Genomic DNA, 101,303 nt, shown 5'->3' on the forward strand with positions numbered 1-101,303 from the left:
TTGATGACTAATTCACTGTAAGCTTGAAACAAACTAACGGCTCTCTAGCTCAAAGATTAATAGTGTTTGCAAATCACAGTAGTGCTTCATGTACGCAAAATGTGACTAAATAATCACAGTCTGAAGCTCTGCAAAAGCTCTGCTTTGTGTCTGTGGGAGGCAGAGAGCTGCAGGAGAGAGAGAGAGAGAGAGGGAAAAACAAAACGCATGTGGTTCAGTCGTTTTATACTGTATATCCCACGGTTAACAAGCTGTGATACATTGAGTATATTTGATATATTGCCCACCCCGAGGAACAAATAAGAAATGAACAATCTGTTTAATTTACGAGATTCTGAGAGAAAATGTAAATTATATCAGACTGTAGACACAGATTGATACACCTAGGTGTTGTGTCCACAATTATGGCTCATCCTGTTCTCATCCTCTACTTATTTTACTGCTGTATTATCATCCACCTCTGTGTAAATTATATCAATTTGTGTCCACAATCTGATATAATTTACATTTTCTCCCAGAATCTCGTATATTGAACAGATTGTTCAAGTGGTAACGCTTAACAACACAGTTTGTGTGAAGTGTGTGTGCTTCGGAGAGTAAAATCTGAGGGGAAAAAGTTAAAGGCGAGACTGAGGAATTGGGTTGACACCCAGAATGTTGATGAAAGGAAAACTTGTGAAACATTTTTCGTGATGAAATTAGTGCCTTTGATTTGCAGCTATCTCGTCTTGTTATTTTGTTCCTGACAACCACAAGAGCAGCACCAGCTGGGCTCTGACCGACTCCCAGCTAAAGGCCTCATGTCGTACGGGGTGACTCAACCAACTATAAACCAGAAAATAGCAGAGAGAAATTGGTGTGTAGGGATGATGAGAGAGGGATGTGGATGCAGAAAGAGCAAGAAATGGGTGAGGTAAAAGGAAACAGAGGTGGATGATGATACAGCAGTAAAATAAGTAAAGAGGATGAGCCATAATAGCATGCGTCAGAATTAAGCTTTTTTCCAGTTTTTCCAGGAAGAGGTAAGGAGCAGATGGGGAACAGTCAGACAGCCGCACTTTATTACTTGGTTTCCCATTATAAATGCTTTTTTCAGTGTACAACAGCAGTGCAAATTTAAGTCAGGGGAATTTAAACTATTCTTCAAACACAGACAAAGTTATCACTCAGGAGTATAAAGAAATGATCTGCAGCATATTATACCAAAAATGGTTCAAACATTGTAGTTACAGGATACATATAGCATTTTTCTATGTTTTTCTTAATGTTGAAAAAATATTTCCGGATATAAAGAAGTTCCTCACATAAAATTAGGCCATTTCTGTAGCACAAAGACGTAAATATTCTTGAAATTCGTGCTACATGCCCAGAGAAACAAAGAAAAAAAGGACCATGGCATTTGCTTTAGCTTAAAAGGCTGAAAACCCACAACTATACGAGAATGCACTGTGCCGTACCAGACAGCTTCGACACCTTAACCAGGTGCCTCTTTCCTCTAATCCTGTTCGTCCGTGCTAGCGTGTTTGTTGACGTCGGTTACAGTGTGCCTCTGTTGCCTAAACATAACCACATGCAGCATGTTGACATCACAGCAGCGGCGTCAACGTAAAGAGCAGACGTAGAGGGTTACCCAGAGCGTAATATGTAGACGTGGAAGTCCACTGCAAAGTGGCAATATGTGAGGACTTGGGCTGAGAAGTTGTGATGTTGACAGTTGTGCAACCCAGTCGCCATAAAAAATGTTTGGGTGTCATTGCTGTGTTGACCAGAATGAAGAATTTTTTCTTTGTCTGTTTATGAAATCAGTTTCATTAACTGACTTTTTTGTGAGTAACATGGAGACATACGTATAGCACAAAACAATTGACCAGCAAGTTGCAAACATGAAAACAGACTCTGATCTCGAGAGATGGAGATGGATCAGAAAGGGGGACAATCCTAACTGTAGGAATTACTTACAAAAGGAAGACAGGAAGACAGATACTAGGAGAAGAAAAAAGTAAGAGAAAGAAAATATAGATAAACATATAACAAATACATTAAAAATAACAAAAAAATAGGTTATTTTCTTGGAGGGCCTCCTTTTTAATGGCATCATTATGATCTCCCAAACAAATGTGTGTGTGTGTGAATACCATAGTTACGTATGGTATCAACACAACACAGCACACATACCAGAGGGTTACAGTGATGTTGACAACATGCAGGTGTGTTTCCCTGCTGCCATGTGTGATTTAATGTTTGTGACTCAGAGATCCTATCATCAGAAATACCACCTCTGTGTCATTAGAGAGCAGAGAGGCTCTGCCACGGGCATTCAGGGTTATTTAGTCATTTTAAAGAGACAGTTCACCCCCAAATCAAAAATACATATATCTCCTCTTTCATGCAGTGTTGTTTATCAGTTTAGATAGTTTTGCTGTAAGCTGTTGAGTTTTGGAGATATTGGCCAAAGAGATGTGAGCCTTCGCTTCAATATAATGGAACTAGATGACACTTGACTTGTGGTAAATTTGGAAAAACTAAAAAAAAAAGACTATAGAAATCATGACCAGGTTAAAATCATGATCTGGTTACTCAAGATAATCCACTAACTTTGTTGTGAGCAGTTTAATGTTGTAACTGTTTTCTCTTCAGTGAACTACACCCGCAAACCATATCACCGCACAGAGAGAAGTGTGCATCTACTGTCTGTAGCCGCTTTTACACAGAGATCACGCTGTAGAGCCGCCCCCTTTATATCCCGCCCCTGCACGTTTACACAGGACCCAACAATGGCGGCATCATGCCACTCCAGTGTTTTGTTATGCACGGCATCGCTGCTTACCGCGATCAAAAGAGGCATGACAGGCATGACGTTTAACACACAAGCACCGCCTCTAGCATGACATATAACATACGTGTTGGCAGCACTTTGTAAACAATAACAATGGCATAACGAGTCTATAGCAATCATTTACCTTCCCTGTTTTATGGGTTTCCGGCTTTATGTTTTAAACAGATTTACACTGTTCCCGGCTCAGAGGCGAGACCACTATGTCCCCCCTTTATAGCGATTGGATGTTATTTACAGAACAACAAGGCGGCATAAGGGCGTCTTATTCCTGCCTTGAACAGGCAGTGTGAATGCGACTTTTGTTTTGGCTGTCCTGTAAAGTTGGTCAAATGTCACTTACGCCCCTCTGGTGCAAGAAAAACATGGATTGGACCCTGTGTGCGGATATAGTTACTTTTAGCTCCAGTTTGAGAATCCAAAACATATTCACAGATCAGTCAGCTGGTGTGTATCAGCTAAATTTAACAAAGGTCAACCTAAAGTACAGGAAAGTTGATGCTAAAAAAGGAAACAATTACATAGTTTAAGCAATACTCAGTAACCCCAAAATACCTGCTATGAAGAAAGTGATCCCGACCAACGGGACCTCAAAGTGAATTTAGACTATTTCAGAGTAACATGATGAAGTGGATTCAAATACTTTAGTTCATAGCTGAGGGATTACGGGTTTTTCCAGAGGCTAAATTTTGCCAGAAGATAGTTTCACAATAGCAGCATATTTCTTCATCTGGCAGTCCTACACCAAAGTTTCTGTCAAAGCGTTCTCCAGAGGTTTTTCAGACCTGTCACTGACTACAACGTGAAAGAAAAAGGTAGACGAGAGAGCGAGGCACCTGTACTTTTTCTGTTGGGGTGGATATAATTAGAAATTTCGTGAAATATGCAGGTGATCCATCAGAGGCTGTCGCGGCCGGGCCTGCTCTCCTCCCCACAGCTAACACATTCTGCATATGGAATCTGAGAATGATAAATGGAGCTGGAAACTGTGAGGCAGTCAGACACCCCTGTCACGCCCACGCTTCTTAATCTCAGCTCCTCATAGCATCCTCGCACCCCTGGTTTCTATCTTTCAACTGCTACAACGGCGAAGCTGAGAGAAGGAGATTAAATCTTTTTTTTTTCTTTCTTATATAAACTTTGGTTTTTGTGTTTGGCTGATATTTGGATCTACATGGCAACAAATTGACACGGGCCAAAACTTCTGCATTGTACCACCCATAACTTTTGACGGGAAAGTGGGAGTATGCATTACTCACAGATATTAAGAATTGCTGTTCACCTGCACTGTAAAATTCAGGCTTACATTCTGTCTAATTATCGACTTTACTTAAAATTTAGTTGTATGTACTTAATTTTGAGAAATTGTTTCAACTTAGAAAAATTGATTAAATTAAACGTGTCATTTTTAGGTTTTAGCAACTTCACTAAACCAAGTTTACTGTACTATATATCTGTATTCTGCAGGTCAGTCATATTTGTATTTTCATAAACATGTTAACAAAACAGAACTTACAGACTAACTTCATGAAAATCATCTTTGTCGTGATCAAATTAAATCAGAATAACTTTGCTAACAAAAACAAGGTAATTTCACTTGTCATTTAATGGCATAAATATAGCCAAAGTTTAAGTAAACATAACTAGTAGATATGAAGTAAACATAAATTAAGATTAATAATTATATTTACATTACTTTTTTAGGTCAGATTTTACAGTGTATTACCTGCACTGTAAAATCTGATATGTTGATGTTATTTAAAATGAAGCAAAGTAGTTAGCCAAGTTTAGTTCATATCTAACTGCTAGGTTCACTTTAAATGTAGCTTTATTTACTTAATTTTATTAAGTGGTTACAACTTAAAAATTACAAGTTTAATTAAATAAATTCTTTTAAGTTTTAGCAACGTCACCGAACTTTACTGTACTATATATCTGTATTCTACAGGGTGCAAACCAGTCAGTCATGTTTTTATTTTCATGTTAACAAAACAGAACTTATATTAAGCAAATACAGCCAAATTTTAAGTAAACGTAACATATAGATATACAGTAAACATAAATTAAGATTAATAGTTATATTTACTTTATGTTTTTTTTTAGGTCAGATTTTACAGTGTTTCACCTGCACTGTAAAATCTGATATATTGATGTTATTTAAAATAATCTTGGAAACTGATTACTTTGAAAAAAGAAAGTAAATATAACTATTGATCTTGATAAATGTTTATTTTATATCTACTAGTTAAGTTTACTTAAAATTTGGCTGTATTCGCCTAAGTTTGTAAAGCGGTTGTAACGTAAAAATGACACGTTTAATAAATTCGATTCCTTCCAGTTTTAGCAACTTCACTCAGCCAAGTTTACTGTGCTATATATATCTGCATTCTGCTGGTTGCAAACTAGTCCGTTATATTTGTATAGTCTTAAACATTTTAACAAAACAGAACTCACAGATCTCCTAATAGGCTAAATCTTTTTTGTCATGATCCATTGAAGTCAGACCAACGCGGTTTACTAAAGTTGCCAACTCTTAAAAAGAACAAGGTAGTATCACTTGTCATTTTTAACTTGCAACTACTTCACAAAATTAAATAATTTTAAGTAAATTTTACAAGCAGATATTAAGGAAACATGATTTAAAATTGCATAGGTATATTAACTTTCCCTTTTCAATGTAATCGTTTTCCGAGATTATTTTAAGTAAGATCGACCTGTCAGATTTTACAGTGTACAAGAGTCCGCGTCTTCCTGAATCTGTGTGATGGAAATGGCAAGTGCATTAAAGAAAAAAGATTACTCCACATTCTACATTAAAAGCTTTTATGTAATCACAGGCTGCTTTTAGTCTGCCTTTACTATAATGGTATTAAGTAGCTGGACTTGAATAATGCTCATGTCACAACAGCCCAAGAGAGTCTGAAAAACTGCTCCCGAGTGGCCTTCGTGGAGGTATTTCCACATTAGAGTCAATGAAGCTGATGGATTAGAGGCTTGAAGCAGTCGAGGAAGCTGTCTGATGAATGTCCAACTCTGCCACGAGTGTTGTTTAACGGATTCAAGCCTGGAAACGAAATTGGATCGGCCATCGTAACACTTGAATGATCTAGGATCGATAATGATTGGTGACGTGTGTCTACGTTTGTGTGTCTTTAGTGGGACTGCTGGTCTATAAATTGGAATGGATTGCCACTAACCAGTTAGAGATTAGCCATTCCAGTATTGATTGTTAGAAAATAAATGAGCGCTCTTAACACAGCTGATCCGAATACGTCAGCAGAGTGGAGGTAAAGAGGTACGCTATTTCACTAATACTGCAGCGTGTGTCCGGATACCTCCCATCATACATTATGGCAAAAAAAACATGGTTAAAGTCTCATTGTTTGAGTGTTTCTTTTCTTTTTGAACACTTTATGGAAAACAACTGGATAAATCGTATTTTAATCAAGAAAAACAAGGACAGTATACAAATAAATAAATAAATAACAGCTATTGTAATAATACCAAAACAAGCCCATCCTGTCCCTTCCCTCAATAAAAAGAAAAAAAAGTTATACTGCTTGTATGAGTGTTTCTGCCTTGATGATGCATATTGATGAATCGTTACACCCCTATTTAATGAGACCGAAAACAGATATTTGGAACGGATTTTTATTTACAATAAAAATGAATATCTTTCTGTCAATATTTAGAATTTGAAATACAACAACACAATAATTTGTTTAAATGCCTTAGCGAATTATTTATAAAAACTGAAACTTTCAACATCACACACAGACAGTTCCCAGCAACTTTTTTTATAAAGTGAAAATTAAAATAAAAAATATGCATGAATAAAAAAAGCTCCCTGAGGTTTCACAAAGTAAAAGTTCCTCCCCTGCTGACACTTTCTTTGCATATATTGAGTTGAATGTAGTATGCGCACATTTTCATTAATTAATTTTATTGGCGATCATTGAAATAAAATACAGGTAAGCACCAAAATGCCGTATAATGGCCCCGATAATCGGCCAGGACGATATATTGACCCCTAATTGTGAGCATGTTAGCACTCTGATGCTAGCATTAAGAGCTGGGCAGTGTACACGATACATACCGTTACCGTGAAATGAGACCACATACCGGTTGAGATTTTGAATATCATCATACCATGACATGAAAAAAGTGTTGTCTTTCCCTGATTTTAAAGGCTGCAGTAAAGTGAAGTAATTTTCAAAACTTATCTTCTACTTGTTTTAAAACTTGCACTCACCCACTTAAATCATTAAATCCACATTACTGATGATAATCAAAAATCTCATTGTGTTAATATTTTGTCCAAGCACAAATAATCATCCCTAAAATATTGTTACAGTGTCGATATCTACGTATTTTGTCACGTCGTCACATGTGATTTTGTTGCCCAGTTCAGCATTTATGAAGCTTTTGAGGAGATTTAAAATATTGTGATATATATACTGTGATACGGCCCAAAAACATTGTGATATTACTTAAATGCCGTACCTCCCAGCCCTACTTATAAGCTAACTGAAAGTGTAGAGTTTCTAAAAACGCAAGTCAAACGGAGTAGTGACCCACATCCATGAAAATTCAAAGGACTCTTTGATACCTTAGCTGATGAGCAGGAGTACATATGGTTCCTGCTTGTCTAAATGGAGCTGTGCTCTCTTTATTGAGTTACACGTATACGGATGGCTGTTGGATGATATCATAAAGCGGGCTGCACCAGATGTTTAGCATGGCATTTACACAGGCATTTCTGTGGCTTTACTTCACACAGAACAAATAATGGATCAGGTCTGGCTTTTGTCCTGAGCGGTGAAGTGGGTGAACGTTGGGTTATTATTTTAATCCTCACGTTGTCTCGATCTTTTCACAGACATCCGACCTGTGTCAGCTAAATGTGTACACTAAGTGAACGCCGAGCGCTTGTTCCTAGCTCCTCTGCTCTTCTAGTATCCCATCGATTTTCGATTCTCAGATAGCTGAAGGGCCAGATCACCTATTTTCACAAGACGAAGGGTGTTTCATTTGTGCAGGCAGCACTGATATTGAAGAGAGACGCGCTCGCAGGTCCGTCTTTGGATGGAAGCTCTATGAAACACTTCATGCTATTCTCATTTTGAGGGTTTTTTTTTTTGCTTTGTAACTTTGGCAAAGGAGCACAATTTCAAACATGTCTATGTAATGCTTTTTAACACTTTATTTCATAAAACTGACATTCATAGCGCAGTTATTTCGATTTGCGTCGAAATGATGACCAGCGTACATTGATGGATGAAGCCTAACAGAGTAAAACAGACTGTTTGTGGATGTGAAAGCTGTTTCCAGACTCGTCCTTTCCCTCTTTTCAGCAGACGGAGCACAGAAAGTTAGATTCACACGGTTTGTTCCAGTGACGTTAGCCTCCTCGAGTCTGAGAGGCAGATGAGGAAAGTGTTAGGACCCAAATCTAACTTTGGTGTGTGATGACAGAGAGGAAACAGACACGAGAATGCAGAATCAAAATTAAGAGTAGTTGTAAAATCTTTGTTGTAAATTAAAATAACTGGAAAATTTTAAAATATGTTGAACACAAAAAAACACAATTTATCTGATTTACAGAATCAGTCCAGAACTGTTTTCGGGTTTATGGTGCTATTCACCACCACTGGAATAAACTGAAAATAAAAATTAGAGACTCTCATTCCTCTGTGAGACTTCAAAGATTTCATTTTATAAATAATACTAAGAGTGATTTAATTTGTGTATTCAAAGTTTCAAATTATTTATTGCACGACAATCACAGAGAAACCAAGAATTCCTTAGATGTCAGGCTTCCTCCGACAACGCTCACACAAATATGAACAGAAAGGAAAATCACGACAAGAAAAACGAAAAACTAAGACATAAAATAGTGCAGAAGTCATACATTAGGGATCGGGTGTGTGCACTTGTAAACGATGGAAAAACAGAGTCCACACACTACACACTGCTCCCATGACCGTATATTTAATTTAATTACCAGCGAGGTGATGTTTTCGAGCATCGCGCTCTTCATCACTTTGATGGAATGAGTGCGCTAATCGCGTTTTTGGCCTCATCTTTGACTTTTGTACAGCAGTTCCAACAACAGAAGATCAACGATGTGTGAATGAAGTGACAGTTTGATATAAAAAATGAAGTTCGTTATCATTACAAAGAACGTGGCACTGACCCCTTTCAGAATAAAGGTCCAATAACAGTTTAATGGTAATATAATACAATACAGTCAACTTTATTTCAGACTCTTAGGTCCATATTGATAAAAAAACAATAAATAACAAAACACGACCAAGAGTATTTTGTGTCACTTTGTGTAGCATCTATTAAAGCCATAATGATTACATTTTTTGAATCAGTTAATCGACACATAAATCTGTACATAAAATTTCTCAGCACTGCACGAAAGGTTGGGACATTACGAGTCTGAATGCATCATTAAAGCCACATTAAGCCGTTCTCCGGGAGTGTCTCTGCAGGTGTCAGCTCCACTGTAATTATCCGCTGGTGTCTTCGCCGATGTCCCCGCCTGTGTCCCCGCCTGTGTCCCTACCGGTGTCCGCTCTGCTATTACTCCCTGCCGGTGTCTCTGCCGGTGTCTCTGCCGGTGTCTCTGCCGGTGTCTCTGCAGGTGTCCGCTCCGCTCTCATTCTCCGCCGGTTCTCAAAATCAAATACAAAAACAAAAAGTCAAATTTATGTTCTTTATTTTTATTTTCTTGTTTCTGATGGTGTCATTCTGCTGCGGCTGCACGCTTCACACATGCGCCGTCAGAAGTCTGACGCACATGATGATTGAGAAGATTTCAGAAAGATTTCAGGTCATACAGACATCAGAGCCGAACTGGACGTACGCCTGCTGTAAAGTGCGACTTTAGAGCTCAGAGTTACGACCAACTGAAAGTTATGACTGGAGCTCAGACTGAAGACTTGTGTATTGCACTGAGCGGTAACTTTTACACACAGTATGGAGCAGGCCTAAGCTGGAAAGTGAAACAAGTATCCATGGTAACGAAAGCAGCACACACCCAAAAAAGTGAAAGAGGGTGGTCGCAAGTCTCCGTACAGTTGTCATGAGCAGGGAAATTAGCTATCGATTCAATAGCTGTAAAGTTGGCCAATTTAATGCTGGGGGTCCATGGTGATTGACTCACTTTTGGAGCCAGCCTCAAGTGGCCATTTTGGGAACTGCAGTTTTTGGCACGTCTGTATTGGCGTCATTTTTCAGCCCTTGATGTTGTTGCTTGGTTAAATAAAGCTTACTAATGACATACAGTGTGTTAATCATTAGGCAAACTTTTTCACTTTTCACAGTTAAACGAGATGTTTTTGCTTTTTCAGTCTTTATGCTAAGCTATAGTAGCCACCAATCTCTTTATGTAACATATAGAAATGAAAAAAATGTACATTTACTTGCTTACTCACGAGAGAAAAATTGCACCATCCCCTTTAATATTAAAATGATGAAAATGTTTTGGTATTGGGTTGAGGGTGTAGTTGCAGAGTACCGTTATTTGGACTTGGCCATGTTTACGGATATTGCATATCAAAGCAAAATATCAGCTAAAGAATCCCCAAAAACAACTGACATGTTTTCAAAAACTCCTATCACTCAAACTCTTGTTGACAACAGCGTTTCACGGACTCTGACTTTCCATATTCAAGGATTTGTCTTTTGGCGTTCCATCAGTGCTTCTCCATCCAGAAAAACATCCTTCAAACGTTACATTGTTGCATTTTTGTGCGCACACAATATGCAGTCAAACATGTTTTCTAGAAACCTTTGGCTGAAAGGAAAGGACACGATGTGAGTTTGAAAGCCAAACGCCGCCTGTAACCCATTAAATTTCTTGGAGAAGGTAATCCATGCATTACCAAAGAAATGCACTGAATCTGTATCAGAGGGCCCTTCCCAAAATACCAGTTTTCAGCAATCTTGTCGAAGCTGTGGAATCACTGCCAAGCCTAAATTTCTTCATCAGTTAATGATACTTCATTTAAAGTGCACAACAAATCATTTGAGAAATGAATTCCCACATGTTAACATTTATTATCAATCGTTGTGTGCTCAGATTGAATAGGAGTGTGAATTTGTACCACATACGGATTGTATATACAGATGTTAGTTGTGCCGTTATATGCGCCAACTGTGTGTGAAGAATCTGACTTTGAGTGTGACAAATCAGCCTCTGACTGACCTCAAAATGTACCTGAAGCACTTCTTTTGTCCTCAGGGCCATTTTCTTGTTCTTTGTCCGTGCGTGTTCATGATTCGGGGTCATAAAGCGTCGTAATAAGCATGAATTTTCAGTCAAGTTGAACATTTAAATTTGTGCCACCCAGGAAGAGTTTGATTTAATTTTGTGTCCTCATCCTCAAAATTGATTTTTACATGCAATCTCTCCACCTTAAAAAATACTACTACCGATTTGTTTTCCAAGTTATGTTTTGGGGGGGAGTATAATTGCCACCAGATTATGTTTACTGGCAAGAAAATTTGGCTTTTTCGTGCTGGACGCAAATCATAAGGAAGTGGGTGAGGCTGTGGTCTTGGTGGATAGCGGTTATACACAAAACATAGACACCAGAGACCAGTTTTTTGCATCCTGAGCCCCACATGTGTTTCGGTTTATTCAGAAAAACCACGTTGGTTAAAGTTCAATTTGAAACCAAGACAACCACCTTCAACACCTTGAAAACATATTTTCTTAGGTTTTCTGAACTTTTCCCGCTGCTTAAAAGTGGTCGGGATGCAGAGTTTGCACACTATCAGGTTTAAGCAACATTTGAAGCTGCCAGGATCAGGGCTGCAAAGCAATTTCGATTAATATTGCAACCGAAGGTTTTACCACCACAAATCTTTTTAGAATCAGAATTAGGGCTGGGCAATATGGCTTTAAAATAATATCACAATACTTTTAGGCTTTATTGCAACACAATATACAGTGGGTACGGAAAGTATTCAGACCCCCTTAAATTTTTCACTCTTTGTTATATTGCAGCCATTTGCTAAAATCATTTAAGTTCATTTTTTTTCCTCATTAATGTACACACAGCACCCCATATTGACAGAAAAACACAGAATTGTTGACATTTTTGAAGAGTTATTAAAAAAGAAAAACTGTTATTTTGGAGATAATCTTTGTGCTTTAGGGGGATGTAAGGGTATGGATTTCTTTGACTGTAAACATCTCTGGACGTGTTTCAGTGGTGATTTATCGGGAGTGTGCGGGACAGCTGAAGGGTCAAGGATGATTGTCGACCTCCATAACCCAACGAGGCCCCCAGAGAAGCTATAAAATCACTGCCAGGCTTCAATTACATCCTTCATTAGTGAAATACGTTCTTGGATTGCACAGCCATTACAAAGAAGAAATGTATTTCCATAACACATTAATGACTTGAGCTGTCAAATGTGGCGTTAATCAAGAACTTTGGTTAATTTTTATCCTAAAGGACCTTTTTTGATTTTGGAGTTCATGATTGTACATGGCAGCGCGAGGGTCGAGCTCTGTGTTGACTCTGACAAAATTATGACGAGGCCTCCAGAGATGGACTGTAACAGGGATTGTTGTAAGTAGAATATCAGAAGACAGAGATTCATTGCCAGGACAACAAGTCCTGAGTTGGATCCTTGGAGAGAATCAGGTTCAGCGTTAAAGTGATGACAGGGCGGGTCAACTGAAAAAGCCCCATCTATTACCAAATTTCTGTGTGCTAGTTTGTTTTAGTTGTGACAATGTGCAGCAGCTGCTCATTGAAAGCTTATTAGTTATTCTTGGCTGAAGTTGTACACCGTATTAGTGTAAGTCTTTTTGTATGGATAATGTTATCTATAGAGGACTGCATGATTCATGTCCTCTATTTATTTCAACAATGCAGCTTTTAGCATGCATGTCTGCGAGGCGCTGTACTCAAGAACATGCTATCATGTTCAAGTGGGTCCTGTCAGACTAAACTATTTGGAACGAGGCTACATTTGCCGTGACAGTGATGTATTGCAGAATGTGCTGGAATGATGAGGAGTAACCTGAGATTTCCCACACACGTGAAGACGTACATTCACGTGCACCATTCCTGCACACACACCTACAATCCCATGTTTAATACCACATGGTTTGGGTAATTCTGTATGCCAGGCCTTTCTCAGGATGTTGCATTTAAATTTAAACATTAATATAAGAAAGCAGACTTATTGACAACCTTACAGAGTCGGTAAGAAAGAGAGACCGCGGTGACCTCCTCTCAATGTCAATTAGAGCAAATGCAGTTCAGAGAACAGACAGCTGTGTGCTGAGCGCTCTATGGCGGGCTGCAGGGAGTGAGGGGAGTTTCATGTTGACAGCCATGACTTCATCCTTTAGTGCTGCCCAGTCTACATCTCCAACTAGTGTGAAACATCTTGTAGAAGAATTTCACTGCAGGTCCTAAAAAATGGAGCTCATCCAAGGTTGCTTGAAGGGAGGAGGGAAAAAAAAGAGTACACGCTGCTTGAGGTTATTGTTAACTTTTGCAGAAAGACGGTGGAACATGGTGGAGTTTGAGAAATTTGGGACTATTTAAATGCTTTTTTCTTGGACTTGTATCACTTTTAACATGCACGAAGGTTTTTCAAACACGGGTAAACCTGCTACATACTAAGGGTGTCAAGATCCATTGATCTGCATCGATTAAATATCGATTAAATAAGCAACGATCAAACACTGATCCATATCATCCTCTTTCAGGTTTGCCTTTATTTTGAAATTCTGTATTACCATCACACAGCGTCAGGTGGATAGGATAATCTTTTATTAGTCCCACAGTGGGAAAATTTGCCAGGCAGCCAAGAGACACGATGAGGATAATGTTATTTTCTCTGGGATAAATTATCAATGTAGAAATGTTGAGAACCACTGCCATAGATTATGAAAAAAAATAATAATCAGAACTATGCTGAACCACCACAGGTTTGCATATTTCTAGTATCACAACATTTGATAAACGGATGTCCAACTTGTCTTGTTTCAAACAGGTCAGAAACTGAGTTGTACCAACTTTCACAGGCTTGAAGCAGCTTAATCAGCAGTCTGTTAACTGACTCATGTAAGAGTCCGAGCTGTGCCATCCCATGAAATTTGAGTCCTGTTGTGGTCGCAGAGTTGGTCCGCATGATTTGGGATCCCCAACTGTTCCCTCTTTCTTTAGAGCCAGAACCATTTTCTCCCATGTTCACTGATTCCTCAGAAGCTGTCTTTGTGGCTTGCCATAATACCTGACCACAAATCCCCGACTCTTTGAGGAAATTAGGGCTAAATGTAGCTGCAATATGTCAGATCTCCATTCGACATATTTGGTGCTGAGCTTTGCCACAGTGTGCTTGAGCTCTTTTTCCCCTAAAATGCTTCATCTACCATGTCTGTGCAGAGAATCCAACCAAATGACACATTCCTATATGACATAGGAGTCACTGTTTGATCATTTAGCTTTGATCAGCAATTTGCTGATAATACTGGAGTGGATCCAGATGCTTGTTCTCTCTCCCCCATTCTCGAACGCATGCACACACACTTAGACTCTTGATGCAGTTTGGCAGACTTCACATGTGGCGTAGAAGAAAATTCTGTGTAGATTCCCAAGAGCTGAGAACTTTTAAACAAGGAAAGCTAACATAAAAGGAAGACCCAGCTATTGGCTCCAGTGCCTGGGGGCCATGCACAGTTCACACATTACAAGGTCTTCATGTTCCTAAAGTGTTAGCACATTTTACACAGGCTCTCACAAATGTCTGAAGATGTTTTCATAGGCGTAATTCAAGTTATATATAGAAAGTTTTGGATTTCAAACATATCAGACCTTAAATGGTTGTGCACTTGAGCAGAGAGTCCACAGTGATGCTGCCATAAATGCTGGTGATGTAAAATTTAGTAAACTTGACATTTTCCACAATTTGGTGCAGCTCGTTCCATACACCTAATCCTAACTATTGTTGAGTAGGGAGCAGATGAATGACGCCACCTTTGCAATCTCTCATTTGTTGCTGTGCGACCCAATTTCCAGAAAAAATGTTGGCATTGTAGGTTTTGCCAACCATGGATACCTGGTAGATTATTAAGTACCAGATTCCAGGAAACTCTGGTTAATCTGTGGCTAGATTTAGGTGCAAAAAACACTTGGTTTTGGTTAGGAAGAAATCATATTTTGGCTGAAAATACATGGTTTTGGGGGCACGTTAACAGCAAGAAACGTGGCAGCTTCTCAGTAAAATCCCCACCACTTTAATGGCACTATATTCAGTGGCAAAACAGTGATGGATGACTAAAGCCACTGGAAACACAAACTTAAACACAACGGTTTTTATTTTTATTGTTTGTTGGTTTCGAACAGTGGTCTGCAGCTCAGTAGCTTCCTGCCTAGATATCACGCCATCCACCATCACCTCCATCTTATGATGGCAAAGTAAGTTTATATGCTACATCACATGCAACATGTAAACATGCTAATTTAACACATTAGTGGTTTGCAGAAATGTAAAATTTTCTCCTGGCAACTGCATCACTGCTCGTAAAAACACGTTCTCATCCCAAGTTGTGTTTTTGGATGCCATTACCGTGATGTCAACACAAGCACTTGGTGGGATTATGCAGCACATGATTACGTTTAGGCAAGAAAAGCACATGCTGGGACGGATGAATTTGGTGAACGAATGAATTAATGAATTAGGATGGATTAGGTAAAAGAGGCACATGTTAAGGTGTATAAAAAACTCCTCACATTTAGGCGGGAAATGAAAACTGGACTCCCACAAAAAAGTCTGGGGTTTGTTGGATTCATCCACCACATAGAGACCTTTGTGCTCCTTATATTCTGTCCTTTTTTAGCAGAATGTGTCAACCTGATGCAGACCTTACGCCTATAATGCAGATGCAACAGGTGCTGTCTACAGTACAAGACTACAGTAAATACTAGAGGTGTAACAACACGTATTCGTAGTGAACTGTCACAGGCATTTCAGGTTCAGTCCAGAGATGGACCGTGAATATTGATAATAAGTCATTTATAATTGTAGAATGGTGAATGTACAGAATTACTTCAGTTGCAAAACTTAAAACTTCAGGTTGGAGTTCCCACAGGATAAGATAAGATAAGATAATCCTTTATTAGTCCCACAGTGGGGAAATTTCCAACATTGCAGCAGCAAAGGGATAGCAAAATAGCTGTGATAAAATAACTGTGCAAAATAAACTATATTAATAAATAAGTACAAATGTGGCAGACCGTTTAGTCTCCGACTTGCACTTGCACAAGTAGTTTTTCCTGAGAACAAAACCGTACCAAGACTTTAAAACCGTGATTTTTGTGTGCCATCACACCCCTACTAAACACACCCCTGTCCAACACAGCATCACCACCCTTCTTTTGCATAGAGAAAAACATTTTCAGAATCAGACTCCTCCTTTCGTCTGCGTGGCTGGTCAGTCCTACAGTTCCCACAAGGCACTGTGAGGTGATTTGCTTGTATCCCATGGAGAAACAAAAAAGGCAAAAACTTGCTTTGCATTGCACTGTGTTCAGTTAGGCTTCACCATAAGATGGCAAAAAAGCCAACACCCAAATTATTAAAATAACATATTGTTGGGATTAGTAAATGTTTGTGTCAGTAGAGCTGATAAAAGGCTGAACCTGCTAAGGACAAAGTCACCGTATATGGTTTTACTTTGGATCCCGCTCCCTTTTACCATCCCAGTTGAGCGAGGCGGCCCAGTGTTTGGCATGAGACCGCTTTGAAGACGTCAGTGATTAATGGTCTGTGTGAAAGTCCTCCGCTGTGCTGGTTACATCACTCTCCGTTTCTCCCTCTCTCTCCAATATGATACCCGATACCTTGTCAAACCGAAAAGATCATGTCACTGGCATCAGAGTCTAGTGTTTCATATGTTTTAGTACGGTGGTCTTTGATCCGGTGCTGTCACATTGAAAACAGACCGTGTGGACAGCAAGCAAACACCCCGTCATAAAAAGAGACTTTTACTGCTTGTGCGTATGCAGGCTTGACCGCATGTTTTCCTCACTCCACTGTGTTGTAAAATGCTATGGCACACACACACACACACACACACACACACACACACACACACACACACACACCTAGCAGTTTTACGGTATGAGCGTGGCTATAGCGTGTGTGCATGGTCCTGAAAAAAATTTAAAGCATTATGTAATCCAACTCAAGCCTGTGATTTAGATAGTGGTGCTCTGCTGAGAGATCAAAACCAGTGATTCAGGAAAAAATACAGCTATTAGCAAAGCAGAGAAAAGGAAGTCAGTGTAAATGCAATTGATACCAAACATAACAATACCTAAATCAGTGGCCGGGGTTTATCTGTAGATGATTGTTTGAACTGGAGATAAGCAGAGGTTCAGACCTGGTTTATCAAAACAGAAGACATCTGTTAGATGATTTTGTTAAAGAGGCGACAGCGCTTCTATCATTTTTCCAGCCCACTTTTGATACTATGCTCACTTCCACAAGACAAAAGCAGGCTGTCAGATGTCAAGGCCTGATGATTGGCTGCCTGCCAACTGCTAGCAATAACCAATAAAAGAGACTGCTGCGAGCTCGCTGGAAGAACCAGTGCACGTACCCTGCAGTCCCTCTGCCTCTGTTCCCACCTCGAGAGGAGTACAAAGCCGGAAAGTTTGCTGATCCAGTGGGGATTCGGGGGCAATCCGACCACTTAAGGTCCACCCCCGAAAAATATGACAGCTATAGTAGCTTGGAGAATAGCAGGATAACCCTCAGGGACTGTTTGGCGCATTTTACGTGCTTTTCGTTCCTTATTTTTTTGTCAATTTTGGCTGCGTTCATGCATGTGGCATACATTTCATCAAGATTGTGAATTTTCGTTTAATCTTGGAATATCCAACTCAGCTCCTACAATAAGTCTAAAATACACTGTGGAAAGAAAATTGTTACATTTATACTGTAAAGTGCAAAAATGCGCCATTGAAATCCATTCAAACAGCAATGTTGGATCCCACCGCCATCAAAGCACAAAAACGTGCATTGTATTATTTCTGGGTGTCACTTTTCCCTCAGAATTTGTAATTTTACTATTTTCACCTGTCATTCTTACCATGTTTGGCAGTACAGAAAATACATGCTATTTCCACTAAGTGCACTGTCACCATCAATGTTGCTGCAAATCATTGACATATCCCAGGCTGTGATAATTTAAAAAGAAAAAGAAAAAAATCTTCTTTGCATGTAGTATATTCAAATTAATATTCAAAAATATAGTGGCATTATGACAAAAACCTGGCATATAAAGGGTTAAAATTCTGAAAATTAATGAATATTTGATATTTATGATTAGAATTGATGTGGGTTGAAAAAATAGTAGAAAAAAGTAGAAAAGAGAATAAAATTAATGTATATTTTTTATAGCCTGATTGTCAGAAATGCACTCTGTGTGCAAATCGGTATGAGTGTGAGTATTTGACATTGCCCAAAAATGTGTAAAAATCAGTGTTGCTGCTAATCATGGACATATCTCAGGCTGTGATGAAAAAACAAACTTCTTAGCATGAAGTATATTGAAAATAATTCAGTGTGTGTGTATGTGTGTGTGTTTCATCTAAAAACATAGTGGCATCATGACAAGAACATGGCATTTAAAGGGTTAAAATTCTTAAAATGAATGAACATTAGTTCATTTATTGCAAAGATTTTCAAGTCGCACTGGTGCTCTGTGTAAATAGTCGCGATTGGAGCTCTTCAGATACAAACACACGCCTCACCTGCTCACACTACCAACCCTGTTAGACTGTAACAGCTGTGCCTTTAAATGTGATTTATTTTCCGTAAGCTGGAAACAAACTAACAGCTCTCCTGTTCATATATTAATAGTATTTGCAAATTGCAGTAGTGCTCCATGGTCGCAAAATGCAACTAAATAGTCATGGTCTGAGCTCTGCAAAAGCCCTGCTTTGTGTGTGTGTCTGTGAGAGGCAGAGAGCTGTAGGAGAGAGAGAGGGACAGATAAAACGCCAAAGCAAGTCTAATGCCAGTGGTTAAAATAACGACGAGACAATTTATGCTCGATGATCATGATAAAGTCATTGTATACATCACACATGGAACAAGGCGCGATACATTGAGTATATTCAGTTTATTGCCCACCCCTAACGTACCCTGATCAAGGCAAAGAAGCTTCTGCAGATGTTTTGGCTGCAATGTAGCTTTAGCCTCAGTCTCATATTATGTAAGACGCCATCAAGTTCATAGTTTTACAGGTTAATTTAATTATAGGAACATAGAGTTGTCATTTAAGTCAGTAAAATTGATGGTTGCTGGCTAGAAACGAGAAGCCTTTTGTCTACGTTTTTTTTCTGAAAATCAGGACTTTTGAGAACCTGCTGCTGTAATCATTGTATTCATTGTATTTCTTGTATGAGAACAGAAAACCTGACAGACGTAGCAATGCCAAGCTCATAGGTCAGGACTTAGTGAAGGCTCAGACATTATTAAAGTGTGCTTAACAGAAGGGATGGCAGAGCTTTCGTTACTTTATCTCTGTCAGTGTTTTTTTGTGTGTGTGCGTGTGTTAGATGTCCTCCAGATTGCTTCTCCTCCGCCTGACCGACTCGCTGTGAGACCGTCCTCTGAAACGCTGCCTCCCTTCAGAGGGGCTCATCAGCGCGGGCCGAGGCGAACCACTCTAGTGTAAACTTGTTAAGCAAACACAGCGTGTTGTGATGAAAACCATGCTGTCTCACTCCATGCCTTCACGGCTTTAACAAGTCAGCGTTATTACAGTCGAGGAATCGCTCTCACTTCGCTTCTTTCTTCCCTTTCTCTCCCAGAGTTTTCCTAATTTCTCCCCCTTTCCTCCAAACCCACTTTTTTCTCCTTGATCTCATTAAACTAAGTCACAGTTTGAACATGCCATGGCTGAAGGCCAAAGCAGAGCTGAGGCCGCTCAGTGGGATCAAGCCTACTGGCATCTTCAGTGGATTCCTGCCATCCATCGGTTCCATCTCCTTCAGATAACAAAAGGCGTTTTTGTTGTGCGAGAGCAAGCAAGCGATTAAAATGTGGAGTCTCTGTGAGGCGAGTGAATCACTCATTGTTGGCGTCTTCAGCGGGTCGGCAGGCCGGATCCCAGAGGTACTGCTCTCACTTTTTCAGCAACACGACCTTTGCTAACCAACTGGGAGTCAGCGGAGCATCTCTGCTACAACAACTTTGTCACAATCTGTGCAGCAGCTAAATAAGGAAGAATCTTTTCTAGAGAAGCTCAAGATATTTTATTACTTTACACACTGAATTCACACCATGTTAAAGGTTTTCACACATTTGTGAAACTGTCACTGCATGCATTAAAACTATAAAACTAAAAGGACTAGACTGTAAAGAGCTGCTTTTTTTTAACATGCTGCTTTTCATTACAGCCAGGATGATTGCTGAAACATTAGGAGAGCAGTTAACTAAGCCCGGCCCTTATTTTGCTAAGTCTCCATGGCAACTTAAATCTATGTAGGCGCTGGAAATACCCCAATTTAGCCCTCATTAAGTGTTTTTTTTTTTTCTTTGTGGGGAGCAAAGAGGAGGAAGAAGTGAGAGAAAAAGGCTACAGAGGAACTAATGTCTTTGTAGGTTATTCTAAAGGTTGAACAGAGTGGACAGGAGTTAAATTGACACTACTGACAGTCGTATTGCACATTTTTTGTAAGATTGAGAATAGTGTTTTTGTGTGTGTATGGCCCTCTCAACATTTCAGTTTGTCAAGTTTATGCACGAGCTGAAAATGTGTCCGTCACACACTCTTTGGTTCATGCAGTTTTGATGAAAGATAAATCCTCTTGTGCATTGTGGGGCAGGATATCGTCGAGTATTTCCTATTCCAGCACAATTTACTTTATCGCTAGATAAAAACACTTTAGACAATTCTGCAAAACCCTGAATTCAGTTTAACCAAGCGTTTTTTTTTGTGCCCAAACATAACCACTTATTCACAGCATTGTTGAAACATAAAGAATACTAACTTTCTACATATTCGCTAACATACAAATGTCACATATCTGTGGTTTGCTGAAACATATGATGCCAAAAACTTATTCTGGCATTTAGGTTTGATGCCCACGTACAAATGATGGGCAGGTAATTTTTTTACACCCCTGTTAAGGCGAAATCCGTGGCTGGAGGTGTTATGTTTTCAGGTTGTCCATACGTCCATCCTTGTACCTGTGGTCGACTGATATTGTTTTTTTGGGGAGGATTTTAGGGTCAGTAGCAATTATTAGTAGTTAATGACCGATGCAGAAACATACAATATCAACCAATATGCATTTACATTAAAAATAAAAATCTTTCTGTCAGTATTTTGAATTTGGAATATAACAAACCCAACACAAAACCTGTGTTTAATCATGTTTAATTAAAACTGAAACTTTCAGCATCATATACAGCAAGTTCCCTGCAACTTTTTTTTGACAAAGTTCACTGAAAATAAAAATAAAAAACAAATAGATAAAAATAGCACCCTGAGGTTTCCATAAAGTAAAAGTTCTTCCTGTGACGGTATTTTCTTTGCATGTATTGCAGACTGCCTGCCCTGGTGTTGGTTGAATGTACGAAGATAAAGATAATCTGCAAAATGCCAAATATCGGCTCCAATAATAAAAAGCTAAAATACAAATATAAACAACTCAAACATTTTTTAGCATCGTTGTTGTGGTCAAGTCCACTGGACAGGTCCGCACATTACATGATTTAAACAGGACATCACAAGTTATTTGATGTTTTAAAAATAAAAAAAGCCATTGATAGAGATTCAGATGCATGTATCTCAAAATAAATCAAATAAATCAAAACCAGCTGAGCCAAGACAAAATATGTTTTCATGATTTGGGTGAACTGACCTTTTCAGGCAGTGTGCAGTTAGTGTCACATACAATAATATGCAAAGTGGACAGAAATTGAACGTTTAACTGTAATAAGACCTAATCAAAACCACACCCTGCTGAAATCACATATCGTGCAGTGGTCTGCCGGCATTTTACAGTATTTCATTTCCAGTTGAAGACCATCAATCCTTCACTTTAAAACACGATTGGTACGGGGACATGACACCCCCAATAAATTCTTGTGGATGAAGCCTTCACTGTAACCCCACAGTCACAGCCCTGATCCAGATTTATTGATTCAAACCACAGCGTCTCCTCCTCCAGAGGAAGGACTCCTGTCTGACCTGAGCCAAGACTTAGATATGACGACAGAGGCGCCAGTGAAATGAGCTAAAGCTGTTTGTGTTGACTTTGAAGCTCCAGCTGCAAGTCCTGCTCTATCATGTAAGGTTCTAATAAACAAAGAAATAAATCACAGCAAAGAGCTAATCATCACTTCAGGTGAAAGACATGGCTGCACAATGACAGAGGGCTACTGCCAGACACCATTAGCTGTGAGACCTCAGACTCCATTTACATAAGCTTCTGTGAGCATTCACGAAGTCTTCAAAAGAGTGTAACCACAGATCAGAGGACAACTCACGCACCAGCCAAATTTCAGTAACGTGGACTAAGCGCATCAAACAAGCTGATTGGTTGATCCAAAGTGTGTTCACAGGGCTCTATGCAGGCCCAGTTCTAGACATGATAGAGTGCCGGGTGGCCCCCCAACTATTTTTTAATTCACAATAAAAATAAAGAGATTCAAACTGGTAATTCTTTTTGTGCTATATAGTATACATATTGTGCCAGAGTGCACAAAACAACATCAAAATAGAGCTTATTTATGAAAAACAGTGCAAGTGGAGAAACACCCTAAAATCCTGGAAATGTCTTAAAGTCTAAGAAAGGTAAAAAAAAATCAGAAAAGTCCTAAAATCTTAGAAACATCCTAAAATTCAAGAAATGTCCTAAAATCCTAGGGGGTTATCAGGGGCAATAATTGGTTTTATCTGCATTTCACTATGAAAAATTATTAACCACTTCCTAATGGCAATTAAACAATTTTCCATCATAGATCGTTTGTTGAATTCATCAGGTTTAATCGAAAAATACAGCTGGATGTCATCAGCGTATAGGCGATAAGAGATGTTGCTGAACACACTGATTATCTGTCCAAGAGGCAACATTGAAATAGAAAATAAAACGGGCCCCCAAACCGTTCCCAGGGGGACCCCACATGACAAAGCAGCAGTCTGACAGAAACTCACCTACAGAGACTGACATGGTTCTATCAGAAAGAACCGCTCTAATGCCATCCAGACAAACAGCAGACGCAGAAGGATGCCTACAGCATAATATGTAGACCTCCACTGCAAAGCGGCAATATGGAGGAGTCAGGATTAGGATGTGTTGGGAAAGTAAATGTATGTAAATGTATTAAGAATGAAAATAAAGAGCTTGGGAGAATAGTTCAAGCCCTGTTTACTTTGTCAGCTCAGTTCATCTGGCCAATTCCTGCATGAAGTGGGCATGACTGTGATTGTCATCTTTAGAAATGTAGTTTGGCAGCCCTCCTTTTATGATATCGGACAGGTGTAGGGGTTTCAGACACTGTGTGACAATCTGACAAGTACTTTGTCTGAAGTTTCTGACGTCTCACCAAAAGAAGGGGAACAATTTTGAGATGCTGTTATTTAAAGGCCATTATGCAATGGTTTTATTGGTCTGACCCACTTGAAATCAAATTGTGCTGTACGTGGCCAGTGAACTAAAATGACTTTGACACCGCTGCTGTATACTATCAAGTACCTTTTCAAATGCTTCTTTCCAACTCTGGGCATAATTAGGCAGTTTTCCCTGCAAGCTTTTCAGTCTTTGTTACCTTTTCTTTTATCCCTAATGTGTTGTTCATTCCACAGCTCAACTTACACATTATTTACATGAGTCTTAGCAGGTACAATATAGGACAGTCTCTGTAACTTAACATGTACACAGCTCAACATAGCCTGCTTCCATTTGTCAGAATAACACATGATCATGAAAGGACGACCCCCTAAAAGCACCAAACGTCAAACAGTTGCTTTTCCCAGAAAGGAAAAATCTGTCTCCACTGCCTGTAATGGAATAATTTAGACAGGGGGAGTTGCTAGCAGGAGCTATATAGGTCTTCTGAAAAGACACAGCATCGTTTGTCACCGTGGGGATCCTCTCGAGGACCTCAGCAGACTGTTTGGCCTAAAATGGTGTTTGTGAAACGGCTGAGGTCAAGATGCATTTATGAATCCAAGGAGAACTTAAAGGAACAGAATGTATATTAATTTGAGTAACTGCATAGTTTTGAAAGTTGGGACAGACTGACCCAAATGGAGAAAAATCTTTGGACATTTTTTTTGGTAGGAAAGAAAGTGTCATGGTCCAGAATCAGGATAACATCAAGTCTAAGTGCAAGTAGGCATAAGAAGTCTGGCAAATCGGGAAAGCAGTTGGAAAAGTCAGCCCATGCTTGGTCATAGTGCCCCTAAAAACCAGAACATTTTTTATTTTCTGAGTAACAGAGAACAGAGACACTTTGCTCTGTTTATGTGAGGTTTAGGGAGCGGGATAAAATGCACTCCATTCTCCAGCTTCTCAGGACACATCATATTAGTGTTGCATTTGACCCATGCACATCATTTGACCATTTTTAAGTTTTAACCTCATACATTTAAAAAAAATTTGCAGGAAAATCAAAATTTCTGATGCTTTTCTATGGAGGTCTACGAGTAGGATGTCCGAGTGCGTTGTGCACGAAATGTGATTAGCAATATGTCAATTGCTAATGCCTTTCAAAAGAGACAGTTAAAACAAATGGCATAGTCAGAGTTGTCATTTTGATATTCAAGTTGTCTTTGGCTCAATGAATGTCAACTCATCCCTCCATGGGATATTTAACAGCAGTGGGTCTGTGAATTGAGTGTCGAGCAAGAGTGCCAATTCTCTACTGAACATTCAGCGAACTGCTGTGTTTCTAGCTCCATGTTTTGATTTGATAGAGAAGAAATATTGCACAAAAACAGACTGACAAAATGCAAAGTAATAATGACAACAATGAAAAACATAAAGCAAAAGAAATGTCCAAAGTCAAAATGACTTTCTTCAGATATTCGAAAAAGAGTAAGAAGTAAAAAAACGTATTCAATCCCACCACTTCCCCATAAGTCATTGAATTTTAATTAACTAGCTCCCTTATCCATTTAAACCTATAGAATAAGTAACAGTTAAGGTTAGGTAAGTATGGGGGACGAAAATACGGGAAGGGAGTTTTCGCAGTTTAATTGTTGTGTACTGTAAAATTAGTTGCTTGGATTTTAGGTACTACCATAAGTGGAAGCAAAAGCACATTTTATCATGTCCTATTATACACTGCATACTTTAGTGATTGGTAATTAATTTCAGTTATTGCCTACATTCGGTATATTCCCCTACAAAGAGCCTTTGTTAAACAAGCGGTGATCTTGATGTATTTCGGACGCTCTGGCGCAGCAAATGATCTTCACATCGAGTTGTTTACAGCCCTCAACATGCATTTAATTCTGCAACGCTGGTCATTTTGACTTTGCGGTTCAGTCAATGTAAAGAAAGGCCAACTTAAAGCCTCAGCGGTTCCCATGGACTGGGAAACATTAACCCTTCATGCTCATTAGCCACGTGAGCAAGGTCTGAATAGGTGGACAGGCCTCCGGTTGGAGAAGAGGCGGGGGGAAGTAAATCAAAATCCACTCAGCTCTTGGCAGAGGCCGTGTCAACCGCTGTGTTGTTGTGTAAAGCAGATAATGTGATTTCCGGAGGAGAGTTCCTCTCACACCTCTCTGCAGCAGCAGCCCACTGTGAGGTAAAACTCTTAAAGATGAACTCCAAGAGAGTGATTTTCTAAATACACTGGAGCAAAGCTCACATTCAATAGAGCCTTGATCCTTTCAGGGTGCGACAGGCGCAGTCCAGGTCCATTAAAGTGGCTGAAGACTTAGAGGACACTGCAGGTCTTTACTCCGTTACATTTTTGCAGACGGTGTGAGGAGATGAAATGGGTGGAGGAGCTGCGTAGGCAAGTGGAACAGAATAGTAATGGGTGACTCGAGCGTGTTGATCTAATTTCCAGACACAATCAAATTAAACATTTTTATTGATGGAGTGTCACACAAGTAGTCATTCCTCATGCCTTGTAGTGGAGATCACACAGAAAGTCCTGTAACCTACTTGGTCAGTGAGTGAATCATGGCTCCATGAACCTGTTCCACCCTGACACACCCATCATTATAAACACGTTACTTTTGCCAAGCTTTGTCAAAACTCTTGGAAACTTTCTGTCAAGTCTGGTTGAGATTGCAGAATTTACAGAATCTCAATATGTCAGGAGCAGGCCTGGAATTTCTTAATTTTAGGCACAAGGCCACTTGGCGTGGCGGGGCAGTTTCTTCTGGCGGCTCAAAGGCCAAATACCAGGGCATCAAAGCTAAAAGTTAAAAAACCCGATTTTGATTTCACATAAACAGATCAATCATTTTTAGAAAGAATTGTCTTTTTTTTTAAAATGTATAACTTATAGAGAAATAAAAACAGTATTTTTAAAAAAAGAATAATTCATTTAAGGATGTTATTGGTTAAGACTTTAACGTCTCATTTGTGATCTCGTTACAATGCAATGTTCAGCTGGGAGACTTTTGGTCCTGGCATTCATGTGGATGCCACCTGACGTGCTCCACCCAAATACCACTGCAGTCCAAGTATAGCCTCCCCCCCCCAGCAGGACGATGCACCATGCAACATCATAAAAACTGTTCAGGACTGGCCATAGGGATGTAAAAAGTAGCCTATGACGTCGATCTGGCTTCCAAATGACGAAAATCCAAATTTTGACTTGATGGGACGTGTTGGTATCACGTTACAACCCACAAGACTCAAAGGATTGTTAATTTTTGTAGATATTAATACTATTATCGGGACTCCTTAACAGTTCAATTTCAGATCTTTGAGTCACGATTTGACTGGATTTTGATTTGTTTCAATATTGATATGTTGATGTGTGTTGATGTTGGAAATACCCAGATAATTCATTTGAATACCTTCTGATATGTGCTCAATAAAGCGTGCATTATCTGTATTGATTTTGAATAAACTGACACCAAAACTTATTTTACCATTTCATTATTCTTTAATAAACTAAAAATAAAACATTAGTTAGTTAGTTAGTTTTCTTGTATTTTTTTTTTTTTTTTACAAATTTCTTGCTAATTTGGGGTAATTTCTTCTCAAGTGTCTCATTATCTTCTTTACATGTTTTTTTTTTCTTTTTTAAAGAAATCAAGCCAATTTTTCCAGGTTTCAAAGGGTTAAGCATATTTTGTTGCCTAAACATAATCAAAACTCAGCCATAGAGGTGACATCAGAAAACGTGCTTATGTGTTGTTTAGGGAAAATTCATTTGGGTTTTTGGGGATGAAACTGACAAGCTATGTATTTTGTCGTCTAGGTATGAAGAGAGACTACACGCCCATCCGAGTCCTTTCCAGCTTTGGTTCACTGATGTCCGTCCACCCCGCCTCCCTACCAGGTCAACCAGTCCACCCAGCACGCCATCATGTAACTTCATCTCATCAACATCCTCCAGAGGTGCTCACACAAATCATTTTAACATATCGCACGATTTCTGCTCTTTTACTGGACACCCAGGAGTTATAAGATCTGACTTCATTAAATTACTCATATTTACCACCCGAGCCTGTCTGCACTGCTTTACAGCAGAAGACACCAAAAGAAGAAAGCTCAAACGTTAATGAGTCACTGCTGTTTAAGAGTGTTTAAATTAAAAACTTCACTTTCTGTGGGTGGAGAGGCAGACACACTGACACCACAATTTCATTTATGCTAACGTGCACCATGTCAGCGAGAAGAGAGCGGTTTCTCTTCTGTGGTACTCAGTGATTCAGGCTGACAAGTGTGTTTTGGATAATTATCCCAGTGCAGTTTTAAGAGACGGCCTTTAGATGACTGGGAAATTGTGTTGAATGTTTAGCAAACTGCCCTCACAGACTGCACTGACAGACAGACTAAACCGTCTCCATGAGATATCATCTATAAAAACAAAGCACATCTGGTTTACTGGCTCAGGGGTTTCGGCTTTTCAGGTGAGATCTCGTGGAATTTGGAGCATGTGGATACTGGGTTTAGTTGAACATTTAAAGGGCTGAACATGAAGACTCTGGGCTTCAGTCTCGTAACCCTACATGTCCACCTCAATCTCCTTCAAACTCACTTGCTGATGAAAACATACAAAGCGTTTGTGAACTTGAAGGTCCAGTTTGTAGGATTCAGGGGAATATATTGGCAGGAATTGAATATAATGTAATAAGTATATTTTCTTTAGTGTGTAATCACATGAAAATAAGTATTGTTGAGTTTCCATTCTCTCAGAGTGAGCTGATACACAGGGAGGAAGTCCTTGTCTTGTGGGTTAGCCATGTTGCCGCACGATGTTTCTAAGTTAGACCAGAATAACCAAACAACCACTGTCTCTAGATAAGGCCATTTGCGCTTTCGTGTCAGCCACTGCCGTTAGCAGCCCCATCGTGATAAGCAGTATCAGAAAAACACCAATTTTTTTTAATGTGAAACTACTTTATTCAGTGTTTTCAGCTGTTTAAATGACCTAGTCTGTTTGTTTTGGAGAGGAAGAGACCATTGTGGATAATTCAGTTTCTGGTCAAAACCTTCTGAGCAATGAACACTGAAAGTAATCTAAGCAGGAGCTGGTTGAAATCTGCAACATGGTTAGAAAAAAACATCACGTTTTTTAGTAGTATTTATTAAGCATTTTAACTTTCAGGCACTTGATTGCACTTTATAAGTTCTGCACTTTATTATCTATTACACTTTTCTCCTTTTAACTGCTGCTCAGTGTCTTTTAACGGTCTCTGTTTTTATTTTTTATTTTTTGCATACTGGTCCAGAGAAACAGTATTTCGCTCCACTGCATGTGTTCTTATTGATACGGATGGTATGAGTATTGATAAACTTGAACGTGGAAACGAACATCTGACTCTCGCATGAAAGTTCAGGTTTCTTGGATCCATCCACAGCTCCTCCCACCTCTATGCTCCTTATATTACATTGTGAACGGCAGCTTTTCAACCTGACGCCATCCAGCGGCGTATCATGCTGACGTGATAGGTTGTGTCCGGCTTTGTGGATTCAGCAGGTGCTGTCCAGCTGTCAGCCGGCACTGTGATTGGTATTGACCAGCCGTGTTCTCAGCTGACGCCGCTCAGTAGCCTATCATAAAGGCACAAAAGGTGGCTTTTAGCATCGGGATCTTATGTCGAAATCACTGCAAAAAGTGGCAGTATTTGCAGACTTTGGAATGAGAATGGGCTGTACGTGGATCATGAAGTTAAAGGGAAACTGCTGAGTTCATTAATCAGTGTTAGTTCTCAGGTTTAGCCATAGGAAACATGCACTGTGGCTCTGGCGGGGCTTTTTCAAGTCTGAAAGTCAAGTGACATCACTTGGTATCCAATGAGGAAGAGTTAATGTTGATATCTTAAGTAAAGGAGAAAACTCTCAATAATTTATGCAAGCATTCAGCAGCATATCCATTGGTTCTTAACCATCAGTATGGTTTCAAGGCCTCATGGGGTTTTCAGGTTTTCAACTGACCTTTCAAATCCAATAAGATGCATACAAGCTAGTAGGGCTGGGTGATATGGCTTTAAAATAATATCACAATGCTTTTTAGAGTATATCACAATACACAATATATATCTTGATATTTTGAAATCTCCTCTAAACTGATGTAAACTACTAAAATAAATAAATATTAAATGAACCAGTTAAAAATAAAGTAGCTACTGCCTTGAAATAAAGCTACATACACTACTGTTATAATAAAGTTGAATAAAATACTGTTACAATGTTAAATAACATAAAGTATAAAGTTAAATAAAGTACTGTTTAGTAAAGTTAAGCAAAGTATAAGTTATAATTAAATAAATCAAAGACGCACCCATGTAACTTTTACTTTAAAGGACCCATCCTGTCTAAGGCCACAAGTGTTGATGTTTTTGCTGTCAACCCGAAGCTACCAGTCAGCAGTTGGATGTTTGCGTTAGCAGGCAGTTAAACTGTAACCGTGGTGTGAGGATTTTTCCTCTGTGAGCTGGAAACAAACTAACAGCTCTTTAGTTCAGACATTAATGGTATTTGCAAGTCATAATAGTGCTCAAAGGTTGAAAAATGTGACTAAATAAAGTCAAAGTGTGGAGCTCTGCAAAAGCATTGCTCTGTGTGTGTGTCTGTGGGAGAGAGAGGGGCAAATGTAATGCTGGTGACGGTGTCTTGTGCTGAACCCCACCTTTAGTATCGCTTCTCAGCTCCTCCATGTTTGTTATTTTTGGTGCCGTGCATTGAGTAGACACACCTTGGCCATGTGGAAGGACGCAAAGCGTTATCAGATGATGTAAACAAAATAAACAATATAGCATAATATGAAACAATAGACTTTTTCTTTTTTTTAATCGTCAGATGATATATTTTGTCATACAGCACAGCAAAGTGCAAACCATCCGCATGGATCCAAAAATATATCAGCATTGACCTTTAAAACCTTATATAGGTCAAATCCTTGGGGTGATTGTGTCCAAGTCTGAGAGACGTCTGTTCAACAATGCATCAGGCTTACCGGGCAAGCGCGGGTCAAGCTGGGTGTGTTATTACAGGACGGCCGGGACAACAGAGCTTGAATCAGCAGAATACCAAAGAGGATGAATGAACGTGTTTTCGTCTGCGGTCATGCTTCAGTTGGAGAAGAGCTGAGGTATCAAGACTGCCTCATCTCATGTGATGGAAGAGTGCGTGGCACAGCAGAAATCTGCTGTAACAGATGCTGTCGGAGCAAAGGGAGACGTTCAAGAGACAACAGATATCCATCCAGTCTGTCATCCAACCATGTGGGACAGTGAGAAAGTAATATTTCCGTGCTGTCTTTGAGCTAAATATCTGGATGATTGTTGAAACATCAGACAGACCATCGATCATGATTCAGCATATATTCTTATATATATACTGTATATATATATATATATATATATACTTTATTTTATACAGCTAGATAAATGTATACATAGTATACAATACAAAAGGCAAGTGATAAAAAATAACATTACACAAAAATAACACAACTGTACAGTGCCATCTTTTAGATGGTGTAACTGGTCCTCGGAACCAAATCAGACTGAAAATGAAGAGTCAAATCAGTTTTCTGTTAAAAGGACGCGTTGGTATTGTAGACACCAGTTCAAAGGACAATTCCAAAAACAAAGAGTAACAGTTATGTATTATTTTGTGATGTCTGATGCGTTCCAGGTGTTTTATAAAGAATGTCGACATTGGAAGTGTTGAGGGTTTTTAATCCCAGAGATGGTCAAATTCCTATCTTTCAGTGAATTTCCGTCTGTTTGATTATCGAACACTGTAAACATGTAAAATGATGAGTCCACACAGATGCCTTTGGCTTCACAACGAAGGGTGTGACACCAAAACTGGACTTCTGTCAAGTATTTTTAAGACTGCTGATCCCTTTCTATTTACAGCTTGTTCTCACTACCAGGGCGTCAAATACGGCGGCTTAGTCAGTGGCCATTGACGTCTGACTCCTACGCACAAGGCAACCTTAGCCTCTGTATAGCCTAATTACCACTGCAAAAAACCTGCAAACACCTGCAATGAGAATGCGTACAATCGGCATTCACATGTTTTTATTGCCTCCAGCCCCGATCAGCATTGAGGGAAACACAACAGCTGAATGCAGTAATTTCATCTCTTCAACCGGCGAGATGAAATGACGCACTGTCACTTATTACTCTCTGTCTCCTCCTAAGCAGCCCTAAAATATTGTTCCAAACTAGTCTGCGCCGAGTTTGAAAGGGAGACTTAATAAGTAAGACATAAATAGCCTTAAGAGGAGAAACCACTGAAAAAATTTCAAAGACCTCTGATCCTGCTGCTTACTACTGTTTACCTGTTTTCCTGCTTGTCTGTGACATCACACGGACACACCAACAAAACAGCACACACACAGAAAGGCCGACTCCCTCTCCAGCGGCTACTGTCTCTACTGCCAATCGGTCATATTGAGCAGGTTTACCCGTGTTAAAAAAACCTGTGTGCACGTGCTAATTTTGGTGTTAAAGGGGTATATGATACAAACCGGGCTTCCAAAAAATCCCAATGTAAAGCCATCAACAGCAATGACACAGTATGAAGAGTGAGAACGTCCGAGTAGGGCGGGAGAGAAGGGTGGTGGATACCGGACTTTCACCCAGGAGACCCTTGTATGTGTCCTGTTTGAAATGTGGAGTTGTGACATCACATTAATATAATCAGCTTACTAAAGTTCTGTAATAAATGTACGTTCCTACACCAAAATCACTGCCTTTTTTTAACCTAACCAACTAGTTTTGTTACCTAAATCTAAATTAGTTTTTCTAATAAAATCTACATTTCCTGTGAACACAGAACTATTTTTGAAAAGACACTATACATGTAACAAGTGGAAATTAACACGCCGTCTCTGAGCATCCAATCCTAATGCTAGAAGAGTGCCTAGAGCATCAAAGGTTGAAGCGTAGGGGCACTGACCAAGCCACTGTATTTGACCAGTTGGGTTTGAGAAGGTTTTTGTATTTAACCAAAGATATTTCCAGCTGTGTTTGAAATGCAGTTTTATCCAATGAAATAAAAACAGTTCCTTCAGTACGACAAAATACAATGCCATGATGTAGTGTAAACCAATAGGTGTTTGATTGAGTTTTAGTGTGAATTGTCCCGTTAATTTCCCCATGAATGTTTCATAGAGAAGATATGAAACAGCTCACTAATGAGAATAAGTAACACCAGAGCAAATGATCAAACCATGTACATTTTCCTGGTTGAGGCAGTACAACGATAGGCTGAAATGATGCAATATATCTGCTCATGAAGGGCAAAAGGTGGTAAAGTAGCAACGCAGCAGGACAGAAGCCTGTGAATTTTGGGGGAAAAACCAACCAACCAACCAACCAACATGAATTTTATCCAGAGCAGCAAAGCAAACATTCACTTTTTTGTAGAATATTAAAATGATACATCTTTTGAGCACAAAACAAGTGGTGTATATATTAAGCAATCTTACTGCCTAGACTAATGTAATGCCTTGTTTATTTGTCTTAGCATTTAAGGTATTGAAAACCTTCGAATCGTACAAAATTCAGAAGTCAAATGATTGAGCTGAAGCAAATCATTTCCCAGTATCTCAGTAACCTTGCCTTCATTGCACCGATTGCCAATGTTTTTAAGTATCTTTTAATTGATATATATATATTTTTAAGTCTTTTTATATTTTCTACTACCTTCTACCATTACTTTGTATTAAATTGTTAACTGCTTCTGTATGCCATGCTGCTTAAGTCCTGCAGTTGTCCATTATCGTTCTGACTGTGGAAAGCACTTTTGCATTTTTGTACTTCAAAAGTATGAATAAACTATTATTATTTTCAGTCCCATTTTTGCTAATTAAGAAGGAATATAGCTTATAAACGTGTGGATACTCGGTGGAGAATTGGTGGAAAAATTTGTTACCTATAGATCGATACTTCCTTTAAAAGCTGCAAAATATCAGAAAATAGTAAAAAAAGAAAAAAGCCCATCAAAATTTCCTCGACCCCAGCATGACATCGTCATCTTTGGCAGGCTGCCAGATTGCTGGTGTGGCACTGTCGGAAACTGGAGACAAAGTAAACTAATTTGTGCTGTAGCCTACATGTAATGAGCGGACGGGGTGTTGTTATTGAAGAGAAAGGAGCACACCAGCATTTAACTGGACCCAGGTGACATTTGAAGGTAGCTTTTGCATGCTGTTTAATGTGCTTCAGCTGAGCAGCTAATTAGCTACCTAGCCTGCAAACTGATGCTAGCGGCACGTTTTTCTCAATGAATGTTTGTTTGGTGGCTCATTCAACACACTAAGCTGGGTTGATGTTTTTAAGTTGGATGTTAAGGAGACTTTAGCAGCAAAGCTAATGTGATGAATGTGTGTTTTGTTGCAGGCTGCTGTCTGATAAAATGCCAGCGTTACTGCTTTATACAAAGATTGATCGGTTGTATCAAAATAAAATCTCTATCTACAAAGACAGATACATAATGGGATTGCATTGAATAGATATAAAACAAGGGAGCAACATCACAAAGCAAAATAGTAAATGCTAATTTCTCCCTTGTGGTTTCAGGATTTTTTTGCAAAGGAGAACATGCACTATAAAACCAAACTACTCGTTTTAACTTTAAAAATTAGTGTCTGTGTTGCCTTAAATTTGTCAGTTGACAGAATTTGGAAAGACAAGTTTAAAGCAGCCAAGACACTTTTGTTTTAAAGTTAAAACAAATGGTTTATGTTTATGTGCATGTGCATGTTGAAGCAGACAAAAAAGTTCAGTAAGAGAGTTTTCTCTCACAGTACTAAGGCTTTTTTTAAGGTTATAATTCTTTGGCAACATAGAACAAACAGCTGAGCATTGGTCGGTTTGATTAACACAGAACGGACACAGACATAGTATGACTGCACCATACAAACAGCCTACATTCACTGTATAGAATACGCTAGTATCTTAGCTCTAAATTAATTTTCCTCATAAAAATATTTTTACTATTTTGGTTGCTAGTAAAATTCAGGAATTCTTTGATAATGATCGAATTCACAAAGTGTGGATCAAGAGTGTAGGATATTGTTTGTTTTCTCATTTTGGAAGAATATAAAGCATGTAAAGCTGTGACTGGCAGTGAAATAGGATGCTGGCTTTGATTATTCTACATAAGACAGCAGCAGAAAATTACAACAAAAAAAGCTGTAGAAACTGCACGGACCAATCAGGTCTTGAATTTACCGTGAATAATACAGTACTGCATTTCACATTTTCATTAGTTCTTCAGTTAAATGAGAAAAATGTCAATTCACAGGTGAGATATCTGCTTCTGATGCTGCACAGTCTGATCGCTGAGGTTCTACCTCACTGTGCTTTATGTGTTTGTCCTGGACTTTCATTTCTCTCTGCTTTTGCGGTTTCATCCCATGCAGCTAACCGTATGAAGAAGTTATGTTTGTGTGCAGATGTATGTGTCTCTGCATCTTTCTCTCCTGTTCCTCTCTGTCAATGCTCAGGCATTGTGTCATCTTTCCTGGTAGAGGTAGACTAACCACAAGTCAAACCTGAGGCAGTTGGTTTGACAGTTTTCAAAAAGACAGCTTTCCTTCTTTTCTCTAATTCAAGCAGAAGTCTGTCTTTTTCAAACAATGGAGGAAGACCCTCTCTGTCTCCATTGGCTTTCCTCCGTAAGGCAGACGCCACTTCAGACATTGCCAGACTGCATTTGAGAGTATTTTTACCCAACACAGCCAAGGGTCATTATCATGCAGATTTGGGCGAAGGTTCATGTCAAATTGTAACTTTGACCGGCAAAATGAAGTCCTTGGGCTGTGCCTTTTCTGCTCTAACATGGTTTCAGATTGCAGAGGTCCAGTTCTTGAGGCTTCCTCCTTCCAGAGCAGTGGTCTCTGGGTAGATTCAGACCATTCTCGGTCATGCAGCGCACTGGACGCCTTTTAAAGCCCCTTCCACAGGACTTGGAGCAGTGAGACCAGGCCCCTACATCCCACATGGGACATGGATCCCCACATGCTCTCACTGCTACTGGCCTGTCAGCACTGTCACAGTCCACTGCAGGGCGTCCCTCCATGCTCTGGCACTGCACCAGTCTCTTCTGCAGACCATTCCCACAAGTCACCGTGCACGAATCCCAACTTCCTGTCACCCAGTGACTGACTGGCCTCTTTCCCATCATCTGCTTCTTAGCTTCTACCCTATTACTGTCGGCCAAGACGCTATTATGTGCTGCGTGGCTTCTCTCCTCTTTACGCAGAGTCTTCTCCTCTTTGCTCTCTTTGGTAATGTAGAAAGAGTAACGCACCCTAGGAGGAGTCATCTTCCCCACAGAGAGCACCTCCACAGTCAGAGGCTCCTGCAGAGGTCTGGTGGCCTGAAGAATCTCCACAGATGTTGATGTGCCGCTGTAGCGCAGTAAGCTGCCCTTCACCAGCAGGTCACGCTCCACAGCTGACACCACATAGTTGCCGTTCAGCAGGTACTTGCCGTGCCCGTTCTTCACTGCCAAGTAGTTTTCGTCGCTGACCATTCCCCGGTAGCCACGCTGACGGATGTCAATGTTGGAAGCTCCAACGGGCAGCATCACCACAAAGTTGTAGCCATGACTGAAAAGAAAATGTGGAGATGTAGAGCATTAATAATACTGAGCCGCCAATGTTTTTCAAGACAATTGATGAAAACTTAAAAGCGCTTAATTTACTCTTAAACATCATTAACTTAAAGGATTTCAGAGAAAGAGTAGATCATGGCTTGTCACTGAACATTGGTGCCATCTTGTTGAGTCAATCATTAGGACCATGGCCAAGGTGATATGTTGCCTCCAGATGCACAAGCCGTCTTTATGCCCATCCTGACTATCAATTTCTCATGAGCCACAATACAACAAGGATTGGTAATTCTGGAGTTGATCACTGCATGTTTATACCGTATTGCTTTGCCTAGTAAGGTAAATGAAGAAAATTTCCTTCATAATCCAAGATGATTTGGTGGTAAACAAGATATCACTTGTCAAGGCTGAATGATACTTTACATGATTGTTTCCAACTAAAGGAACACTGTAATATTTTGGGAAACAGTTCTTTGCTTTCTTACCAAGAGTTAAATGAGAACATCAGTAATTTCTGTGCTTCCAGGAGAAAGACTGATCCAAGGCATTGTTGGCCGAGCTTAGCACAAAGACTTTAGGCAGGGAAAACAGTTAGTTCTAAAATTCACTTAGATATTTAATCTTGGTAAATCACAAGCTACCCAACAATTCATTTAAAAATGATGCTCCACTGTGCAAGGTAGCTCATTCAACCACAATGTTTTGTATTTGTGCATAAAATACACAAGAATTACTGCCTTGCAGTGTGATGCAACCCAGTTGAGTTGCACTAAGAGTTAACGTCCATGTCCATCCAAACCTCTCTGTTCCTGAGTTATGGTGTCGATTAATGCCCTAAAATGTTTTTGCAAAACATATTAATTTCAAAAAGAAGTTCATTTTTGACTTTTTTTACTTTTCTGACTATGTGACTTTTTTTAAAATGCCATCCCTTCATCATTTTATCCTTCTAGACGTGTGAATTTTTGTCATATTAAGCATACAAATTCAAATTATGAGTTATGGCCCAAAGCATGTTTTTTGAGGACGCTGACCTTGAACTTCGACCACCAAATTCTAATAAGATCAGTCTTGAGTCCAAGTGGATGTTTGTGCCAAATTTTAGGAAACTCCCTCAGGGAGTTCTTGACATATCGGGTTCACAAGAATGCAACGGAGAGGGTCACAGTGAGCTTGGCCCTTGACTGCTAAAATTTTATCAGTTCATCATTGAGTCCAAGTGGATGTTTGTGCCATATTTGAGGAAATTCTGAGATTGCTTTCTCAAAAAATGGGTTAGACAGACGGACATATGGATGGACAAACCGAAAACATAATGCAGTTTAGGCCTCAGTAAGTTCACTTGGTCAGCTGCTTCCCTCTGCTCCAAGATTTTGAGCTAAAAGCTAAACTAAGTATGTTTTTGATTCATCCAGTCTCCAGAGCCAGATACAGTTTGCCTAAAATATCCTCAAACCATTGTTCATTAGTGTTTTGAAAGGACTCCACAAGATTATTTATTTCCATGAACATATTGGCAATCACTGCATATTTACAGGACATGCTGCCAAAGAATGACTGTGTTGTCCATGTATACCTATCTCAAGGCTATTTCTAAAGCTTAATTTATAGTTCTGCATTTGGAGGCTGTACCTTTTGTGGCATTGCCCTTGGGCTCTTTAGGTGTGACAGGTAAAAGGATATCACATTGGAAAACTGTGATTGTTTGGTTGCTTTTCTTTTACAAACTTCTGATGCCACTAGACTACTAAGGGTGAAGGCAGCATGCAGCAGGTTGAAAAAGCTCAGTTCCTCTTCTTTTTCAGTAACACACATCTAAAAAAAGAAATCTCCATTGCAAAACTTATACTGTCCGCAGTCTTAAGTTGACATGTCGTTGACCTCGATTTATTTTGATGTGACATGAAAGAGTAATGCCGTATCTGCTGACATCCTACTTACATAGGTTTTGTGAACATTCCTGAGACCTTCTTGCAGCCCTGGTTGTCGCCGCCACACACGCCACACTTGTCAAACTTCCTGTTAGAGTCCAGCTTGCCATCGCAGCCTGCCTTGATGCACTTTCCTTGAACACATACGGCTGAGGTGTCCGGAGAGCAGGGCGTCCCATCCACAACCTGCAAAGTGAGAAACATGGCATTATTCCGATCAAGACAGAAAGTGGTTGCCACATATATGAGCCAGCATCTTTGCATACTTCATTCTTATGTCTAAATAAACATACATGAAACATATAAGCATCGACAGTGGCCCATATAGATGCAGCAGCTGGTAGCTCCTCCAATCCTTGCTACTTTTTTCATTATATTTTCCTATTTTATTTCAACTGAAGCACAACTTTTCTATGAGAAAAACTTATCAACATTATGAAAAGTTGTGTAGAGTTTGGACTGAATGCAGCAGACCACTAGAGGATCTCCACCAACAGCCTACACCGAGTGGCCAGTCAGACCAGAGGGGAGAAACAAAACCAAAAGCACCAAATGAAGAGGGGGAGGAGAGCTGACATCAGGGCGAGGCTGACCCGACTTGGACCGAGAGCTGTTCCTTAACCAAGTCTCTTCTGGCTAATGTCCGGTCGCAGGAGAATAAAGTGGATGAGATGTGATTAAGGCTCACTCAGCAACGGGAGATCAGAGACTGCTCTTGTCATATCTTTACAGAGACATGGTTAACCCCTAACATCCTGGAAGAAGTTGTTGCACTGGATGGGCGAACCTTGTTAAGAGCCAACAGGACACAAGACTGATGCAAATTTAAAAAATGCAGGACTGAATGATGCCACCAGCAGCAACATGCCCAAGCAACTGGATGGACTTTTCATAGTAGCTGCTGATTTTAATCAACTCAACCTTCAACTCCAAAGATGTAGCAGGATCAAAGACAATTTGCATTTTCAACTATGTTTAAAAAGTGACGAATAAATCTACCTTGTATCTTGTATAATGACCCCAAAAGCCATACAAGTAGAATGTCAAAAGAAGCACCAGAGCGAGAGTACAGTGTCCTGTAGTGTAAACGAGATGTTGGCCTGGATTGCTGCTACAAGCTTTGTTTCCTTTATGGTTGCATAAATAGTTGCTGACAAGCCACAGCTGTGAAGTGATACTGTCCCTGCATGTTTCCCTTTCTCACCACGCCATCCATCCTGCAGCAGCAGCCTCTCTCTACGCTGTCACTAACACACCACCTCTCACTGCTTTGCTGCTGATGGAAGCAGCACTTCTTGCATTGCAGATAAGGGACAAAGCTACACGCCAAACCTTTGTGAACAGAGTTGCTTGATATTTCTACTTAAATGTTTCAACTAAGCCTCCCATGAGGTAGTGAGCCCAGTTGACGTGCTCAATTACAAAGAGCTCAGATTGCATTAGCAAGTACAAAAGTTGATAACCATTTAGCTTAGAATATTAACAGAATTCCCCAATGCCATTTCTTAGCTTTTTCTAAGTTCTAAGTGTGACAAGCCTTTGTTTTTAATTCACATTATCATAATGAAAGCTGACAGCATTGCTCTATGTATCGTCTACAGACTGCAGCCACATATGCACTACAGCTAGCAATTATCAGACTCAACTCAACCTCCAGATGGTTGGGTAATTATGTTTTGCTGCTGGTAATGTGAAAGCAGTCAATATGTCATTTGGCTAGACGTAGTTTCTCTACTTTGGTAACACAAAGTTCCCACAGGAGTGTCTAATAAATCTAATTTATGTTCTCGAACTAATTCCACTTTTTCAGCAATTAAGAAACAGTTCTTAAACTTATTTCAGTTTTTCTATGTGAGTAGAGGAAGGGAGCAGTTCAATAAAACAGAAACAAACATATGGTTAAGGGTGGTTTCACGTTAAGGACCCTAATCCAGATTATTAGCCGTACACTTGACCCAAAAGTCCAGGTCATTTGATTAGTGTGATCACAAGTGTACTGGGCTCCAGCACAGTTTGTGAACCATGCTGCAGTCCTCTTGAAAAACTGGTCTCAGTCACAATTCATGTGTACTTGAGTATAGTCCGCGGGAGGTGTGAAAGTAACCTTGCCGTGCTATGTGTGTGCGGCAGTCATTGCCATTGTACTAACATAACTTATGTCGCTGGTTAGGTAGCTTGTCCCTGCTTTTTAAATGCACCATGGAAATCAAAAGAGAATATTCTAGTTATCATCTGGTCTGTTTCTCAGCTTGCAGTCAGCAAGTAGAGCTGTACATGCATTCCTCAACACCTCCGGACTCTTCCGACACCTTCTCACCCTCGCAGCATTGGGCCCTAGTTGATGATGCAAGTTGTTTCTTCTTTGTGTGTATTGGCGGATTGCAAACCAACTACATGCATACCATTACCTACTGTATCGGAGTGTGTACACAGGCAAGTGTACTTGGACACGTAATAACGATACTAATGTGACCGGCAGGAGAGAGGGGAGGGGGGAGCAATTGTCCATGTGCACTATAAGAAACAATCGTGCAAAATGTGAAAACATCTTAAGAACAAAGCAAATCATCTACATACCTTTGGAGCGAGGACATAGAAGTACCCAGTCCCGTTGGCACGGCAGATGAGCTTGCATTTGTCCTTGGGAGAGATGCCCGAATATTTGGGAACCCAAACCACAGAGGAACCCAGTCTGTTGGTGTTCAGGTTTAAGCCATTGAATGCCTCACACTGCTCCTCCCGGAAACTCTTACCTGGAGATGTTAAAAAAAAAAAAAAAAAATCTCAGATTAGATTGGTGACTCGACACTGTTGGACGTACAGAGTGATTGTAGTTTTGCAAGACTGTTCACTAAGCCCCGGCCCAGTCGCTATGCATGTCACGCTTTCTTTTCTTACACAACATATGCGCATTTTTACCATGAAAATGGTGTCTGATCATTTTCAGAAAAATAGTTCTTGATTTCAGACAAAAGTAGACATCAGCAGCTTCTTATTTATAGCCAGCAACTGACAATTTATTGAATGACTTTTTTCATCAGTTGTAGCTAGAGAGGTTTTTAAGATAAAGTTTACTCCATTCCAGCAGACATTTTAATGTTTCCTGCTGACTCTTTTGAAAAAGAGGTCTAAAATATGCATTTGCTGCTCCCTAACTTACATACTTGATTGCATTATGAAACAGTATGTTTGACTTTTACCATCATAAGAGAAAAGGATGTGTTAAGCGAATGTATAGCACTATCTTGGGTAACTGTAGCTGGGTTTCCTAGTGGGTCAACTTTTCCCAAAACTGGTAAAGAGCAGGACACAGCTGCTAATAAGTAACTGATGTCATCCAGGCACTTTGTCAATTTTTAACAAGAGTCTGTCCATTCTTGGTTAAAAGCTCTGCTTTTGCTTATTACTCGACTCTCTTTAAAACACACCATGTGAAATTACTTAACTTTGACTCAGTTATTTCTCAGGCTGTTGTCTCTCGTCTCTGAATAGCTACACATGAGATGATTGAACGGATGCAGTAGTCTGCGAGTTTTCTGGTCACAAAACAAGTGCTAGAAATTAACCCTACATTTAACTCCCTGGCTTGCAAGTACCACCGGGTTAGGATAGTTTTATAGGTAGGAACCCTGCTGAGAAAAATCTGCGTGACCAGTTTAAGATGGTTAAGCTGGTTGACCAGCTCGTTTGACCAGCTTAAGGTATGTTTTTGCATAATTTTTGGTGGTTTAGCTGGTCATACCATCTTGTGATGGTCACTCTAGCTGGTTTATCCTCTGAAGTTCCTACAAAATCCAAACCAAATCAATGTCCTTGATTCTGGAGAAATAACAGTATCATGAGGGGGAAGTATGCAAAGTGAAGGGCATAAATCAGTTAAGTCTTTTGTCATGGGATATATAAGATTTTTTTTTATATGATAAAAACAATTAACTGGCAAACGACCATCAAACACCCCTTTGGCATGACCAGACTGGTCACAGCAGCTGGTCCAGTCAGTGACCCACCCAGCTATAAACCATTAAAGACCAGCAAGAACTGGGTCAGGACCATCTAAAACCATCTTTGACCAGTTAAAACCAACTAAAACTAGCTACCAGTATAAGCTGGGTTTAAGCTGTTTTTCTCCAGCAGGGAAGCTACTTAGCTTGGCTTGCAATTGCAGCTTACTTCCTAAAAAGTGTGCTTCAATATTCAGAGGCAGCCAAACTTGGACAGGACTTGTTACAAATGCTACGGTAAGATTGGACGATTGCCGTTTGGTGGAAAGGTTAATTTTTGGTAAGTTTTAGCCCTTAAGGTGTGTCTTCCTGTGTGAATGTGCTCAAGCAGTGTACTGTACAACTACCTGTTTCAGGACATGGATTGAGGTTACAGGAGCGATATTTGATGCGAAGGCCGTAGCAGTATTTGCCTCCATTCTCGGGAACGGGGTTGTTACACTCTCTCTTGGCTAGCTGAACTCCTCCACCACAACTTCGGGAACAGTCTCCAAATGCGCCCCACTTTCCCCACCTGCCATCCACCTGGGAAAAAAGAAAAATATTGGTACATCAATCTGTGATTAAAAAAAAGAACAAGCAGGGAGGGCTTTCTTTCCGCCGGCTCTCACCTTGACGTGTATGGTGGTGTTCTTATCAGAGCAGGTTCCTCGGTAGCAGACTTTGCCGTTACCGCAGCTGGTGCCGTCCGCCCAGGGGAAGTGTCGGGTTTGGCAGACCAGCTGACCGCGGGCCTTCCCCGTGCACCACAACTTGGAGCAGGGCTGCATGTACGGACAGGGCTTGGAGCCGGGGCCGAAGGCAAGCTCACACTGTCGGGGCAGGCTGTAGCTGGAACCAGGCAGGTTGTCTGAGAGGGACAGCTGCCTTTGAGGCTGGTCCAGCAAACAGTCTCCTGCAGAGACAAACCAAAAAAAATCACGAACAATCACACCGCAGCTGCATTCACTCAAACGGATATTAAAATTAAGTTGACTTTATGATTCGAACTGTTCAAACATTCTTGTCAAAGCCACCTTGACTGGTACGTTTTGTGGCCTTTGGCTTCTCCTGATAACCTTTTTTAAACACTTAAAACTTAAGCTGAACTTATCAGTGTTTTTGTATTTGTAACAGAGGAAGGGAACTGATTTTGTTCTTCAAACCTGTTGTGTGTTATGAGGTATTAGTAAGGTAATGACAACCGGTTGTGCAAAATTGTATTACTATAAAACAATGGATTGTAGCATTAAAACAACATAGTGATTGATCTTAAAACTTTACGTACAGTCTGAGGAAAAAAAGATGCTAACTAAAACCATATGTGGTTCTATGGCTTGTCTCTATTGGAGAACCCTTATTGATATCTGGTCGAACTTTTTATAAAGGTTCCACCTGAAACCATTTTACAGGGTTCTTTGTACACATATCAAATATGGGAGAACACGAGTAAAATGAATTGATAAAGGTGATTCCAGGTACATTTACCTCTTGAAACATGGACGAAAATATGTGTGAATCTTGTAACAGCCGCACTATCAACAATCCTTGAGGAACCTTCTTATAATGGTTTTCGGGTGAAAAGGGCGTCTAATAGAACCATTAGTCTTACAAAAAACCCTTTCCTCAAAAATGGGTTCTTCAGAAGCAAATGTTTTTTGGTAGAACCTCAGCCCTTCATGAGAAACCCTTTTTGAACCCTTGTTTCTGTACTGCGGGTTTAAATCAGGTTGTCTTGAGTCTGTACAAAAGCAGACAGCAAGCTGCCTATATGAGACAGCGCAGGCACCGGATAATGTTTAGATTAAGCAAATAACTCATGTAGAAGAGACAGTGGTGTTAGCTGTTGGAGTGCTAAACTTAATAAATGCTCATTTGCTTGTTACAGTTAGTGGGCTGTTGGAGAGGAGGCCATAAATTGGTGTTTAATTCTGTCTGTAACAGAGAATCCACTCTGAGTCACTTATGAGAGTTTACAGAGAGACAGAAAAAGACTCGGCACAAAGAAGACCCAGAGGAGAAAAAGCCAAATGATATATAAATACACTTATAAATGTTATGTTAAATGTGAATACTGGAAGTGGATACAGCAGGTCATCATCAGCATATGATATAACATCTCAAAAAAATAAACTTCCTCAGATACACTTGCTCTGTTTCTCTTGAGGATAAAGGTTATTGCTATTGAGTGTAATTCTGCAGCGAAGTGTTTTCACATTCCTGCATTTCTTCTGGATGCAGTCAGTTGAGGAATATCGATGAATCTGATGTGTACCACTTCTGCAATGAACTTTCATTTTCTTACTTAAAAAATCATACACAAACTGTTTTAAATAATTCTTTTCCTGCTCTCATCCAACGCTGTGTAGTAGATGCTGGATATCTGGATGTGACAACATCAAAATACAACAAAATGTACTCTTAGCTGAATACATTTTGTACATTTTACAAGCCACTGTCTTGCGGTGGATTTGCACTGCTTGCATGTGCATTAAGGAACAGCTCAGCTGTGGTTTTGCACCGTGCTCCCGCCGGTTGTGGTTTGAGTGCAGCACGGAGCAGCACTGGAAGATCAGCCGGGGTGGTGAGACTGAGGAGTTCCCGCAGCAATTACAGAATCACGACCATTATATCAGTAAAGAAGCTAATTAGTAATAACTCACCATCCACTCCCATAACTCCTGATATGGTGTATCACTGTATTTCCTTCTATGGTTGCGTAGTGTCATAAATCTTTTTGTGGTTTCCCATAATTAGCTTCTCCTTGTCCGTCGGTCGGTCGTGACCTCTGAAAACCTCTGACCTGTTGACTTCAGGCCTGAATCTGCTCATTGGGACGTTTTGTTGTTGTAGTTACATGAATTGCGATTTGGCGTCAACACAGTATTTTATTCTGAAATTAACAGGATGTTTTAATGTGGTGTCGCTGTCTGACTTCCTGTCTGCTCTGTGCTTAATTTGGCTGAATTAATGCAAAGTGCTCCGGCATTCGGCAAAAAAACAAGCCAGACTGCCGGCGCTGTAACGGGTCGATTCAGAGTCGATTCACAAGGCAGCAGAGCCGGTGGAAGTTAACGCATAGACTACAGTGTGATCTATTTGCTCCATCTATTCCCTCGTCAATTTAGACATGTTAGTTTTGATGACCTTATGTTGTTTTAAGGTTTTATCCTCATGCTATTGAATTTATTTGAGCATTATTAAAGTGTTGACCCTAGTTATATCGACTTTGACCCCCATTTTGTGCAGATTTTAGGCACAAAATGTGAAAAAATGTCACTCAAGAATTGACACTCACCTACTTAAAAGGAGAAGAAAAAAAATCAGTTTCATCCAAATAAATGTTAAGAAACAAAACTAGAAAAAACAATAAGAATATTTCTTTGGGCTTCTATCACCGCAAACCATAAAGCAAGAATGTGTGATCACTTGCATGTTGAAACTGAAATGGAAATTGCAAATGAAACCATGTCAAAATAGAGCCAAGGTCTTTTTTTGTGGGTACAATTAGATTACAACCAGCTGAGAGCATGAAGCCTGGACAGAATTAGTCGTCCATCTGAGTCCAGAGACATATACAGGAAGTGTTTACTAACCGTGACCTCTGTCCAGGAACTCGGTAATGATGGCTGCGCTGCACACGGACCAGGGCCGGCTCCTGTCGATCTGAATCAGTGTGGGAGACATCATGTGGTTGTCCTTTAGTTTCCCAAATACCTCCTCACATGCCTTCACATTGTCGTGGGGCATGTTGAAGACGTGACCTTAGGGGTGAGGGGAGGGTGCAAAAAGAGGCAGAAGGTCATGTTGGAATCAAGTACTTCTATTTTCAATCACGATTTAACCCTTTAACAGTCACACCAAGAAATGCCTTCGCAAAAAATGATAAAATGCATTAATTTACTAAGAAAAAAACATTTCCCAGTGTTTTGCATTGTAAAAAGTGCAAGAGTCAATGTCATATAATAGAAATTAACAAAAAATAATGGTACCTTTATGCAGTAAACAAATGGAAACAAATAAACAAAAAACAATATAAGTATGGTATAAAATATACAGTAAAAAACAAATTGTCAATGTTAATTAATAAAAAAAATTAAATAAAAGTACTTTCAGGAAATAAACAAATGAACAGCATAAAAGAAATAAAATAAATACAAAAAACTGTTAAATTTTAGTTTAATAAAAATGGAATTGCAGTATTATCAAAATACTTAAAAAGCATCGTATCAAAACATCTCAGTAAAAAAAATTTTTTTAAAAAAAGTCACTGGGCAGATATGTTTCCATGGAGATAATTATTAACACAAGAGAAACCAGACATCACAGCACACGTACGCATGAGGCAAAGCACACTGAACTTGGAGCGATTTGAAGGTGATGTCATCGCAGACAGGAATGCAGTTATGCATGGGAACTTACAGCGTGGCGTATGTCCATGTTCTCAACCAGGCCTGACAGGGGAATTTAGTTCCCAAGGAAATCATTTCATTCCCTAAATACGGACATGTAGTACTTTCCAAAAGATAAAAAGCATTTTTTTAAAATGTGCTTCGGCATTTCAATCATGAGACCGAACCATACCGAGAGGAAATTATGTGATTACTTAACATATGAGAGGACAGTGTAAACCAATGCCTCTCCTGGGGCCTCGGGAGTGACTTGTGCATCTGGTTTCAGGCGTGAGTCTTGCTTCTTTTAAAGCTTTCTGAATCACTGCTTATTGGAAATGGGAGGAGAAATGTCACTTGCATTATTGATTGGTTTTGGCTAAGTTTATGGAGTTTGCTGAAATACAAATTTAGTTATGCAGTTTAGTACCGCGCATTAAATTGACAAAAAAAGGTTTAGCAGTGTTCAACTTAAGCTCCTTTTTCATTTTCGCCTTCGACCGACTAAAACAGGTAGTCTCAAGCTGCAATGAGAAGATTTCTCTTTTTGGATAAAACTACAATCAAATTATCAGCACAAATCACAGAGACTGGAGGAATAGAGAAGATTTATGTTGCAGTTAGAGGCACATTATTAGACAACGGGCCCAGATATGCAAAAGTCACATTTTATAGCTGTTTAGTCTTTGTTATGTTTCTTTGTTTTGCGTCTCTTTTTGGCTGTAATACATCTTTTTGGGGTTTTGTATGTCTTTGTAGTCATTTTTGTTATTTGGGTTTATTTAGTGTCTCTTTAAAGTCATTTAGTGTATTTTTTTGTTATTTTATGTCCCTTTATAGTTGGTAAGCCTTGTTTTGTGCGATTTTGCTTGTTTGTAGTCGTAATGCATCTTTGTAGGTTTTCCAGCTCTTTGTTGTCATTTTGTGTCTCTTTGAGGGAATTTAATTTTGTATTTATGGGTTATTTTGTGTCCCTCTGTGGTTGTTTTGCCTCTTTTTGTCGTTATTTTATGGTAATTTTGAATCTTCTAGTATTGATTTGAGTGGCATTTTGCAGGTGAGGACTTGCTAAAGCTTAGGTAGCGAGATACCAACACACTCATCCCAAGATGTCACATATTTCAGCTTTGTCAGTGGACTTAAGTGTTTACATATTACGCACTGGGTATTCTTCTGCATCTGCCGCAACAGGTTAAGACAGTTTCAGGTCAGGTGCCGCCGTCCATGTATCATGCTGCTGTGGCAGGTGCTGACCGGCCGTCTGACGGCGTCATAACACTGCGAATGGTTATGTGTGGCCCTATTCTCAGCTGATGTCGCCTGGCAACATATCATACTGCCATGATGAAAAATGGCTTTTGGCGTCGGGATCTTCCACCGAAATCACTGCAAAAGTGTCTCTATTTGATGACTTTGCAATGAGACAGGCTTGAGATACAGTTGGTGAGCATGTTTGTCTTTACAACCTTGCAAATTGTTGAGCTTCAGAGGTCTTAGCAGGCTCTTTCTAAACTTTTGACAAAGCAGCATGTCTTTTCTCTTCCCTCAGTCTTTATGCTAAGCTAGGCTAAGCGTGCCCGGCTCCAGCTCTGTAGCCTGCTTGATGCACAAACATGACACTGGTGTTTCGTAATTGGACATTTTAGTCTGAAATGCAAAGTGCCTTCTAAAGAGCTGTGAGTGAGGGCTCTGTTCAGAGAAAGAAAGACATCCTCCGCTTCACAAATGCATCGCAGACGAGCTGGAAGATAAGTGTACATTTGTTAGTATGTTATCACATGAAATAATTCATGGCGACTGAACTTGAGATTTTTCTAACTGTTATCTCTCACTTGACATTTGCAGCTGCCAGTGGTGCAGAGTTATGTTGTGCAGCTGTAATGTCGAACATATCCAGATCCCGACCCGCAGACCTGCTGGTTTTGATTGCAGCCATCTAACGAGGGACTGATTTACAAACTGAACATCAGGTGAATGCAATTAAGTAGCTGGTTGGTTTGAAACCCAGCGGTGCTGTGGGACCAAAACTGAGAACCACAGCCACATGGATCATCATGAAAGTTGCACAGCCCTCTGGCCAGGCCGGTTTCCGCGCTGATTATGTACATATACGTCCGTCAAATCTGACTGCAGAATTGCTTTGACATTTCAATCTAACATAATGTGCAGCTCTGGCTCTGAGCGGATCTCACTCTGAAGCCAAACGTGCATTAGCATAAATCTAAAATGCATAATGTGAGAGTTCAGTCCCTGATGATGAACATGTTCCTTGCATTTTACAAACGTAAACAACTTTCTCACCAAGTTCGTGGGCAGTTGTGAACGCGGAGGGCAAGCCGTCATCTTCAATGACAGAGCAGCTCCTTTTCGGGTCACACATGGTCCCGACGTCAGCCATCCCCAGTGTGTCGCAGGTTGTGGCCCCGCAAAGATCCTGGTAACACACAGACATAAGTGTTTATTGTGGCAAACCTTTCATTTTATTCTCATAGAAATCTTAAAAAATCATTTAGGATATGGGCATGTTCCCAACGTGTGTTGTGTGGCTGTGCCTGGAGCTAGAGACTGAACAGACCATGAAGAACAGTAATACCAAGCACATGGGGCTCTGGTTCGTTTATTGTTGCTCTCTTCTTAAAACACATTGAAGCAGAGGGTCAGTGGAGATAAACCAACTCACGTGTCCGCTTGGTGTTTAATTAAAGAGGTAAGAAAAGAGTTTAGGAGGACAAGATGAGTCCCACCTGCAGCACGCAACTGAGGCAAAGTAAAACCAGGACAACTCCAGCGCCGTCTCTGCATGTTTACCACGAACTTTCTCGCACTCGCCCGTCTGTGCATTGGCTATGTTGAGATGGATAAATCCATAATCTGTAATCTGTAGATGGCAGGAAAAGATTTTGAGTTCTGATTCTTGCTTGATGGCCAAGAAGTGTTTACGAATCTCGTCTGGGATCAGCTGCAGGGGCTGCGTTGTAAACGTGATATCTGCTTAACATCAACAAGCATTATCATTTTGAGCATGTTAGCATTTAGCTTAAAGCACCACTTTGCCTAAGTGGGCTCCAGCTGAAAATGGCCATGACTCTTTGATTATGAGGAAGACAGCTGCCTCTGTCCCAAGGCTCACTGGGAAAGCTTTTGTGTCCAAACCTCATTTTGTCTTAATATTTCTGGGCAGGAATTATTTGTAGTGTTCGGAGTATATACAAACACAGAGTGGACGATGAACTTGGTAACCCAGTGTAACAGTGAGGCCCAGCGATGCCAGAAGCAGCCTCTGCCAGCCATGTGTATTCCACACCACTTGCTCTCCATAACCTATTACAAGATTTTTTCCATCTCAGCAGCTGCACTCATTGTGCCCTACAAGGACAACACCGGACCTGGACTTTCCTACATATAATTGCCCTCAGTGTAAATAAGAGATCTTTCCTGCAGCACTGAGGTGCTTTATAAGCCATTTTGACCTTGAAGTGTTTTTGTATGTTGCTACGCAGTGAAGGATAGCGGCCGTGTATCAGATGGCCAGCAGGAGCCAAACTGGACCTAATTGAAAGCAGGCACAGACAAGCAGGCATCAGGAGAGAAGTTAGTGACTGTGGAGAAGGATTTACTCGACAGTGGCCACATCAGACTATGGGACAGCCGTGACCATGCTGAATGCTCAAGAGCAGTGATACTCAGCTTACCAACTTACCAAATGTGGCCCTTGATAGGGTGCTGAGTGCCCCCCCCCCATAGTTTAGAAAAAATGCTCATGGAGGATCCCCCACATCCCCAGAATGTCGAAAATCTTAAAAATGTTCTAAAATACTAGAAACTTCCTAAAAACCTAGAAATGTCCTAAAATTCCAGAACTGAAATCCTAGAAAAATCTGGGAAACGCCCTTAAATCTTAGAAACATCCTGTAGTCCTAGAAATGTCCTAACTGCAGAGAAATGTCCTAAAATCCAGGAAATGTGCTTAAATCCTAGAAATTTCCTTAAGTTCTAGAAACATCCTAAAAACAGAGAGATGTTCTAAAATCCTAAAAATGTCCAAAAGGTAGAAACATCCTAAAATCAGAGAAACATCCTAAAGTCCTAGAAATGTCTTAAAATCCTAGAAACGGCATAAAAATCTGAGAAATGTTTTAAAATCCAAGAAACATCCTAAAATCCAATAAATGTCGTAAAATCCTAGAAACATATGCGGAGCTGCTGCGATCGGCCCCTGTCTTTTTGCCAAAGTGGCCCCTAAGCAAAGCAAGTTGAGTTTTCTTGCTTTAGAGGGTGAAAACTTACACCAGCTGGAGTGAATGAATAATTTGAATTCTTATCAGATTTTCTGATTATGAAGGTGCCTTTATGAGCAGATAGTGACCCAGTTCTTATTCTGTGGCTGCAGACGGAGGTGAGGTCTTTTATGGAAAGAACTGGCTCAGTTGCTGTTTTCCAGTGACTCATGACGGGGACCAGCAGAGCTGTGCAGTCGCTGCACCAACACACACCTTCATGAATGGATGACAGACGGGCGTGCAGGACACATGCCTCTGTATGAAGTGACCGTTAATATTTGTTGTAAAGTCAATCTGTCGGTCTGGGGGGGATTTTACATGTCTGTGCCCTGGGGGCCACTTGTGTCATAATCCTCAGGTTGTCTGTGAGTGCAGCTTTGTGATTTTATTCCCTGCTTACCTGTTTGGTGAACAGTATGGCAGTGTCCCAGTACTCTGCGTGCTTGTCGCTGTGCTTATTCAGCTTCTTCTGCCAGGAGCAGAAGTTGCGCAGAGTCAGAGCTGCATTACTGGAAACCTTTGGTCCCTTGTCAGCTTCATTTATCACCATGAAGCCCACCACCACTATGTTTATGGAGTTGAGAATGCTGGGGTGCTTGTAAAGCCTGGCTGCCACTGACATCAGGGTCAGGAGGTAATGCTTCAGGTCATCCCCGTGAAATTTAGCCATCGATTCATCTGCCACCACCAGCACCTCCACAAACCGGGGGATGGAGGCAAACCTCTTGGACCTCCCCAGAGTTTTTAACACAGTTTCAGTTAAGCCGTCGATCTCCAGATCGCTCATGTGCTTGTATTTCTCCAGGGAGATGTTGAAGTTGGTGTCAGGTGTAACTCCACACCTGCTGGTGAAGTTGCCGCCGGAGTGTGCAGCGCGTCTCCGGCGGCGGATCACATGCGTCCTGTCGAAAGAGTTTCCAGACGTGGCTGCTGCGTCTTCACTCCTGGTCTGGCTGATGAAATACTCCATACCGTCGTAGGAGAAACCCCCGTGGAGACCTTTACACAGGCTGAGCGCAGCGAATGAGTCCGGTTCTGCATTGACATTACCGGAGTAAAAGCATCCCCGCAAGTCAGCGGCTGCAGAGTCGTTTGATGCTGCGGAGGCGCTCTCAGCCGGCAAGCTGCCCGGTGCAAGGAAACTAGAATCCGGCGTGAGGTGGAGGTAAAATTCCTGTTTGAATGCGCTCAGTCTAAAAATCATCTGCCTTTCATTCATCTGCTCCGCGCGCCGGTTCAAATGCTTGTCATGCTTTTGGTGATCCACGCGAACAGGTATGCAGAAATCTACCTCCATGCAGTGTGTTACCTTGAAATAAAGCACGAACTTTGTTAAAATAATCAAAGAACTGATGAGTATAGCCATTTTTGTTCCTGCTCAGGAAAGTCCACTCTGTAATTCAGCCTCGGTGCGTTTGCATGCAGTGAAGAAGTTGTGCGCAATGGCACGGCGCGCCGCTTGTGCGTCCTCAGAAAGCCAAGCATCCGCACTGCCTTCCTTCCAGCTTCTCTCTCGTCTTGCACCGTTTCCACTCTGACCACCAACTTTATCTCAGCTGCTGAGCTTTAAAGTCGCGCGCATACACCGACGATCGCTGTCAGCTGAAATCGGCGCGCAAGAGAGAGCTCATTGGTCATGCGTCTGGGTTTGTGCTGCAGACCGCAGCCACTTGTAACTCTCCAAATATTATTGTTGCTGTACGGCATGTGTGACAGGAGCAGGAGCATCACCCCCTCCCACCGGCCAGACTCACTGCGAGGCGAACAGACAGCGCAGGAACAAAAGCCGCACGGGCTGCTTTCATTTGGAGCTTTTTGACTTCAGTTTGAAACTTGTGCAACCGCACTGTCACCTCCAAACTGTGAATCTAATAATGCAACATATTCCTCCACAGTGTCTCCAAAAAACTTATGCAGTTCCCCTTTTTGTGTACATATTTTTTGTGTTTCGTAAAAGTTAAAAACAAGCAAACACATTAACCCTTTCAAACCTGGACTGGTATCAGCTTTCTTGTTCTGCATTCAGATGCCTTTCACGAGCGTTTGACAGAGCAAAAAAAAAAAAAAGGTTTAATTTCTTTCAAAAAGAGAAAGAAATAAAACATTTCTTGTCAAGTTGCTCCTTACCTTATATATATATATATATATATATATATATATATATATATATATATATATATATATATATATATATATATATATAAAATGTATAGATACACATTTTTATTCTTGAATTTTTAGCACTTAAGTGTATTTGTTGTTTTTTACTTTTATTAATTAAATAATCTATTAATCTATTTCTTTATTTGCTTTTTTCAGGTAATTTTCTTGTTATTTTTTTACTCATATTTTGCTTAATTTGGGCCATTTTAGTTCAGTTACTTGTTGCCACGTGTTTTTGAGTGAAATCAACCCTTTTCCTCGGGTTTCAAGGGGTTAAATAAGCAGAATGGATAAAGAAAACACCTAAATTAATCAGGGAAGTTCTCCTAATCACACTTACTTTTCTGAGCATCCTCATCCTGCATGAAGAAGAGTTTAAAGATAAAGTGCGGATTGAAATGCAGGCAAAGAGCGACACCTGTTCGCACATGAAGTTTTTGGGAGCTTCAGCGCGTCAAAGCGCCCTTAACAAGTTTGTTGTACTCTGGCGCCATGTGGCGCCAAAAGTGTGAAACTGCGGCTCCGGGATGATTTTCATTGTTTAAAGAGCTGGCATTCTGCTGGCACACAGGCTTAATAAAGTGATTTACATGGTGCCTGGCAGAACATGTGTTTAGTCTTGTAATACAGCAGAAGCCTTTCAGAAAAGCCCTCTGTAACACCATGCATAAAATGCCTCTAATGGGTATGATGCTGGAAAAAAGAACTCAGACATACATATTCAAAATAATGATTCAGATCTGGACATATGGAGTTTGTTTTAACATTTGAAATTTAAAAAGAAGTTTATTTGAGTTATTTTAGGGCTCCCTTATACTTTAAATTATTTAAATTCTTTGTTTTTTTCTACTTAAAGCTTTTTTTTATATTCAAAGAAAGTGTCTCCGCAGACGTAAATGGTGCAAAAACACACAATTAAATGATAATATTCTCATTATAGCTTCACTAATGTGATTAAACATTTCCCAGTGTTCTTGGTGGCGGTCAGCTCCAAGCACACACAGTGCCTCTCAGTGTCCAGCGGTGGTCCTTTGTGCACGGATAAAGCAGCTCGGCCCTGGGGGGGCTCCGGGCTCTGTGGGGGCCTGCCACTCACACGCGGCTCCGAAATAACCCGAGTAGCGGACTTCCAGCTATGCGTAGTATAGATGTCCTGCCGCTGCCATATAGCACGCTGGGTTAATAATAGGAGCACGGTTGTCAAGCTATTTCAGAAGGGGGGAGTGTCGGCCTATTCTCATTGGATCCGTTTTATCCGCGAGTATCTCGTGAAGTGCGAGTGGGAGGAGAATTTCCAGCAACGGAGGATATCAAAAATAAACCCCCTCATGTCCAGGGAAGAGCAGAAAGTATAAATACCCCCGATATGTCCAGACTGCAGCGGTGCTGGTGAGTGGTACAACAAGACTTAAGCTTTGGTTTGGGAATTAGAAACTCAGACAGACTGAAATTAAATACCAGACATACTTGACTGAGACTGGCTTCACTTCTGGAAAATCACTTTTAATTTCTCTGATTCGAGAAGATTCTCCTCTGACTGGAAAGACGCGCCACTAACCACAGATAAAGGACATATATTGTAATAAATTCTTTATTTTATTTTTTTTTACCACTCTTGAATGCAATTTTCCATTGCAGAAGATGTGTTCCACTTTGTGTTTAATCTTTTTACTCCTGTGCGTAATGAACGCGGCGCTCTCCACTCCATTTGAATCAGAGGATATTGTACCTGTTCGGATAAATGGAAGAATCAGCGGTCGCTTTTGGAAAAGAAGCGAGGAGCTGCCTCGGTTTAAGCTCAGCGCGTTTGGCAAGGACATGACTCTGAACCTCATACCAGATACCAGCTTTATGGCGCCGACCTTCACCATACAGCGCATCAGAGCCAGAGATGTTGGCGCTTTACGCAGCGCTTCAGGTGCCTCGGAGCTCCGGAAATCTATGAACCAGACGGAGGAGAGTGAAGGGCAGCTGAGGAGCTGCTTCTACTCGGGGAACGTAGATCACGATCAGAGCTCGGTGGTGGCTGTCAGTTTGTGCTCAGGCATCTTTGGCTCCTTCATCGCGGAGGGGAAAGAGTATTCAATTGAGCCCAAACTCGGCGGCGGCTTGGGGCCAGACTCTGCCGAGCAGCTGCATGTCATCAAGAGGAGGACATTCGCCCAGAGCCGCGGTGTCCCCCTCCTGTTTGATCACGCTGCGGCGGAGAGCCGAGCGGAGAAGCACAATGGGGAAAGTTTTACGCATGAAGACAGTGACGCACGGAGGGAACCTCGCCGGAGACGCTTTGTTTCCGCGCCACGGTTCATAGAGACCCTGGTGGTGGCAGACTCAACCATGACCCACTTCTATGGAGATGAAATAAAGGTCAGACACGATGAACTCACTCTTTCCTGCACACACTGTTGATAGGAACTTAAACAAACTAAAGTTTAATTTTAAACTGTCCCATAAACAAACCCCCGAAGACGTCATCTTTTTTTCTTTTTCCTGCTCGCAAAGATTCACAGACACATAGAGGCAGGGATTTGTTTTTCTGTGATGCTTCGTAAAACATGTTTTGGCAGTGAGGGCAGTTTGGGAGGAAGTCGGTGGGCTCCCTGTTTTCCACAGGCTGAGAAAGAGGGTCAGGCAACAGAAATGCGAGCAATGCTGAACCACATTCCTTAGGACTTGGTCACGATTTGGCAGCAGAGACTCAGCATCATCCCGGGAGGATTCACGAGGCTTACACTATCTGTCCTGTCCTGTCTTTATTAAAAAGTCATTTTATGGACCCTTCCCTGCTCTGCATCATACAAAACAGACAATATTTAAACAGGATTAAATTTGATGGATGCAGATAGTGTATAAACCCTTTTAAAACTGGATTGTCACCACTTTTTGTGCAGCGTTTGAACGCCTTTTACAAGCATTTAAACCTTTGAAACATGAGAAAACCGGTTTAATTTTTTTCAAAACATTGGGAAAACGGCAGTCAGCAACAGACCTTAGCTTAAAAAAAATTGAAAAGAGAGAGAGGGGAAATAACTTTTTAAAAATCAGATAACTAGGGAAAATATATATTTTTTAAAACAAAAGTAATTATTATAGCTATTATAAAGGTTTCAGAAAAAATATTAATTCTTATAATTTATATATTGGTTTTATTTAAGCACTTTTTCGGGCTATTCCTTGTTTTTGTCCTTTTAGTTATCTTTAGTTTCCTTAAGAATGTTTTTTTGCTAATATTTGGTTATTATATATTATATTAAGTTGCTCATTGCCTTCTTTCCATGTTTTTGAGGGAAAAGCCAATTTGCTCAAGTTTTGAGGGGTTAAAAAACTCTTGAAATCATCCTCTCAACCTAATAATACCGGTCCTGTTTTTATCCAGAGCTGAACTAAAGACTTATTTAAAACAAAAAGTAGGACAATCCATGATCCTGCCACAATCTGGAGCAGCCAAATTCTAGTCTGTTTGTAGTTAACAAGCTTCTCAGCTGCCAAAATCTCTGCCTTATTCCACAGTGAGTATCTGAAGGAGTCAGAGCTCCAGAGTCAAGTGGACAAAGGTTAGACTGATAAATCTGGCTAATATTGGATTTTCAAATGTCATTACTGTGGTTTTCTGTAAGCTGGTGCGGTGTCAGTGATTCCACTAAAATCACCAGGTGGTTCTGGAGAGTGAGAGCGCATACAGGTGGAAAAACTTTATATGTGGGAATATCATCCCACCCTAGAAAAAGTGATTTCATCTGGGTAGACGGAACGGTTTGATATACACGTAAAACTTAAAAGTAAACTAACCCTCTGAAACCTGCAGCAACGCCACTTTTTAGTGCTGATTTCAGGCGCCTTTTACAGTATTTAACCCTTTGAACCCTGAGAAAACTGCAATTTCTTTTAAAAACATGGGGGAAAAATGCAATGAGCAACATGGTAAGAAATGTTCCACAAACTGCAAGAAAGTAGTAGATTTAGAAAATTATTCTAAAACATTAAGTCTAGGGAAAAAGAAAAAGAGCTAAGGGAAAACCATAAAGTGATCATAACTACACATTTTAAATTATGTTTTTAATTTTTTTTTTTTACATTTTGTTAACACTTTTTCCATGTGTTTGTTAAACTTTCGTCTTTTTCTTTCTTTTAACTAATTTCCAGGAGATTTTCTTGTACTTTTAACACATTTTTTTGGGTCATTTCTTTTTTCGTCGCTCATTGCCTTCTTCCCATGTTTTTAAAAGAAGAAATAAAGCCAATTTGCTCGGGTGTCAAAGGGTTAAACAGTATGATCTAGACCTTTTCTATGAAAAGTGTCATGAGATGACTTTTTTTAGGATTTGGCGACTGCTATATAGATACAATTGACTTACCAGCTCTCCACTCAAACACAACACTGTGACAGCGCTGTGGAAACTCCGCCTTTCCCCACCTCCCATGACATAATGATAACCAGAACTATTTGAGGCAGCTCTTTACACTTACAGTCAGCTCTGAATAATGAGTAATACTGCTTCTGTTTTCCCGAAAGTGGAAAACCTCAGACGCAATCCTGGTGAAGTCACCAAAACCGTACATCATGTGGGAGAAACACAGGTGGTGTCAGACTGGTAGTAAAAGGTCTTAACGTTTGTACCAGTTTTTCTGTCATGCAGAGTCATCAAAGTGAGAAAAAACTTCACATAAAGGTCGTTTTTATTGTGATCTTAAGGAGATTTCCATGCACGTTAACCAAAGTTATCAAAATTGACTTTTTGCATAAAAAATGTTTGATAAGAGGCGGTGTGTGCTCGAGCCAGACTGCTACCGAAAACATATCAGCTGACTGTGGTATCGTCCAATATTAAACAAGAAACTGCAGTACCAAGGAGACAAAAGCTATGTTTGTAATCATTTCGAAACATTGTGTGTTGTCGTTACATAGGCTGTCCAGCAGAGAGCACATGTCCAGCTTGTTACATGTATTGGTAAAAAAAAAAGACAATTTTAAAAGATCTTAAGAAACAAAACGTTTGTTAATGTCATGCAGGTTTGTTGCAAAAAATTATCTGCCAATGAAGTGTTTGCAGGTAGTTTTACGCTCGAATGTCACTATATTGTTCGGACTCTCGTTACTACAGGCAGAGACAAACATCATTTAAGGCAAATGTTGGTACCTACACTGAGTTACCTTCTGCCTTTTGGCTTAGCTCTCTTTTATCCTCTACTGTGTCTTTTGCTGAGTTCATGTGATGTTGGAAGGTTGTAGTTTCGGTTTTGGGAAGTCGTTCTTCCGACTTTGTTGTGGCATTTTAATGCCACAAGCGTTTAAACCTGAGAATGACTGCTGTTCTCGGTTTATTTATATTTTTATATATTTTTAAATTTTTTTATATTTAATTTTCACCACATGGACAGCAGATAACATCAATACCATATTACATTTTACATGTGATCAAAAAATAATATTTAATACGAGAATTAAAAAAAAATTTCTTACCATTGACCAAATATTGACTTTTGCCTGCCATGTTTATGCATTTATGACATCAGTCGGCAACTCATGTAATAAAATAATGTTGTTGCAGCTAATAGATGCAGATACTAATATGGGCATCTAGTTAAGTAAATAATAGCTACTAGGAACAAAATAACCAAATATATTTTTTTTTACCATCAGTTGTTGACACTGTTTCCATGCTTTCCGCCATTTCTGTTGTTCTGAAACGCCACGCAAACGTCACAACTCAGCAACTCGAGTATCATCAAAATTTCCCAACTTCCCACTTGTAATCACGACATTGAAAGGCTGTTCATGTGCTCGTAACTCGTTAACACGATAAATACAGTATTTCCAAGGAGCACGTGAAGGCAGCAGAAGTTCGAAGTTTTTAAATGTCTTGTCTCTTCCCCTCCACAGCACTACATTCTCACCCTGATGTCGATGGCTGCGCAGCTTTACAAGCACCCCAGCATAAAGAACTCAGTCAACATGGTGGTGGTGAAGATGTTGATGGTGGAGGACGAGGAGGTCGGCCCGGAGGTATCCAGCAACGGAGGCGTGGCTCTGAGGAACTTCTGCTCCTGGCAGCAGCTCTTTAACCCACCAAGCCAGAGGCATCCGGAGCACTACGACACTGCCATGCTCTTCACCAGAGAGGTGAGGGCCGAGCACACGGCGGGTTTAGCTCGTGCTGCAGCTGCAGGACCGTTGTCGAGGTCTTTACAGTAAAGCATACCGTCGTCTATATACAGTGTTTTAAACAGAAACATTTTTGGATAAATTGAGCACAAATCTTAATTATTCACCTCAGAGGCAGTAGTTTGACCAAAAAAAAGACTTAACTCAAGGTCCACTTACCAGCTTTCCAGAGCTTTCATCTGCAGCTCAGTCTTCTTCAGTGGATGGGGCTTGCTCAGCTGTCACAAAGACTGTGAAACGACAACATTGGAAACAGATAACGTCAGCTTTCAATGAACACCAGAGCAAAGAAAGGTCAAAGGTCATCAACCAGAAGTCAGTGAACAGTCTGAGAAAGATCAAGAAGCTCATTTGCATCTAACATGTAATCATGTGATCAGATTTCTATACTTGATGCCAACTATGCCATCTGTAAGACCTCTGAGCAAAATCATCCACTGAGGAGAAAATACCAATAAATGGACTTTGAGATAAGATTTTTTTCACATTTGCTAGATTATTTAAAGGTCCAGCGTTTAGGATTTAGTGCCACCTAGCAGTGAGGTTGCAGATTGCAACCATTAGAAACTTCTCCCAGGTGCCAAGCGTGTAGGAGAACTACAGTGGCTAACGCAAAAATGTGAGAATCCAAATGGCCCTACATAGAGCCTGTGTTTAATTTGACTGCTCTGGGCTACTGTAGAAACTAGATCTCGGACTCCGTGGAAGAGAGTATGTAGATATAGACTGCTCACTTTGAGGTGACAAAACATTTCTGCTAATATATCCTCCTAAATCCTACGCACTGTACATTCAAACTTAAAACAGCAGTGGCTCTAGAATTGATCCTTGGGGAACACCAAATTTCATATTTAAAGCAGCAGAATTATGTGTTTCATTGCATTTTTGCTACAGGAACTGCTGAATGTTTACAATATTTTGTTATGAACCATAATTTAAAGCTAAGTTTAAAAATAATTTTATATCAACAATGGGTTAAATATGTGTGTATTTTGGAAAGTATTGCTAATGATCAACCCATCAAGAATTATGACCAACTCTGCAAATCCCCTCAGCACCATAAGATGGTTTACCAATTTCTGCTCATTTTGCTTTGTTTTGGTCTCGCTGCCAATCAACTTTTTTCCAGCAGCAGTAGGAACCAATTTTCAGTATAAAAGAAGCGATAAACGGACTGCATACTGCCTGCCCAGAACCAAACGGCAACCCTACAAAGTTAGATACCAACTGCTGAACATAGTAAAACATTTATCAGTCTAGGACACAGATATTTCCCTTCGGAGTTGGTGGAGTCTAAAACATAACAAAAAAGGAGAGTGCTGGACTCACATTCTTCAGGTGGCTAGAAACAGCTAACACATTAGCCACAAGAACTTCGTAAGGCCCACAATATATCAACCACGTGTGAATAACGCAGCCTTAAAACTCCAGTCTGAGCAGAAAGTATCTGGTGTCAGGCTTTACGACTCAAAGTGGTTTCAGATTATGAGCGTGCAGCTTTACTTTAGAGCATGGTTTGGGCTGTTTGGTGCAAGCAACTACTCAAATGTTGCAAGTGCTTTACAGGGTATTATTAGAACGGACAGTCCACTTACCCATGATTGTCTGGTATATTTTGTTCTCCGCTCCGAAGGCAATAATCCAGAAAGGATGAGTCATGAATTAAGCCCTGGTGGAATTCAGTCTCGGGCCAGCTGCGGTACATAATGTGGTTTCTGAGCAGCAGACTCAACCACACAACATTTACTTAAAACCAGAGTGTCTTACAGTAACACAGGTGCATCTGAGGGCCAGATGTGTTTATGATGGGATGTCCCAGCTGAAAAAGAGTCACTTGCTTTGAGACATTTATTGTATATCTTGCTCTTTAAACCCTCTGAAACCTGGACCAACATGTGTTTCTCTTGTGCTGCATTGAGACGCTTTCACAAGTATTTTACCTTCGAAACTTGAGAAAACTGGTGAAGAAAACCTTTACACTCTTGGCAAGATGTGTGTATTTCTGCTGATATCACAAACCAATTTTTTGTTAATTGACAAAGTGAAAACGTACAATGTATTTTTTATTATTTCGCACAATGAATGGCTGTTAATTACTTTGAAATGAATTTTATATTATGTCTCCATCTGCAGGTGGGCCGTCGGGATGAAAGTACACATAATATGATGTTAATTCCACTACAGAAGCGACTTGATGATCACTGAAATTAGGTCGGGGGGGAGTGGATATATGTCGATATCGGTATTGTTATCGGCCAAATAAGTTGTTGTATATCGGCATAACGGCTATCACCAAAAACCCAATATCTTGCAAACCTAATTTTGGGCCTATTTCTTGCAAAGTTGCCTTTTGTCTTATTTCCTTGTTTTTGGAGGAAATCAAGCCAGTTTGCTCTGGTTTCAAATGTTTAGGCAACTCTGGAGCACATGGGTGAGATTAGAGGGAAAAATGAAACTATGTGAGGTAAAGGAAAGCCTTTGTAGCTCTTTGGGTAAATGAAAGATGCAGAAAAAGGTTCGTTGAGATGGAGTCATCTTTTCCAGTGTCAACAGACAGCAAACAAACTGTGCTTTATGGATGCTTCGAAAGGAAATAAGTCCAAAAGTCCTTTGAGTTTGAGATGATATTGGCTTGCTCTGCTGTATTTGGCGTCCTTCTTCCTTCTGGTATGTGTATGTTGACAAGGTGTTAGCAGAGAATACATTAGACGAGTAACTCCTCTATTATTACATTTCAGTAGCTATGTGATTTGGTATCCGGCGTACCATTTATCTGCCTACTGACTGACGATAGCATGTAAATCTGACCCTGGATCAGGGCGATGATGAATAGAGCACATGTCGTGCGTTGGATCTGCTGAGGCAGCTTTCGATTGTGGAAACCATCATTCACGCGAACTCGGTTTGTGTTTGTTTTTCCATTTCAGCGGAGAGATATGCTTTGAAATGCAGAGGACGGAAGGCTCCTCGTGGATGAACTAACTTTAGTGTCGCCACAAATCAGCTCTGACATGATTGGGACACTTAAAATGGTCAGCCGGAGTGTGCGGCCGGGATCTGGGCTGAAAGTGTGTGCCACAGTCAGAAGGCTATTGTGACACTGAAAACTTTCTCTCTGTTGGATGTAGTGGAAACTTTTTCTCGTGCATTTTTTTGGTCTTGTACTGTATGTGTTTGTCTTTTCTGCAACGCCGCACTTTGGCTCGTGCTCGGACGCACGTCTTACTGCGCGCCTGCATGCATGAGTGATGATGCTATTGTGGAACAAGGTGTACAAACGCACGCTGAGCTGCGTTCAAACAGCAGCTCCAAGTCCAGATGGGTTTTGAATCACGGAGGGTTCTGCCTTGTTGTTTTTTTGGGGGGCTGAGCCCGTGGACGCGTCCGTCTCTGTCCCACACAGCCAGGCGTCTTCTCCAGCAGGGAAAGATTTCTGATACACCACATTGTTAATTTTCCAGCTGCATGCTGAGGATATTTATTTGCTTTGTTTTACGACGGAAACACTGAGCAACATGTTTTTGATTTGTTTCTCGAAAAGTTGCAGAAAAACAACTGGACATAAATAGAAACGGTGAAAGTTTGCCATGTGACATGATTAATGTCACTCAGGGCTGCCCATACACACAATATATTTACTTTTTTGACAGAATAATGTCAAGAAACTCTTTGATAGTCCAAAAAGCCAGCTGTTCCTAAACAAACAGTGTCTTCTTTTCAAGAGAAATGGTCCTCATCTGAGTTAAGAGCTTTGTAAGGAGCCAATGATGCTCAATGCTAAACTAAAAACCTGGACTGATTTAACCCTGTGAAACCCGAGCAAATCAGCTTCATTTCTTCCAAAAACACGGGCGGAAGGCAATGAGCAACTTAACAGGAAATTACCCCAAAAAATTGCAACAAAATTGGTAAAAAGTTACAAGAGAATGACCTGAAATTTAGCAAAAGAAAACAAGTTAAAAAATGGAAATGACATGAAAAAATGCTGTAAATAAAAAAAAATCTGTAACATAATTTGAATTTATAATAATATATTCATAAATGTTGTTTCTGCCCCCCTTTCTAAATCAGTAACAGTCACTGAGATAAATCTGAAATTATAATACAGTTACTGATCAAAATGTTGGTGATCACGAAGGGATTACATTCAAATATAAAACAGTTTTTAACAGTCATTCTGTTGCTTTGCTTGTTTTTGTTTTTAGCCGTGCAGGAATGCTGTCTTTTGACATAATTTTACGCTTTATTGCCCAGCAAAAAAATCTGTTAGAAAAGCAGGGTAATTAACCGAGTGGTTACATTACTGTGATGGAGTAATACCGTTTGTCATTATTATTTTTTAAGAGGTTAAACATTAATTTTCAGATTGTTTTCTTGTCAGCTTTTTTCTTTCTTCTTATGTTTGTGAGGAGAAATAAACTTTTTTGCTCAGGTTTCAAAGGTATAAATACCTGTGAGGAGCGTCTGAATGCAGCACAAGAAAAACTGATGTCCGTCAGGGTTTTAAAAGGGTTACATGAAACAGCTGATTTCAAAACAAGCATGCATTTTCGTGGTTTCAGCGGAGAGTTTTAAGTGTTGCATGACACTGAACGTGTGGCGAGATCACACAGCGGCCGGTGGTACACGGCTCTTGTTGTATCGTGAGTGGCGTGTCACTGCTGGTTTCTGGTATGCCGCTGTGGCTCTGCTGGCTTATGGCACTTATGAATGGTATGCCACTCATGTTCCACTGGCAGATACAACTCTCCACCACTGCATACTGATTATAGCTGACATACTGTATACCACTGGTGATTATGATGTGCTGCTGTGTGTGTGAATTGTTACTAGTGTTTTACCCAGATTCTTAGTAGTAAGTAGATATACTCGCAGTAGTATGTTGCTGCTGTTTGGATGGCTCATACCTTCCACACTGGAATATGATGATCCTTACTGGCATATGTCATTGCTGTTATGTTGACTAAATACAGTTGTTCCTTACAAGTACCTCCTGGATTTCATAAGCTTTTTTGGGCTATGTTGTGGTCTAAAATGCCTGATTCACACCAGCTTTTTCAAAAGATTGCAATAGGGGTTGACTGATGCCGATTATCAGTAGTTAATGACACCAGTAATCAATATTTGCAACCAATATGCATTTACAATAAAAATAATAATCTTTAAGTGAGTATTTAGAATTTGTAATATAACAAACTCCAACACAAAACTTTGTTTAAATGTCTTTAGCGAATGTGCTGAAACCTTCAACATCATATACAGCAAGTTCCCAGCAACTTACTGTAACTTGCTGCAGCAAATTTCAATAGAATTTAAATGAATAAAAACAGCTTCCTGAGGTTTTACAAAGTAAATGTTCTTCCCATGCAGACGCTTTCTTTGCACTTTTTAAATGACTCATTTTGCAAATATTGCTTCCAGTAATCAGCAGGTAAAAATAGCAAAAGAAGGTTGTTTTTGCATAATTTACTGAAAATTAATCTCACATTATCCTCATCTCGACCTTGGCACTCCAGCTTCAGTGTTTTCTCTGTTTGTTTGTGTTGCAGGACATCTGCGGACAGAAGAGCTGCGACACGCTGGGTGTGGCCGATGTCGGGACGATGTGCGACCCCAAGAGAAGCTGCTCGGTCATCGAGGATAACGGCCTGCAAGCTGCCTTCACAGCTGCACACGAGCTGGGTTAGATCACGTTTGTTGTCACATGGGTGGGCTGATTGGGGCGTAGGATTTATGAAAAAACATCTAAAATTGAATGTAATAGTAAAGGTCCTGAATATGGGGCTTTAACCTCTTGAAACCCAGGGAAATTGGCACAATATTTTATTAAGAAATTAAAGTTACAAGAAAATCACCCAAAAGTTTGCAATAAAAGAAATAAAAAAGAAGAATAATAAACAAAAAGTAAGAAAATGCTGAAAAACAAAAAAAGAATAATAATGTAAAAAGACATTTTTTTTTCAAAAAATGGAAAAAATGTCTTTCTTTCTCTCTTTCCTTTTTTTTTAGGTAATTTTACTTGTCACTTAGTTTTCTCATCATTTTATTAAATTTAACTAAATTTCAGGACATTTCTTGTGAAGTTGCACATTGCCTTCGTCCCATGATTTTCTAAATAAATCAAACCAGTTTAATACGTTTATGCTTGCGAAAGTCACCTGAACGCAACACGAGAAAGCTGATGTCAGTCTAAGTATCAAAGGGCTAAAGTCTTCTTCACGTTGTTATCGTTGCGTCTCTCCACGCTGCAGGTCACGTTTTGAGCATGCCTCATGACGACTCCAAGACCTGCGAGCGGCTGTTTGGCGATCTGGGCGGACATCACCTGATGGCCCCTCTGTTCGTCAGCCTCAACAAGACTGCGCCGTGGTCTCCCTGCAGCGCTCTCTACATCACCGAGTTCTTTGACAACGGACACGGTAGGAAATATTCCAGGTTGTCGCCCCAGCGTGTTAGAAATTACACACGGAGTAAATCAGAAAGTAAGCAGCTCTGCAGAGACCTTCTGCCAACATGGACGTCTGCCACCACGCTGCGGCTCTGTTATTAGGGCTGATTCAGAGATGAATAAAACATACTGTTATTCCTCTAACTATGGCTTTCCTGCTTAAACATGTCGCTGCCTTCAAATTATGGGTTGTAGGGAAAGTTTATATCGCCCTTAGATTTCCACATCTTTCTTTTTCCACATCCTCTTCTCCTCCCTCTGTGTTGCCTCCCGCCCCCTCCTCTTCATCTCGTGTTGTGCATCTTGTATTGTTTGTATCCTTACTAGACCTATCAGTGAACCTTCTTTTCCACTGAGTCATACAATGGACCTCTTCCTGTTCCTTACCTCCGCAGCCAAAAGCAACAGCTGGTGTCAGCAAAATATGTTCTTTATCAGTTTGAAAAAAAAAAAAAAAAAACGTTCGCGGCTGAGAATGTTCATTCCCGAGCGCGGACGTCATTGACAACTCCAGACAGAAAGCTTATTGAATGTAATAAAGGATCATTAGAGGATAGTAAATAAATTCAGATTTGGAATAGCTGTCAAATGTCCAGATTCAGAGCGCCCGGCTGCCTGTAAAAACACACTGCATTAGTTCCATTTATTCATTTTTATAGTCAGGACAGGACTTGCCCTGAATATTTTTCCACTGGTGTCATGCCACACACAAAGAGCAACACAGTAACAATTGTCACAGTGTCCACAATCTCCATAAACCACAATATAATCACTCTCATACACTGTTGCTTTGTGTTGGGACCCACAGGGGACTGCCTGCTGGATGTCCCCGAGAGCACCATTCCTTTACCAAGAGAGCTGCCAGGCACCGCGTACAGCCTGGACCAGCAGTGCCAGCAGATGTTCGGGGAGGAGTTTGTCCAGTGCCCCAACTCCTCAGACACTGATGTGTGCAGCCAGCTGTGGTGTCAGGAGGACGGGACGCAGCAGTGCTCCACCAAGAACGGCAGCTTGCCCTGGGCCGACGGCACCCCCTGTGGCCTCAACGGGACCTGCCTCCACGGAGCGTGCGTGCCCACTGAGGACGTGATGCAGCCGCTGGTAAGACCGCGTCTTTATCGATGAAGGCAGTGGCTCATACGCCATCAAAGTGAGACTGTATAACAAAAGAAAAAATGCCAAGGTTTTCTTCCTTCAAATGAAGAGTTGCATACATTAGCAATGAAATGCATCCTTGCTTAAAGCAGCGCGGCCACATCTTTAGTTGGTCTGTTATGGCCAATAATAATAATAATAATAATAATAATAATAATAATAACTAATATAACTTTAACTATAATAATAACTTTATATAGCAGCTTTAAAAACAGAGTTTACAAAGCAGAAATGGGATACACAGACGAAGATACAACAACAGAAACAGCTTTATTGAACTCAAGCGAGAAGAAACTAGAGTAGAGTCAGAATAAAATTAAAACCAGAGGACAACTAATGCAAGATGCAGGATGCATAATATCATTATAAAATAATACAAAAAATGGACCAAAAACAACAACAGAAACAATAAAACCACAAATAAAAGTGAATAAAGTAGATAAAACATACAATTAACAGATAAAAGAGATTTAAAAAATTAAAATAAATTACATAAATTATAACAACATAGCAGAAAAGCAAGTCTATAAAAATGGGTTTTAAGAGGTGATTTAGTGATTCTTGAGTTGGTTCTGGTCAGGATTTTTGGAACCTCGGAGCTATCTAGCGAGCCAACTTGCGTTTCCACCAGTTTTGTAATCAAGGATGTGTCACCAGTGAAGGTTGTTGCACCGCAAACTTTTGTTCCGTCATTACAGATATTTTTTTACCCAAAAAACTAAAAGCTAAATATTACTGAGACCACTGCATGCTTGATTTTGTCTGACAACTCCTAACTTGACTTCTCCATCGCTGCCTTCTTCATCCTCTCTTTACAACCTGGAGAATACGACATGCGTACTGTTGTCGTGGTTTGCAAAAGTCAAGAAAAAGAAAAACCTGGTTCTGAATCAGTTTATCTTTGGTTGAAATGCTGTGAACGGTTGGAAATGAGGTGTGAGAACCAGAGCTGAACCGGCTCCATGTTGATGGAAAGTAAGAGTAAAGTAAGTTTCTTGAGTGGCAGTCAGCTTTTTTTTGTAAAGTTTTGACCTCATCAACCTTGAAAGGCTGCAAAAGTCGGTTAACGGTTTACTTCTCGTTCCACGTTTCACGCTGACGATGCTGATTTGCTTAGAGATTCCCGGAGGTTTCGATGAGTCACTTCCCTGAAGTGAACTGCTCATTTACTCAGAAATAGTGTTATCAAGTTTGTAATCATAAAACGTTTGTGTCAGCAATGTTGAGACGATATTCCACAGCAGATTTTCATTTTTTTGTGTATAAAAGTTGTTGTTTTTTGTCGTTTTTTTCTAATATGCAGGAAAAAATATTTCATGATTTGTTCTGCAACAGAAATCATATACATTTCTTAAGTTATCTTTTGATTCATCAGCTTTACACGTGCTGAAGTGCCTGCTTTCTTCTTGGTCAAAAACATCAGAAGATTTTAAGTGTCATTTTTGAAGAAAAGCTCCACAGCAGCTCCGACATGAACCTTGGAGTTAGACTGTCATTACTTCAACTTTAACTTTAAAGCCAGCAGGGCTGAGAAATCCTTTAGATGCTCAGAAAAAAGGAAATTTAAACAACTAAAATTCTACCTAGTACCTTGTACCTTGAAAATCTAGAAATGTCCTAAAATCCTAGAAACGTCCTAAAATCCTAGAAATGTCCTAAAATCCTAGAAACGTCCTAAAATCCTAGAAACATCCTAAAATCCAAGAAATGTCCTAAAATCCAAGAAATATCCTCAAATCTAGAAATGTCCAAAAATTCTAGAAATGTCATAAAATCCTCAAAATGTCCTAAAATCCTAGAAACATCCTACATATATGATGTTTGATTCAGACCTTTTTTAAAATCAGTATCCCAATACAAAACTCCCATAAGAAATCTGCTGTTTAGGGAAAAGCTTGCAGGTTAGCCTGCGGAGGGACGTGGTCGTCCAGCGTCTCAGTTAGTGGACACAGGACATTTCTTCAGTTCTGCAGCTGTTAGCGGTCATAATTAAGAATACATGAATGAAAAGTACAGGCTAGTGTAAAAGTATGGATTACAGCATCATTTGAATTGGGTGAGTTTAAATCCGGCTGCTGCATCACGCCTGTTTATATTTCCTTAAAGAGCGTTTTTACATCTCAGTGTTTCGCTTCAGCTCGCTCGCCCTGATATCTTCTCCTTGTGTTATGATCACACATCTGTTTATGAAGCCAGACGTGCTGGCAGTTGGGATGTTAGCTGCTCCAAACTCATAAAACTTCTGGAAAGGACACTCGCGCGACTAACACACACACACACACACACACACACATTCACTCACATGCACACACACACGCTCACATGCATACACACACACTCACATGCACACACACTTTGAATTGTGCCGTACAAAGCTGCAGCATGGCAGGTTCCACGAGTGGTGAGTGACACATGTGGCAGGAATGTGGGTAGAGGCAGACAGCGGGCGCGTGCCGAACTTCAACACAGATTTAGCCTGGAGTATCGGCGCGCCAGCACACTGTGCGGCCCCAAACCCAGAGGCCCAGACTGCGGTTTAGGCTACACAGCTGAGATTGCCTTTGGCACCGAGCTCTAACCAGCTACTCTGCTCTTTTTCCTCCTCTTCCCTCGCTGTGTTCTGCCGCAGGTGGTTGTGGACGGCGGCTGGAGTTTGTGGGGGCCGTGGCAGCAGTGCTCCAGGACGTGTGGAGGCGGGGTGGAGTTCTCCTACAGGGAGTGTACTAACCCTGTACCTCAGAACGGAGGCAAGTACTGCGAGGGGCAGAGGGTGCAGTACCAGTCCTGCAACACGCAGCCGTGCGACGACAACGACGGTGAGCAAAAGCGCTTTGCAGTCTTCAAAAAATTTTACTTGAAGCTGCTGATTGTCTTGATAATATATTTTAAACCTTCGAAACCTGAGATAATTCATTTTTTTCTCAGCCATGGGAAGAATATGGAGGACTAAAACCAACAAAATCAAGAATAAATAAATAAATGTGTCTATAATTGAATGAAAATGCCAATATTTATTAAATTTCCCATTTAACTTTCCATTTTATGTATCAGTTTATTCATTTTCCCACTTAATTTTCCATTTTATTTGTCAATTTATTCATTTTCATATTTATAAGCTTATTTATTTATGTGGTATTTTCCACTTTGCGCATAAATTCCCCTATTTATTTAATTTCCCATTTAATTTCCCATTTTACATATTTAATTATTCATTTTCAAATGTATTTATTTATTTATTTGTGTAATTATTTATGCATTTATTTATGTATAATTTTTCCTATTTGCCTTCCCCTCCATTTATTTCCTCAGACACATTTACCTCTCGTTTTCCTATTCCTCCTACATTTCCACCTTAATTATGCAAATATCCGTCATGGGTTTGTCAGCTTTTCACCTACCGACCGGCAGTTGGCCACGAGGAAAAAAATTGTTTTCATCTCACAAACACAAATCTGTTCATTTTATTCCTCTAGTAGGCCACCAAACGTTTCATTTGTATTTGTAATAATAATTTATAAAATAAGAAATGGATACTTGCTGTTTGAAGTTAGAAACCTGAAATCTAGGCGGATTCAAACACAGTGTGATACAAACCAGTTTATTTAAAAAAAAAAATCACCAAGGAACAGCCTGATACAGTTTGTTCCCGTAATGACCCGTTTGGTGTTTTGTTTTAAAAATTGACCCAGATTATGAATTGGTCATCAAGATTCTTGCAAATAGATTTTCTGTTGACTTCTCTTCATAAACAGCGCAGGCAGTCCATCCAAATGTGTAACTGAAATTTCTACTGATATATAAATATAATTATTGACATATTCAACATATTTAACTGTATGACTGTTTCTATGTCAATACATTTTGCTTCATATTTTAGGAATGACTGAATTTTTAAGAGTTGAGTGTATCGTACACTAAGCTTTACTGCATCTCTCACCACAGGGAAGAGTTTCAGAGAAGAGCAGTGCGAGAAGTACAACAGCCCAAACTACCTGGACTACAACGGTAACGTGAAGCAGTGGATCCCAAAGTACGCGGGTGTTTCTCCCAGAGACAGATGTAAGCTGTTCTGCAGGGCCAGAGGCAGCAGTGAATTCAAAGTGTTTGAATCCAAGGTACAGTTTACACACTCACAGCTTAAATACAAACATTTTGCTAACATGCAACATACACGTTACGTTTCACAACAAATCTGTGTATCATCCATTCATTTTTTTTTCAAAATTAAACCAAGAGAGGAAAAAAAAGATTTTTTTCCCGATTTTGTGCTCAAATAAAAAAATTTAAAAAACGGATAACGAGGGTGACAGTGTGTCCCTATATACACATATGACACGTAGGAAGTCTGCCAGTCTTCTTAAATGAATATTAGCATGGAGAATAACTGGAATTAAAGCCGAATATGTAGCATTTGTAAACATGCCTCAAGTCAGTGAGACACACGTGGTACTCTTAAAACTTCACTTCAGTATAAAAGTTATTTTTGACCTTGAAAAAAGTTTACTTCACTTCACCTCACCTTGCCTCACCTTACCTCACTTCACTTTACTTCACTTTACTTCACTTTACTTCACCTCACCTCACTTTACTTCACTTTACTTCATTTCACTTCACTTCACCTCACCTTACTTTACTTTACTTTACTTTGCTTTACTTTACTGTACTTTACTGTACTTTACTATACTTCACTTCACTTCACTTCACTTCACCTCACTTCACTTTACTTTGCTTCATCTCAGTTGACTTGACTTGACTTTACTTCACTTCACTTCACTTCACTTCACTTCACTTTACTTCACTTAACTTCACTTTACTTTACTTTACTTTACTTTACTGTACTTTACTATACTTCACTTCACTTCACTTCACTTCACTTTATTTGCACACAATTAAAAACTGCATAAAAGACTTAAAAATCAGGTTCTGTCGGGTTCGGGTCGGGCTGCAGACCTCTAACTCACACGCACTAACATGCTCATGTGGTCGGACCGCAACAAACCACAGAGAAGCTCAGATTAACACACTCAGAGGGAGCGTGACGCCATCACTCCTCATCATCTTTACATTTGCTTCTGTGTAAATGTCGCTTACGGAACCTTAAAAAACTCGAAATAAGATCCAGGTGAAAGTGACAACACCTCACGCTGTGTCCCTGCAGGTGATTGACGGGACGACCTGCGGCCCTGACACCACGTCAGTGTGTGTCCAAGGCCAGTGTGTGAAGGCGGGCTGCGACCAGGTGATCGGATCCAACAAGAGAGTGGACAAGTGTGGGGTGTGCGGAGGAAGTGGGCTCACCTGTAGAAAGATCAACGGCTCCTACAACAGAGCAACGTAAGTGCTCCGAAATAATCGACATGTGAAAATGATAAAGTTCAGATTCAGTGAAATGTATTTATGCGTCTGCAGAGTGAATTCAGCTGTAAGACAAGTCCAGGGACATATTTGAGCCTCTTTGTAACGCTACCATCCTCTTATCTGATGAGAGACTGCAGAATGGAAAACCCTTGCTTCCTCTTGCTGATCTTGATGTCTAAATTTTAGAGCAATGAAAGCAGTTATTTTAAATCAGGCAAAATACTGTAATTCTGCTTGTAAATGGTTTAGAATCAAATGCCTAAAGAGTTTTCCATTCAGTGTACTTTCAGTTTATTGTGCAGTTTTTGTGGCCTTCAGTGTTTTGACAGTGTGCCCTTTTTCCGCACCAGTTTCAAGCGAACATTATTATATTATATATATATATATATAAATATATTGTCTTTGTGCTGCATTGTGCTAAATATAGTTTGAAAATAAGGATTTACATTCTGGTTTTTGGCCCCAACCTATTTTGAAATTGGGGTTGTACTTCATATACTGGCTGTCATGTTATTATATGATTGTATATAAAGGTTTTTGTGGCCACATAAGAAAGGGCCAGCGATCAAACCACTAACTTTCCAACCGATAGACGACTAATCTACCGCCTGAGCCACAGCTAGCCTCACATATCACCACTTTAGAAATATAAGGTTTCATCTGCTTTCTGAGATGTTGAGCTTCACAGTTTTTCATCGAAAATAGCAAAAATGATATGAACCCTTTTTGTTTTCTAAATATAAAGTCCAAAAATGCATAAAAAAACACTACATATTTTATTAATTTATTTAACATTGGACTACCGTTTGAACATCCAGGATTTGTTCGATCCATCCACCACCGCGCCCGTCGTACAGGGACCTTCGTGCTCCTTATATTATGCAAACTTGCAAACCAACGCCGTCCTGCTCCTGCTGCGTATCATGCAGACGTGGCAGGGCCGTCCATGTATCATGCAGACGCGGCAGGCCCGTCCATGTATAATGCAGACGCGGCAGGCCCGTCCATGTATCATGCAGACGCGGCAGGCCCGTCCATGTATCATGCAGACGCGGCAGGCCCGTCCATGTATAATGCAGATGCGGCAAGGTGCTGTCCGGCCGTCTGCTGGTTCTGTCCAGTGGCGTATTGTTCAGACACAAAAGGTGGCTTTTGGCTTCGAGATCTTACGCCAAGAGCACTGTCAAAGCAGCGGCAGTATTTTCCAATTTTTCTTAGACGTGTTGAGGAAGGTTCTCAGTCATTAGGTCATGGTACCCATAAGTGCTATTTCGTGGCAAATGAACTTGTTTCAGTTCCTTGAAGACGTTTCGACTCTCATCCAAGAAGCTAGCTGCAAGTTTTTAACCCCTGTGGAGGTGTGTCCTACAGGGTCATTAAGGTCACATGTGGACTCTGAGTTTCAGAGTCGCTAAGGCCACTTGTGAGTCGTTGACCCAAACAGCGTTAACATTTCAGCATTAGACGCAGACTGAAAACAGGGAAAAGCTAGCCCTGTTTGTAAGCAGATTACCCAAAATGCCAGACTGTTGCACTGAGCTTTACAGGTGCTGGTTTGGCAAATTTTTGATCTTGAGAGAGCTAGGCTATCTGCACTCCTCTTTCTTGAATTGTTACGCTAAGCTAAGTCACCACCTCTGAGCTTTAGCTCTGTGAGTAAGACTTTATCAACTTATCATCTAACTCCTGAGAGGAAAGCAAAAAAAAGCATATTTAATATCCAAAAAGCTCAATAGTCATGGAAAAAGGATGTTATATATCTCACCTTTTTTTTGTTTTCTCTCGCAGCTATGGATACAGCGATATTGTCACGATTCCTATTGGTGCCACAAATATTGACATCAAACAGCGGAGCCACAGAGGAATAAAGCATGATGGGAACTACCTGGCTATAAAGAGAGAAAGTGGCGGTTACATACTCAACGGTAACTTCTCCGTGTCCACGGTGGAGCAGGACATTCCCGTGCTGGGTGCTGTCCTAAAGTACAGCGGCTCCTCCACCACGCTGGAGAGGATCCAGAGCTTCAGGCAGCTGAAGGAAGCCATCACTATCCAACTGCTTGCCACTGCAGGGGACGCCAACCCCCCCAAGGTCAAATATACCTTTTTCATCCCGAGAGATGTTACCTTCAACAAGTCCAAGGAGAGGAAGGTCTCGTCACCATCTTTGCATATGATCCATCCTTTCGGCGTGCCCGACTGGGTGCTGGGGGAGTGGTCCGAGTGCTCCAAGAGCTGCGGCTCCGGATGGTCCAGGAGGAACGTTGAATGCCGAGACAATGCGGGCTTCCTGTCCAGCCAGTGTGACAAAGACCTGAAGCCCATAGACATCAAGCCTTGCGGCGATCTGCCGTGCCCCATTTGGCAGATGGGACCTTGGTCCGTTTGCTCACGAACTTGTGGTCAGGGGGAACGCCGCCGCAGCGTCGTCTGCATAGACTACACTGGGAAGACTGTTGAGCCGGAGAAATGCGATCCGAACAAAATCCCAGAGCCCGTCTCCGCAGAATGTCTCAACCAAGAGTGCTTATGAAGAACATGAGTATAGTGAACTTTCCCTTTTTGGTCTGACTGCACTTACCAACCATGGATGGATTACTGAACGGGCACAACGGGCACAGGCCCAGGGACCCGAGGGGGCAGGGGGCGGAGACACAAAATGACCACCAGGAGACACATAGCAACCATAAAGAGAGACAAAGCAAACACCTAGAGACACAAAACAACCACAGAGACACAAAGCTAACACCAAGGGACACAAAACTCCTGCAAATTGTCATAAAATAAACACAAAGACACACACCGAGACACAAAAAGCCCACCAAGAGACACAAAACAAACATATAAAGACACAAAATGACCACAAAGAGACAAAAAGTTAGCACTGAGACATAAAACAACCGCAAAACTTCAAAAATGACTGTAAAGAGAAACAGAGAGAACACACAAAAAAAACAACCACAAAGAGACACAAAGCAAAAACCAAGAGACATAAAACTTTTCCATTAAATGACCACAAAGAGACACATAACAACCGCAAACAAAAAGCAAGCACTAAGAGACGCAAAACAACAGAGACAAAAAATAACCACAAACAGATGCAAAACTTCTGCAAATTGACATAAAACGATCACAAGAGACACAAATAACTACAAAGAGACACATAACTGCAAACAGACAAAAAGCAAGCATCAAGAGATGCAAAACTACAAAAATACAACAAAAAATAACTGCAAAGAGACACTTAACTTCCACAAATAAAATAAAATGACCATAAGAGACGCAAATGACTACAAAGAGACACAGAACAACCACAAAGAAACACAAAACAGCTGCAAAGACACACATGACCTCCACAAAATGACATAAAATTACCACAAAGAGACACAAACAACCACAAGAAACAAAAAGCAAGCACTAAGAGACAAAAAATAACCACAGACACAAAACTTCCACAAATTGACATAAAATGACCATAAAGAGACACAAATAACTACAAAGAGACACATATTGACCACAAAGACCAAGAGAACAACCACAAAGAGACACTAAACAACTGAAAAGACACATAAAACTTCCACAAATTGACATGAAATTATCATAAAGACACACAAATGACCACAAAGAGACAGAGAACAACCATAAAAAGGAAAAAAAAAATACATCCAAAAAGAGACACATATCGACCACAAAGAAACACAAAACAACTGCAAAGACACACAAAACCTCCACAAATTGACATAAAATTACCATAAATAGACACAAATGACCACAAAGAGACAGAGAACACCCACAAAGAGACAAAAAACAATTGCAAGGAGACACAAAACGTACGCAAATTGAGATAAAATGACCACAAAGACACACAGAAAGACTACAAAAGCTGCAGAACAACTACAAACAACATCTTTTCATTGTTTTTGTGCGTTCTGGTCCGGCTGTAAGATGCTGTTCAGGTGCGTCTTACCTTTTTTTGGTTTTGTGTCTCTTTCAGTCCGGAGGTCTTGCTTCTATGTAGGAGGGGTGGTGGGGGGGCTTTTACATGTCTGTGCCCAGGGGCCCATCGCCTCATAATCCGTCCATGTTACCAACTGGTCACATCAAGTCACATCAGGGGCATTCGCCTGAATATTGTTTGGTCTTTTTTTTTTGTTGACATTTGACAACCACTATAGAGATTTGAAACGGTGGAAATCTACCTCAGGATGTACATGTGATGCTATGTATAGATGCGAGATGAAGGTGCTGCGTGTGTGTTTTCTCCAGAAAGAGAAGTTGTGTCTCGTCCCACTTTGAACAAAAAAACGAAAACTAACTTTCCGGATGACGTCCGTTAGCTGTCGTTTAAAGTGGGGCGAGAACAATGGCATGAAACCTGCTGTCAAACACCAGCACAGTGTGTAAATATACCTCCTATTGTCCTCCACAGAACTCGAACCCCTGTAAAACTGATCGAGCCATTGACCTTTCATCGAGGTCGCGACGTATGAGTGATGCATTGAAATTTTAAGCCTCTGGAAAAAACATTCAGTGACACTAAATCCTACAATTTATTGGACTTTAAAAATGTGATAGTTAAAAGCTCTATCAGAACAGGATGTTTCAGTGCCGACCTAGATAGGAAACTAGACCGTTTTGGTTTTCTCACGGTATGTCACCGGGGACAGTAGTTGCCAAGGAGACCGCCTGTTTTCTAATTTGCTGGCAATATGTTTATTTCTGTAGTATAAAAAACCCTTTGTCGTAAAATTACGACTTAATTCTCGTAAAATTATGACTTTTTTTTTCTCGTAAAATTCCGACTTTATCTCGTAATATTGCAATTTTATTCTCGGAAAATTCCGACTTAATGCTCTTAAAATTATGACATTTTTCTCCTGAAATTACAACTTTATTCTAATAAAATCACAACTTTTTTTAACGTAAAATTTCACCTTTTTTAGCGTAAAACTAGACTTTGTTCTCGTTATATTCCGACTTTTTTTCTCATAATACTACGACGTAATTCTCGGAAAATTACGTCATTTTTATTCTCAAAAAATCGCCACTTTTTTATCGTAAAATTTTGACTTTTTTTCGTTAAACTACGACTCTCATAATATTCTGACTTTCTTTAAAAAAAAAACTTTTTCCATAATTTGGCTCTAAAACTCTGTCGTGACTAGACATACAGATTTGTTAGATAGAAATACTGAAATATATATTTTGAGTTTCCACGGTGTGTGAAATGAATTAGCCTAGATAATGACAAGAGAAACACAGACAGGGAATATTCCTCTGCCCGGTAGTTTAATTTTAGCCTTTCCCCAGGTGCGTTTTAAAGCAGCTGAAATCTGAAATACAACAAATGTTTCTTTGGAGGAGATATTACTAACCTAAATGATAAGCATACTATCTATCATGTATATGAAAAATAACATTAATTTTATTCATTTCCAGACTTTTATTTGTTGATGCATCATATGCAAATGCTCACAGTTGTTTCCAGACTCTTGTTTGTATATTTGATCTCTTCATTCCTGTTGTTAATTTACATTATGTCATAAAACAAAAGAGATGGAGCATTAGGCCTATATCCCTTCAGTGAAGGACCATACTATTTTATTATTACAGCTTCCTTTTTAAGCTATTTATTTTTGTAAGATTTTTACCTTGGACATGTAATTAACATGGCAGGTGCTGCTGTCTTTGAGATTTTTGTGTATAAAAAATGGTTAAATAAACACATTTATGTCAGTGTAAGAGTCTCTGTTACTGCAGCTCAGCCTCCACGAGAGCGAAAAGGAAACTTTGTGCAAGCCTTTTCCTTCTCTTCATTATTTGGGGATCCTCTGGTGACTACATATCAACAATCACTAATTTCAGGAAGAGCCATGCTTCAAAATGAGCCATAAATTCCAGTGTTCAAGTTTTCCATGTTTTCCAGAGAGCTCTTTTGGACCATTGTGGGCTCCTAAAACCCACCAGTGAAGGCGGGACTAATGGAATTCTTTTAGGCGGGCAGGCAGCTTATAAAAGCAGGGCGAGGCAGATTTCATTGCTGGTTTTACAAACTGAAAGCCCTTAAGATGTTCAGTAAAATCCTCCCACAGTGGAATAACTCCTCTGAAATAAAGACAGCTGTATAAAACCTACTCAGCAGCAGCGGTTTGGGAGGAACCTCCGTTTAACGGGCAACAGCAGCGACTTAATAATATCCTGTTTAATGCCGGTCTATTCTCAGCTGGCTGAGATCGGTGGATGTGAAACCTTTTGGGTTACAAATACCAAAAGGCCTCAATAAAGCCATGAAGGGTCGATGTGTTTAAGGCCAACCCCGACGACAGCATCGCACTGGTTTCCTCATCAAAAACCTTACGGGATTTTCGATTATCGCCAAAAATAAGCTCTCTGGCGAACACAAGTTTATGAGACTTACAGGTTTTGTTCAGCGTGATAATCTTCACAGATGAACGCCGCTTTTGTGTTTTTAAGCGTAAATGAAGTCACCAGAAGAAAAAAACTATTGTTAGGCTATAAACGAAGTACATCATCACGACGAACGCTGTAAAAACACGTTAAAACACAACCGAGAGATAATATAAACAGATGAATCTACAAGTTCGAGTGCGACACCGTAAAGCTGTGAAGGCGGAGAGATGGGTTTAATGAGTCTCTGTGTCCTTCTGTGTCCTTGTCCTCTCGTCCACAAAAACCACAAGTGCTCATTATCAATTTTTGGTAAAATTTATGTAAGATTTTAAATGACACTTGCTTAACTTTATTACCAAGACAAAACTTCTCACCAACCAGGCACACTTTGTGCCAGTTGATTTCTCTATAATTCACGAAAAGATTGTCACGGCAGAATTTGACAAACCAGAGTTTCGTTGTCCTTTTTTCCCAACTCTTTATTGAGAACTTTTCTTACTGCAATACATTGTATGGTCATAGGAACCGTGACCATTTTAAGGTACATGTCAAACAACATCAAAAAAATCATGAAATATAAAATAAAATAAAGAATCTAAATAATAAAAAACAAAATCAGAAAAAAGAATCCATAATAAATAAAATTACAATACATTAAATTAAAAGGACAGAATAAAAACAATGTAAAAACGATTCAAGTGTATGAGGGAGATATAAAAAATGTTTTTTTAACAAATAATAATAATAATAACTTTATTTATATAGCACCTTTAAAAACAGTTGTTTACATGTGCTTTGACAAACAAAGCAAAGGCAGAACAATAAAATAAACATAAACAAACACGCCAAACAGAGAAAGGATGAAAACAGTCAAACTAGGAACAAAATGTGTTGACAAAAGGTCAAAAAGATTACAGCACTAAAAGGAATAAAAGTGATAAAAACAGATCTCAAACGGCAGTTAAAGAAATAATCAATTTAAGAAAATAAATAAATAAAAATATAAAAAATATATAAAAAACTTCAGCACAAAACAGCACAAATGCTTTTAGTGTTTGTTCCCAGCAACTTTTTAAAGTAAAATCTGTGAAAATTTTAATTTAAAAAATCCATCAAATACCAAAAGCACAGAGTTTTTAAAAGTTTCTCCCATGCTGAATGCTCACATCATGCTTTTCTTTCTGTGGCCTTGATTTAGTGTAACATGTACACTTTTTCATTCATTAATTTTATTGGAGATTATTAAAATAAAAAAAACAAACAATTCAGATAATTGCAAAATTCCAAATATCAGATCTCAAACGGCAGTTAAAGAAATAATCGATTTAAGAAAATAAACTAATAAAATTAATAAATATAAGAGGTAGTGTAAGAAGACATCAGAGGGGATAAAACAACGATAAAAACATAAATAACAAATAAATGACAATTAACAAAAAAAAAAATTAAAAAGTAGTAACAAAGCATCATAAAATCCATACACATACCCCTAACCCTGTATGAATGAATTATAATTTTTCATCATTTTTTCCAAGTATTTGGGAGGTTTTCAGAGTTTTGCTGAGTGTCACACTTCCTGTTTCTCACCGTCCGGGAGCGTGAGGTGCGCGTTGCATTGTGGGGACACAAACAGAGCGCAGAGAGGACGGCGCGCGGAGCACAAAGGGATGAAAACAGCGCCACGGAAACTTTCAGCCTCCGCCTGCGGTGATGTGAATCCCCGACAGCGCTAGCTAAACCGTGACTTCAGGCGGCTGGCAGGCTGACAACTGCCGGGGAGGCGCGGGGAATGTGAGAGGACGCAGTGAAGGCGGCACGGCGCACCGCTGTCTGTCTCCGACGCTGCTTTTGTCAGCTGAGCTGTTAGCATCCCGAGGCCCCGGCCGACATCGCGGGCCTCGTCCCGGAAGGTAAACCCCCTCCGTACGGGCTGAAGAATAACCGCAGCCCCCGCTGTGAGCACTTTAATCCCGCTACTTTGTTAAATAAGTGTCGATAAAGGCGAAGGAAACAACTACGGGCGCTCTGTTGTGTCGGCTAGCGCTAGCTTCGAAGCTAACGGTGCTAGCAGCTGCGTCGACGTATCCAGGGTTATTCACGGTCAAACCGGAACTGGGACTGATCCGGCTTCAAAATAAATGCGCTACATAATTTTTTCGCTTAATTGTAAAGTTTATCTTATTGATGATTCATGTTTCAATTAATTTGAAAGGAAAAATATATATTGTAATAATGGATCGACCGATATTGGTTTTTCTTTTTAGAGCCGATACAGATTATTGGGAGTTAATTAGGTTTGTTTGTACATATGTATATGTATATTTCTACACTGAATTGTTGGCTCCATTTAACTTTATGTTGCTATTTTGCACCTTGTTTGTCTTATCTGCTCTGCGCTTTTCTTATTTTGTTTTTTTTTAAGTATGTGTTAGTATTTTTAAGTATTCTGCATTTGTAACACTGCAAATTTCCCCACTGTGGGACCAAAAAATCTCATTATTCTAATAATAATGAGACCGATAACTGATATTTGGGCCAATATGGTTTTGCGATAATAATGAAAATATTTCCGTTGAAATTTGGAAAATATAAAAAACTTCATTACAAAACTTTGTTCAAATGCTTTTAGCGTTTGTTCTATCAAAACAAAAAATCTTAACATGTCATGCAGCAAGTTCCCAGCAACTTTTTAAAGTAAAATCAGTGAAAATTTAATTTAAAAAAATCCAAATACCAAGAGCACAGAGTTTTTAAAAGTTGCTCACATGCTGAATGCTCACATGCTTTTCTTTCTGTGGCCTTGATTTAGTGTAACATGCACACTTTTTTATTCATTCATTTTATTGGAAATTATTCAAATAAAAAGCCAGTTCAGATAATTGCAAAATGCCAGATATCGACTGTGATAATCAGCCAGGCTGATAATCAGTTGATGCCTAATTGTAATAACAAACACTATAATAGAAGTTGTTTTTTTAACAGAGCTGTATGGGTCGAAAACACATGATCGGTAAATTTAGTTCAACTTTGGTAGCCACACACATTTTTTGTTAATTTGCACCACAACATCAGAGCACGACTGTCCTCGTTTTAACTTAAATGATATTACGAAGTTAAAAAGCATCAGCGCGGGCACTCCTCTTTTATTTTGACAGCGACAAAGCGGATGTGGTGTAAATCTCGTGGCGGGCTTGACGCATCAGCGTGACTCCGTTAGCTGCTGTTTGCTGAGCTGTGATTGTTGCAAACATGTTGGTTCAGCATCTTTTTGGACAGACACTTAGCCCTCGCGCCTCGCACTCAAACAGCGTTTCTGTTTTCGGTGTGCACGAGGAGTGTCAGCACGCGACAGCGTGCGTGATCGCAGCGCTTCGAGTCACCTGCTGACGCGATGTAAACACAGTAAAAGTACCATGTTGACGGCTACGCCTCCTCTGCTCTGTCGCCATCATGAATATTTTTGCGATGAATTGGAGTAGTTTGTAACTGTGGGTGTTGACTCTTAGTTGCATAATCGTCGATCAATCAGTCGATCCGTGAGTATATTAAACTATTTATAACTAAGTGGCCCACTGATGTCCTCAAATAGCTTTTTTGTCACAACTTAGAAGTAAACAAAACAAAGTAAATGTATTCAGTGGTCAATTTAAGGCCCTATATAATAATAATAATAATAATAATAATAATAATAATAATAACTGGCACTTTTCAAAACGGGGTTAAAAAGTGCTTAACAGTAATTTATATATGTAAATATATATTTGAGTCAATGTGGCCTTTAAGATTTTCTTTAACTAGGAATTAGAGCAAATTTAGACACTAATTTGATATCTGTATGGCAAACCTTTAAATATTTTTGTAGAATAATTGATTGTATGCTCTCTATAAGACATAATCTATGTGGGATGGTAAAGTTTTTTTTAAATCAGATTGTATTTGATTTGTATGCATCATTGCTCTCTAAAGTTCTCGTACTCTACATTCATTTTTGTTAGTAGAACTTGATAGCGGGGATACGCGATAATATCGGCACGTCACCGCAGATATTGGCTTCAAAAATGAAGCATCGGAATCGGCCAACATGTTAATTTTCTGCCAATATGACAAACGCACAAGACATTTTAATTGTTAATTTTGACACAGTGAACATGTCCAAAAAAACACCATAAATTGAAGTATTTTTCTTATTTTGCTCAGTGGATGAATATTGCACATATTTAAAATAACTGTATTTTATGTCTTCGTCTGCTTAGAAGTAAACAAAACAAAGCAAATGTGTTCAGTACAATAAAGTGAAACAAAAACAGTCAGCAGATCATCACATTTAAAGGGCTGATCATATTTCCTGATTACTTTATGATCAAAATAGTTGTTTCATGAATTTAAGGCTGTATATGTAGGTATATATATTTAAGTCACCATGTGGCCTTTAACATTGTCTTTAACCAGGAATTAGACCAAAACTGACAATGTAAATATGTTGCACATAGAATATTGTTTAGAAATTTATTTTTAGTATAAAATGGAAGCGAAGCATTTTATTTTTCAATAACTGATGGAGAAGGGGTAGGATTTAATATGTTTTTACTTCCTCCCACTCCTTTTCGGATATATTTGTATATTTCTGTTAACTATATTATATTTTATTTCATTCTCTTTTTTTTTAAATATACGAAAGGTCATATTTTACTTTGAATGCATCATTGCTCTCTAAAGTTCATGTACTCGACATTCCTTCAGTATAACTTCATAGTTAAGAAGCATGAAAATATTGGCTTTAAAATGAAGTGCAGGAATCGACCAACCTGTTAATTTTAGGCCGATATGACAAACTTCCGTTCATTGATTTTGACACAGTGAACATATACAAAATCCACCACAAGTTGAATTATTTTTTCTCATTTTGCACAATAAATGAACATTGCAAACATTTAAAAGAATTGTATTCTACGTCTTCATCTGCTGCTCGGCCATCGTGATAAGAGTGTGAATAATATGATGTTAGTCCCACAACAACAGAGACTTGATAATAACTAACATTATGTTGGTGAAAAAAAGTGGATATATCAATTTTGGTATCGACCAAAAAAGTTGTTATATTTTGGAGTATCACTTAGAAGCTAAAAAATCCAGTATCGTGCCTAAATTTAGTAGAATAATTGATTATGTCCTCTCTGTGAGATGTAATACATGCCAGACAGTTTAAGAATAATTTATTGAACAGTCAGGCCAAATGAGATTTTTTATGCGTCATTGCTCTCTCAGGCTCATGTACTGTAAATTTCTTTTTGTCAGGAAGAACTTAATAGAGATCATGTAGCTAAATAACCCTCCAACAGGAGACGTTTTAGCCTTTAGAAAACCCCGGGGTGGAAGTTAAGCTCTTTTCTCTCGGCTCTGTGTGCTGGTACAGACGAGGCCGTCTCCTGTTGCACCTCCGCAGCCCAGGTCTATAATTCACGCTGCCTTTACTGGGCCAACATAGCCCAAGAGTATTTTCCTGTGGTCTGCGTGTGTGTAAAGGGGAGCGCGCTCTCCCTGCGAGAGCCCCTTCACTCGAGCTTTTGTTTGATGGAAAATCTCATGCCTCAGAGGATCCACATGTCTCGCAGACAGCTGCTGAGCATCCTGTAGTGCACTGGCCTCCACATGGGTCTGGCTCGCATCGCTGCGCATCTGCTTTGATTGTTGTTACATAACTTGGCATTTTGTCCTCCGTGCTCCCTACCCTGCTTTCACCCCCCCTTACCTTGCCTTCCCCCTCGGAGAGGACCTCGGTGTTTTTCTCCACCTACACTCGCAGCCTTCACTGGGCTTTTTTTGATCCTGTCTCTGCCGGGGGACTGGTGTTTTGCAGAGTGATATTTGACATCCTCTTTACTTTTCTTTTCTGTGGTTCAGTGAGAGTCCACCGTGACATCTGTTATTTCACACCTGGTTCTTTAACCCTTTGAAACCCGGAGCGACGTCACTTTTCCTGTGCTGCTTTCAGACGCCTTTTAAAAGCATTTAATCTTTGAGCTTTGAGCAGTTTGGTGCAATTTCTTTCAAAAACATGGGGGAAAAAGGCAAGGGGCAGCTTTGTAAGAAATGTCCTGCAAATTGCAAGAAAAAGGTAGATTTAGAAAATTGTTTTTAAAAAGCTACAGGAAATGTCTAAACAACAAAAGAATAAAAATGGAAAAGCTAGGGAAAACTATATAATGATTGTTATTACATTTTTAAAATTATTTTATAAAATTAGAATTTTTCAGCACTTTTTTCATTTCATTTTAAACTAATTTTCAGGTAGTTTTCTTCTTTCCACCAATTTCTTGCTAATGTTTGGCTCATTTCTTCTTACATTGCCTTCCATTGTTTTTGAAAGAAATCAAGCCCGTTTTCTCAGGTTTGAAAGGGTTAACTGCTGAGCCTGGATTTTGTTTAGTTAGCTAATCATTAGACACAAACCCAAGAGATGTAAAGAATCTGACACAAAATAATAACAAAGCTTAAACTATATTTCTCTGAAGAGTGATCTGATTGTTCTGTTTTTCTTGCAGCTCATATGGTTCAGCTTTTGCAAACTGAAATGTTTTTTTCCCATCTCTCTGCAGGACCCATTTCCTCGACACAGTCATAAACTGACTCCAACATGGGGGTCAAAACCTTCACCCACAGCTCGACCTCCCACAGCCAGGAGATGCTGGAGAAGCTCAACGCTTTACGCAACGAGGGCCACCTGTGTGATGTCACCATCCGGGTCCAAGACAAGCTCTTCCTGGCCCACAAAGTGGTCCTGGCCTGCTGCAGTGAATTCTTCCGCTCCAAGCTGGTGGGCCGGCCAGAGGAGGAGGACAAGTTTGTGTTGGACCTTCATCACGTGACCGTCAGTGGCTTCGCTCCTCTGTTGGAGTACGCCTACACGTCCACCCTCTCTATCAGCACGGAGAACATCATCGACGTTCTGGCTGCTGCCAGTTACATGCAGATGTTTGCTGTTGCTAGCACATGTTCAGAGTTCATGAAGTCCAGTATTCTGTGGGGGCCGGGGAACAACAGCAACAATAACAACATAACGGCAGATAAACCGCACGAATCCGCACCAGAGAGCGCCTCATCAAACTGTGCCCTGACGCCACTGGACGGCAGCGTGTCGCCCGTTTCGTCTGACTGCAGCGTGATGGAGAGAAACGTTCCTATATGCCGCGAATCGCGACGGAAACGCAAAAGCTTTGTAACAATGGCATCGCCGGAGAGTCCGCTCAAATGCACTACACAGATGGTCACCACCTCCCCTCAGATCCCTAACCCGTCCCCGTCCTTCTCAGACAGCACAGCCCAGCCCGTGGAGTCCTCCCTGGCCTTCCCGTGGACTTTCCCGTTCGGTATCGACAGGAGGTTCCACTCAGACAAATCGAAGCTCCCGGAGAGCCCTCGGTGTTTAGAGCAGGGCGCCGCGGGGACGTCGGAGGTGGTAGTCGGCCGGCGGCTCAGTGACTTCCTAACGTGTGAGAGCTCTAAGGCGGTGTCGTCGCCAGTGCCGGCAGAGGAGGAAGATGTGAGGGTGAAGGTGGAGCGTCTCAGTGATGAGGAGGTCCAAGAGGCGTCCTCGCAGCCGGTCAGTGCCTCCCAGAGCTCGCTGAGTGACCAGCAGACGGTGCCCGGGAGCGAACAGGTCCAGGAGGAGCTCCTCATCAGTCCACAGTCCTCCTCTATAGGTGAGGCGATTTTTTTTACCTAAATGATCCACAGTGTTGCATATTGAAAACTGAAAAGCAACGTCCAATCATAACGTACCGTCATTAACGCAGGTCTGTCAGTGTTTGGATTTGTCCACATGTTGAATTATTGTTCACGCGGTTGAACTTTGAACTGTCAGTGTTTCCCACAGAATTACAGTGTGTGTGATGGTAGCTGGTGGACTTTGTTTGTTTGTTTTTTTAAATGTGAGTGTGTCCCTTTGTATCATTCTGTGTCCTCTCTCTAAATTTAGACCTGGCTTAATGAACTTATAAGTTTCACTTCAACTGTGCTTGACGTTCAGCCGCTCCATCTCTGCCCTGAGTACGCTCTGCGCTCCAAGAGTCTTGAGTTATTTATAATAAAACATTATATTCCAACAGCACTCCTAATGAACAGTCCAACTCCAAAAATAGAAAATCTGTTTTTGGTGGCAGATGTTTCAATTGTTGCATGCTGCCACAATTAAATGAACGTGTGGGAAACCTTATAGAGTTATTAGGGACGTGTCCAAAACCAAAACTGCAAAAACATTAGTGTAAGGAATGAAAGAAACATAGGGTGTTTTTTTTGCCGTAACATGAACTGTAAACACGTTCAGCTAACATGTTTGCTACACTTTCCCTTGTAAAAGCGACACATTTATCTAATTAAGCATTTTTTATCAATAGATATTGATTCTGAATATTTGAAACAGAAAAGCGGTGTAAACATTTTTATGATTTATCTGCCACAGTTGTTATAAACTACATGCAATCATGTGTGACTGTAAAGTGTAGTAACTACAGGGGTGGCCAGCACTTATTTAGCAGTTACATGTATATGTTGGATAAAAAACACAGTTACTGTATTCATCACTTTTATGACACTTAACCTCACCCAGCCCTCAGACCTAACCTACTTGATTTTATTATTTGTATCAGCCTCAGTGGAAAGTTTCATTGTCCAGTGGTCCAAATGCTGTTTGAAAACTTCTCTGCCCTGCCATAAATAAAAACAAAATGGAAACACTTGCAGTTTTTTTCCCTAAACTGTTGAATAGCACAGTAACTTGGAATCTAGCAGCATCTGTCCTTAAATGTGGGATCAGCCCTCAAAGACCTTCAGTCTAAGCCCATCCAACAGACTTTAGTCTGTAAATGGATATTTTGCAGACAGCTGCCTATAAGTCATTTTCTTTCTTCCACTTTGCAGGGTCGATGGATGAGGGAGTGTCTGAGGGCTTGCCGTCAATGCAGAGCACCTCTAACACTGGAGGACACGCAGAGGACGATGAAAGGTATCGCGATTTGTTTCAACTTGCAGCAAGGCAAGAAGTTGTAAGCAGTAAAGAATATATACACACAAACCTCATAACTGTGTGTCTGAGTCACGCCTGTTTAGATAATAAATATCGAGGTCATGTTTGAAATGTCAAAGACGTGATGAATGCTGCTCGCTGGAGGCCTCGAGCGACAAACATGAGTGATGAATTTTATGTGAACGTTAACGTGGCATCTAACTGGAAATCCATGTACGTCAAACAATCTGAGGCATATAACTGTCATTACCAACTTCTCAGTGTTAAACAAATGTTCGAAAACACCTGCCAGCATATTTTTTTAATATACCAGTCACTTGAAATTCATTGTGGCCCCTTTTTCCACTCAGAACTCACAGGCTGTTTTGACATGTTGATGTAAAGTATTCAGTATTGTTTGTGTACGTAACAATGAAAAATGGAGCTGTTTTTGAATGGATATCACTCGGATGTTTCTTCTCTTTGTGTTGCAGGTTAGAAGGTATTCAGTATCCGTATCACCTGTATATCAGCCCCTCAGCCAGGCCCGGCACCAATGGCCCCGACAGGCCCTTCCAGTGTCCAACCTGCGGAGTCAGATTCACACGCATTCAAAACCTGAAGCAGCACATGCTGATACACTCCGGTACGTAAAAACTTCAAGCTGAATTCAATCTTTTGACCTTGGGCAACTTTCGAATATAACATACGTTTAAGTTAGAAACACTGTAGAGCGCAAGCGATGTCTAAACAAGCAGTTATTCACCTACATTCACCCCGCCTCAGGACATCTTTAATTTTTTTGCATTACAGCACTGTTTCACAGCCGACGCAGTCACCTTATTTGACACTGATCAGCAGAGATACAGACACTGGAAACACCTGACCAGTGTCTAAGGTTTTAATCCGTTTGGTCAATATCACACAGCTATTTTAAGTTCTGAAAACAAGTGGTTGATAAAATGATGTTCAATAAAGGGGTATTTCACTGTTTTAGCATTTTACTCCTGTAACATTGTCAGATTCAAAATGGGAAGTTAAAAAAAAAACTGGTACCATTATGTTATTTGACCTCAAACAGCCGAACAGGATATTTGGCGTGTTACGCTTTTTAATGTTATAGTCCTCAGATCTCCTGATTCACTGATATCACTTCATCATCGCTCAGCTCTCTGGAGACACACAGGGCTTTGTTCAACTTTTCTACTTGTATTTATTTAAGATCAATCAAGTTTTTTTCTCACAGTGAAATTTCTTTTTTATATATATTTATTACTGTAAAAAAGCCAAATTACAATCACTGTGAGTCAGTGTTTAAACAAAAAAGAGTAAAAAAAAATCATCTCCATTGGGGTGAAAGCCTTTTACAGGCTGTGTATCTTACATATTAGGAAATTTTGAGGAAACTTTTGAAAGCATGCCCGCCTAAGTTGTTTTGGATGTTCTGTCATTGCTTATTTTTAGATCATGAAGAAATTTCACAAATTGCTATGCTGGCGCTCTTTGCTCATGTTACAACACCGTTGGGAAATGGAGATTAATCTCATTCACTCTAATAACCACATTCTTACATAAAACCAGCCTCTGCATGGGACCAATATACTAGTCACCTTTACTCACACGCAGGGATTTTGCCAAGTAGGACATGTTCCTGGATCAACATCCCACATTGCGATCCCGGACCAACCCCGCCATCAACCAATCAGAGCCCTCTGACATCATCAGGGTGCTGCGTCTGTGCTTCTTTCCAAATTCATTTTTGCTTCTTCAGTGCAAAGCTTTTTTTCCAAAAAAAAGTTTTTACAATTAAAGAAAATCCTTTAATACTGTGCAAAATCCTTATGAGTTACTGCAGGGTTTGCAAATAAGCTTGATAACGAGATAGGATATATTAACAAGTAAGCTTGCCAGTAGGCGAAAATATTGTTCACAGACATTATTTATTTAATTGGGTGGTAATTAAACTGCAGTTATTCGTGCATCAGTTGTAAATAAATTTAGTAATTTGTTAAAATGATATATGAGTTAAAAGGGAAAAGTAAGAAATGGGTAGGGGTATATAAGTTTTACTTCTGCCTACTCCTTTCGGGACACTATACTTTTGTTCAGTTTGACCAGAAGCACAGCACCCTGGCGACGTCAGAGGGCTGTGATTGGTTGGTCGCAATGTGGATGTTGATCCATCGACAAAATCATGTTGTGCACCTTTGTGCTTACCTAAAGTGTTTCAAGATAAGATAAGATCTTTATTGTCATTGTTAAAAAAACGAGAGTCAGAAAAAATCCTACCACTGCAAACACAATAAAAGCTACAAAAATAATAAAATGAAAAAGATCATTTGTCCAAAAAATCTGTCTTAAATTTAGTTTAAAATGATCTGAAAAGGCATTAAATTAAGTGTCTGAAACCGGGAAACACCCTGAAGGAGGTAATGAAGCATATAAATATTCACTTATATTAAGAAACGCAACCTTTTTTCCTCTGATCATCTTTGGGATTTTCTTCAGACCTTAACTGCAGTTTGTCTGTAGAGAACGTAATTAATTTTGTGTGATTTAGTGAGAGACAAACCTGTTGACACAAAGCTTGGCAGTTTAAAGTGCACATCAACACAAAAGCCAAGAAATCTTCATAACTTTCAGCAACTGCTATAAAACAGTGTAGGAGCAAAAGAGCTATGGTTGCGTAATGTTAGTGATCATCACATCTCTTCTGTAGTTGAATTAACATCATTTTATGTGTACGATTATCGTGATGGACCAACAGCAGATTGAGACATAAAATACAGTGCTTTTCAGTGTATGCAGTATTCACTTTTTGTGCAGAAAAAGACAAATACATCAACTTGGGATTGATGTTTTGCACATGTTCACTTTGTCAATAAAGAAAATGCTTTCTGATATCGGCAGATATGAAATGGCAGATTCCAATATTTTATTTTAAAGCCAATATTGGCCAATACCAATGATGTGCCAATATTAAAGTGTATCCCTAACCAAAAGTGATTTCTTGCACCAGGCTGTAAACATGTTTATTTCTGCTGTAAAGTTGTGCATGTTAACGTGGAGGACTTTGAGGATTGACTCACTCTTGGAGTCAGCCTCAAGTGGCCGTTAGAGGAACTGCAGTTTTGACACTTGTGTGCTGCTAATATTAAAATCAGCTGAATGTGTTTTTTTTTTTCCCCCACAGGCATTAAGCCTTTCCAGTGTGACCGCTGTGGGAAAAAGTTCACACGGGCCTACTCCCTAAAGATGCATCGGCTGAAGCACGAAGGTAAACGCTGTTTCCGGTGCCAGATTTGTAGCGCCACATTCACGTCCTTCGGTGAATATAAGCACCACATGAGGGTCTCCCGACACATAATCCGCAAGCCGCGGATTTACGAGTGCAAAACGTGCGGGGCCATGTTCACCAACTCTGGCAATTTAATTGTACACCTGAGGAGTCTGAACCATGAGGCATCCGAACTAGCAAACTACTTCCAGAGCAGGTGAGGAGTCCGGGGGCGCTGACCCCCATCATTTACTTAGATCTCACCTGGATCAGATAAGAACTTCAGTTTAGATTCTAATACCTGAGGTTCATTTGATCGTTTTTCCTTTCATGACTTTGATTGTGTAGCATTGTTTTGAGATGATTGCGATTGATTTGAGTGCTCAGATCAAGTGTACCTGAAGTATTTGACTGTATTTATGGTGGTGGTGGTGGTGGGGGGGGGTTAATTTAATTTCACTTATTTGAAGGCTTAGTTTGACATCTTGGGAAATATGCTTATTCATTTTCTCCGTGAGACGTAGATGAGAACGATAATACCATCAAGACATAGTTATATAAGAATGCAAATAAGCGCATTTTCCAAAATGTTGAAGTTTTTATTTAACATGGCCAAGAGATGGCAAATACCTGAAGTCCATCTTGGCTCTGTGATGTGAAGTTAAAGTGGGTTTATCAAGTACACTTTTTTCAATGAATTAAGTGTTTTCAAATATGCTGATCAGCTGCCAATATTCAAACCCAGTCAAAAACAAAAACACACCTCAGATAACTTCAGTGTTGCTAAAATCACTCATAGCTTTGTCTCTCTAACGCTGGGCCTTACAATAGCTGCGAAAACAGCTGAAATCATTGTGTTTTAACCAAATGGAGAGGGTTGTTTGTTTTTATCAGCAGCTCAGCCCGCAAAGCCTCGTGAAAGTCAGAACACAGTGTCTTTATAAAGTGGAAGAGTGTTTTTATTTCCCAGACTTTTCCACTTCTTAATCAACTCAAGCCCTCACAGGTCGGCAGGACTCAAACGGGCCATTGACTCCTCAAGAGTTTTATAGTAGAAAGTCTACGCCTGCGATCATAACAGTGTGGAAAATTCTCTGGCAGTCCAATCAGACTCTTAACTGCCATCCTCAGTCTTCACATAAAAAGACATGTTAACCGCGCTGTATTTTCTTTCTGTGTTGCTGATTTGCAGAACAGTTTGTCACATTCTGCTTTCGTCTGAGGACACTTACACTTGACCTAAACTTTTTAGTCTGGATACTTTAATTCCCACTGTGAGGGCAGTTTATTAAGCTTAAGGACGGCGGGCTCTGTTAATACAGCCATGGTCACACTGTGCACACACACGTTTTAAAAGGCCTCTGTCAGCGAAGTTTAAATGTATTTGTGTAGGGTCTTGTCATGTGACCAAACAAGACTTCGTGTATAGATCTAAAATCATCTAAGAATTGAGGCGACAAACATCTCGGTTGACTTTAAATGTGTGTATATCTACGTGGGTTATTTCAAACATCCTCTGGTCCACTTAATATGTTGGCAGCATTAGACGGAAATATCCATGGCAACAAAATAATTACACTTAAGCCATCACAAAAGTTGTTGCCACTGCATCTTAGATTCCTTCGTTAATTTTGTTTTGACGCACATCCGCAGGCATGCGTCAAAGGTAAATAATGTTGGAAAGAACATGCGTGTAATTTCTTTGGGCAGTGCGATTTAAGAGGAATTTGTTTGTGAATTTAAAAAAAAAAAAAAAGTTTATTTTTCCGGTGTTTTCAAAATAGTTGTTATGCAACGAAAAGGAAATGGTCTGACTTAATTTGAAGTTAACAAAACACATTCTTTATTCATTAGGAAACATTTTAAGATCATGGAATAACTTTTTACGTCTATTCACGAGAGAAACTGCTCAGATGTACTGAAATCATTACTTTGTGAGACAAAACTGATATCCTCGAGATAACAGGAGACAAAAGGAAAAAACCCATCTTAAGCCTGTCCTGCCTTCTCACAGATGTAGCTCGCCTCGAAGATGAGTTTCATCATAGCCAAAATAATCAGCTATGTAAATCCCAGCAGTAGTGGAGCAAAAGATTTTAGATAAGCAAAAGCTGTTTGGACCTACATTATTTTTGTTGCTCTTAAAATCGAGAAATACAGTGAAAAATCCACCAATAACAAAGTAAATATACTAACATGGGTTACAGCAGTAGACTCCATTGACCAGAATGCATTGCAGTTTGATTCATTGACATGTCTGACTCACATCTGAAGAACCAAAACTTGCATCCATCTTACATTCTGGGAAATATAGTAAATCACTTACTGACGGAGGAGTAGATGGATGGATGGAGTAAAAGTAAAAAGTACTTCTTAACTGTCAAATTATGAGGTCCGAATCTGCTGATTATTTTCTCAATTTATCTTTTACTCCAAAAATATTTAAATATGGCCATCACTACTTCTTAAAAACCAATGTGATGCCTTTAAATTTCTTGTTTTGCCTGACCAATAGTCCAAAAGCGTAATATATTCTGTACTTTCTCATTTGGGACTAAGGAAAGCTGCCGATTCTCATAATTTAGAAGCTGACGGCAATTTTGTTTTAAACTGGCTTAAACAAAAATCAATTATCAAAATGGTTGCAGATTAATTTTCTGTTGATCGACTTAAAAATGAATAAATAAATCACTTCAGTTTTTACCTCTGGCTGATCGAAAGGTTCAGTTCAGTTCAGTTCAGTTTATTCGGAGTTGATAAAAATGTTGATACAAACAAAATTTCAAGTAAAATTCGCCGAGTGAAATGAGACGATCTTATCAGCTGCTTGAAGCTCGTAAACAGGGGCCCAGACATTAAATGGCATAGAAAGTTTACAAATATAAATAAAATAAATTTCATTCTGCAACCTAACTAATCTAAAACTCAAAACATTCAAATTTACTCAAAGATCTAAAAAGATAGTAGCAATAATACAATACATGTAGACAAGCGACACATGGAGAATAGCAGTATAAATTACCTGAAGTACGTATTTCATATAGAGTATCATTTAAAGATTGTCGACGTTTTTTTAGCCAACACATGTTGGTTTTACTTTAACGTTGCTCTACATACTCTACGTTGCTGCAGTTTTGACCTCTTTAGACTTCAGTCTTGTATACATTTTGTACAAGTTGCATTAGTATCAGAAATATAATTAAGAAACACAAAACTCAACCAAACCAAACCAAAACATAAACGGGGGAGTTTTGGGGAGGAGCAGCTGTTTATTGCAAGTCTTTAAAATAATATGTTTGACTTCATGGTACAATAATTGCTGTTAACATTTTCGTTGAAATCATCCATATATACCATATTTTATTTGGAATGAAGTCCCGTTCGGTCGTGTTTATACGGTAACCTTAGATTTGCAAAATCTTTGGTGAAATATGATGTTCCATGTTTCAAGTGGTCATGATCTTCCTCTGACCCTAAAACCTCCTGCAGACTGAGAGATTTTAGAAATCTTATAAATTTAGCACAAGCGACACTGTGTGACACGGATCTGATAAACTTTGGGTACGACATCGAGTTTGACGTGTGCAGACCGTCCGATGACGGCGCCTGCTGAATTGCAGGTTATGACGTACGTCCGTCGACGTCAATACACAACACAAACGTCCTCGACGTGTTTTATTCATCTACGCCACCTTAGCGGTAGGAGCAAAACGTTGACAAGCAAATGGAGCCTTCGCTATAGTAGCTTTTATGCATTGGAAAAAGTCTGAAGAAGAAGAGGAGGAGAATTTGGATGCGGTCTTGGCTGGAGAAAAGAGGCCAACTTGGCACGCCAATTTTGCAACGAGAGCTCGGAGTAAGTATTAGCATCTACTAGCATTCACTAGTAACGTCGCTCTGTTTTGTACGTAGGTAGCAACAGCAGTCACAGAGTGACACAGTCATCCCAAATTTCACACACTGTCAGAATTCGACAACAGCCAACCTTGAATCTCTCACTTTGTGACGTAGGAACGCCGTTTTAGTGCCACGACCAAAGATATCGTTTCTTTCACGTTGGCCATCTTTCGTCTGAGACAGTGTATGCTGCGCTTAAACAAGTAGTTTTCGGCTTAAACCTAACTAGGACTCAACCGCAGCGTTGACAAACTCTACATCAGCGAGACTAGAATATTATGAAGATGCTTGTGAGAGTTTTGCAAATCCAGGGTTACCACGAGCCACGACCGTCTCCTGTCAGTTCAGTTTTAGCGTTTTTAGGGTAAAAATTTTAAATGTCCAAACCCAGTTGTGTCTCTAGTTGCTCCTTGGTCTGAGGCTGGTCAATCCACCAAATTTCATAGCAGTCAGTCTGTTCGTATTTGTTTTAGGTATTCAGTGAAAAGAGGCAAACTAACGGGGACGATAATATCATTTCCTTGATTGAGGCAGTTCTTCCTGGAAGACTATGAATGTCACATGCAAATCTGGGTTTGTTCTTATCCTGAGGCATGTTTATTTGTGAAAATTGGTAAAATGTTAAACTTAGCTCATATAACGTGTTTTAAATTGTCAGCATGTTAACCCTTTGAAACCTGTTGCGACGCCACTTTGACTGTGGTGCTTTCGGACGCCTTTCAAGAGTTTAAACCTTGAAGCCTGCGCAAATTTGTGAGATTTCTTTCAAAAGGATGAGCAACCTCGGTAAGCAATGTAGATTTGGAAAATTATTTTAAAAATAGCTAGGGAAAACTGTATTTAGAGTTATCACAATCCCATATTTAAAATAATGTTACAGAATTGTTATAATTTTTAGCACTTTCCTTGTTTATTTATTTACTTTGTTTTTTGCTAATTTTCCGCTAAATTTCGTATGCTTATTTAATAATTTCTTGCTAATTTCTGGAAAATTTTGTCTTTAATTGCTCATTGCCTTCTTTCTACGTTTTTAAATGGAAGTCCAATTCGTTCAGGTTTTAAAGGGTTAAATCAAAGAATTGCGTGAGGGAAGCAAACGAAAGGTCATTGAACTCCTCTCGTTGTCCTCGTCATTGCAGTGATTTCCTCGTGCCCGACTACCTGAGCCAGGTACAGGAGGAGGAGGAGGCGCTGGGAGTCCAGTATGAGCTAGAGGAGTCCCAACATCACCCCGTGTACCCGGGCAGCACCTCCACCTCCACCTCCACTGCAGCCTCGTCCTCCTCCTCAGTCCAGATGCCCGTCATCTCCCAGGTCTCCTCCTCTACTCAGAATTGCGAGAGTTCCTCCGGCTTCCTTTCACCCGAGCCCCTGGACCCCCTGGAAGCCCCAGCCTCCCTCAAGATGGACGCCGACGAGACGGCCGCCATGACAGAGGAGACCAAGATGGACACAAGTGGAGGAGGCAGTTCCCCGGAGGTGTTTGAAGAAGAGCAGCAGCATGCCCAAGCCAAGGAGCTGGCTTCCATTACCATCGAGTGATTCAAGCCTTCTTCTTGCCCACCATGTCTTATTTTGCAGTCATGTCATATGGGAATATCTGTCCAAACGCCTCGGCGGCTACAAGGGACGACTTGGACTCGCGTTGAAACCTCATGTGAAGCCATCAAGACGCCAAGTTTTCTGAAGACTTCAGTTTGCCTTGATGATGATTTTCCACATGCAACACAGATTGCACTTATTTAAGTTCGTGTTTTAAACCAAAATCCAACAAAAGTTTATTTTGTTTATTTTGAAATAATTTCCCCCTTAAACTCGACCGAAGCAATTTCTTTGTTGGTGACTAAAATCAGTCGGAACCGAAACCTGAGATTCAAAATAAGTATTTTTTAAGTGAAGCAAGCGAACATTGTTTTTTTTAGGAAGGCTGTTTTTTTTTCCCATATGACGTGAACGCAGCACTAGCTAAAGTCATTTCTGTCTTAGCCAATTTGAGGTCTGTTAAATCCAAGCCTTGCCCTACTTTTTGGAAAGTGCCTGAGAGTTCCCATTTTAACAAAGCAACGCGTAGAGAGGAAGAAGAGGTCTTGACTTTGCCAACAGTGACAAATCAAGTCTTTGCAAACTGAGCTAACTAAAAAAACAACAAACAAACATTGTATTTCATTTGTAGTGATAATGCTAGTTTGTATGGGCAGAGACTGTGTTATTCCTTCAGTGCCGTCGCTATAGGCAAACTGTTAAATGTCAATATTATCTATATTGCAATAGCTTGTACTGTAGTTTTACTATTTGAATGCTGTGTATGTTGGGTGTTGTGAAATATGATACGTCAGGTGTGTGTATGTGCATTTCTTTTTATCTACATGAACACAGTACTTTTAATTTTTAAATGTTTAAAACTTGAAATTATATCGACAGAGTATTCCCTTAAGACATTTGTGCAGTATATCATTTTTCTAACCTATTATTTTTCATTTTTTTTATTTTGAACGAACACTGTTGTTAAATCAAACCTCACATCTCCAAAAAAAAAAACTAAACGCAAGGAGTTTAGTAAGACTTGGATCAGCACTGATGCAGCTTTTGTTTCAAAATCCAATAAATAATAAAAATAAGACTGAAATTTATGTAATACACAAATTTCAAATTTGGAGGGCAGTGTTATTTTCCCAGACGGGCTCAAAGATGATAATGTAGCATTTCATCCCAGTTGAACGTATGCCTACTCGTCAAATGGATTTTATTTTCGGTTTTGAAGTCGGCGTGTGTGCTAAATATTAATATCTGACACGGCTTTCTGTTTATGGTCGTCCTGACTTATCAGCAGGTACACTGCTTATACTCTATTGCATGACTGTTGAAGTGATGTTTCACTTAGGTACAACATGATTGTCTTTTTAAAAGTTTTTTCCTCGTGTGACTTTGTGAGAGAAAAACCACAACTTTTATGTTTTAAGTGTGGATTAACCACCAGCATTCTTCTTTTTTTTAACCTAAGTTGTCACAGAAGTGGGAAAACTACATTGTGAAAAATTTAAAATAACTACGTCTGCAGCCAGGGAAGCAGCAAGTGATGCAAACAGATTGTGACGGCTTTCTGTGATGGCCAGTTTACAGTCGGAGCAGATTACCGGGATGTTGGAGTTACGTGATAATATTGCTTTAAAAGCAGTAGGAGTGTGCTGATGTGTGAATGCAAATACTGTGAGTTGAGTCATTATAAATGATCAATATGTTGTGATAGGCAAGAGCTTATCTTTGACCTTAAAGGGGTAGTTCATATTTTTTGAAGTGGTGCTGTATGAGGTACTTATCCATAGTCAATATATTAAATATAGTAGTTGGCGGTCGGCACGCATTCTGTTTGGAGAAGCAGGCTGCAGTCAGACACAGAAGCGAGCTAATGTGAATGGGGTTCAGCAAAAAAATGTGTTTTAGTCACCTAAAAAGAGTCCCACATGGTGTCTGCTTTACTGAGAGTATTTTTACTGCTTTACCCAAATGCCAGACAGTGGTTTCCAACAGAAAAATGAAGCAATTTTATCTCTCTCTTCAAAGCCAGACTCCATTTAGAAAAACGGTGATTTACCATCGCTGAACGCTGGAGCTGCTGCTCTACAGCTGCCTCGATCAGTTAGTTTGTTTGTGTTATTGTGTGACGTTGGTGTTCGGAAAGGTTAGTTCAAATTCACCAGAATCACACAGTAACACAAACTAACGAGCTGATTGGAGCAGTGGCAGACCAATAGCTCCTGTGTTCAGAGAGCTTAAATTACTGTTTTTTTGAATGGAGTCTGGTGGAGAGCATTGATAGAGAACTAAAGCCAGTACTGGCTTGCCTGTCAAAACTGTTTAAGAGAACGATAATGAAGTGAAAATACTCAAACCATTGCACACACTTGGGTCAGACTTTTTAAGGTGGCTAAATCACACTTTTCTGTTGACTTCACCAGTACGTGGCTTAGCTGCTGTGTCGGACTCCAGCCTGTGCGGACTGATATTGATGACTTAAGAGAAGTGCTCCGTACAACCCTGTTTAAAAGAACCGGAACTATATCTTTAAACTGATAGCACGGTTTGGCAGTTATTTTATTTTTTTTTTTAACACAGATTTGGGGTCAAACTTCCAACTAGTTTTACCTGTGTTGTGCCAACATGGTTGTAATTGTCTACTTGGACATTGTCGTGCCTGTATTTTAAGAAGATAATGACACTCGTGGTGATAACCCATGAGTTGAATGCTACTGACTGTGACTGGGTGTGTTGTTTTTTTTATTTTCTGTCGCCCCCGTGAAAGTAGTACAAAGAGCCAACACCGAGGACTCTCCCAGCAGGATGGAAGTCCTCATATACAGGGTTGATTGTAAATGTAAAGATGAATACTGTTGTGACGAGGGCGTCTTTAATATAACCTTGTCCCGATCATTAAAATTCACTGAGAGCTGTCTTAATAAGAGCTTGCGTCACCCTGGGCCATCCTATCAGTCACTTTTTTCAAAGTTGTGCCATTTGCCCTTTTTATCGGGGGGTACAAATCATGCTTTTTCCTACAGGACCAAATGTTCTCTATCTCATTGGGGATTTGCCATGGCAATCAGTAATTGCACATAATAAAAGAAAGAGATAATCATTTCTAAGTGGTCCATGCTATTTAGCAAAGGGGTCCTGCTGTTTCGCCCCTTAAAAACACTGTATGATGTTGTGCATTTAAGAGGCTAGCCTTAGTAAACGGACCTATTAACTCTAGTTGCACAATGTCAAAAATTTTAAAAAACGTTTTTCTATTCTCCATTTGTACGTCATGCTTTTCATCTGTTGTGTTCGGTGTCTGTATTCAAACGACTTTTTTATAATGAAAATGCTGCTGTTTGTTGAAACGCAAAAGTGCCCAAAATATTTTTGTGAACCAATGGTGTGCAATAAATGGACAGGTGTTGTTTTAAAAAGAAAAAAAGAAAAAAAGATTTTGTCTTTGGAATGGTGAATTATATATTTAAAAAAAAGAATGTATAATTTTTTTTTTTTTTTTCAAATGTGACTGAAGGTGAAATCAAATAGGCGAGGACCCCATTTGATCTGTGAAACGAGGAACAAAGCTTTGATATCAAACGACTGCTTCTATTCAGCTCCTTTCTGTTCGTTTTTTTTCGAAAGTTGCATGTTCATATCGTTCTGTGAAGTGGAGAGCATGTCTTCAGTTTCTGATGCATACTGTCAAGGCCTTATTTTGTCGATGACTCTTCACCCGGCGTAGCTTCGATCTGTTGTTAAGCATGCCCTCTTCTTTTCTGTACGTTATCCCTTTTATGTGCAATGTTTTAAAATATCTTGATTATATACAGGACATGCCTTCTCAATGTACACTTGATGTTGTATACGTTTTCCAGTCCTTATTTAAAAGTAGGAAAATATAAGAAAAAAAACATGGTAGCTCTTCATAATAGCATATATATTTTTGGTGACTTTTGTATTATGGTTGCTGTTTCATGGCATCTTTGGATATTCTTGTTAAATGTGAATAGAACAGCTTAGTTTGGGAGTTTGGGGGGCCTTGGTAGTCTTCACTTTGTGACTGTCCGCAGTGTGTGTATATATATAAATATACAGTATATACACTCATACTATGTTGCATATTCTTTATACTGTAGGCTACTTGATTACAACCTGCTTTGAGACAGATGTTGTATTTTGTGTCTTTGATACTGTATTTAAACTGTAGTTTGGAGAAACTGTACAAAAAACATCCCAGATAGTAATGCAACCTGCACATTGTATAGGGAGAACTGACGTTTGTGGTGTTGAGTGTTTTAACTGGATCATATTCCACAGTTGGCTGTTCAAAACTGACAAGACCACTCTGTATTTTAGAGTTTATGGTTGTTCTGAATCTTTGCTAGTGTTCTGGCTTTGCAGTCCTGTTATTAAAGAGTCGTTTTTGTAAAAGTATAAAATGTAAATAAAAAAAACCTATGTCAGAATAAGTCTAAAACTTGTCTGAAGTTGATTTTTGTCACTGTAATATGAGTTCAGTTGAAGTTAACCCATTGAAATTTGGATCGACATCACTTTGCCTTTTACACGTATTTAAACCTTTGAACACTGAGCAAACTGGTTTGATGTCTTAAAAATATAGTTAAAAAAATGCAAAGAGCAATTAGCAATTAATTGCATGAAATTAGAAGATTAAGCAAGTTATTTTTAAAAAGCTAGGGAAGAATGTCCAGAGATATAGATATATATTTTCAGTTATTTATATTAAGCTTTTTTTAAAAAAAAAATTTCCTTTGCCCTTGTTTGGTTTTTGTTTTTTTGTTTGTGTTGTTTTGTTTATTTTCAGGTTTGTTTATTATCTGTTGTTTTTTTTTCATTTCTTTGCCGAATTTGGGGTCATTCCTTCTTTCGATGCTCATTGCCTTCTTCAAACGCTTTTGAAAGAAATCAAGCCTATTTACTCTTCCAAAGGGTTCATTTGAGCACGCACGCATGACTTTCTGAACACATAAAGCAAAGCTGTTTTTAACTGTTTATACTATTGCCTTCTTGACCATTTTTTTGACAAAAGAAAAGATCATGTTTTTTGACTTTTTTGGTCTTTATTTGCACGTTAAATACCATGACACATCTCTACAAGTTATTATAAGTCGTTTTAAGCCATTTTTATGACATGTCAAAATTTGACATTTTTCGACATACTATACTATTGCCTTCTTGGCCATTTTTTTGACAAA

At 39.9% G+C, this 101,303-nt stretch overlaps 3 protein-coding genes across 3 annotated transcripts; 2 read left to right on the forward strand and 1 right to left on the reverse strand.

The window, feature by feature from the left end:
• Positions 1–34,293: 34,293 nt before the first annotated feature.
• Positions 34,294–52,350, reverse strand: LOC121942986 (A disintegrin and metalloproteinase with thrombospondin motifs 15-like). Its single transcript, XM_088078505.1, has 8 exons — positions 51,100–52,350; positions 48,721–48,853; positions 45,625–45,792; positions 42,661–42,944; positions 42,397–42,574; positions 40,626–40,801; positions 38,059–38,234; positions 34,294–36,115 (listed from the first exon to the last, which is right to left on the reverse strand). Exons 1-8 carry the CDS (start codon positions 52,063–52,065, stop codon positions 35,338–35,340), a joined length of 2,859 nt encoding a protein of 952 aa, XP_087934631.1. The 5' UTR covers positions 52,066–52,350; the 3' UTR covers positions 34,294–35,337.
• Positions 52,351–54,045: 1,695 nt separating this feature from the next.
• On the forward strand, positions 54,046–77,728 carry LOC121942985 (A disintegrin and metalloproteinase with thrombospondin motifs 8-like). Its single transcript, XM_042486324.2, has 9 exons — positions 54,046–55,229; positions 58,744–58,983; positions 64,575–64,707; positions 65,277–65,444; positions 66,282–66,574; positions 69,258–69,444; positions 70,571–70,743; positions 71,787–71,962; positions 73,775–77,728. Exons 1-9 carry the CDS (start codon positions 54,504–54,506, stop codon positions 74,517–74,519), a joined length of 2,841 nt encoding a protein of 946 aa, XP_042342258.1. The 5' UTR covers positions 54,046–54,503; the 3' UTR covers positions 74,520–77,728.
• Positions 77,729–79,755: 2,027 nt separating this feature from the next.
• On the forward strand, positions 79,756–100,564 carry zbtb44 (zinc finger and BTB domain containing 44). The gene is made up of 6 exons (XM_042486350.2): positions 79,756–80,307; positions 84,994–86,097; positions 87,314–87,398; positions 87,893–88,044; positions 90,592–90,892; positions 95,712–100,564. Exons 2-6 carry the CDS (start codon positions 85,032–85,034, stop codon positions 96,112–96,114), a joined length of 2,007 nt encoding a protein of 668 aa, XP_042342284.1. The 5' UTR covers positions 79,756–80,307; positions 84,994–85,031; the 3' UTR covers positions 96,115–100,564.
• The last annotated feature ends 739 nt before the right edge of the window (positions 100,565–101,303 follow it).

The sequence above is a fragment of the Plectropomus leopardus genome, chromosome 6 (genome assembly GCF_026936395.1).
Source record: "Plectropomus leopardus strain MGB_pleo_1.0 chromosome 6, ASM2693639v1, whole genome shotgun sequence".
Lineage (NCBI taxonomy): Eukaryota > Metazoa > Chordata > Actinopteri > Perciformes > Serranidae > Plectropomus > Plectropomus leopardus.

Coding starts and splice junctions, on each gene's coding strand:
- LOC121942986 (XM_088078505.1), bottom strand. CDS start 52,065: ATGGCTATACTCATCAGTTCTTTGATTATTTTAACAAAGTTCGTGCTT. Junction 42,575..42,660: donor ACACCACCATACACGTCAAG/GTGAGAGCCGGC, acceptor CTTTTTTCCCAG/GTGGATGGCAGGTGGGGAAA. Junction 38,235..40,625: donor TCTATGTCCTCGCTCCAAAG/GTATGTAGATGA, acceptor CTCACTTTGCAG/GTTGTGGATGGGACGCCCTG.
- LOC121942985 (XM_042486324.2), top strand. CDS start 54,504: ATGTGTTCCACTTTGTGTTTAATCTTTTTACTCCTGTGCGTAATGAAC. Junction 66,575..69,257: donor AGGACGTGATGCAGCCGCTG/GTAAGACCGCGT, acceptor GTTCTGCCGCAG/GTGGTTGTGGACGGCGGCTG. Junction 71,963..73,774: donor GGCTCCTACAACAGAGCAAC/GTAAGTGCTCCG, acceptor TTTCTCTCGCAG/CTATGGATACAGCGATATTG.
- zbtb44 (XM_042486350.2), top strand. CDS start 85,032: ATGGGGGTCAAAACCTTCACCCACAGCTCGACCTCCCACAGCCAGGAG. Junction 87,399..87,892: donor CACGCAGAGGACGATGAAAG/GTATCGCGATTT, acceptor TTTGTGTTGCAG/GTTAGAAGGTATTCAGTATC. Junction 88,045..90,591: donor GCACATGCTGATACACTCCG/GTACGTAAAAAC, acceptor TTTCCCCCACAG/GCATTAAGCCTTTCCAGTGT.